This window comes from Chrysemys picta, chromosome 10 (genome assembly GCF_011386835.1).
Source record: "Chrysemys picta bellii isolate R12L10 chromosome 10, ASM1138683v2, whole genome shotgun sequence".
Classification (NCBI taxonomy): Eukaryota; Metazoa; Chordata; order Testudines; family Emydidae; genus Chrysemys; species Chrysemys picta.
In genome coordinates this window covers 10,346,007-10,490,185 of record NC_088800.1, presented here as the reverse complement: position 1 = coordinate 10,490,185, position 144,179 = coordinate 10,346,007, and the positions used below count along the sequence as shown (strand labels likewise).

The window sequence follows — 144,179 nt, the reverse complement described above, 5'->3', positions numbered from 1 at the left end:
TTAAAAAGGTGACAAAGATAAAACTTTGTAAAGAAAGGGGGGGAAAATCAGCAAGGGGAAATTGCCCTATCTAGGTTAAATACATATTTTGGTATATATACCATTTACGCAATAAACCCTAATGGCTTCTTCAAAAGCCATTAAGGAGTATTAAGTAAATACATAATTTGGTACGTGAGCTAATTTTGAAAGCACATTATTCTGTTTACAATGCATTCTTTCAGGTCTGAAATCTATTCCTCTGAAGTGCCTAAGTAGTGACTCAGAAATGGATCCTTAATCCACAGCAAGGCAATCACCTCCCAACACCAGACTGGCTGTATATGAGTTTACATAGATGGTTGGAAAGAAAAAGAAAAAAAAAGAAAAGAATCCAAATGAAATATTAACCAGCTGAGTGTTCTCCAGTGTACTGAGTCCATGAGACAAAACATACCTCCAGGGATACTCTATCCACCTAATATGGAACGTGCCATATGCAATACCGACAAATGTGAGTTCTGCATGTGGGGGCTTGCTCCCACAAATAGAAGAAAAGAGTTGCAAGGAATGCTTTTCTGCTATGGACTCTTCCAAATGGAATCAAAAGTGATGTTTCAGGATTTTTTGTATTAGAAAGTGTGTCAATTCCTGTCATAAAAAATAACAATTACTACTTATAGATGAACGTGAACCAAAATCAGTGATCCAAACACTCAACTTTGGAAAAGTTTAGAGCTAGGTCTCAGCTTTGCTGCTTGTCACTTACCTAACCCACTGCCTGCTGATCTCAAATTCTCTACAGACTTCAACTTTAATATTCACTATCTTTAATATTACTAGCATATCCCTATTTAGACTGTAAGATCTTTGAGAGAGAGCCCATGTTTTCATTATGTGTGCACATCACCTAACACATTGGGTCCACAATCCCAGGTTGTGTCCTCTGAGAACTGCTGCAAATATCATTAATAAATTAATAAATTTACAAACTAAGAGAGCTAAATGACTTGCCCAAGGACACAAAAAAATCAGTGGCAGAGCCATGAACAGACTCCACAAGTTTTGACTCCTACTCACCTGTCCCAACCACTAGACTACACTTTTTCTTTCCTCCACAATCCAGTGGTTATATGGTGACAATGTATGCAAATTGTGCACATGTATTTGAGGGAGAATATGAACCTCTTTTTCTGTAGGGAAACAACTAAGCAGTATGGTTTAGTTAGAGGAGTATCGATGAGACATGATTATTGCAGAACAATCAGTCTGATGATAATTATTGCATTGTTTTGTGTGTGTGTGTGTGTGTGTGTGTGTGTGTGTGTGTGTGTGTGTGTGTGTGTGTGTGTATTTGAAACAGTTGATTAAAACTAAAGAGAAGGGCATGATCTAATGGTCTGAGCACAGGTTTGGGAGCCAGGAAATTCTGTGTTCCAAACCCAGCAGTGACATCTGTTTCCTCAGGAAATTCACTTTACTGCTTTGAGCCTTCATTACCTTGTCTCTGACATGGCAACAACAACACCTCCCTCACAAGGGTGCCATAAAGATTGCTTAATGTTTCTAAAGTGCTTTGAAGACTGTGTTACATATGTGTTACGCTTTTTTAACACAAAACAGTTATTAAACATATAGTATTATTGGACTGAGAATACATTTTATTTATACTCCACATTGTTCCAGAAGTAATCTACAGTACTTTCTTATCTACCTATGTATATGGTTCCCATCTAGCCACCTTAGGTCTTTAGTTAGCTCTCATTACTATCATATCTGAGCATGACACGATTTTTATTGTATCTATGCTCAAAATGCCCCTGGGAGGTAGGGAAGTGCTAATATCTCCATTTTACAGGTGGGGAATAGAGTCACAGAGAGATTATTATTATTATAATTATTATTATTATTTTATTAAATTACTTGCCTAAAATTACATAGGAAGTCTGTGGCAGAGTTGACGATCAGATCTCCCTAGTTCCAATCCACTGCCGTAACCACAAGGTAATCCTTGAAAAGGCTCGATGGTAACAAAACTACATCTTAAAACACCAACAACACACAAGATTAAAATCAATATTAAATGCTACATTAATAAAAACAGATTTTGTTTTGTTTTAAATGCCTCGTGTTTTTCAGGCCAGGAATGGGCTGGGAGGGCTAGATCAAAGCAATCATACCAAATGTTAAGCAAATGAAGTTGTAAAATCTTTGTCAAGCATTGCTCAACTCTTCAAACCATATGGAGCATGACTGCTGGGCTTCATATAATGCCCCGAATGTTTTTCATTTTCTATTTCACTGTTCACAGCAAAAGCGCAGTACTGTAATCCCATCCTTCCGTTAACTATCAATTGTTTCTTTTGCCAACCTTTTTGTTGAAAATATCATTTTTATGAAGGATTACGTTATATAGTGGAAAACTGTAAAACAAAACAAAAAATATGGATATCCATTACACATTTACAGGGGTTTTTCCATTGTCTCTATGGGCAGGTCTTCACTACGGGGGGGGTGTCGATTTAAGATACGCGAATAGCGTAGCTGAATTCGACGTATCGGAGCCGACTTACCCTGCTGTGAGGATGGCAGCAAAATCGACCTCCGTGGCTCCCCGTCGACGGCGCTTACTCCCACCTCCTCTGGTGGAGTAAGCACATCGATTCGGGGATCAATTGTCGCGTCCCGACGAGACGCGATAATTCGATCCCCGAGAGATCGATTTCTACCCGCCGATTCAGGCGGGTAGTGTAGACCTAGCCTATGTGTGTTTTATAGTTTATTCTAGACAAAAGGTATTATGTTAACAGTCCTATCATTTAGAGCTTTAGTTCACTATTTTGTTTTTGATGGAAAGAGTGACATTTCTTCCTCCCTGTTAATGAGTGATCCTAAAAAAGGGGTTAGGCTTGAATAAGCGCTCTATAGTTTGGATGCTTCACTGAATCATAACTTCAGATGTGAAGGTCCCAACCTCCCACACACCAGAGCTACTCGACACAACTCAACTCATACATCATCCGGGCCCACATGACTCTTTCCTTCCTCAGCCAACCTTTTAGAAATTCTTCCAACTGCCCTGCTTCTCCAACTTCCATGAGTCAACTCCAGCTCCTCTGACAACTCATCTCAGAGATGGAACAAGAAGAAATGGGGCTCAAGTCATGTCAGGGAACCACAAACTTATCTTAAATAATCCTATACACCAGTATCAGAGTGGTAGCCGTGTTAGTCTGAATCTGTAAAAAGCAACAGAGGGTCCTGTGGCACCTTTAAGACTAACAGAAGTATTGAAGCATAAGCTTTCGTGCATGAATGCCCACTTCATCAAGTAATGGAAATTCCAGAGGCAGGTATAAATCAGTATGGAGATAACGAGGTTAGTTCAATCAGGGAGGGTGAAGTGCTCTGCTAGCAGTTGAGGTGTGAAAACCAAGGGAGGAGAAACTGCTTCTGTAGTTGGATAGCCATTCACAGTCTTTGTTCAATCCTGATCTGATGGTGTCAAATTTGCAAATGAACTGGAGCTCAGCAGTTTCTCTTTGGAGTCTGGTCCTGAAGTTTTTTTGCTGTAAGATGGCTACCTTTACATCTGCTATTGTGTGGCCAGGGAGGTTGAAGTGTTCTCCTACAGGTTTTTGTAGATTGCCATTCCTGATATCTGACTTGTGTCCATTTATCCCCTTGCGTAGTGACTGTCCAGTTTGGCCAATGTACATAGCAGAGGGGCATTGCCGGCACATGATGGCATATATAACATTGGTGGACGTGCAGGTGAATGAGCCGGTGATGTTGTAGCTGATCTGGTTAGGTCCTGTGATGGTGTTGCTGGTGTAGATATGTGGGCAGAGTTGGCATCGAGGTTTGTTGCATGGGTTGGTTCCTGAGTTAGAGTTGTTATGGTGCGGTGCGTGGTTGCTGGTGAGAATATGCTTAAGGTTGGCAGGTTGTCTGTGGGCGAGGACTGGCCGGCCTCCCAAGGTCTGTGAAAGTGAGGGATCATTGTCCAGGATGGGTTGTAGATCACTGATGATGCATTGGAGAGGTTTAAGCTGAGGACTGTAGGTGATGGCCAGTGGAGTTCTGTTGGTTTCTTTTTTGGGCCTGTCTTGTAGTAGGAAGCTTCTGGGTACACGTCTGGCTCTGTTGATTTGTTTCTTTATGTCCTTGTGTGGGTATCGTAGTTTTGAGAATGCTTGGTGAAGATCTTGTAGGTGTTGGTCTCTGTCTGAGGGGTTGGAGCAGATGCAGTTGTCCACCAATGTTATATATGCCATCATGTGCCAGCAATGCCCCTCTGCTATGTACATTGGCCAAACTGGACAGTCACTACGCAAGGGGACAAATGGACACAAGTCAGATATCAGGAATGGCAATCTACAAAAACCTGTAGGAGAACACTTCAACCTCCCTGACCACACAATAGCAGATGTAAAGGTAGCCATCTTACAGCAAAAAAATTTCAGGACCAGACTCCAAAAAGAAACTGCTGAGCTCCAGTTCATTTGCAAATTTGACACCATCAGATCAGGATTAAACAAGACTGTGAATGGCTATCCAACTACAGAAGCAGTTTCTCCTCCCTTGGTGTTCACACCTCAACTGCTAGCAGAGCACCTCACCCTCTCTGATTGAACTAACCTCGTTATCTCCATACTGATTTATATCTGCCTCTGGAAATTTCCATTACTTGCGTCTGATGAAGTGGGCATTCACCCATGAAAGCTTATGCTCCAATACTTAAAAGTGCCACAGGACCCCCTATACACCAGTGTTTCTCAAACTGGGGTTGCCGCTTGTGTAGGGAAAGCCCCTGGCGGGCCGGGCCAGTTTGTTTACCTACCACATCCACAGGTCCGGCCGATCGTGGCTCCCACTGGCCGCGGTTCTCTGCTCTAGGCCAATGGGAGCTGCTGGAAGCGGCGCGGGCCGAGGGACGTACTGGCCGCCGCTTCCAGCAGCTCCCATTGGCCTGCAGCGGTGAACCACGCCAGTGGGAGCCGTGATCGGTCGGACCTGCGGATGCAGCAGGTAAACAAACCGGCCCGGCCCGGCCTGCCAGGGGCTTTCCCTACACAAGCGGCAACCCCAGTTTGAGAAACTCTGCTCTACACTGTTTCTTGATCTTCCTTCCACCAGAGCAGCTCAGTCCAGTCCGCCACAGAGTGACAGTTCCTTCAAGCCCTGCTGAATGCCAGGCTGAATCCAAGGATCTACCATGAATCCGTGCTTACTCTACATAATCACACTTTTACCCCCCTGACTTTTGAATCTATGTTGTGGAGTGCAGCTGACTTTGGAGCCTCTGTTTCCAAGTTTTGAGTGCTCTGCAGCACAATCCTGCCTGGGCATCCTCAATTCAGACAAGATTTCAAACTAGTGATACTACAGCCCAGTACAGAGTAGCTGGATTTATGGATAGAAGTGAGCCAGGGGACAGAACAGTAAATGGAGACCAGGGGAATTGAGGTGCTAGGGGATCAGGAAGTCAGAAAAGCAGCCTGGTGAGCATGAGCAACTGTGAACCACTTGTATCCAGGGACTCCTTAACTAACTGATCTGAGTCTTTTTAATGGTTATGGGTGGGGGAACTGTCTGTTTTTACTGTATGAGAAGTGGCTCACCTCTCCCTAACTTTTCTGATAGCTAATCACACGCACAAATAATTAAATACTGGACCCCGTCTGTTTTCTTCTCATAGAATCATAGAATATCAGGGTTGGAAGGGACCTCAGGAGGTCATCTAGTCCAACCTCCTGCTCAAAGCAGGACCAACCCCAACTAAATCATCCCAGCCAGGGCTTTGTCAAGCCGGGCCTTAAAAACCTCCAAGGAAGGAGATTCCACCACCTCCCTAGGTAACGCATTCCAGTGCTTCACCACCCTCCTAGTGAAATAGTGTTTCCTAATATCCAACCTAGACCTCCCCCACTGCAACTTGAGACCATTGCTCCTTGTTCTGTCATCTGCCACCACTGAGAACAGCCGAGCTCCATCCCCTTTGGAACCCCCTTCAGGTAGTTGAAAGCAGCTATCAAATTCCCCCTCATTCTTCTCTTCTGGAGACTAAACAATCCCAGTTCCCTCAGCCTCTCCTCATAAGTCATGTGCTCCAGACCTCTAATCAGTTTTGTTGCCCTCCGCTGGACTCTTTCCAATTTTTCCACATCCTTCTTGTAGTGTGGGGCCCAAAACTGGACACAGTACTCCAGATGAGGCCTCACCAATGTCGAATAAAGGGGGAACGATCACGTTCCTCGATCTGCTGTCAATGCCCCTACTTATACAGCCCAAAATGCCGTTAGCCTTCTTGGCAACAAGGGCACACTGTTGACTCATATCCAGCTTCTCATCCACTGTGACCCCTAGGTCCTTTTCTGCAGAACTGCTACCTAGCCATTCGGTCCCTAGTCTGTAGCAGTGCATAGGATTCTTCCGTCCTAAGTGCAGGACTCTGCACTTGTCCTTGTTGAACCTCATCAGGTTTTTTTTGGCCCAATCCTCTAATTTGTCTAGGTCCCTCAATATCCGATCCCTACCCTCCAGTGTATCTACCACTCCTCCCAGTTTAGTGTCATCTGCAAACTTGCTGAGAGTGCAGTCCACACCATCCTCCAGATCATTAATAAAGATATTAAACAAAACCGGCCCCAGGACCGACCCTTGGGGCACTCCGCTTGAAACCGGCTGTCAACTAGACATGGAGCCATTGATCACTACCCATTGAGCCCGACGATCTAGCCAGCTTTCTATCCACCTTACAGTCCATTCATCCAGCCCATACTTCTTTAACTTGGCGTCAAGAATACTGTGGGACTATAAACTGATATTTTAATAAGGCAAGACGTATTTGCAGCAAGACACAACAACCATTACACTTCTTTGGACGCATGGGCGGGGGAGGGGGGCAGGCAGGGTTGCCCCCCCCCCCCCCCCCAGATTTGCCGCTTGGCTTGTATTGAGCATGCTCACACAGACTGAGCATGCTCAGTAACACTGCTGAAGCCACGGCCCTCACTCCACCCTCCACCCCCATCACTATTGGCAGGCCCAGATTTCTTCTGGTCTTTTGTATGTTCTAGCTATATGAGACAAGGGAGGCTTTTGAGCTCTCAAATTAACCTTCCCTCTCCAGCAAAAAAGAAGTTGCTTCATTCAAAGGAGTTATGGGTGGCATCATCCTCAGTTTCTCTGTGGTCTCAAGGGAGGTTAAGAATTCAATGGGCCTAAAGACTATCTAAACCCTGGCATCATCCCCTCCAAAACATGGTGGAAGCACGTTGACATGTTGGCATTATACCTGACTGTAAAGTACCTGTTCCATGGATAAAAATCTTGAACTGTTCATAATATGGTAAATGAAACCAAAGCCTTAAATAGCTGTGCATAGCTACTTAAAGCTTTTTTCCCTTGGAGGAAGTGATCTTCGTCGACCTAACATATGAAATTTACACACAGTCTATGTACGTAAGATACAGGGATTGGAACTAGTGGTGGGTGAGCCGAGTGAAATCTGAAATTGGGTTCTGTTGTTGATCACAAAGACAGACAAATCTGCAGAACATAAACACAGCATCCACCTTCTGCTTCCACACTAGGGATGTGACCCTGCAAGTCAGAAGAATTCTGAGCCAGAAGTTTTTAAATGACTAGAGACTTGTTTCAAAATATGGTGGCTCTGTTCCACACTTCCCAAGCTTTGCTTTGAGTTTAAGGTTCAAGCAAACCCCAACACTTAAAATGCAGCTGAAACGACTAAATTCTACCTGGTTTGGTGGCTTGATGTGCTATTGGGAATGATTATTTTATGAATAGTGACAGCTGATCTAAATCATGAAGCAAAAGTAGACGCAACCATCCTGGTTAAATGGCTAAATGTGAAGGAGAAGAAAAAGGAAAACATGAGGCACACCTTCCTCTGTCCCTCATGGTCAGTTCCGTGGTGATGACTTCACAATGGCTTGAAGTATAGGGTGGCAGGGCGATTTTTACAGTGTTGGGTTCATATTCAGCGTGTAGAACCCAAGCACCATTGGTGCAGCTCCATAGTTGGTAATAACAGTGGGATTGCTTGTGTAGACCAGCCGCCATATTGAATACCATGTTATCAGACTCTGCTCAGAACAAGTGAAGGACCTGGAAGGAAGCTAAGGCACTAGATGACAACTCAGAAAAAAACTGTGTTCAATTCCCAGCTCCGGTACATACTTCCTGTGTGACTTCTATTCCCCGTTTGTAAATAATGGGAATAATAATACTCCCTTTGTTTGTTTTGTCTACGTAGATTGTAAGCTCTGCAGAGCAGGAACTGTCTCTTACTCTGGGTGTGTACAGCCTAACACTGGATCTTGGTTGGAGCCTTTATGTGCTACTTTAATACTAATAATGATCATGAACATCAGGCAGCTTCAGCATCTGCTGGGCCTGAACAGTCATATGGGGGTTGAGCACAGAGCTGTTGGAATGTTGTTTGAGATGAGATTCCCTGTGGATTTTGGGATAGTGGGAATGCCATGAAATTGGGACTGGAGGCAGGAGTCTCAGGGTGGCTCAAAACGTTGGAGAAAAGGGAATAAAGTGGCTAGAAATGAGGTCCCAGAAGAAAATGGGACTGTGGGGGGGGGGGGTCAAAATAGAGAGAAAACTGGAAATTAACCTGAACCCAAATACTGATTACTAGATGTTAGGTCCAACCAAAGTGGACCATTATGATCATCTAGTCCAGTGTTTCCCAAACTTGGGACGCCGCTTGTGTAGAGAAAGCCCCGGGCGGGCCGGTTTGTTTACCTGCCGTGTCCACAGGTCCGGCCGATCGCGGCTCCCACTGGCCGCGGTTCGCTGCTCCAGGCCAATGGGGGCTGCTGGAAGCGGCAGCCAGTACGTCCCTCGGCCCGCGCCGCTTCCAGCAGCTCCCATTGGCCTGGAGCAGCGAACCGCGGCCAGTGGGAGCCGCGATCGGCCGAACCTATGGACGTGGCAGGTAAACAAACCTGCCTGGCCCGCCGGGGCTTTCCCTACACAAGCGGTGTCCCAAGTTTGGGAAACACTGATCTAGTCTGACCTCCTAATAAAGGCCAGAGAATTTCAGTCAGTGATTCCTGCATCTAGCCCAATAACTTGTGGTTAAATGAAGATTTCTGTGCATATACGCACATATCCTACAATTACCATAAATTGTGTGTGATGTTGGGGAAGGGTTCTGCATGGGAAGAGAAGTTGCTGTCCTAGTGGCTTAATTCCATTTTAAAATTAGGATTTCTTTCATTCTTTTTCCCCCTTTCAAAATTAATCAAAAAACTATGCTGGGCATTTTTTTCTGCTAGAAAAAATTCTGGGAATATTCATTCAAAATTCTCTGAGGGACAGTAGTCACACGTGTTACAAATTCACTTTCCATTTTTTCATCAAATGAATTTGCTGCCAGGAACACTCACCAAAAATAGTGATTTTAAAGCAAATGTGCCACACTGTTTGCAGAAGGAAAATCCTAAATTCATAATGGGAAGTATTTGCGCCAGAAAAAAAGATTACACCAATCCAGGCCAGAAACATAAACATGTAATCAAAATAGTATGAGTTCTCAATTGTGAGTCTTTGCAACATACTGCCCTTCAAATAATGTTTTGACCAGACCTAAAATTGAAATAACAAATAGATTTGAAAAAATGACAATCTATTTGCAGACTATTTACCAAGAGTAAAAGAGGCAAATTTTGTCAGGTAAATGATTTCTTATGAATGATTTGCCTAGCACGTTACGAACATGTGACAGCAGAGAGCCAGTCGCATCCATTCCCTACTTCATGCTCACTACGGGCCATTGTTCAGCGGGAATGCAGCGGCATTTCAGAAGAGCTTCCTCACTTACCACCCTTTTCCTTTTTTTAAATCTTTTTTCAAAAAATTATTCTATCTGACCTACAAGTGAGGAGGACGACCCTTATGGATTACCAGTGCATATGTTCAATGTAGCTTTGCAGCATGAGCCAACAGAAAATTGGCCACCGAGATGACTTATAAAGGGATTTTGTAAGACATGAACAGAACAGCATGCACTCCGTCTAGGCAAGGAATTCAGCATTGTAATAGAAAACATTTATTTGGCTACAGCTAAACATCCTAACACATGTTAGCATTTGCTGCCAATATGCTTCCTAATTAAGAACAACATAAAATCATAGGAAATCCTGTATCCCTGTCTTCATGCACTTTCCTTATATCTTCAGTGTCCTGGCTCCATTTCTCAAGTACAGCCTGCACAAGAGAAAGGTTAATTCACAAGTAATGTTTTGCCAGCCATTAACTGTGTTGTCATTAACAAGATTAATGTACATTCCACTACGCATCACCAAGTGCATTCTCACCACCACCACCACCCTACCCCCCATCAAACAACCATTCCTATTAAAATCAAATGAGCACAGTACAAATTAAAAGAATAGCACCATTTCTGCTGGTTGAGGTGTCATGTGTAAACCATAAAAAATGCAGGATTATTATGGATCTAATTGAAGGGCTGCTGAAAAAAATCTGTTCCTTCTTGGATGGTGAGGACTTGGCTGTGTTTGTATATTTTATCCCAATGAACAGATTTCAAGACGAAGGACAGACTAGTATCTGTTTTTCTTCCTAACTCTCTCTTCCTTCGATCTCCACTCTTCCTCCATCTGAAACTGTTTAGATAAACGCCCCCCCGCTCCTCCTCCTCCCCCCGATTAAATCAGCATCCACTGATTACTGCATAGGTAAACATTTAATTGGCTCCTTCTAAACAGTCATGGGATAGAAGTTTTATAAGGTGCTCTAAGAGAACCCTGATTCATCAGTTTGGAAGGGGCCTAGACCCTGCTATTTATCTAAACTTATCACTTTCTTTCAAGTGAGGGGGTAAAGAAACCACTGTCAGATAACAAGCAATATTCCTCCTCCAATTTTATACTGAAACAAGGTACACGATTGATATCCAGCAATCAGCTCTGAGTCCAAAAGGTTATCACTTTAAAATTTCCATTGAGCTCCTAATGGTTTTCAGAATCATCAGTTTTTGTTTTAATAAAATGCATAATCTGTCCTGTTCTTTCCCCACTTTCTTGCTTTACATTTATTCTTCCTCTTCTTCTTCTTCTTTAATCTATTTATTGCTTGTTTTTCTTGGCTCTTTCTCACTTTCCATTTTTCATTATTAGTTCTTTATGATCTTCTGTTTCCTTTTTTTCTCTCTGTCATGGCTGCTATCCCAGTTGTTCTCCTCTGGGGCCCGAGTTTCCCTTAGCTAATGAAACAAGAGCTGCCTACCTCCCTTGCTTTTGCAATCCAGCTGTTTCCTTTTTAAAATATAAACTCATCTTTATTTAGTGAAGTTCCTGTGCAAGGTCTGATCTTTTAAGAGGAGACTGCATTTTGTGACAGAAAAGGGGGTGGAAAATAAACTTTGCAGGGGAAAAAACTTTTGGATAGAAATCCAACAGGTTTCTCTTAAAACACAGTCTTCCCTAGTAAAATAGGGTCATTATTTTACTTAGCACCTCTTGGCACCCTGACATTGCAAAATTCTCCTTGTCAGTCTCTCCTCCTCTTTCCCAACCCCTTAAACCTCCCACCTTGAAAGATTAACGTTTCCTGGCCTCTGTGAAAGTGCAGTCTAACTAGCACCACAAACCTGGGCTTTATATGATTAGTTAGTGAAAACTTGCCAACTTTAGGTGCAGCCTGCCAAGTCAAGTCAATTTACTTTGATGCTTTGACTGTGCAAGTAGACCTTAATCCCCCTTTAATCTCCAGTGTGCCCTTGACATCATGGAAATTACTTACAAAGCTAATGTCATCAGATGAGCCATGTTAACTATTTCAGTGAATGTTCTCCTCCACAATAGAGCCAGTTTACCTTGTAAAGGCGCAGGCCCCTAAAATATTTTCACTTAATGAGCCCAGCAGATATCATCTTACAAATGGGGAATGAAAAATCCTTTTTCTGCATTATAACTCACTAGGCCTCAAGCGAGTTGGAATTTATATGCTATCCAAGCATCAGTTCAGTGTATTTTATTTCAGGTCTGATTGATTGGCTAAAGAGATTTACATAGTAGCCACAACAGCTATGAGTTCCTAGAAGGGCAGTTTCTCTTCTAAAACCTGGAAGGTCTCTCCTATGCCAAAAACTTTTTGCTGACATAAAATTTTCCAAGTGAATCCATTTTGATAGTCTGTTCAGACATCAAGTGCATAAAGGAAATAGAAAAATAATTCCGTGTTGTGTAAGTGGCAACAAAGATGAAAATTAGCATTTCTAACAGTGAGACTCTAACACTAGTATTATTTATTGATTTAATACGAACTTCCATTTATATAGTGCCTGCATGTCAAAATGAGCTGAAGTGCTTTACCAATACCACACTGGTATGCAAACTATTAAAGGGATCACTGCACCCACAACTGGAATGTAGCCAGCAGTGGCGAGAGAAGGGAAATGTGTTTTCTGTTTAACAGCATGCAGTAAGACTACCCAACAGTTTAAGACAGGAAGTGAAGAAAAATACTGTATCCAGTGGAAACTGTATGGGAAACGTAGATAGAAAGAACGTAATGATCTGATTTGGAACTTAGCCAGGACACTGAGGACAACTGTAAATTGTAAAGAAAACTGCTGTGGGATTTTTTTTTAAATGACCATAGTGTTCAATGCCTCTGTTATATCAGAAAGACAGCACCTCCTCAGGCCTCACTCCTAGCAGAGTTGGGGTGGTTTGGTATGGTCATAGAAGGAAGAATGGTGTCTAGCAAAGCACATTCTTGAATTACTTGGGAGTTTCTTATGAACCTATTCTCCCAGTACTGATCTATCCCATCTCATAGAATCGAAGAATCATAGAATATCAGGGTTGGAAGAGACCTCAGGAGGTCATCTAGTCCAACCTCCTGCTCAAAGCAGGACCAACCCCAACTAAATCATCCCAGCCAGAGCTTTGTTAAGCTGGGCCTTAAAAACCTCCAAGGATGGAAATTCCACCACCTCCCTAGGTAACGCATTCCAGTGCTTCACCACCCTCCTAGGGAAATAGTTTTTCCTAATATCCAACCTAGACCTCCCCCGTTGCAACTTCAGACCATTGCTCCTTGTTCTGTCATCTTGCCACCACTGAGAACAGCCGAGCTCCATCCTCTTTGGACCCCCCTTCAGGTAGTTGAAGGCTGTCATGAAATCCCCCCCACTTCTCTTCTGCAGACTAAATAACCCCAGTTCCCTCAACCTTTCCTCATAAGTCATGTGCCTCAGCCCCCTAATCATTTTCATTGCCCTCCGCTGGGCTCTCTCCAATTTGTCCACATTCTTTCTGTAGTGGGGGGCCCAAAACTAGACTCAATACTCCAGATGTGGCCTCACCAGTGCCGAATAGAGGGAAATAATCCCTTCTCTCGATCTGCTGGCAATGCTCCTACTAATACAGCCCAATATGCTGTTAGCCTTCTTGGCAACAAGAGCACACTGCTGACTCATATCCAGCTTCTCATCCACTGTAATCCCCAGGTCCTTTTCTGTAGAACTGCCACTTAGCCAGTCGGTCCCACTGCAGCAGTGCATGGGATTCTTCCGTCCTAAGTGCAGGACTCTGCATTTGTCCTTCTTGAACCTCATCAGATTTCTTTTGGCCCAATCCTCCAATTTGTCTAGGTCACTCTGGACCCTATCCCTACCCTCCAGTGTATCTACCTCTCCCCCCCAGCTTAGTGTTATCTGCAAACTTGCTGAGGGTGCAATCCATCCCATCATCCAAAGCAATGTTTCCCAAACTTGGAATGCCGCTTGTGTAGGGAAAGCCCCTGGCGGGCCGGGTCGGTTTGTTTACTTGCTGCATCCACAGGTCCGGCTGATCGCGGCTCCCACTTGCCGTGGTTCGCTGCTCCAGGCCAATGGGAGCCGCAGGAAGTGGCGTGGGCCAAGGGACATACTGGCCGCCACTTCCAGCAGCTCCCATTGGCCTGGAGCAGTGAACCGCGGCCAGTAGGAGCTGAGATCGGCCGGACCTGCGGACGGGGCAGGTAAACAAACCAGCCCAGCCCGCCAGGGGCTTTCCCTACACAAGCGGCGTCCCAAGTTTGGGAAACACTGATCCAAAGCATTAATGAAGATGTTGAACAAAACCATCCCCAGGACCAACCCCTGGGGCACTCCGCTTGATACCAGCCGCCAACAAGACATGGAGCTATTGATCACTACCCGTTAAACCCAACGATCTAGCCATCTCATGCTTAAGGTATGATCCTGAACTATGGAGGCCAATGGGACTTTTGCCATTTATTTTGGTGGGAGCCTAAGCAGAGCCTTGGTTTGTGATATCTGATGCGAGAACACTGGAAAGTAGTTCAGTAGCAGAACTTTCACAAGTGTTCTTCAAACTGTGCAGCACACAGTATCGAAAGAAAAGTGAAAGTCCGTGTGAAAAATATTGTACACACTATGCATTCATTTATAGACCCACTTGTCCATTTGCAAGTTCAATAGTATTCTTTGTATGTACAGCTACTCAATTGGTACACCCAAAAATAGAGTTTTCACATGGCATTATTTTGTGCAGGCAGAAAGCCTCAACTGTTTAAACACTTGGACCTGTGTGAATAGGGATCACTTAACTTTCCACAGAAATGCAGCCTCTGGGGTTAATGGTAACCATTTTCACCAGTGACACCCAGGCAGTTGTTCCCCAAGTCTGGGAAACGGGATTAGCAATAGATATGGATCCAGATCCAAATGTCATCCTATTTTAGAGGTCTGTGGATCAAGAGTTCTGATTCAGGCCAGTTTTGGGTTCGGGGAGAAAGTGCAAACTAACGTGCCCAACGATAAACAATAGGGAATGTAATTAAGAAGGTAACATGCAATTACCCAATTTGGGACACTGAACTAGCAGCCTCCCAGATTCTTACAGAACGTGACAGGGAATTTTTAATAAATGTATGCGGTCAGGTTTACAGTTTTACAACACAGTCATAACTCCTGACACTCAATCTGTGTTTCACAACAGCTAGAGAATGAGGCCAGTCTGTGATTTCTGTGGTGCATGCCGTAGGATTGCAGCACTATTCCACAGCCAGCACCTGTGCCTGTCATCCGATTTTAGAATTTGAGCACATCCTCCCTCTGCCCGCCCCCTATCTCTGCCCCCTGTGCTTTCCACCAAGGAACTGCCAGTGCCAAGGAAGTGAAGAAGCTTCAGACAGATTATGAAGTTCAGCTATCCCGGCCCTCGCAGGTCAGGAGAAACTGAACCTAACAGGAATTTCACACACTGTTCTTGTGGATCTAACGCAAGCTATAGTGGTTGGTCTGTAAGATACTTTTGACCCTGTGCTGGTCTGTGACCAAGAAACATGTGGGTCGTAAGTGCTATGATTAGGTCAAAGATAGTGGCAGGGACATCTGCTGTGCTGAAACACTGGGTCGGTGAAATGACCGAACTCTTGGAGCAGGTGGCAGAGGTGTAAATTTGATCACTTACAGTTTTTATTGAGTGATTTCAGTTTAGGGGACACATACAGAGACGTTGCTGGGAGGAAGAGTTTCCTGAGTTTCTATGACAAAATATATGAGGAGGTGGAAGAAGCAAAGAGAAAAGACATTACCCTAAGTACTGTTATGCTGCAGTATATATACTAAGGCTTCCTGACTCCTGACTAAGGCCTTGGCTACACTTACCCGCTAGTTCGGCGGCTGGCAATTGAACTTCTGGGTTCGACTTATCGCGTCTAGTCTGGACGCGATAAGTCGAACCCGGAAGTGCTCGCCGTCGACTGCGGTACTCCAGCTCGGCGAGAGGAGTACCGCGGAGTCGACGGGGGAGCCTGCCTGCCAAGTGTGGACCAAGGTAAGTTCGAACTAAGGTACTTCGACTTCAGCTACGTTATTCACGTAGCTGAAGTTGCGTACCTTAGTTCGAATTAGGGGGGTAGTGTAGACCAAGCCTAAGGGCCATTATCTCTGAGAATCCTAAGGCAAAAGAGGGACCATAAGCCAAAATCTGAGTGTCCCTCTACTGTCTTCCTGCAGGGGCACTGACAGGAGCCTGCCAATCTGTTCAAACATCCATCAGCTCTGCTGCTCTTTTCATAGATCTCACACCAGGCTAGGAAAGAAAGTGAATGGGGTAGCTCATCAGTGTCACAAGGAGCAATGGACAAATGATGGGTCACAGGAGGTTGGATGGTTGGAAGCAAAGGACAAATAAAAGATTTTGCTTCCCCTCTCTCCCACAAAGGAAAATGTTTGGAGTTCACTGTTCTCTAGCTACTCCTCCCCAAAATAGTGACCTTTTAGGCTTGTTCCCCAGAGAGATTTCTAATGTTTGTATCCCCACAATACTTGAACATTAAATATTTCAAGGGGAACATCCAGTCAGCCTTGGAGTTCAGAACGCTCACTTCCACAGGGGCGCTATAAATGCTGGCATTTAATCCTGGCCTGAGTTACAACCCAGTAGAGAAATTTGAGTCCTCTGCACAAGTTCTTCATTTATGTCTGATCCAGGATAATTCCGAGGATTACTACTCAGAATATTGGGAGAACAGACGCTGGAACAGTTACCAGGCAGACAGCATTTTAAAATAGCCAGCTAAAAGTAAATGCACGCAGGGCTTTGGTGCCAAGTTAAAGGATAGGCATTGTGGTTCAATCCTATTAGCAAGGGCATTACATTCATTAAGTGAACCACTGAGTGCAATTTTGAGTCAAGGAAGGAGAAGGGGGAAGAAGTCACCTTGCACCAATAAGAACTACAATATATCAGTTGGCGTTCCTGACATATACAACAGTGAGAGGGCCTTTCCCCAGTTAAACTAAGTATTTACTTGCTCTCTTCCTGCCTTGTTGCCATATCCCTAGTGGACCACCAACAGAAGGGACTGGTGTCTCTGCTGACCAACACCAGGCTGCATTTAACCCTTGAATGGGAATCTGTGATCAGAAATTTCCTTCTCCTAAGTAGTCTGTGCTCCCAGGCTAAAGGCCCCCAGCTGCCTTGAGCTATTGGGTGCTTTTAAAGTCATCAGATATCCACCTTATACACTTCCATCCCAGCTCTTTTGGGGAGGTTCAGCCCTTTTGGAAGAGGTGAAAACAATATGCAGAGGATGAATTAGAGAACCTGGAGACAATAGCATGGCAGGAGAGGGTGGTAGGAAAGTGACCTGCGGAAAGCTGAGGAAGGAACGAATGGCTTGCATCAAAGAAGATAGTAAGCAAGTGGACCTTAGTGCCACCTCAGACAGATGAAGATGGCAGATGCTTGCATGATAACCCAACCTAGCTGATGGGCTAAGGGGAATAAGAAGTAAGAGGAGGAAGAGGGGGGAGCGGGAGAGATAGAGTGACATGCTCCTTAACGCCAGGGAAGTCCATGCCTGATGAAATGGCTCTCAGGGGTAAAGTACAGATCCTGTGAAGCTGACCAGCAGCTCCAAAAACTGGCCATGTAAGAAATGACAATCATTTTTTCACAACAAGACTGCAAGCTTGGTCTTGTTTGCAGCCCTGTTATTTTATGTTCCCGAATGTGACCTTTAATGTTAAGGGTGCTGATAGGCTTTATGGTAATGCAAACATAGAGTGTTCCACATGCATCCGTCAAAGCATTTAAAGATTCTATTAATCTGATGTCTTAATTGTTATTGAGATTAGGAAACAGGAGTTCCTTTGTTCCCGCAGTCTGGGCACGCTTTTAAAAAAGTGGCACAGATTGTTTGATTTTTGCACATTAGGTTGTTGATATGACATGAAAAGCAGCATGACTCGGTGCAGGTGATTCCGGAGGGTCATAAGCTGGAGGGGAGTTAATTCCCTTCTAAATCCCCTGACATATTACAGACCATGGGTAAAAAATCACTAGTTAGTCATGTTCCCTCCTCGGCAGCTGTTTACCCAAAGTATAGGCAGGGTCTCCTCCTTCCCAGATGTCTATTAGATGTTCTCAGACAAGAGCAGAAGTGATGTTTGCTCCCAGCTGACTGCAGTTGAAATAGGAGCAAATGACTATATGTCCTATGTCCATGCTGAGTGAAGGAGAGCTTCCAGATTGATCCTGGCCCTGTCCTAAGGGGCTGCTGGGGGAGGGAAAAGGAGGGAGGGAGAGAAATGGAGGGATCAGAAATAGAGTGTATGAAGGCGAAGGGCAGAAAGGGGAATAAAAGAGATTTAACAAGAGAAAAGAAATAGAAACCAACATCAAAGAATAAAAGATAAAGCACCAGATTCTCTCCTCAATTTGACCCCTTCAGGTGGCACAAAGAGATGAGAACCTGATGGCATAGCTCCTTAGCCTGAGATTCCCACACCACAGGAGAATCTCCAGTATGTAAAGGACCAGTGTACCCAGCTCCTCCACTACTCTTCCCAGCCCCAGTTTAGTGAGCATGCTAGGAGTCAGAAAGGACAAGGCAACAGTGCTACTGAACTCAAGCAATTCCCAGCTGGCAACATAGCTCTTTGAGGGAAGTCACCAGCTGGGGTAGACCCGATATACAAGTAATAAATGACAATAATAATTAGAGCAGCCTCTCTCCTGCTATCGTCTATTCTGGGGCTGGTGTCCATATAGAATTCGCTAGAAATTCCAGCAGCTGCAGTTGGCTCCCTGATATTCTCCACCCCACCCCCTGTGTCTTGCAGAAACTGGGACTATCAGAGAGATGGAGAGGTGGGGGAGAATATTAAAGGCAAAACACGAGAAAATTAAGCAAAAAGAGGCAGAATCAGAAGGGGAAGAAGGCTATTTTTAGAAAGAGAAGAACAGAATCCTTTTAAATGTATTGAATGTGGGGATGTCCTTTGGCATAGCTGTAATGAAGTCAACAAGGAACGGGCCCAGAGAACTCAGTCTGAGGACATGTGCACATTGGACAAGACTGAAGAAATGAGACAGCCAGACCTACAATGAAACGATCAAATAATAATAGTAATAAACACCTAAGCCCTGATCCTGCAAAGCACTTGGCCCAGATTTTTAAAAGGTATTTAGCTAAGTGTCAAGATCCCATTGACAGCCAATGAGATTTAGGCTCCAAAGTGCCTAAATCCTTCTGATAATGAGATTTAGGCTCCTAAGTCAGTTAGGTGTTGCAATGCTGAGCACAGCCAATGCGTAAGTAGCTTTAAACATCTGGATCCTAATCACATGCATAATTAATCTGAGAGAGTGGCCCCATTGACATTGGTAGGATGGCACGCGTGCTTAAGTGCTTCAATAGATCAGGAACTTACAGCCCTGTGCATTTGCTGAACAAACACTAAATAAAATAGAGTGAAACGGGGAAAGAGGGGGAAGGGCAAAAAGCAAGGGAAAGGGCTGGGTTTTCCGAACGTGCCTTTGAGAAATGTTGGCTGGCTAAATTGTTATGGAACAAATAAGGTATGTCTGATGCGCATAGAGCATACCGTATGTAAATGTGTCTTCTTGAAGCTCTTTCTGTGTTAGGGACAGCTCCAAAATCACAACTCCATTTGCCATGCTTATGTGAAATCAAGTGCAAAAAAAAAATCTCAGCATTTCACATGCAACATGGTACAAGCCACCAGAATTTGAGGGCTTCACTTTCCATCCTGGCACACATCAGATCCCACTTGGTTTCTTGTTAGCATCTCCCAAGACGTATCTTAGTGCTTTCATCTGGTCAGAGGAGTTATCTCTGTGTTATTATTTGAGTGAGTGGGCAAACTGTTTAGGGAATGTAACAGCTCCCTCACCCTCTTTTAAACCCTGTCAACTTTCCAATACCCAATAGATTTTTTTTCTACTAGTGACGCCTATGAGGTTATTTACTGAGTCAATTAACAAAAGATAACCTCCCATTGTGCAATCATCAATAAATCAATTGTGTTAATACTATCTTGGAATGTCCTCCACTATTTACTTTAATATTGTTGACTCTAGGCACTTAAGAAAGCCAGCACCCTTAAGTTTCACTTGATTACGGGTAAATGGATTTTGTAGTAGCCATTAATAAATATAAATTGTTTTGGAAAATATTTAAGTTTGTCTGAGCTTAAACACTTTCTGAGCATTAAAAACTGCTCCTCGTTGACTATGTTTGATTACTGACACTCATTCACACACAGTAATATTATTGTACATCACCTATAAATGTTGTCCTTTGACTATTATTATTATTATTATTATTACAGTTCCTTCAAATTGTGCTTGTTTTACAGACATCTATAATTAGACTTATTTAACTTTCTGATCGTGCTTATTGTTTTCTTATAATGAGACAGATGCCTGGCACAGAAAGTTTACAATCCATAGGTTAGGTGCTGCCACCCTTTCTCACGCTGAGTAGCATCTTGCTCCACAAGTACTAGTCGTTTATAGATTTCAAGCTCATGATCATATCTAATGACATCTATTAATGTTCATCTCCACAAAGACGTCCGTTAGTCAAAGTGAGTAGTACCTTATTCCACAAGCAGTGTGACTGATATTAGTGGAGTAAGATATTGCTCGACATGAGTAAGGATTGTGGAATCTTCCCTAAATAGACAACATAAGAAAAGAAAAGAAAAGAAAAGAAAAGAAAAGAAAAGAAAAGAAAACTTCAGGCAATATAGAGCCCTGGTCACACGCCACAAAACTCCCTCACATAGCCCTGTCCCTGCCAGGGCTGGTGCAAGGAAGTAAAGCGCCCTAGGCGAAACTTCCACCTTGTGCCCCCTTCCCCCCCACCCCCCCCCCACCCCCCAATGAAGCAGACATTTTAGCTTTAGGACACGTTTTCAAGTTTTTCTTCACATACATGAGATATAAAAACTTCTTTTTTTTAATGTAAGTTGAGATTCTGGTGCAGTCACGTGACTTCTGGACTGGAGGCCTTGAAAACTTTTGATGTTACTAAGCCCAAATTAGCAAAAGGGAAGTCACTTTAAAAAACCCTGAACACAGTCAGTGTAATTCTGATGCCACTTTACCTTCAAGGTAGGGAATTAATTATTTCACATATTATCCTTTTGTTTCTGAAGTCAGCAGCCTTGGCAGTGAATTGAACATTATGCTTCTGCACAGAGCATCTTCCTTGTCAGGCATCTAACTCCATTCTTCTCTTGATGATGACTGGTGACTTTAAAACGCACTCAATAATAAATGAAAACTGTCATTGTTCAGGGATTGTTGTTTTTTTTCTTCCTTTCGCTTTGACCTCATTGTGATGTATGGTCTACTTCAGGGTGTTTTGAAAATAGTGAGGGAAACAGACTAGAAATTTTAAAGGAAAAACAGACCTCTAATTATCTCTAACAGACCCTTCAATGACCCCGGGCAGATGGACATTAATGGATGGATTCATCTTACATGATCATAGAGCTCTCATGGACAAATTCATGCCATGTGCTGGGCTCTCCACTGGGGCGGGGATGGACATGGGGAGATGGGGGAAGCTTGTGCTTTCTTTATCCAGGTGCTGGTTAGGACTGCCCTAACTTGTCTATCTGTCATGGCCTCTGTGGGCCATGCAGTAAATAGTTGGGGTGCAGGATTGCCCTGGGTACACCCTCTCCTTCCCCAGGACATACCCCTGCCTGCCCAAAACACTTCCTGCAGTGGGGTTTCTTTCAAGAAAGGTGTGGCAAAGCCAGCTGTCTTGTTCTGGGCCCTTTGTGTTTTAAATCTCCCCAATTTATCTTCCCTTTAGGATCTTTAAGTCAGTTCAGCTCAAGAGAATGCAAACAGGTACAAATGCTCTATAAAAGGGTCCAGCATAGACAGTGACAAGCAGAATTCTGCTCTGCTTTATTCAGTTGCATGGAGTGTAACTCAGATTCCCACACAATTTAAATTAAAAGGGACTCTCTCTCTTATTTGAAGTAGTGATGGATGAACCTCAGTTGGTTCAAAGGTCCTGTTCAGAGAAGCACCCACCAGTTCAGCTATTTATCCAGATAGAACCCAGTTTGAGCTGACACCAGCTCTGGACCTTGTGGAAATTTCAGACCCAGGTCCAAACTTTGCAATGAAAGTTTATTTCTCTATATACAAACCCCTTGAGACTAAAATTGGGTTAGAACAAGTTTTCTGGGAGAAGAGATCAGAGTAGGATAATTGGGGAATTTAGTGTTTGTCATGGCCCATCCTTGTGTTGGAATTGAACAGAACTGCACATCAGGAGCTGGGGATGGCACACTGATTGGTAGGTTAAATATGTGCCTAAGGTATGCTGCCTCTGAAAGGGTAGGACTCTGGGAGGAACCACAGAGTGGGTTATCAGAAGGATTATCAGAAGAACAAGCAACCTCCTTAGATTTAAAGCAGCAGTTTCCCCACCATCAGACACTACAATACTTTACCCATAACACAGTCAGATTCTTGATCAAACATTTTGAATCCAAATGATAAATGAACCCCAATAACTGGGGAATGCTTTTGGTGAGCCATAGTTTCCTCCACCTTAACTTCTATGATTGGTGATCCTGGTGTGGTCACTCTAAATGACCAGAGAACCATATGTACATCCAAGCTACAGAGGAGAGTCTGTGCGGGAGAGATGACAAAGAGATAAAGTAGGAAGGAAGGACATCTGAAGGACCAAGGGCCGGCTCCAGGCACCAGCCTTCCAAGCAGGTGCTTGGGGCGGCAATCTGCAAGGGGCGGCAGTCCGTGTGTTTTTGCCCCCAAGCAGTGCGCCAAACTGTCGCCCCGGACAGCGGGGGCAGTCCGTGCGCCGTTAGGGCGGCACACGCATTTCCACGGCGGCAGCTTCAAGACAGAAGCTGCCGCCGAATTGCCACCGCGGGCAGCTGAACATAGAAGCTGCCACCAAATTGCTGCCGCCGTGGAAACACATGTGCCGCCCTAACGGCGCATGGACTGCCCCCGCTGTCTACGGCAGCAATTCGGCACGTTGCTTGGGGCGGCAAAAACAGTAGAGCCTGCCTGGAAGGACCCCATTTCTTATTCATGGAAACACTACAATGGGTCAAACATACATTGTGTTCATCGCTACAGTGTTTAAATTTCAGGCTCTGAATCTCTGTACATATTATAAACAGAAGATACAAAGAGAACTAAACAGAAAGATGATCCATGTTTCCCATGATGCCAAATATGGGATTTCCAAGGCAGTACACTCCTGGGAGCAGAGATAATCGGTGAAGTACACAAATGGTGTGAAAGGAGGTCTAAGATACATGTTATAAATGGGAGTAATTTAGTGTCAGGGGACTCCATCCTTTCACATAAATGGCAGATACTGGTATGCTGCCAATGGGTGTTACTCATGTCCTGAAGGAGAAAATTAGGCCCAGGGAGTTTTAAGGAGTCTAAATTGTTACAGGTTACGTGCTGAGGGGCTCTCTCACATCATATGAACACGTATCTCCTCTGTGGTCCATGTGGCATCAAGCACGTTGTTGGCACTCAACAAATTAACAAAAGGATAGTGTACATCCAGAGGTAAGAATTCATACTCCTGTTTTCTGCAATTATACTATTTTTTTCCCCAGGAACTATACACACACACACACACACACACACACACACACACACACACACACACACACACACACACAGAGAGAGAGAGAGAGAGAGACCTGCAGGAACATAATGATCATGGAAATTACTCCTGGTCTTTTGTATATGTAACAAAAAACATGCTCTAACCACTCACCCCATCAGCATATAGATATTTAAGACATCTCCTACCTGCACAGCACAGAATACAGTGCTGAATAATCCACTCTCCCATTGAAGTAGACAGAAGAGCTGAAGGACACAAGACAAATAAAAAAAATAATAATGGAAGCTCTAAGTCTGCCCAAAGTCCTCACCTCAGGCTATTATACGTAAATCTATAAACGAGTCTTAGAAGTTGGCGGGATATATGGGCTAACTCCTGATCACTTTACTTGCACAAATAGTCCCACTGGCTGCAAAATGAGTAAGGCAAGCAAAACCTGGCCTTCAATGTATTTAAATACGTTGGCATAATGGGGTGAGTGAAGGAGTTTTTCTGGTCCATTGGGTAAATATTATATTCTTTATAGTGGAAAATAACTGTCCGGCTACCTATGAAGCAAACAGAGCTGTTCCAGTCTATCAAATAAGAATCTGTGTTTTTTTAAACAATTTTTAAAGGAGACTCTGATCTATAGAGCCTGGTTATATAGTTAGAGGGTAAACAAACAGCTTCATGTAGATAGTATGCATTTTAAAATTTGATTAAATATATCATTGATTCATATGTGAAAGTAGATGAAGCTAGAACACTGCTTCCCAGAGGAATATTACATATGAGCCATGGCCCTTGTTTCACAAACTAAAGTATGTCAAGCTAGGTCAGTCTTAGATAGGAGACCTACAAGGAAGACCTAGTTGCTGCAGGAAATGGTGCTGGATATTCTAGTTTATGAATTCTCCTCTGAGTCAGCACTGAATTCCCTAGCATGATAGTAAAGGATGCTGAGGTAAGGTCTTTCAAATGAGATATTTTTTTAAAGTCCTTACCATTTAGGTTTATTAAAGGTCCCATAGTATGGTTTGTAAGAAACATGGAGTTAACCCAATGTCCTGGAGAAGCACAATGTCCAGTACAAATAATTACATTCTGCCTAAATTCTCCCTGAAGTTTCAGCTGGATGTGGTATGCTTCGTCAGTTGCAGTCCAGTTGTGTAGTGTTACTGTGCATTATTAAACCACTGTTGTGTTTGAAACATTGCAGTGGTGTGTGAAGCGATATCAATATATCACCTATCTAACCTCATAGGAATTTTTGGAGGCTTAATTAAGGGTGCTTATTGAAAGTGTAAGGTATTAGTATTATTACCTTTTATGCATACATATTAGGCAAATGAACTGTGGAATTGTTTCAAAAAGAAGCGGTTGTAGTATAGTGGGAACACAGCATGAATTAATGCCTTAATAGCCAGTTGTTTGAGTGTCTAGGTTAATATGGGTTTACCCAAGTCTAGCCTCTCAATCTCTATTCTAGAAGTTCAGGACAATAATACACATTTTAGAGGACATCTTTTTTTTCCCCCCCCCCACAGCACGGTGATTTCAGGTCACAATGTCAGCATAGCTTTGATTTTCCTCTTTTGTCTTGGGTTTTGTCATACCATTATTTAAACATAAGTTTTTATATTTAATTTGACAATCTTTATATAGTTGCTGGCATAGTAATTGAGTCTACTTGTCTTTTCCAGGACACCAAAAGATTTAACTAAGTCAGAATGTCTCACTTCTAGTCCAGATTTCTATTTATTACCTACCTCACTGAGAAAGACAAGGTGAGTTATCATTCAGTACTGAAAACCTGAGAGGCATTTATATGCTCGAAGTACTGTATAACCATCCTGTACAGAAGCATATTGTTTGAAGGAAATGTGTTACTGCCCAGCCAAATTCCTTCACAAAAACAATATGGTCTATGCAGCTCAGAGCGGAGATCTAGAAAGTTTACCTCCCACCCAGTCCCAATCCAAATCCTCAAAGACTGCAGATACAGTGACTTCTGACAGCTTGCTCCACAGTTTACTTTCTATATGATAAATTCAACATGAAATGACAGACTCACTAAGCATTCAGGGTTGTAGCTCATAAAACCCCCCAAATGTTATTGAAGTTAGAACTCAATGGACGAGAAAATGTGAACATACCCGCACGACATAGCTCAAAACTGTAATCTCTGTAAATGCCACCACTCTTACTTATGGACAAGAAGATGTTAATATTTGAAAATATTTCAGTAAAAAGCCGGTTTCAAATCTACAAATTGTAAATGTTATTGCAAAGATAATATTTCAATGGGGCTTTTCCTAGTCAAGGATGTTAGTTGACCAAAGAAGAAAAAAGCTGCCTGCTTCTATAATCTCGCTAACAGCTAGGGAGAGACCATCATACACAACATTTCTAGGGGGGGAATGCTTTCCTTTTTGTTTTTAACTGGGCTTCTGATTGTCTGTTTAAATTAGGCTAATGTAATTAACAAAACCCAAAGATACACAGTTTGCAGTGATGGGTAAAATTAAGGTCACCCTTTGCTGCCTTAATCCAGCTGTATTGCCTAATCTAAATTTTAGCCATTAGGAGGAGAGTGTGTGGATTAGAAATGTCTTGCCAGTGTCAGGGTTAATGTATACTGACTGCCTAACTAGAGATAAATCCTGCAGACTTATTTGAATGTGGAAGTGCTTAATGAAATTTTGAGAAAAATGTGTTCCATTCCCCAGAACTAGGTCCCGGTCCTTTAGTGCTGGTTGGGTGGGTTTTGGTTTTTAGTACAAAAGAGAGAGAACTTTATAGTGAAATTATTTCTTCTGGATTTTCTCACATGGACCTTTTGGCTTAAACTCCCTTCGCTTAAAATTCGGTGATTTGTAATCCTTGAAAAATGACAGTATTTACATTTTGTTTTTCCATTAAATAAAAAAAATCTTTAAGGGGTTGGTTAGATAGTCATAAGATATGAAGAGCATTTCGATTATTTAAAAAAATGTTGACATTTACAGGCCAAGAGACTGGTACGCAGTTGCAAAGGTCATCAATGAGTAAACAGACATTAATGGTTAGCTGGATAACTAGTACATAAACAGGTCATATTAATAATTAACACCGGAAAACTGGCAGTTTACAGCAAGCTCATGAAAATAGTGGATAGAAGTAACTTTGGGAAGGGCAAGGACCAATATTTAAAGGCATATGGAATTAAAGCTAGAGGAAACCTAATTTTAAGACATTAATTTCTCACTCTTTCTTTCTCTCCCTTGCCTTCCCAACAAATTATTTTTTATTTCAGGCAGCCACAGTAAAGTTATTCAAATCATTGATAAAAAGTGTTGCACAGCTATATATTTTGCAATTGATTCTTACCCTGAGCTCACAATGCTCTCTGTTGACAACATCGCAGAATATGAAATGAAGAATTGATTTCATCCCCAAACTTATCTGTGTCTTTAAATATAGCCCCTCCTTTAGATCATTACTGAAAAAAATATATTAAAACATATAAATGTTGGAGTTTAGTATCCTATTGATGATCACGGAAGCTGTGTATTGATTCTCAGCAAAATGTATTTAAATTGCCAATGGTAAAAGTTTTACTAAGATTTTTTTTTTAAAAAAAACACCTGCATTCTCAGCATTTCTCTCTCAGATATGCCTTGAGGAGTGAGATTTTTGTTCATTTATGGTTAGCTCTTCAGCTCAACTGTGGCTTTTCTGTCCTATGGGTTTTCTTCCTGGTAATAAAAACGATGCAAAACTTGAGGAATGAATACTCACAAGGGACTGAATGGTAAGCATTATAATACTTATATATTAGATTCTATATGTATGTGTGGATGAATATTTGTAAAGATAAATGATGTTACTTTCAAGTGTGATACAGTCACAATAAAAAAAAGTGTATTTGAATCTTAAGTGCATTGTACCCAGTATGACATACTCATCTTGAAAATTACATTATTTAAGTTGGGTTATGTTATAATAACATCCAGCATCAGCTAAAAGGTGAATTCAAAACGAAGAACGGAGCGGAGGGAAAGAGAGAGAACAATAAAAGGGGTCAAAGCATCGAGTTACAGTAGATGGCATGTTACATCGCCCAGCAGAAAAGATTTCTGATGGTTGGGTTGGTGAACCAGGAGTGCTGTTATATGCCAGTAATGGTTAGGGAGAAAGGAATGGCTGACAAATATGGTTGGGTTGATATAGGAAAGTGTTGGATAAAGTGTCTTTCCCCATATTATAATCCCATGAGACCTTATCAGGGCCCGTTTGCATAGTATGTAAAAAAATCAAAGTGTGTTATAAATGGGTGTGGTCAGAAATTTATTTCAATTTAAAATATATTTTAAAAGGATGCCAATTCCAGGCCCAAGATGCCATGAAAAAAATATTAGAATCATAAAATACACCTCTACCTCGATATAACGCTGTCCTCGGGAGCCAAAAAAATCTTACTGCATTATAGGTAAAATCGTGTTATATCGAACGTGGTTTGATCCGCCGAAGTGCGCAGCCCCGCCCCGTGGGAGGGCTACTTTACCACGTTATATCCGAATTCGTGTTATATCGGGTTGCACTATAACAGGGTAGAGGTGTATTAGGGTTGGAAGAGACCTCAGGCGGTCATCTAGTCCAACCCCCTGCTCAAAGCAGGGCCAACACCAACTAAATCATCCCAGCCAGGATGTTAACGATGCAATCTGTATAGTTTACTTAGGCACAGTTCTTAGCTTTTAAACGAGACCACGCTGCCTATGGGCAAATCTGCAGAGAGAGCACACTAACAAGGTGAGCCTGTTTTCCCCTTAGAGCCAGCTTCTGACCACCAGCCAGCGTACAGAGGGCCAGCATCCTTGACACACTCTTACTGTGCCCCTTTAGGGGATTGGCCAACAATATGGCTCCCCAGAACCTGGCAGCCAAGGGAACTAAGCCAAAGGGTGCATAAGTCAGTGGGAATCTTTCCACTGCTTTCAATAGGCTTTGGATCAAGTCCAAGGAGGACAAGCACAGGGAAACCGATTGCCCTCTAATTCAGCTGTACAGGTGTATCTGTGTCCTCCAGCTCCCTTATGCACACATTCAGGGGCAGCCAACATCTGACCTCTAGTAAGTTTCTGTATTTAATTGACTTTCCGAGCACTAATTTCAAAGACATGTAAGAGGCAATTTTGCCTAGTAGTTGGAGCAAGGGACTGAGAATCAGTGGACCTGAGTTCTCACTCCAGCTCTACCATTGATTCCACGTGTGACCGTCAGGAAGTCATTTAATTTTTCAGCGTCTCAGTTTTCCCATTTGTAAAATGTAGATGATAGTTGCCTGCATTGAAGTGGTGTTGTGAAGCTTAATTAATTAATGTTTGTGATGTGCTTTTAGATCTCAGGGTATAATGTGTGATGTATTCCATTATTACTTATTATTATCATGCACCTCTGTAATTTGGAATTTGTTAAGCCCTGGATCCAAATCTGAACTTTGCAGTTAAGGCCAATCTAGGAACGTCTCTAGCCATTTTGCAGGCTAGGGCAGAAAATGTTTTGAACATGCCCCTCTTATCCCCTGCCCCAAATAGTTGAGAAAGAAAAAGCTGGGCAGCACCTCCCGGCTGCTACTTCTGCTCACCCATCCCTACCTAGAACCAGCTCTGGGCCCATCTGTAGCTCTAACTAGTATTGTCCCAAACATTAAAAAAAAAAAATTCCTCGCAATTGGCTGATAGCAGCAAGGTAAAGAGACAGTAACTTTCTGAAGTCCAACTTCAGAAGTCAATAACTGTGAAGTATGGAACAGTATCACGCAATTAGATCATCTGTAGAAATTAACGTATATGCTTCTGAGTTTGGTGATGACAAATATTATTTATTTTTGATGAGCCAATAAGATCACATATATAAATAATGGCATCCTAATTGGCAGCAATTATTTGTCCCCTTGCAGGACGTGAACAGATGTTTCTTTGTTTTTCCTGTACCGCTAAAGTACATCTCCACATATTATAGGATGTTGGTTTCAAAGGGAAAATAGTCAGACTTTTGAAATCCATCACCCGAATGGAGAGATTTACAGTGAAAACATTTGCAATGACTGTTTCATAACAATACATATTGACTACTTGTTTCTGTAACTCTGAAGATTCATTGTCCCAAAGGGTCAATAAATCTTGATATCCACCTCAAGAGAAGTCAATATTTGCTGGGTGTTTTTTATAAATAAAGCACAATGCCTTCTGTTTATTCAGAGTAATCATTGGTTTCTCAAAACATTTTTAATGGTTATACTTTAATACATGACCTATTCCTACATGCTTAAAGCTTTATTTCTTTCCCTCTTTCTTTCCTGACACAAGTGTTTCTTTCGATATTAATTTAGCTACAATTTTCCATATTCATTAAACTATCCATGTTATTCTTTAATACCATTCAGCACCATAATACTATTTCAATATATAGAAATCTTTTACTGTTTGACACAAATAGGGTTACTGAGTACAAAATATTTTAGCTGTATTGCTTGGAATATCTTAGAAGGCCATTCCACAGAGAACGGGAGAATACGCATGATAAAATACTGACACAGATGTAAATAACAGTGTTACGTGACATCATGATAAACAGTTCATGACCTAGCTCATGCGGGGGAGCCTTGCTCTTTGTGTGGGGGAGGCTGAATGGAAATGGTGGAGTTCTGCTGCACAAGCCGGGAGGCAGAGCCCACGTCTCTGATGACTCCCGGTGCAGCAAGGTGCGGAATGACTTGGGCCAAGGGAAAGAATAGGCCAGAGAGGAGTAGGGGCAGTGATAGGTGATCCACCCTGAAGTCCTTCCATCTCCAGATGGGGAATGCTAGAACCCTGGGAGCTAATGCCAGCCATTACGATGGAGTAACCAACACAGTGTGGCCAAGGTTTTCCTCCTAAGATCTCGCTGCTCAGTTGAAATAATTGAACTGTGTACCGAGAACAGCATTTTCCTCTACACGCTTCATCCTGCAGCCCTTTCTCATTCTCCTGAAGTCAACAATGGTTACTCTGATACTCTTGGGGCTGGTCTACACTGGGGAGGGGGGTATCGATCTAAGATACGCAACTTCAGCTACGTGAATAGCGTAGCTGAAGTCGAACTATCTTAGATCGATTTATCTTGGGTCCTCACGGCGCGGGATCGACGGCCGCGGCTCCCCCATTGACTCCGCTACCGCTGCTCGCTCTGGTGGAGTTCCAGAGTCGATGGGGAGTGCGTTCGGGGATCAATATATCGCGTCTTAACGAGACGCGATATATTGATCCCCGATAAATCGATTGCTACCCGCCGATACGGCGGGTAATCTGGACATACCCTTCGTTGATTTAGGTGGGGATTGGTCTTGCTTTGAGCAGGGGGTTGGGCTAGATGACTTCCTGAGGTCCCTTCCAACCCTGATATTCTATGATTCTATGAGTCTATGATAAGGATCAGGCCCAACGTGGAGGATCAGGCCCAAATTGTGGTCATCAATTATCCTAATGTGGAATAAAACCACTGACTATCACCATCACAACTAGACGCTCCACTACAGCGTCAAAATGTTTGAATACAAGCTGTGTTCGTGATAATCAGAAAGAAAATTTAAGCAGAGATATAAAAATGCAAAGGCATTACAAAGTGGTATACGCTTAAGAATAAAATGCATTGGCATAGTCACAGTTGTCTTTAAAAGCTTTGCTCCACTTGAAATGGCTTTGTCATTAGTGATTCTTAATGCATGAGATAGTGGTTTAGAATAAATCTTTAAGTAATTCAAAACAAGGACTCTTCAGTAAATAGTTGAAATTAAAGGGGGAGTTAGAGTCATCTGGTTTCCATTAGGATGATAAAATAGTTCACTTGAAACCTTTTACAAGATGCTTTGTTACTGGGAGGTGTCTGTGCATCTCACTCCATCACTAGCCATTTGACACAACATAAAAGGCTTCAAAAGCCATGCTAGGCCTCTTAATCAAAAACTAATTGTAATAGATATTGGGGAGTGTTAACACTGTGACCGCTAGGTTGTGTCTGCGGTATATAAGCAGGAGTGAACATTAAACACAACCCTGAGTTGATAGGGCTTATCTGAATTTCAGAGTTAAGTGCTAAGTACTGTAGGCCAGTATCTCCAAGCTATTGCTTTGTACCACTTTTGGAGTTAATTGCACTGTAGGACTTCATCTTCCTAATGAAATTTATAGCATTGTCAGGGAACTTGGGAGCCCGCTGAAGATACTGCTGCAGTTTACAAGAGTTCAGCGAAAGCACAGAGATACAAAGAAAATACCCCCGTCTGTATTTCAGAACCAAATGCATTTGCTTAGGGGGATCCTTTTCAAACCTTACTTGCTGCTGATCACAAAGATTATACTTCTGGCAAAATAAGGAGCTCCCCAAAAGATAGACGACACTAAAATAGTCACTAAAGTCATGTAGCCTCCTCGAAAACAATCATTACAAATGTTCACAGGAGTACTTACTGTGAGCATGTGAACAATGTTATTGATTTTACTGAATTCAGAGTAGGAATGTCACTGCTGGTTGTAATTTAATTCATGCATGTTCCAGATAATGTAGGGCTTTAATTTTACACATTATTGCTCCATTACAAACATGGGCCAAATCTGCTGCTGGTGTATATGAATTGGAGTCAATAGGAATTCAGATTCTGCTGTGATGAGTGTGGTGTAAGAACCTATATAGAATCAAGCTATGCAATTTACACCGGCTGAGGATCTGGCCCGTAGTGTAAAATACCTTCGACGCAAAATATATTAAACTTCTGCTGCTGTTATTTCTCATGAGCTCATTATGTATACTCTAACCTGTATACTACTCAAATCTCCAGACAGCTGTGTTCCTTTTTACTCCAATTTCAAACAATATAATTAAAAAAGGATTCGCTGAAATGGAGACACTTCTACCATTTACGCTGGAATGCCGGCACTATCCAAAATAAGCTAGTCTGTAAATACCAGATTAGGATCTGTGAAGCAAAAGCTTTTATTCTATAAAAGAACATTCAAAAGAAAATCTCAACCTTTCTTGCTGAAGAATAAGCTTTATTTGCCAAGCCCATAATTATCTTAAATGTTCTGAGAAGCTGGTGAGAGCTGCAAATGTTAAAACAAAACATAAGGAAACATTTTGGGAGATATAAATGGAGGTAGATAAAGATGGTGTTCTTTTCCCCCCTATTAGTTTACTATATAAATGGGAAGACATTACGGAGTTTGAAATTTAATTAACGTAATTGACTGAATTGCATTTTGCAGTAGTTATTGTCATTAGCAGCCTTGACCCCTCTGTCAAAAGGATGTGCTAGTGATTACTTCCAAGGGGTATTTATTATGAATATTAAGCTCTTCAATAAGTGCCATCAACATATTAAAATTCATTTTAACCACTTTTGTAGAAGACTGCAAATGCTGGGGGGAAAAAAAGGTGTCTAAATCATTTAATCTTGGTTCACATGTGGTCAAACCAGAAATAGAACAGGGGAGAAGAGGAGGGGGGATATAATGAAAGGGATACTGGATATATTGTCATGAAAATATGCTTAAAGGGCATTTGATTTTCAATGAAATCTATGCTGCAGGACCTGGAATATTGATGACTCTGGTTTATAAAGCATGTTTTTATGTAGGCTTGCCTTGTATCATTGGAGAAGTCTGATTCTTCAAGCTACATGATCATTTATGTTTGGGATTTTTTTACTGACTGTTTGCAGAAAGTGTATAATTAAGGTGGGCCAGAATTCATAAAGAGTATTTGGTTCGCAGGTGTTCTTACCTGTGCTACTTGTACCCACAACAAACAATTCAGGCTGGTATTTGATATCCCAAATTGTATCAGTCAAGCACCTGCCTTGGATAGGGGGAGAGCACACCTATTAATTACACTTCCAGGGTACACGACAGGCTGTGTAGAGTTACATCATTCTCTATTATGTTGTAACAGCTTAGATGATGCAGCTTTTTCTATTCAAGAAGACTCCTTCGTCTGATTGAGAAAAAGTGAAGTGTGGAGATGAGAGGGGATTGGAAACGGAAGAAAAGAGAATTTGACAAAGGAAGAAAAACCAAGAATTCCTCATCCACTCTTTACCATTCACCATGGGCTGGAGATAGAGTTTGAACATTGTCTACCTCCTGCATGCTCCCAACAAAGCAAACACTGAGATTCCCACAACTGTGAGCTACAGAATATTACTGTCAGGCCTTTTTGGCTCTAACCTCACCACTTCTTCCCTCCACTTCTCTTTGCTTTGAGCTTCTTTCTGCTGTTTGCAACAAGGCCATTGCTCTGCAGTGCGAAATGCAACTTGTGCTGAAAGTAAACACTTGACTAAATATATGCCAAGAATATATAAAGCTGGACCCTCAAGGTTTGCTAAGGCTCTCAAACTCATCTTCTATTGTCCTATTAAATTACAAGGATTTGACCCCTCAGTGTCCTAACTCAGTTTGGTAAGAGAAAAAAGAAAGAAAATTTCCATCATAAAAAAAATGATATTTTTCTTTGTAAATGTTTTGTTACTATGTTCAGCTGCAACAACTAATCTCAGCACATCAAACCACTGAAGAATCATCCATCAGACATAACTACTCATGGAAGAACAAGTGCAGGGTTAAGAGTCTGATTATCCTGATTTCTATTCCAGTCTCTGCCATTTCCTCTAAGGAGGGGATAGCTCAGTGGTTTGAGCATTGGCCTGTTAAATCCAGGGTTGTGAGATTAATCCTTGAGGGGGCTATTTAGGGGTCTGGGGCAAAATTAGTACTTGGTCCTGCTAGTGAAGGCAGGGGACTGGACTCAACTCAATGACTTTTCAAGGTCCCTTCCAGCTCTATGAGATAGGCATATCTCCATATATTAATATTAAATGAGTCAGCTCTCTGCCTTAGTTTCCACATCTGTAAAATAGGGATAATAATACGTTCCCTCTTACTTCACACGGGTTTTGCGAGATTAATTAGTTGATCCATACAATGCATTGCACATATAGAAATACTATATGATTGCTAAGCATTATTGACACAACTGGGCCAGATTAGAACTGGTGACCTGGAAGTAAAAAAGCAGAGTCTGAATACACTCCTAAGTAAAGTGAAAAGACAAACCCTTTCTATTTCTGAATACTGAGAAAATCCTTAAGGAAGCCCACTGATTACACTACTGAGATTTGTATGAACCAAGTAGGGTAAATAATTAAAACTACATTTTTAATTAATATAGCAGCGTCTGCTAACACAATATAGTTAAATTCGTGCCACTACTGGAGCTGAATGAAAGAAACTTGTCCTATTCCTGGTGAAACCATGAACATGAGCTTCTTGATTTTGATGTATGTATTACATATCCTGCTCTGTTGAAAGAACTTTTGGTTTGGTTTAGTCAAGAAGTACCCTCCGTTTCATCAAGAGCCTTGCCTTATATTCATATTTTCCAGCTTGAAAAAACCTCACTTTAGTGACAAAAATGTCTCTGGTGAAAAGAGAAGCAGGACATATATTATTTGTATTTATTTATTTGTCTTACTGTAGCAACTAGGAGCCCTAGTCATGGAGCAGGACCCCATTGTGCTGTGCAAAGAAAGAACAAAATGGCGCAGATAAAAAAATGAGGACTTAAAAAACCAGCTCAGTTAATTGAAGTATATAATTTTGCCACTTTGACATTGATATTATGTGCAAACACCTCTGTTTCATAGGAAAACAGCCCTGTCTGTGCACATAGGAGGTCAACGATAGCTTGCTGGACCATAAACTCTTCCTCCAAAACTGCTCCACCATCAATACTACTGCTTTTGGGCAGATTCAGCTGCATCTCCAACCCTGTGGAGTGGTGCAACCAGTGGATTCACGTATCCACAGATTCACCAGCCACACAGTGGTCCTTAGTAAGGCTGTGTGAATAATAGAATTTTTAGTTCCCTGACAATTCTGGGTGGGGGGTGGAGGGAATTGGTTCAGGTCAAACCAAAAATGAAATTTTCCAAGAAGTCCAGCATATCAAAAAGCCAAAAGATGTTTTGTTTTGACATTTTCATCTCAAAAGAGTTTATTTTGAGACGAAAATGTCAAAACAAAACATTTTGATTTTTTTTCCTCATTTTTGCCCCCAACCAAAACAATTTGGGGAAAAAACAACATGAATTCACAAAATAGTCCAGTGTCACAAATCTGCATTTTTCAATGAAAAAAGAAAAAAAAATGGAGGAGGCCAAAAAATTTAACCCAGCTCCACTTCTCAGGTTTCAGAGTAGCAGCCGTGTTAGTCTGTATCCGCAAAAAGAAGAATGTGTGTATATATATCTCCTCAATATATGTTCCATTCTATATGCATCCGAAGAAGTGGGCTGTAGTCCACGAAAGCTTATGCTCTAAAAAATTTGTTAGTCTCTAAGGTGCCACAAGTACTCCTGTTCTCCACTTCTCAGTACCCTAACATGCATTCCAGGCTTTATCAAGCCACAAGACTAAGGAGCAGGATTTGCACCCAGCCATTCAGAACAGTCAGTCAGAAGCCTAAGCACTAGTTCGTAACAGCTCCTTCCTGCAGAAGCACAGAATAGTGGGGTAATTAATCTTTTGGGGATCTACACAAATGACCATCTTTTATAAATGCAAGGGCTGGTTCATATTTCAAACACAATGTTTTGTATTAAACACCATCCATGAGAAAGGACACACCTGTGCCTGTCATACTGAACGGGTTGTGCTCCCCTAGCATTCCTGCAATCGACGTGGCATTCTGTAGTAGGGTGACCAGATAGCAAGCGGGAAAAATTGGGACGGGGGTAGGGGGCAACAGGAGCCCATATGAAAAAAAAGCCCCAAATATCGGGATATCTGGTCATCCTATTCTGTAGCCTTCCGTCCATCATAGAAGTGCAAGTCCAGTGTCCTTATTTCAAGGTGACATCTTTGTGAGCTCCGCTCCTCTGGGGATAAGCAGGCATGAAAGAGAAAAGAGATGTGGGGGTGTGCTTGCCAACAGAAAGATGGAATGGCATGACCCTTGAAGGCCACCATATTGTGGTAATCTGAGAACCCTAACACTGCTGGGGAAGGAGTTTAGTGTGCAAACCGTTAGACTGCATGGCAAGCTGCCAGAGCTATTCTGTTCTATTCTATTCCAGGCTGCAGTGCCATGACCATCACTGTGATATCTGAGTGCCTTGTTGAATTCTAGAAGTCAGATTGAAAGGAACTCTGTTTCTCTCTCTCCTTCTCAAGAGAGAATCAGCAGCAATGCCAACAGCACGCAGCTCCTGTGCAGATCAGTAATAAACAAGGAACTCCAACCAAATAAGGTGTCTCAGCTGTTCCCAGGGACTAATGTCCCAGATTTGAAAAGAAAGTGTCATTGTGCTATCATCAGAAAACAAAAATGTCCTGGGCCTACATTTTCCAAAGAGACTGGTGAATTTGGGTGCCTCCATTTTGGGGTGACCATGACCAATTTGAGACAAAAGGGCTTCATTTTCAGGAGGTGGGTACTTAGCACGTTCTGAAAATAAGACCCCTTTACGGTGTCATAACTTGGGCACTCAAAGTCACTAGCCACTTGGAAGATGAGGGCCACACTGTTTGGTGAGTTGGACTCACATACAGCAGAGCCACAGATTTATCAAAAGCCAGGATTATTTCTGCTGAGGTGCTTTTGTTTGTTTGTTTTTTAAACTCTCCCAGTAGAAAGGAAGGTGTCACACTGACCGGGATTATTGCATATCCAAATTTCTCTCACATCAGGTCTACCCGAGACCATGGCCGATCCCTCTCTTTCCTCTGTCTCACCTACAGAAAAAATGGGAAAGGGGGACACAACACACAACAAAAGTCAGACTTAGCATTAATCTTCTCAGTGGCCTCTCATTACTTTGCCAATAAGATGATCTTCCTCATATCACACTTCGATATATTTGACATCTGTCATAAAGCTCAGGTCACACATATCTGTCTTCTGGTAAAATGAGTCATCTTACAGTGTCCTCGAGTCTACTGTTAGGGTCTTTCCAGAAATAATTATTGACATGTTGTCAACACATCCAGCCTACCGTATTAATAAGAGTCATAAATTACTAGCTTTTTTTCTCCTCTCTCTCTAGCAAAGTAATGAAGCAACATAACTACAGCAGCAAACAGAATAGGTACCCAGCAATGAAGTTGTGGATCCAAACATACAAAGTGGCAGCTTTCTGGAAGATAAATATATTAATTTTCTCTTTTACAATCTCTTATTTGAGTGAGTAACTAGCTCCAGGAACCATTCACCACTGGTACAGATTTCCCTCTTCCTTGCAGTAGCCTCACTGTTACATCAGTTATTCTATATCCTCGAGGTAAAAAAAAAAATGCAGTCTCCAAATACTGTAGCAGGATTTTAAGTAGAGCTGGATAATTTTAATTTTTCTGACTAGTTATGGGTTGAAATGATCCTTGGCAAACCCATTAATGCCAGTTGAGGGATGAATTTGAGCTTTTATGGGTAGCCATACAGACCAGTATATGGAAAATCTAACTTCATGCTTCATGACAAACTTGATGTTCTGCAGTGGTCAGGAAGACTCCGTCCTGTAAAGCATTTTACCGTTGTCTTAGGTACATTCTAGGGTGTTTATCTATTTAGGTTGTTGCTTCCTCTGAAACTTGAGGTATTGCCCACTGTTGGAGGCTTAGTGGACCAGTGGTCTGATCCACAATGGAAAATGTTGTGTTTTTGTTGAATTCTTCATATGTACCACCCAACTGAGTCATAGAGTTCATGGCCAGAAGAGACCACCAGATCATCTAATCTGATATAGCACAGGTCACCCAACAACCCAAATTAGACCAAAGTAGTACAACCCTCAGAAGACTAAAGCGTTGTGTCCCACAGACAGAGAATAGGAGGGAGGGAGTTCTGCCAACTCCTTTGTCTCCTGCAATCAGGGAACTGATTAAGTGAGATATACAATGATGATCAGATAGGTGGATAGAACCATATTGCCGGAGTATCCTCCTTCAAGGCCATAATACGCTATGGTATATCCAGAAATCCCAGCAGGGATATTATCTGGAGTGAACACTGGTGCACATTCTTCCCTAGGTTGCTGACAAATATATTGCTTATGTGGGTACTAATTCCACCTACTTGCAACTGTCACTGGCACAGGATTCTCTTGCTCCATGTGTACTTGATTGCTAAGCAGAATGTAAAATAGTGTGCCAAGATCTGCAGCACTGTACTTAGGAGCGCTTCACATGTGTGCACTTTCACTGTCATGTGTAAAATGCCTCAACATGATTGTTTCACTAGGATCTGGTGCCAGTGCAAATGGCAACTATCCCAGAAAGGGTGTTCATTTTGCACTGGCAGGCACCGCATGACTGTCATGCTGTAGAACATTAAGTACTTTTCGCAAGAAGGCTTTGGCATGTGCGTACGCTGAGGGGGAAAAAAATCTATTCCACTGAATGTCGTCCACAGACAGCAGATGTGCTTGGAAGAAAATTCCACCTTCTTGCCAGAATCTAATGAGATGCCCCATGCCCATCATAGGTGTGAAGTGGTATCTCTTTGTGTCACTGAATAAAGTCCCAGCCTTGGAAAAAAAAAACCTTCCTCATTGTGAATAACCCTTATTTACCCATTGACTTCAACTGAGGAAGGTCTGTGCACATGAGCAAGATTTTACAGGCCCTTTGGTGGCAGAAATTCTATCCAAAACCAATGATGTTGCATTTCCAATGCTAACATTGGCATTTGCACATACACGAGAGAGCTGAGCCTGCCCAAAGCTTATTAATAAGCTGGTGTCTGTCCACTTACATTGTCGTCTTCCCCCCTTTGAGTCACATAGGAGTGATTTGCAGAAAAGCAAAGTTGAGCTTCATTTTTAAAACAAGAACTTTAAGTCAGACAGTTCAGGCTTGACACACACTCTGTCCCCTTTGCTGCAATGAAAAGGGAACAATGAGGTGTCCTAACAGGGCGGCCTCTTTTCCTGGGGAATCCCAGGTGGCATAAAATTGGAATAATTGACTGTATGCCACGCCACCCCACCTGCCCATCTTCTCCGGGCATTGCAGAATGCGATGGGCATCCTAGGGACAGAAGCAGGCATGGCCAGAGTGTTGAGCAATCCTATGCCAACAGAATGACCTCTAGCAAGTCTTTTCAACTGGTGCAAATTAAAGCAGCTCTGAACTTGCTTTAATTGATGCCAAGGATCCTACCGATATTGGGGGGTGGGGCAAAACGCAGAAAGCTGTCGATGTCTCCCCCCCCCCCTCCGGCTTGGGTGCAGAGCTCTGAGGAGCTGGTCTTTCACCATTAATTATAACAGCGTTTAAATTAAGTAATTGCTAAGTGGCAAGGAGGGGAGGGAAGGGCCTATAGGAAGTCTGAGAATATTTCACCAGGTGATATTTTTTAAACTGCATGCTATTTGGTGCATTCCAAAAGGCAAAAGGTTTGCTCTTCAGAAGGCAGGATAAAAGCCATACCTGGCAAGTATAGTTTAGCAGTATGTAGAAAGAGAGATGATCGTCACTGAGGCAGGGAAATCCGCTCCTCTCCCTTCCCCCTCCCCTCTTTCAGCTAGCGTGCTTGAAACGTTTCTGTTCACTTCATCCTCAGACACTGAGGACCACACACTTATGGTGTTGTTTGCAGTTTTCTAAGCCTAAATCCAGCATGCATGCATATGTCTGTGGGTGGGAATGACTGGATAATGTTACCACGATGGTGGATGATAATATTTCTACCAATTGTTAAGCTTCTTAAGTCTCCACTTTGTGAATGTTTCAGCCTATCGTTTTCAGAAAAATGTGGTCAACGTGCCTAGGTAAAGGTAAGGTTTGATAATGTATTCACATTAGACTATCTAGGCATCTTCAGCTCACTCCATAGAGAAGTCTGTGCAAATGCACTTTTATGAGCAGTTCAGGGATCAGTTCACTACTCTTTTGTGTCAGTACAGCTATAAAATTGGGTTGAACAATTAAAGGTTTCTCTCCATGGAGATGCAACATATATTGCAAAACCACAGATGTGACATGTACAGAACTGTTTAAAAAGACTTGCTTGTGTGTAACTATTCATGGGCTGCTATTACTTTTACTAGGAGGCATTTGGAAAGTATGTGAGGATCAAATGAATGTTATTGTTCTTGCTAGAGCTTGAGATCCTTTTTTTGATGTGTTAGGAAAACAAGAGTGGTGAGGTGAAAGTGAGCATATTCTTTATGCTTCAAAGGACTCAAAAGGCCTGATTCTCTTCCCTTACCACGGTGTAAATCATTTGTCATTCCTTCACTTTCATATTTGCATTAGTGTAAAATTGGGTTAAGAGATCTTGAATGACTAGAAGCTGAAAGAAATGAAACAAGGAAGTTAGCAGAAAAGCCCTCCTGGACACCAGGAAAATGGCAGATAGCGTACTATTTGCATGGGACTATCTATAATAGACGAGTGACAACTGGGAGGATACTCCTATCCTTTGTTTTTCTATTTTATCTATCAAGACGTTCTAGATGATCGTCTCATGTCCTGAGTACAGCAACCTCATCCCCCTCAACTCCATTCAAAATGCAGCTGCTAAAAGCATCCTGGTTGGCCCATCGCCCTACCCGCATCACCCTCCTCTTTAAGACTCTCCATTGGCTTCTCCTTTGCATCAGATACAAACTTCTTGTTGTTACTTTCAAAGCCAATTCACAATTTAGCCCCGTTCTGTCCATCCCATTATATCAGTGTGATGTCAACCCCCTCCATTGCTCTGCCAACCTTGATTATCCACTTCTCCCTTAAGCACCTTCATGCTCTCATGCTGCCTGAAAACACCTCCTCGAGCTCCATAAAGCAACCACAGTATCCTCCCTCCAGTGCCTCCTTAAAACTCCCCTCTGCCATGATGTGTATGGAAATCTGCCATCTGATAACAGCTAAGTAGGTGGCATATTGTGATTCCTGCTTATTACACCTACAAATTGTGCACACAGACTATACTGAAACATCTGATTATTAATAAAAAGCAACAGAGGGTCCTGTGGCACCTTTGAGACTAACAGAAGTATTGGGAGCATAAGCTTTCTTGGGTAAGAACCTCACTTGTTGCATCTGAAGAAGTAAGGTTCTTACCCATGAAAGCTTATGCTCCCAATACTTCTGTTAGTCTCAAAGGTGCCACAGGACCCTCTGTTGCTTTTTACAGATTCAGACTAACACGGCTACCCCTCTGATACCTGATTATTAATGTTACCCATCCCTCTGTAGCCCTACTCCATTTGTTCCACCTTCTTATCTTTCAGGGCCTGATCCAAACTGCATTGAGTCAGAGGAAACTACGCCATTGGAACAGGTCCTTAGACTGTAATCTCTTTGGAGCATTTACTACTGTCCTGATTTTAAGAAGCGCTAAGCACCCACATTTCCCATTTACTTCAAATGAAATTGTGAGTGCTCAGCACCTCTGCAAATCAAGATCTAGATGTTCGGATAGTGCCTGTCACCATCCTATCCCAACATGATTGGAGCCTCTCTAGGTGCTCCTCCAGAATAAACTATTAATAGTAATAATAGTTTTGTCCCCATCACATTATCTGAAAGTTCCCCATGTTTTTCAAAATCAAAATAACAATAGCCCTGTCTTTGACACTGGCCTGTAGAAGAACCAGCTTGTTTAGTTTATGGGGAAATTTTGTGTGTGTGTTTGTGAGGGAGAGAAATAACAAAGAACAGATTGAGGGAAAGCTAAGTAAAAGAAAGGACTTCTGTATTTAGTTCTGAAAGCAGAGAGGTACTTGTCTCTTGCGGGAATGCGTTCATTGGTCTAGGTCCACCTCCTTTGAATGTACCTTTTCCTGCTGGCACAAGCATCCCCATATTGGCTGACAGTTTCATTGGTCCAGCTGGACTGTGGGTGTCTTGGGAGGTTTTAATAGATGGTTTCACCTCGACCTTTTTAGGCAGTATATGTTCATACTATGGGCAGAGACCTTTTTGATCAACAGTCAATTCAAATATATAAGTCTGGAGAATTGTTAAGATGAGCAAAATATTTCAAGAAGCTTCTGCCTTTTGGAACCTAAAGCACTGGAATCTCACGAGGAACTTGGCAGTTGGTGGCGTGTTGCATTTTTATTTGTTTGTTTGTTTGTTTAAAAAATTATATTGGTTAAAAGAAGAACAACCAAGAAATTCTCATTATGGGGAGCACAGAGACTTGAAATAACTGGGTTTTGATATTTGCCATATTGCACTTTACTTTTTCCTCAGCACAGGGTGCCAGCTTGTTTCTTCAAATTAAGACAATATGCTTATAGTAATGAACCTTATTGGCCATCTATCTTCCTTTTGTAATCTGGCTCTCATCAAGCTGAAATGAAGCCATTTCTTCTGACTGTGGCTGATTAAACACAGAGTAAACCTAGATCTCTAAGGAGGCTCTAATGATTCTCCACAGACCTAATGTCAGCCCGGCACCTGCAGCATTCAGCTTCCCCATTTCCATCATAAAATGAAGCATCTGTTACAGAGAAGTGTTATCTTTTTATCATTGATGGTATCTTTCTGTTTGAATTCACCTACCCCATTTGGTATAAATTACAGCCATTTCATAAGTAATGAATGGTCACACAGGATGCACTCTGGATATTGGGGGTTAAAAGGGCACGAATGCCATTTACTAAACCTTTATTTAACTTGGTGAAAGTTAAAACTCTGTGGGGCTTATGTACAACCCTCTTTCTCACAGCAAACAAAGGTAAAATGTTATCACTGCTTAGTACTCAAGCATCTTGATATTGTTTATCTAAGTACTAGCCTTTGATGATTTTTTTTGACAGGTTCTGGGGAAACTATTAGATGCAGAAAGTGATTCATTCAGGCCAAGGATATTTCTGTCTAAATATCTTTTAGTAACTTGCTTAAAAATAGTCCTAACAGTTCCAAGTGGACTAGACTTGTTCAATACAAGGATTAGATATAAATGATGCAAAGTCCAACTGAAGTCAATGGAAGTCTTTCCATTGATACCAATAAGATTTAGATCAGGCCACTTGAGTATCTGCAAAGATCAGGTAGGTGTTCATAATATCTACCCCACCCACACTGATTGTTCTATAATTTGAGACCCTTTGGAAAAGACATCTCTGCTTCATAAGCTATTTTCTTTTGATTTGTGATTTTTCTGGCAGGCATTTCCATTCTTTCCTGACAGTGAGATGGACAGTGTCATACCTGGAGCAGTGAATGAAAAGAAACATTCAAAAACATTTTAGATTCACAAGCAAAGCTTTGTCTATTGCTTTTAAAGTATCCGTATAGCCTTTAAGAGAGTCTGAATTTATATGTGGCAATACCAAATAATGCCCTCCCACTAACCTCTAGCTACAGGGATATCTGAGATGGGCTCAGTGACTGCACAGTATCTTTGATAGTTGCAGGGATTTTTCATCTGGTCCATTATTATTAATTATTTGCATTATAATTGCACTTAGAGGACCAACTGAGATCAGAGCATCATGTGTTAGATGCTTCACGTATGGACAGTAGGAAAAAGTCCATGCCACAGAGGGCTGACACTGTACATAGACAAGGCAGACAAAGAACAGGAGGAAAGAAGACTCACTATCCCCATTTCACAAATCGGAAACTGAGGCACAGAGTGATTAACTAACTTGCCCAAGGTCACACATGAAGTCTGTGGTACAGCCAGGAATTGGATTCAGATATCCTGACCCTCCATCCATGGCCTTAGCTGCCAGCCCATCCTTCCTCACCCATAACTATATATTTTCTGTGGTTTTTCCAGAAAAGTCAGGATATGTGCTTAAAATAAAGAAATGACAGTTGTTTCTCTGTTTCAATGCTCTAGTTGGGCAATGCCACAGCATCTAGCTGTGTAAAACTGTGGAAAAATACACCGGGTTATAGAGCTGTTTGTCTAATTAGCACTTCACTTGATAAGGCTGATATTTCATTACTCTAACACATCACCAACTGGATTAATAGAAGTCATATATCTTTAATCCAAGGGAAAGAACAACTATGCTATGTATGGTTGATTTAAGTTCTATACAGGCATGATTGGCATGCAACATGTAGCCTTAATGTAAAAGAAAGATTAAATAGATTGTTGTTTCTGATGTTCAGACGTTTGAATGAGGCACAACTGGATAGCCACCTTGTCTTGATTTCACAAAAAACAACAAGCATCTTCTGCCTATAAAGTAAAAGAAAGAATGTTCTTGTGGCTCTCTCACACCAGCTGGAGTCAATTCTACTGGGTTCTATTCCTGGGTGTGTCCAAATTCCAGTATTTCCATGGGTATGCAACTTAATCTTTTTTGTGCCTCAATTTTCCCATTTATGAAATGGGGATGATTACATTGACACCCCTCTGGTATAGATCAAAGTAGCATTCATTAACAAATGGAAGGTGCTAATGAAGTACAAAGTGGTAATATCCTAATCATTATTATACTGAATTACAATATTGAAAAATCAAATACAATCAGAAGGTGTAAGCCCCCTCCTTCCAAAGAGATAAGTCCTCCTCCTGCCCCCTCCAAAAATTGTTGTCCACAACCCTTTGTGTGGGTCATTTGCCTTGAGACTCTTCATGAGGTTGTTTATTAATCAGTTTGTCAAACTATTTTAATATTTGTAATATTTTACCGTATTTTCCATATTGTCTGATTTTTCAAGTTATGACTTCTAAGAAAATGCTAGTTCTTTGGGGGTAATTTATTAATGAGCAAGTGAACTACCATTAATTTTTTCTTCCATTATCACCATCATAGTAGAGATGGGTGAATGTGGTTTGTGCCAGGATACATTTTCATGATCATTTTGCAAGCCTTCTGTCAGTGTTCACTTTATACTAGTCATTTCTATGCCAAACAAACTCATATTGTCCTGTCACAAGAATACTCACTTGGTATTTGGAATAATTAGGGGATGAGTCACTTTATATAGTAGTTAGCATTAGTGATACATGGGGCCAATGATTGATGAATCCAATGTACATTAGACTTGTGTAGACTCAAAATATGCAGCAGAAAACCACAATTAATTCAGAAGAGACACAGTGTGGCTGTGGATAGTGTCTTGTAAAAGAAGAATCCAAGCCAAGCAGAATTGAGATAACCCTAGTGATGCAAACAGTTCAGTCTCAAGACAAGAGCTGGTTGAAAAATGGAAAACACAATTTCATGAAAAAATCAAAATATTGAAGTTATGACCATTTTGTAAGGTTCAAAATGGAACATTTTTTCAAATCTTTTCACAACAAAATCTAAATTTTGAATGTCACTGTTCCCCCTTTCTGTCCATTTTTCTCGTTTTCCCTTTTTTGGTATTCGGTACAATAGATACGAAGGATATCCAGAGTTTTGTTTTGTTTTGGAAAAGTTAGAGTGGCAGAAGGAAAACTGAACCTAACTCAGCCACTCTGGAAAGTTACAGACTTTCTTTTTTTCCATTATGTAACTTCTCCAAATTTAAAGATTTGTAAAAGTCAGAGTGGAAACCAGAAAAATGATAATAATGAAAGTCGGGGGTGAGGGGGGAACCCTACATATATAATTCATTCTGTTGCAATTGGTGGCATAATGGAAAAAATAGTGAAAAAGGAGAAAAAACAATAATTAGATATCTCAGAATGTTTGGTTTTAAGAAAAAAGTGGAAATATTTGAAAACCTGAAAGCCTTCATCATGAAAATTTTTGGTTTAGAAATAAGTTTTTATTATTAACAATAATAATAATAATAACAATAATAAATTAAGTTTTGTTCCAATTTAAGTAAAAATGCTATAATTCATGGTTTGGTTGTGAAGGCACCATTCATAGATTCAGGTCATTCAGCACTTTTCATAGTTATCAAAATAATTTTGAAGTTGTGGCTAGAAATGAACAACTGGAGTCAAATATCAGGAGGGGGTACCAACCTACATCATTGCGTCTTACTGAATGTCAATAGCTTAAATATGTGAAAAATGTGGCAATCAGCACAGGTGAGAGAACCTCAAGACAAAATTGATCTTTTATGGTAATATCAGTTCACTATATCAACAACAATGCATCTGGACAATACATCAACTAGGCCATTGATTTTCATCATTTTAAAGGCCTTTACACTCATCGTGGCATAGTGAACAAAAGTTCTTCCGGACTCTCGCAATTTGAGACAGTTGATTACATACATTATTGCTAAGAATGTATCAGACAAGTAGTAAGTTAATAAAAGTCTGAGCATACTAGTATAAAATCATTTACGTTGCTTGGTTATACAGTTTATCTTGTCAGATTGGATTGTGGCTGTGGTCTTTTCTGACTCAACTAAGAAGACATAGGTCAAGATGAAATAAACATAATTGAGAATCCAAGATTAACTGATGAAGGATCAGTTGTTGAAATGGAGAAGGCCTCTTATGGGGAGCCATGTGATAATGATATTGCAGAAACATTCAAAAACAAAGATAGAACCAATCGGTGATGAGGCAAGTACATGAAGTATAGTCACTAAGCCAACGAAAAGATATGACCTGTTGTTATATATATTTTTAAATGTACTGTGGGTATAATTCACTTTGTGCAAATGGCCCACACAATGACGATGCATGATAAATTCCACTTGAGCCATCGTCTGAAAGTTTCTATAGAACTTAACCTCGTGTTAAGCCTCTGCACAGAGTTCAATTTCTCCGTCTCTGAGGTTCAGTTGTGAACTTCATTCAGAACCCAAAGTACAGTGCTACTCTGAAAAAAGAAGACTGTGTAATATAGCACCTGTATTTTCAATAGATTTACTCCTGTGTTTTTTTCAGAGTCATAGTCTTTTACAAACCGTAGGGGCAAAAGTTTTTATAGCATGGCAGAGCCAACATAGCCTTAGGAGTGAGAGACAGGCAGAAACTGATCAATAGAATCTTTATTACTAGTGATGATAATGCATGAGTCAGAAAGAACACAGCTAGACTTTCAGGTCTTAAGTTGAATTTGTAGTGTGATCAGTTAGAAAAATAACAATTGTTACTTATAAACAGTGCACATATGATCTGGAAGTCACTGAGCAGCAAACATGGAACGCACAATGCCATTTCTTCAGAGCAGAACCACACTTTACAAAACCAAAAATGGAGCAAAAGATCACTGTCACCTTAGCCAAATTAATTCAATCACTACACTGAAGGATATTTCCATCAAATAAAGATACATATTTATTGTATTATAGAATGAGGAGATGATAGAGGCAGAGTGCTCTCCTGTCGACTCCTGTTCTGCAGCTCCCCGAGAAGCGTAAGGTAAGTTGGTGGGAAAGCATCTCCCATCGACTCAGCGTGGTGTAGACACCGCTGTAAGTCAACCTACATTATGTTGACTTCAGTTACATAACTTACTTGCTGAAGTAGCGTAACTTAGGTCAACTTACAGCTGTAGTGTAGACCAGCCACTGTCCATCCAGATATCTAAATTTCTCACCAAGGTTCTTGTGTCTCAATTACTGCAACATCCCTCTCTGTCTGGCCTAGACAAATGCAAACTTGCACTGCTCAAATCCATTCAGAATGCTGCTGCAAAATCATTTCCCTAGCTTGTCGCTTTGACCATAACACCTCTCTCTTTCCATCCCTCCACTAGCTTCCCCTTCTCTATTACATCAAACATCAGCTACTTGTCTTTACTTTCAGGGCCCTTCAGGGCCTCTCAGCTCTCACTCAGTATCGAGAGGTCAGCTAATCCTTATCAGCCTCCACTGCCCACTTTCTGCATTTTCAAACAAGCACCTTCATATTTTATCCCATGCTGCCCCTCACACTTCTGAGGAGTTCCCCATGAACATCTGCAAAACTAAGTTATTATGCTCCATTAAACCCGCCTTAAAACTCTGCTTTTCCAATATGTCTACAAAAAGCATCACAATGTTCGGATGGTATGTTAGGATGCTGGGGTGCTCATACCATGGTCTATCATACTTACCAATGTTGTCTCATTGTTTAATTGTACTCTTCCATCTGTCTGACTGTATCCATCGGTAATCTCTTGTTTTATACGTAGATAGTAAGCTTTTGGGCAGGACCCATCTTTTTGTTCTGTGTTTGTACAGCATCTAGTACAGTGTTTCTCAAACTGGGGCCACCGCTTGTGTAGGGAAAGCCCCTGGCAGGCCGGGCCAGTTTGTTTACCTGGCCAGTGGGAGCCGCGATCGGCCGACCTGCGGACGCGGCAGGTAAACAAACCGGCCCGGCCTGCCAGGGGCTTTCCCTACACAAGCGGCGGCCCCAGTTTGAGAAGCACTGGTCTAGTACAATGGGGTTCTGGTTGATGACTGGAGCTTCTGGGTGCTACCATAATACAAATAATAACAAAAAATAGTACAATATTTATACACATTGGTTTGACATCAGAAAACCTTATATGAAATGTTATAGGGTATCTAAAAATCCAGATGTTTTTACTATAAATGGTGTGTCTGTGTATATATATATATATATATATATATATATATATATATATATGTATGTATATAGACATACATGTAACGCATGTCTTTTATTATACAAATATCAGGCAATTTACAAATTGATGTTTGTTAAAATTAATATTTTTGTCAGTCATAATTAGTCGCACATGAAACATTGTAACCTTCTAGTAGATTATCTTAATTAAAGTTTTATCAGTCCCTCAATGGAGGAATGATTATCAATTTTGATCACCCTGTGTTTCCTTCAGATAACAGTAGTATTAGATCATTCTGCATCTCTCTGAACAATATGCTAAATTTCATTTTAATTTCAAATGCATGCTGATTTTCTTTGTAATGTGTTTACTGCATCCTGGGCTTTCTCAATGGATACAATAGTCATACCAAATAACACAAAGGTGTGTAATTTGCCAGAAGCTGGGAATGGGTGACTGGGGATGGATCATTTGATGATTACCTATTCTGTTCATTCCCTCTGGGCTACCTGGCATTGGCCATTGTCGGAAGACAGAATACTGAACTAGATGGACCTTTGGTCTGACCCAGTATGGCCATTCTTATGTTCTTATGTTCTAAACAGACTGAACGAGCCAAATGGAAGAAAGCATAATCTGCTTTATTTTGTTTGTTTGTTTCCATATATGCCAAATATTCTTATGAGTTGTACTCCCTTTTATGCACAGCTGTGATTAAAACTGTATTTTTCTGGCCTTTTAGCATTTTGAAATATCCAATAACATTTTTAAATCAAAAAAGGATTCAGTAATTCCTATGAAATAATTATTCAAATACGCTAGCTAGCCCAGAGTGGGATCTCAATTACAATTATGCAAATTTGGTGTAACAGCATTGGTTTTAGTGAAGTTAATCTGGATTTCTTCATGAGTAGCTGAGATCAGCATCTGGCCAACAGGTAACATTTTGTTCCAGATTTCAAAACTTCTTGTGGAAATACAAATATTCTTTTAGTAAAAAGTTTAAACAATTTGTTACTGAAGTCTTAGTAGATGGATGGTCATTTTATTTCTATCTTTCAAAGGAAGTTTGTCTTTTATTATCAACAACTGCATAAAAACATTCTAGATTAAACTGATGCTAAAAGTTTCAAGCTTGATTCTGATCTCAGCTACACCAATGTGAATCAAGAGTATCTTTACCCTACCCTAACCACTGAAGTCAATGAAGCTGCACCAACATAGAATTGGAGTGAGATCAGAATCAGAGCCATTAACTTGAAAGGAGTTACTCCTGAATTACATGGCTTCCTTGACTTCAGTAGATTTGTTCCTGATTTACACCAGAATAACAGACATGAGAACCAGACCATTCATGCACAACAAATAGATTTAGGCCAGTGTTTCTCAAACTGGGGCCGCCGCTTGTGTAGGGAAAGCTCTGGACGGGACAGGATGTGAGAGGACAATCAGGGCCTAAATCAGTGTTTCTCAAACTGGAGCCACCGCTTGTGTAGGGAAAGCCCCTGGCGGGCCGGGCCAGTTTGTTTACCTGCCCCATCCGCAAGTCCGGCCGATCGCGGCTCCCACTGGCCGCGGTTCGCTGCTGCAGGCCAATGAGAGCTGCTGGAAGTGGCGCGGGCCGAGGGACGTACTGGCCGCTGCTTCCAGCAGTTCCCATTAGCCTGGAGCAGCGAACCACAGCCATTGGGAGCCGCGATCGGCCGGACTTGCGGACGGGGCAGGTAAACAAACTGGCCCGGCCCGCCAGGGGCTTTCCCTACACAAGCGGTGGCTCCAGTTTGAGAAACACTGATTTAGGCCCTGATTGTCCTCTCACATGTACACAAGTGTAACTCCACTGAACTCAGTGGGGTTGTTCCTGATTTACACCATGGTAGGTAAGAGGAGAACCCGGGTCTAAACATTTTAACTAGGGAATGTGTTCATAGAACAAAATATGAATCACGTGCTTTGTCTAAACATTTATACATCCAAAAGGGCAGAATTATGTTACATCAATGTGATGCCAGTGACATCTATGAGATTGCACAAATCAGGGACACAGTTTGGTCCATCCTTTTGTGCAGCTCTTTTTTTGATAAACGATGTGTAGAAGCCAAATCTTTTTACTGAGCTATGTAGACTTTAGTAAACACAGAATTCCACGTTCTCTTTAAAGTACTCTGGTTACATGCAGTGGCGCTTTAATAGGATCAGACATTTCGTGACAGGGCACAATAGTTTAGTTACACTTTATAATTTCAAAGGCTTCTCCTTTCTCCTCGTTTTCCAAAAGAACCCATTTTTAGTTTTATTTTTTAATTGCTGGAAAACATGGTATTTATGCCTGTGAGTCAAGAAACTGGAAGAAAGTAATTCTGGATAGCACTTTATTTGGAATTTAAAGACAGTATGAAGTTTGTGCAATTGGTCAGCTTTCATCGTTAAACCCTTACAGTTAAAGTACAGTTTGCTAATATATTTACCACTACATTTCACAAGTGACAGAGCTATTTTAGTTAAACGAGGGAAGTACTTTGTACCTCCTAAATATTTTAACTGAAGACAAAATGGGCAGGCGAGCTAAGGAATATAACCCACTTTTCCACTTCTGAATTAGCCTTCTGCCTTTAAGCCATGGAAAAATTATTTGACACAATAAAGTGCTGAGTAGTCTGGCCCTGATCCTGAAGCATGTGCTTAATTACAAGTATGTGAGTTGTCCCATCAACTTCTGTGGGAACGCATACATGCTGAAAGTTAAACATATTCTCATGGCTTTGCAGGAGGAGAGCCAGTGTGCTCAGCGCCGTGTAGGATTGAACCCATTAGATCTGTCATGAAAATGGCGGGCATTGCCCTTTGGTCGAATTGCAATTCAGTTGATTCAAGCTGAAGAACTGTATGCAATTTAGAATTGGTCAATCAATCCATTGCCACCAGAATAAAATAACAAGGAGCATCTTTATGCATCTTTCACACCAAAGTTTCTCAAAGTCTGTGAGCTCCTTAGTGCCCACAGTAAGATCCTGCTTCTATGATATCCCCTGAAATACTCACAGCAAAATAAACTGATGGCAGATACACTGTAGGATATTGACTTTTGAAGGAAGAAGGGCCAAGTCATCTCTGCCAGGGGAGTCTATATCTTCCACACTTTATGCTTAGGCTACAAAACCTTCCCCACCAGAACTCATTACATGGTCAAATTCGAGTCTAAGAGGACTCTAACCTTTTTTTGCCGGCAGATTTTTTCTTCCTTTCACCACTTTTCTGAAAATATAGTGCTTCTCTAGAGGACCGACTTCAGTTTATAAATAGGCAGGATATAATGGCATGACACTCTGAGCATAGCTGCTGCATAGCTGTGCTGGTCATAGACGAGAGAGTTCACTTGCTATCCTGGGAAAAGGTAGGAGAGTAAATACATATTCATTGCTATTGGATAGGAACTTCGTTTTGTTGAGTTTATTCTCCCCGGTTTGCAGAGTGTCTGAAGTTAATGTATTCTTCTCTCCTTTCAGTGCCAGCATTCCCTAATATTATTCATACAACTTACTCCTACTTTTGGCCCCTCCTTATCTTCCCTTCTGCTTTGCCTCATGCCCCTCAAAAGGAATTTCTCCGAACGGCACATCAGAAACTAAAAATCTAAGTTGCTATCCAAACCAAGCAGTTGTCAGCATTAACCCAACACAATACGTTACAATATAATCCATTTATAGGGTGTGTTATCATGCAAATAACTCAAGGTGCCGCACAATAAACTAAAAGGGAGAAATGAATAAACCTCAGCCATCGGAATGCTTAGAAAGGAAACCTTGAAATTTACTTTTTTTAAAACACTAATGGGTCTTTTCTCCCAGTGAAGCATAGAGATGGGCTATGTTTGGGAGGTGGGGGATTTGTGCAGGGAGTTTCTGGGCACATTTGATGGGACTTAAATGTGCAAATCCACCACAAATCACTGGGAGAATAGACTCCTAAAAGGAGAATCTTCCTTGAGATCTTGAAGAAAGGAGAATCATAATGACAGGAGTGTACTGTGAAAAGGCTTGATCACCAGAAGATCAACTTGTTGGCTTAAAGCTAAGGAAGCATGAGGTCTTAATGATCTGGCTGGAGTGTATAATGTGTAAAGAGCTCAAAAACACACACACAAGCAAAAATGCTAGGCAATAGCAAAGGTCGGACTGGCCTCGGCTGAGGGTTACTTCTGACTCATTGCCAAAAATGATCTTGATTTAAATTAATGCTCCATTATCAATGTAGAATGAGTGAATAAAAGCAATTTCCTCCCTCCAACATTCATACTTTTGATAAGAGTTCTTAAATGTGTGAAGGATTGGGTTGATATTGCTACCTCAGGGCAAGATCATTGAGTTATCACAAGCCCTGAGTGCATGGCTGCACTAAAGTCAGAAACAGACCAGGGATCACAATGTGACTCAGAATGTCAGAATTTGGATCCTTGTTCCCCCTTCTCCCATGGATGAAATTAGCAACACCAGGTCTTTTGGCATTGCTCAAATGGCACAGATTATTCCTTCTTCTGCACCAGCTCAGCTGTGCTGGCTGACACATTGAGAGGTTGGCCTATTCCCTACCCACATGGGGAAGTAACAGCCTAATGGATGCACTCGTCTTCCTGCACTTTACCAACACATAAGAAGGGACTTTAAGAGCTGGACACAATCAGTAAATGCTGTCAACTACATTAGGAATTCATGCTCAAATGTTGTAAAATTGGATGCAGAAATGCTAACACTTAGCTGTCTAAGCACTTGATTTCTTTGTGCAACCAGGTAGCTACACATTTAAATACGCATTTATGCTCACAGTTTTTGTGACTATCCAACTAGAGACTGTTTTTAAAAAAAAATCAGCAGAAGAAGTATTTAGCCAACCAAATCTAGATTACTAATATGATACAAGAGCTCTATTCAATCAGAATATCTCAGGATGTAGGTTAAACTTTAAAATGTTCAGAGGTTTGTTTTATCATGCAAACCTTAGTCAAACTATACAAATCTTTTGGGGATTCAAAACTGGGCTGAAGTTCTTTGGCATTCTCGTGGTATTTTGACATTTTCACTTTAGTCCAGACCCCAAACCATTAAATACAAGAACACTCACAAACATGAAACAAATATTTAAAAAAAAAAACAAAAGGATATGAGTGACTTCTTATATCTTATCCCAGGAATCCCCATCCATCCCTAGGGAAACGGAGTTCATCAAAATCAAACTTCTGTAGCTGAATGGAACAGTAAAACGCCCAAAGCCTCCTGAACTGGCAGAAGGTTCTCTTTGCTCATGTTCCATAAGGACCTGATCCAGTTAGTATTAAAGCCAATGGAAAGACTCCCACTGACTTCAGAGGCAATTGGCTTCTGCCTTAAGTGAGGCAAGACAAGCACTGCAGTATTTTGAGACTGATCTAATGCACAGTGGGAAAACACCCATTGAGTTCAATTGGCATTGGATCAAGCCCTTGCACCACCTTGTAATTGGCCATTTAGATCTGTTTGACTGGGATATAAAGATTTGGCAACTTAGTTTTACCTAAAAAAGGGCCCAAACTGCAATGTTTGAATCGGGATCCAGATTTTTTTAACCCTCATCCTACCATAGTGGTGAGGATTTCAAGATCTATAGTTTTGATTCAGGCCTTTGTCAGGACAAGGAGTAGCTACAAAATGTAGATGGGGATCCAGATTTGGATTCACAAAATGTGGTGGGTGTTCAGACCCAGGGCTTTGGTTCAGCCATTCCTACATTCTAGGGTTGCTATTCCTTTCCCCTACTTTCTGTTCCTTCTCAGATCCGTTTCCTCTCTCTTCTCTTTCCACTATTTCCTTTCGCCGCATATTGTTAGAGGCCTGTGCATTTCAAACAAATCCTTGATGAGAAAAAAGAAACTGCTCTCTACTCCCATTTATATAGATCTTGGGTGCCCCATGCTCCACCGGTAATTATCTGCCAGCAGTGTACCAAGGCCCTGTGGATTGTTAGACTCTGCTAACATACCTCCCAGGCTTCTCTTTCTCTCTAAAAAATATGTTTCCAGCACGTGAAATTTGCTACCTTATTTATAATAGTCATTCACAACACAGACCATGTAACATCAGCTGTACTATGAATTCTTTACTATAAATCCATAACACGGATTAGATTTATCACATTCTGATTCCATTGTAGAATTTAACGGTGTTGCATGCCATATTTCCAAATGCACAGTACATACTCTTATGGAAAGCAGTTACTATATACATGTGTACTAGCTTTGTATTCACTGTTGTCTTTTTTACTACTATAAATAGGGCCAAGTCTACAATATCATGGGGATAGAAAGCTATTGTCTTAGTAGGACTACAATATTACTAGTTAGCTTTCTTTCTTGCTCAGTCACAATAACTGCTATGTTACATGGTTCCCTTATATCTTGGCCCTATTCAGATTTATTGCTCCTTATCTTCATGGAGCCAGGTTTGAATTTAACTTATAGTGGTGTAAATCTGGAGTAATATTAAAACCATAAAAGGCATTTCAGATTTACAAATGAGATCAGAATGTGGCCCAACAAATTTCTTTCTAAAAAAAAAAAACATTATCTAAAATGTTAGACTAGAACAAAAATTCATCTGAAATTGGAAAACTTAGATTCCTCTCACTTTAAAAGAGTAAAGCCAACTTGTTTACCATTTTAAAAGGAAGAAAGACTCTCTCACTAAAACATTGCTTCCAATTCTTCTCATAGAGTTGGGCGTGTGTGATGTCCATGTTTTGTAAGAGCCCTTCCTCGTGGACAACAGATAATTTTACAAGAGACAGAGGGACATGCATCATCTGCTTTTCTGAGATCAGAATCAGGTCTGCCTGGGTAAGCTAAGCTTTAGCTTGAAGAGGGTTTTTATGACTGAGTTATAAAAGCCCTGGATACAGGGTAGTTTATGACAGAACCGGTGGCAGATCCTTAACTACAGCAGTATTCGCGGTTACCTCTACAAGACAGGCATTATGTTGGAGGGCAGTAAAGCTAAACCTGCCCATAGGGCATTAATTGTTAGCAGCTAGTGAATAGAGTTAGATTTTTAGCATAGGTATACTCTCCAAATACACTTGGCTTCGAGAACCCTCCTCCTCTTCAAAAATTGTTTTCATCTGTGGCACTGGAAATGTTTCTGTAGTTGTGAACAACTACATTTGATTAAAATCTGTCAGATTTATCTTCTTAGCAGGAGGGAAGAAATATGTGTTTTCCACAGAAAGGAAATCAATGTGTCTTTATGATAGATGCAGACTGAAAAACTGGGACAGTGTCACTTTAAATGGGGAAGCAGGAAGAATGGGCAGCCCACCAGATATTACCATTAGCTGCTGACATAATTATTATGAGGCAAAGCCCCAGTTTAAATCTTATAATCCATGTTTATAGGATTGTCTTACAGCCACTGACCTAATAGTTATTACTCCAGACTTCTTAAGTGACAAAATCTTGCATGTGTAGTCCCTATACCTTCGTTTCCTTTACATTTCTTAATCAATGCCGCTTAGTGAAACCTCAAAGCCAATGATTTTGCCAATACCATTTAAAGACCTTTTATTATATTACTAATATTAGTGTCATATTGGCTCATAAAATCAGCAAAATAGTAGCCATCATTATTTTTCTCAAAATACTACAGAATTAGAAGAGAGTTTAGCACTGGTTGATTTGTTGGCCAAAAGAGATATTTCCATTAACAGGTAGATACTGTACAAAAAAACATTTTGAATTGAAACAATGAAATGAAACAATTTGATAATGATCTTGCATTGCTGATTTTAAATCAGATGCTATCTCTGAAGCAAGTTTATTATTATCCATTTGCATTGTCCCAGCTACTACAGATCCCCGACTCCTTGTCTAGGAGCTACGCATACACATATTGAAAGTGACCTTAAAAGCTCGCTTTCAACAACAAAAGACAAAAAGTGAGAGAAGTTGAGTATTATTAACCCCACGGGGACCTTAGCCACAGCGAGATTAAGTAACTTGCCCAAAGTTGGACAGGAAGTTTGCAGCAGAGCCTGGTACTGAACCCTGGTATCATGAATCCCAGCCTGCTGTCTTAAGCACGACACCAGCCTCCCCCTTTGAATGAAATGGGACTAAGACTTCAATAGATACAATTGCAATTATTATATTCTTGGAGGTGTGCACTGCCCTTGATCTACATGTGCAATTCCTCTGGATTCAGGTTGGCATAATGGATTTTGCTGGGATCATCTGGTATTTGGCAAAGGGAGGGTAATGGCTTTTGTCACATGGGGACCAGTCTGTACCAAAACCAGACAGTGATTGTCACCAGACAAGCCTGTGAAAATAAGGGAATTTTATTGTACCATTTCAGCTTGATATTGGTCTTACTCAAGTGCCTGGAGATAAGTTCACAGAGAACAGTTGCTCTTACCAAAGGCATGATGACTTTACCATTCCTGTTTCCCTTAATTACCACACAGAAATTTAGTGCCAAAGTAATTCTAATCTGAGAGATGGACATGTCCATCCACAAGAGAGACAAGGTCCAAAAGGATACGCTGGGGCAAGTCCACAGGGGGCTAGAAATACAAGAAGCAGTCCTCAGCTGGTATAAACCAGAACAGCTCCATGGATCACTGCTGATTTACACCAGCTGAAGATCTGGCCCAAGGAGCGCCATTTTGAACTGGATCCTGAAATACATAGGTGCTAATGGAATTACGCTGGAGCCCAGAAGAGTCACATTCTATAGATTAAACAAAATATAAATTGAATAAAGCAGAGCAGCTCACAACCCTTTGTATATAAGCAATAGAAAAGCTAAAGTCCTACTCGTCTGTTCTGCCTGGTCTGAGGAGGACAGCAACCCACTGGAAGTATGTTAAAAAGCTTTAGCCAGGAAGAACTTGGGGAGAAAAAAAAAATCAATGAATGGCTCAACAACCTTCTGAGAAAGTGAAAAAATCTTGCCAATCTACATTTCCAAGAGAAGCCTGAAATACCTGCCTATCCCTTTAAGCATTTTCAGATACAAATCAAACACAGATGGCCCATTATGTTTATGACCTCACTGTCAATTGCTCTAGATGGTGCATGCATTAATTATTGAAATATTTTCATAGTATTCAACTTTTTAGTGCATACATTGTCACAGATAATTTTAACTTTCTGACTAGAAGGAGGTAGAAAATTTTATTTATGAGAATTAATTTCTTGAACGTCATAAAAGCCTCAATTACAGTGAGTTTTTTATAATGACTCCAACCTAAAAAAATGTTTAAAAAAAAAACCTGGCCTCAGTCCTGAAAGTCAACATTATGTTAACATTCCTTGCAATACATAAACGATGCCAAAATCTATTACAATTGTAGTAAATTTTGATTACTGGAGTTGTTTGTTATTTATGTGTAGAAGATAAAGATAAAACGGGAATAGCCCTCTTCTTTTCCATGTATAAATTACATCCATAAAATACCGTGTTTTGTAAACACTAAAAAAAAAAATACTTGATGGAGGCTTTCAAAGTATTGTCTCTCTTTTGGTTGGAGTAAATGCCGCCCCTAGAAAGTGGAAAGTCTGTGGTTCCTGTTAGAAATAAACAGGAAATATGTTTACTAGCAAGAAATGAACAAAATAGACCGAATCCACAGAAGCCAGTAAAATGGCAAAATCCAGGTTGCAGTAGTTGTTAGTAAGGGTGGAGGAGCCATTTTGAGAGGGAGGAATTATCAAACACTCCTGTGGTATTTAGGTGCCCCAATGCCATTGAAAGTCAATGAGACCCTCATTCTCTTATCCCCTTTTAAAAATCCCACCCAGAAAGAATCAGAACTCACCACAGGTGCATTAAGAGTGCACCGGACCTGGATGCACCAGAGAACTTGAGTCTGAATAAATAAAAACTGACAACTCTTAACCCCGCTCCCACAAAAAAAAAAAAGTTGGATGGCCCATGGTGCACAGCAATAGGTGAGTAGAGCAACATAGCTCCCAGTTGTGGTTAGCCTTCCCTTCTCCCGCCACTCTACCCTGTGACTTGATGAGTTGAAGGAGAAGCAGCATGACCCAGGGTGCATTTTCTGGTCTCCCAGAGCACCTAGCAAAAAGCAATTTGATTGGCAACAATTAGCTATGTGCTCTTGCTGACTTCTATTTAGTGATCCAGCTTTGTTTTTGTGCCCTAATTAACTGTGGGGCCCAGATCCTAAGGAGTCTGCCTTAATCCTTTTGGTTCTGCTCCCTACTGGAACTGAAATGGACCTAAGGCATATTCCCATAAATTCACAGATTTTAAGGCAAGAAGGCCATGTAGTTTGGCCTTCTGAATAGCACAGGTCAGAGAATTTCACCAATAACTCCTCCATCTAGGCCCACTAACCTGTGGTTGAATTAGGGAAGTGGTTCTCAACCTTTTCCAAACTGAAACACCCTGTTCTACACCAAAGCCACGTGGGAGACTTCTCATACAAGCTGTACCCTCTTCCTTTTAGCAATACGTGAAGGGCAGATGTGGATCTGGGCCTTAATCACTCTGTGCTTCAGTTCCCCACCTGTAAAATGAGGATAATAGCACTTCCTTACCACATGGGGGCATTGCAAGGATAAATACATTAAAGATTGTGAGGTTTCAGAGTAGCAGCCGTGTTAGTCTGTATCCGCAAAAAGAACAGGAGTACTTGTGGCACCTTAGAGACTAAAATTTATTTGAGCATAAGCTTTCATGGGCTACAGCCCACTTCTTCGGATGCATATAGAGTGGAACATATATTGAGGAGATATATATACACACATATACAGAGAGCATGAACAGGTGGGAGTTGTCTTACCAACTCTGAGAGGTGTTGACAGTATCTTTGGAGGGGGGGGGGGGAAAGAGTGCATACAAGTCCCTAAGAAAGAGAATGCAGGATTCCTCCATCTTGCCCTGACCTGTAGAATCATCTCCTAGAGTCAAGAGGGAAGTTGAGTTTCTAGGTCATGCTCAATCCTTATCCCTTTTATGGGCTCACTGAGTTCTAATTATAATTATGAGTGTTTTTATGATGTGGACATTTGTCCAGTGGGAGCCACCAATGTTGTTTTTTTAAGAAAAGATTAAATATTCAGATTGTAGAGGCATCAAGCAGTGAAATGAACATACAAAATAGCTCTAATATTACAAACTAAACTGTAAAATTAATATAGCAGAAGTCTCTTGGGAAAGAGCCTGTTCTCATGACATTTTCAACAAAATGTCTCCTCTAAAAGAGGTCAAGATAAGTTTATTAGTTCTGCCCTAAAGGAGAATCTCAGAGGCCTTATTAGAGGTTCACTGGAAGGACCAGGGACTATTGGAGCTATCGCTGTAGCTAAGGACAGAAGCAGCAACCAGAGAGTTATAGGACGGTATAGGAGCTAAACTAGTCAACCAGCACCCTAGGTTATAGCTCAGATTACACCAAATCTTCCCTCTACTCCTCATCCCACACAAAATTTCCTTTGTAGGGAACCTAGCCTCTCCACTTCCTCAACAAGAGTATCTTCTTCCAAGAGAGCCCAGCCCAACACTCTCTAGTCCATCATCCCATGAACAGACTTTCCTTATCATTCCAATGCCCTTTGTATATCATTATTTAAGGAAAGTCCTTTCAGTGGTCCAGTGTTGCCCAAATTCAGAAAAGAAAGAAAGATCCAAATACATTAGATTTCTTTAAGGTACCACAGCAACATGATGGAATCTGTGTTTCACTAATGAACTTACATAATTACAGTAGAGAAAGTACAGACTCACATTAAGTGGATCAACCCACTTGCAGTGGGTAGCCCTGACTTTTCTTTCACACCCCTGCAAACAAACCCTCCCCATGCCCAAATTAAAAACAAAATAAAAAAGCAGTCTAAACAAGATATAAACTCTAACCCTCCTAAAAGTCTGTCACTATCTATAGGCTTAGTGACCAACAACTCTTTCCCTAACACACTATCAAAAGCACCCTCTACAACTTCCTGCTTGGGGTTTGGGCTTTTATAGGAGCCAACCCTTTCTTTGCCCCACCCCTAAGGAAGGAACCACACTGAGCACAGGGTACTTTTTTGTGTTTCTACATCCAGTCAGCCCAAATGAATTCTTTTCAGCTGATCAGAGCACTTTTCTTGAAGACCCTGCAAAATGATACAAATACTCTGAAAGCCCAACCAACAAACACATACAGAGAGAAAATATAAAACTCTTCCTTCTCAGCAACCCTGCTTTTTCCACATGGAGACTTCCAAGTCCTCCAAGATCCCAGCATTCCTTTGTGATTATCTAGCCCAGTTCTGCGGTAGGCACCCTAGGGAAGGGCTGCATGGGTGGGGTACTCGGCCACACCCACTGGCTGTGCTAGAAATTCAGACTGCTGCTAAAGTGTGTGTTGTTCCTGCAGATCATGTTTTCAAAACAGGAAAACAAGCCACTTTGTAATAGAAACTGCTTCAAATCAAGGATGTTTAAACAGTGATGGGCTTTTGTCTGAGTTTCTCTTTTCTGCTCAAATCTAGGATCCCACCCAAAGCCAAACAGCTCCAAGATTGCTAAGCCCAGTGATTCAAAAATCATGACATATGCTTTCCAAAACCATGAGGTTGTTTTGTTTTGTTTTCTTAATTGGATAATTTTTATTTTGCCTTCATGTTGGGGAGGGTTAGGGTTTATATTTTTAAGCTTTTATCTTCAGCTATAATAGCTAGAAACTTATTTTAAAAGAAGATGAAAGCTGAGATTCCTAACCTTGTGACTTCAGGAGTTGGAGCTTAAAGAAAAACACCAAATACAATAAGACTTACGATGAAATTGCAAGAGATTGCAACACGGCACTTCTCCTTTCCTTTCTTGTCTACATTGCAGGAGGATAGCTGATGCCTGGTTGAGTTTTAGTCCCTTGATCTAGCTCTTTTTGTTACAAAGGACAAAGAAATACTTAAAGGGAATCTATAATTTAGGGGGTGAGGAATAGCTCAGTGGTTTGCGCATTGGCCTGCTAAACCCAGGGTTGGGAGTTCAGTCCTTGAGGGGGCCACTTAGGGATCTGGAGCAAAATCAGTACTTGGTCCTGCTAGTGAAGGCAGGGGGCTGTACTCAATTCAATTATTACCTTTCAGGGTCCCTTCCAGCTCTATGAGATAGATATATTGCCATATATTATGAGTACTTGGTTCTACAGCTGTTGACTGTCCTCCTATTCCATGAAATTAAAATATAGAATATGACACCTGTAATATGTTTGGGGCAGGTGGAGATCTTACTTTGGGAATTTACGCTGATCACTTTTTCAAATGTTAGGAAAGCCTGAGAGCACATTATTTTTAAATGAGGTATATATTTAGTACTATGCCCACCATTCTATCAGTTCTAATTTTAGAGGGCAAGGAGCCATTCTGGCATGATCATAGCCTTGTCTAATTTTAATATAGTTGAGCAGCTGATGCTTAGCAGAGAGAGATTGTCTTTTTTGCTCCCTCGGGAGTTTTTCACTTTAAAAAAAATCACCATTTATTGTTCTGAACAGAGTGTCATGCAGGATGTCATAGTACATGATCAAAAGGAAAACATGCTGGTGGGGTTAATCATTTAGGACCTGCCTCTTGGTCAAGGTAGGGACTTCAGATACAGCAATTGGGCATAAATGCATCAACTCAAGAGGACTCAGGTGGCATTCTTCTTCCCTATGTTCAATGGAGAGGGGAAGGGAATAATAACTTTCTACTGGCCTAGACCAGTGTTTCCCAAACTTGGGACGCCTCTTGTGTAGGGAAAGCCCCTGGCGGGCTGGGACGGTCCGCAGGTCCGGCCGATCGCGGCTCCCAGTGGTCGCAGTTCGCTGCTCCAGGCCAACGGGAGCTGCTGGAAGCGGCGGCCTATACGTCCCTCGGCCCACGCCGCTTCCAGCAGCTCCCGTTGGCCTGGAGCAGCAAACCGCAACCATTGGGAGCCGTGATTAGCCGAACCTGCAGACACGGCAGGTAAACAAACCGGCCCAGCCCGCCAGGGGCTTTCCCTACACAAGCGGCGTCCCAAGTTTGGGAAACACTGGCCTACATCATCACTCAATTACTATCCCTACACCCATTGTCAATAGGTGGTAGAGTCAAAGCTCTTCCCTTTCCCTACCCACCTGCTCTATATAGGGATTAAGTAGGCAAGTCACCCCATTTACCTCCACGTGCCTAAATCCAAGGTCCATGTAGCCCATGTAGATTGATAGGTTCTAAGGCAAGAAGAGGGACCGTTATGATCACTGAGTCTGTCCTCCTGCATAACAGAATCTCACTCAGGGATTCCTGGGTCAAGCAAGGGGAGTAAGGGAGATTCTTAGATTCCCGAGCAGTCTCACAGTCTAAGTCACAATCTAACGCTTAGTATATTTTTAAAAAGAAAAGCCATCCCTAGCTCCTATTACAGCGTGTGTCTTTCTGAGGTTGTCACGTAGTTTTCCCGCCGTTCATATTCTACAGAGATACGAGGACTGGTGTGATGCAGGGAATTGAAAAAAAATGTTTGTAGGGGACTAGTGTGATGCGGGGGGAAAATGTTTGTAAGCGATTAAAGGCACCACACACAAACACTTCGGTACTAGACACAAGCTTAATCTGCATAGCTCTACACCGTGTCCGGGAGTCATTCTAGGCAAAGGGTGTTTAATGAATAACTTTGCAGCAAGAGGCCTTGCAACGTCCTATAAATATTAGGCTTTCTGCCTTCCTTCTGAAATATATTAACAGCCTCAAGAGGGATTATTGATGCTGGCAACTAAGTTGAAACAGCCCTCAGAAGTTCCTGACATTTTGTGTACATCGTTAGATTTTTGCATATATATCTATTTTTTTGCCTTTAAGCGTTTGGAGGTTGGGGTGACTGCAGGGCTGAGGGAAAAGAAGATTGATAAAGCAAAGCAATCGGAGTTATTTCCTATGCATGAAATTGATTAAATGCTTCACTAAATGGCTTATAAATTTGGCTCTCATATTTCTGTCACCCACTGCAAAGATTACAGAAATTCCGTCTATAACCATGTTGTATACAATACCAAATTACAAAAGGTTGTAAAAACTAATGTTTTGTTTTAAGTTTTGAGCAGGACCATATGCCTTCGCTGACCTTGAGTAAGCTATTTTAATTCAAAACATTGCAAAGGGAGAAGAGGGGAACAAATCCATCTGCATAACAAAACCAAACCCACACGGTTTAGAACTTAGTTCTATGCAGCATACCACACTTACTCACTGCCATAGAAAAGCATATTGAATCCTTCTTGTACCTGGGTATTATAACTTTATAGCTGCCAACTGCATGTGGTGTGAGTCCTAGGAGCTCAGGTTTCCCCAAGCTGACTTGGTTCTATTATTTTTGTGGACTCTGTGTCATCAGATCTATCTGTCTAGGGACTTCTATGGTTCCTGTCACCATAGGACCTCATAAATGCTAATGGATTTATCCTCACAATCTCACTGGGAGGTGAGAACGTATTATTATCCCCAAATACAGAATGTGTGGAGGAGAATATCTACGAGAGAACTGCAGGAGGCCTATGGAGAGCCCAGTAGAGTAAATGTAGTGAAATCCCAACAACTTCAGTGGGCAGGGTATGTGGCCAGGATGACAGAAGACAGACCAGTAAGAATCTCTTGGATGGACCGTCTTATGGTGGCTTACCAAGGAGAAGATGGAGGGATAATATTGAGCAAGACCTAAAAACTCTTAATGTGAATTACCCTCAATGGGAAAAGAGGTGACAGAAAGTCATGGGGGCAAATTGTGACAGTGGCAAAGGACCTGTATGGTTTATAAAGCCAGAGAGTAAAGTAAAATAATACAGATGGGAAACTGAGGCACAGAGAGTCTAAGTGACTTGTTCAAGGTCCCATGGGAATTCTGGCAGAGCCAAGAAGTGACCCCAGATCTCCCAAGTCCCAGTCCAGTGCAAAGGCCCATCCTTTCCTGCAGACTAGAACTCCCCAATCTGCCCTGAGTAAGGGGCAGTGCATAGATGCACCACCCCAGGAGCAGACAAAGCAGCAAATCAAAAAGTCACAGCTCCTGCCCCGTCCCCCACTGGCTCTAATTTTGGGGGGAGTCATTTATTTCACTATGTTTTGCGGGGCAGCTCACTCTGCACTCTGTACCCAAGACCCTAATCTGGCTTGCAAGTCACTTTTTGCCCTTCTCTGCTCCTCCTTCCCTACTGCCTTGCAAGAGAGAATCTCAGAAAAGTAGGCCCTGCTTTCTCCCCTGTGGCCAGAGCCACAATCTTAGCAGAGCCAAGCAGAGGAGTCAGACAGGGAATTAGTCCCCTGTGTGGCTGAGTATGGACTGTGACAATCTAGCCTCAAATTATTTATGAATCTTGATTGACTTGTTGATTGACTTGTTCATTTTGAAAATGTTGACATGGGTAGGTAGACAGCTCTTTCCAGGGATTTCCTAGCAGCAAGTAGAGGTTTTTGTACAGTGCAACTCTAACGCTTGTGCATCCAGTAGCATCTTCCTTCTGACAGTCACAAACATGGTCAGCCTCACAGGACCCCTTTTGTGTACCGTTATCCCCATTTTACAGATAGGAAAAATGAAATACAGCAAGTGAAAATGATTTGCCCAAGGTCATTTGTTCATCTCCAACACAGCCGGGAATTAGAGCCTAGCTCTCCCAGCGCTTTAAGCACTAGCTCATACTTTTTTCCCTTTAGTTATAGAAATAAATAAGTGATGTGATTAAATATTAGCACTGAGGCAGAGCTCAAGCAGGGTAGGTATGTATGAAATGCAAATGTTCTTGGGAAAATAATCCCCTTTTTTAACTATAAATGCCTGTTTTCTCCAGGAAAAACGATATTTTCTTATAACATTTACAAGCCATCATGTCCCCAGCAAGGATTAACATTTGGCATCAAAGTACTGATCTGGCAAAGAGCTCCCAGTAATGTAAGCTTTTTTACAACCGACTACGTGTTTAAAGTCTTGACTGACTTGACCTCTGCCCATTGCTAATCCTTCACTTTCTTGCCAGTAGAAATGCACATCTTTACAGGGATGGCACCAAAATACACAGCAACTAATATGACTAGACTTCAGAGGTGAAACCAGAGCTGCCCAGGGAAAAAATACCAGGTGGAAGGATATATAAGCGTTCCTTAACAACTAGCAATGCATTACATTTTGGCTCCAATCTGGACAGAAAAGACTTTTGCCCCGTCCTACACATGCAATGCATCTGTTTCTTCATGGATGGGAGTGCATTCTTTTGTCCAGGTCGTTATTATTTATTAGCTTCTATTACAGCAGTGCATACGGGCCCCAACTGCGATTAGGCCCCATTGTGCCCGGTTGTACAACTACACTCTAAGATACAGTCCCTGCCCCCAAAGAGCCTAACTAGACAAGGCAGAAAAATGAAGGATTGTGATCCCCATTTTCCCAGGTGATGAACTGAGGCAAAAAGACACTTGCCCACAGTTACACAGAGAATCTGGGACAGAGCTGGGAGCTGAAACCAGATTTTCCAAGTGCTAGTCTGGTGGCTTAACTAAAAGCCCAAAGCAATGGATTTACACTATTTTCAGGAAGAGCAATAGTTACTCCAGTAAAATTCTAGCTAATTATTTTTCTGTGATATATGCTAGCTGGTCAGAGATTGTTTCGCCAGTTAGTAACCCTAACTACTGGCAACCAGATATTTTAATGCCTCGGCACTTGTAGTTTTCATGCTGCCCTTTATTTGTGGGCATCAGTCTAAAGTGTCATCCCTCCCTTTATAAATAGTAAATGCCCAGCAGTAATCAGCCAGAACACTGCCATACTGCTATTGCGAAATGCAGTCCCAAGACCGAAGCTACAGCTTACAAACACTCATTGCAGGTGGGAGAGCAGGACAGTGACTCCAAACCACTTTGTACTCCTCCAAGCATAAGCAAATAGTCCCAAGGGGCAGGGAAGGATCAGCCAGGTGTTAAAAATGCCCCCTTTTTCTGAGTCACACCCTCTACACCAGTGATTGGGAGGGAGGAATGGTATGAGAGCCACTATGGTGGCTTATATCTCCCAGAGATCCTGGGGGTAACCCTCCAGTGGCCAGCTAATATTGGTTTAAGCCTGCTTTTGATCAGCAGAGAACAGCCCCAAAGCATCAGAGAACAGGGCCCAAAGTGTTTCACGCCATTACTGTAGAACACTGTAGTACTACATGTAATAACAACTGGTAAAAAGAAAATTAACCAGTCCAAATAACAGCAGTGGCCATATAGCTTGTAAACATTTAGGATCAGATTCCACAGCCAGCCTCACAATGTAGCTGTAGAAATGCACCACTGAATGTGCAAGACCATCTTTGCAAAATTTTTTGGCCAGCCCAGAGGTGAACACTGCCTGGGAGTGTAATCTTAGAATACGTGGACTTAAATGGATTTCATAATAATACATTACGTATCAAGTGTTTAATTGACACAATATTTTTAAGGGGAGCCACTTACATGCAGGTTCTATACACATTATTTACAATTTCAGCAGTAACAGTTAATGCTCTGTGACAAAGTATATTGTTTCCAGCTTGTTATCCATTCATAACAAGGTCAGTCTATTACCATTATTTTTGTGAATGTAGCTGTTACCTTGAGGCAAAAAGTTAATTGTAAATTACAGAGGGAGGCTTATTAAGGGTTTAAAATAAACATGACAAAACAGTACTTACTGTAATGTAAGGTAACGGTGCCATTTTATGAAGCGTTTCCATTTAGTAGCAGTGTAGTTCAGGCATATGCTAGTCAAATTCACCTTCAGACTTTTGAAGAACTTTCTTCCCAAGTAGGGGAGAACATTCAAATGTACCCACTAAAAGCTTTAAAAATATTTTAGCTAAAAGGAAATGGGTTTTCGTGATTTTTCTCACTGTGTTTGAGTCCGATCCCTCTCCCGAAGCCAAAGACAGAACTCTAAAGACCAGATTACAACGTTACCACAAACCCTGAGTGGATTAGACCAGTGTGACTCAGAGCCTCAGCTCATCATAGGTAGTAAGGTACCTAACTCCCAACTGATTACAATGGGAGTTAGGTGCCTAAATACCTTTGAGAATCTGGCCCATGTCACAGTTTGGACCCTGCTCTTATGACAGCGCTCTATAACAGTGATATGTCTTAACGTGCATCTCCTATTACCTGCTTCCCCCTTGATCCAACAGAGAAGTAAACCGTGCCAGCCCTTGAAGCAGCTTACTTCCCCCTTCAGCACCAGCTCAGCTGCATGGGCTGCCACATGGAGGGACAAAGCCCAGGCTCCATCCATGTCTTTCCCTGCCACTCTCCATTCACTAGTGCAGGAGGCAGAGTAGTGGTGCTGGAGCAGCTGCTGTCCCTCCCTCATACAGCGGTCAAGGAGTTCCTTATGCCCTGTTAGTCCTCTATGAGGATCATAAGGTGGTTCATCAATGATTTTAAAGGTGCAGGCTCTGAGTCAGGGGCTAGTTAGAGATCTTCCTTTATGAGGATGCACAGAAAATAGGAATGGCCACACACACTCTTCCCCCCCACACCCATTCACATGGCCTGTCCCAGGGCCAAGCACAATAGCAGATCCTGCAAACATGAGCCTCTCTGTCTTCGCTGCTTCTGGGGAAGCAAAACACCAGCAAAGAAGTGGGACCATAGCTCTGTCCCTGCTCAGAGCCCACAGGAAGGGCCAGTGCAGAGCTATCAGTTCCCTCCTAACGGATAATACATCAAGAGTGCACCAAGCAGCCTCGGGATGGATTGTGCTTCTCCTTCTCCAAGAGGGAATAACCCTCTGCAGCACCCCACCACCACCACCATAACCACCACAGAGCTCTGTGCAACTTGCATAGTGAAGCCCCAAGCATATTTGTGGTTTAAATAACTATTGGATCTTTCACAGACACTCATTTTTACTCTGATTCAGGCATGAATTCTAACACCGATTTTGCATCTTCGCAACCACTTCCATAGTAACCGAGGACAACCCATAAACACGGCATATTCTGAGTTCACAAAAGTGTCCCGCAGGATGATGACACGGGCTGGATTGAGAGGAAGGGGAGATGTTGCTATAATAGCAAAGGAACATACACAAAAAATATGTGTCTGTTTTCCTTTCCCCTTTATAGCAAAGTCCTAAGAAACACAATAGAAAATGATAACCTTCCAACAATGGGGTGTTTTGTTCGATTGTTTCTTTTTTAACATTCTAGATCAGATCAAGCTTTCCTTTATCACATGGTCTGAGACACTTCAAGGCAACATAAGATTTAGCATATCAGGCCCATGAGGGGTTAAGTAACATTACTACCATGGATTTCCACTGTTGGTCGTATGTTCAAAGTGCACCAAGCTTGAGACATGTGCATTCTTCGTCCAATAACTTGTCCAGTAATGGGTGTATTGATTGCTAATGTCATCATGTTTTAGTATATATAAACCCCCTCACTCTATCACACAGCCGCCAACAATCCAAGAAGTCATTGTTTATTCATTGTAACTCCCAAACTGGCCCGTGTCAGATTCTGCTTGAGGCCTTGCTGATAAAAATCAGCAGATGATTGGGCGCACACATTCTTAACATGGCTGACCCATGACATCTTAGGGGCAGCAGGGAGCCTGTCATTATGTGTACAATACTCTTCTTTCTTTCTCCTTATCTATCCCCAGATGACTTTGAGATTTTATTAACTCATGAATGACTGAAGATGTCATTTAAAAAAGTGGGGCAAGAGGGAGGGAATTGTTTGTTTTTGAAGTGGGAATAAACGTGTGATTGGTTCCAAATAGGGAAAAGGTGTGTGGCGGGGGGAAGATTTAAAATACAACCAAACTGCATCAAGAGGAGAAGATAATTAGTTTATTAGAATTACCAATCTGATTGGCTGGCATTGAGTTTGGGGTGCTGGTGAACAACCGCGAAAAATGCTAAGCTGTTTGTGAAGCATTTTTAAAAGCAGAGATATATCTGTATATAAAAAGGAAACATCAAAGATATAAATCAGAGATTTCCACTGAAAGTCTGGCAGGTTTTACAAGTACAAAAAGGTTTTCTTTTTTGTGTAGGTGCTCAAATAGTCAAGTGTTACTTAACTGTGAATGCAAACTTGTTCTCAGTGAATAATTCTTTTGTAAGTCTTAAAATTTCGAATTATTTTTATGCATAGAAAATTCTCTTCTTTTTAATTTTTTTCTCTTTTTAATAAATATAGACAGTGAATATTGAACAGCATTATATATAGCCATACCATTATTTTCACTCTGATTTTCGCTTTTTTAACATTTAGATCCTATTTGCCAATGTATGTAAATGAGTCACTAATTTTTTTTTAATGTTCATTTATTTAATTTCAGGGTTTTGTGGCAGGTGGAAATTAGATCTGCACATAATTTTATTAAGATATACTTTTGGGGTTGAATTTTTGAATGTTCTTGGCTTTGGCCTAATATTGTTCCCATTTAAATCAATAGTAAAACTCCACTGATTTCCATGGGCATAGAGTGAGGCCAATACTGTGCATTTAAAAAAAAATCCCACCCTTATTTTCCAAGTCCTGTTTGAGACAAGCACATACTGAAAGTTTGCTGGAAGCTAATATTCACAGAACAAAGAAAGTTTTGTTCTCCAACTCCTCAAATTTGAGTATGCTTATTATACATTTAAAGGATTGACTTGAAAAAAAATATACATATATATGTACACACACACACTGATTTTTAGAATTGGCACTTCAAATACATTAAAGAACATAATTATTTTATTTTATTTTATTTTAATGATTGCCATTTCCAGATCAGAGAAGTGCCGTTGAACAGTTTGCAATAATAATTATACCCCTTTTCAAAAGAAGCATTAAAATTAGGAGATATTGCAGAATTTGAAGTAAAATATTTGGGTACCCATAGATGTGAACCTGAAACTGAAAAAAATAGGTACCTAGCTTCTAAACTAAGATGGTCTTTTAAAATTGGCTTTATATGTCTTTCTAATTGCTTATATGGTAGCCATCAGTAGGGTATCTAAATTCCTCCTACCCAAAATAGTGAAGTATGTACACAAAAATACATCCCTCTCTTTCTGTCTCCTACTTCCCCTATCAAAAGGGGCTGGACAGGTGTGTGGGTATGCATAGTATCAGTACGGATAGGTAGACTGAAGAATTCATTTTGCATTTTGGACTGAAAACACTGAGGTTCATGGTCATCCTTATCTCTTCTGGGAGTTCCAGAGCTCCAGGCCAGTCACTCAAAAACCTCTTTTTCCTACAAGCACAAGTTTCACTCTTGAGGCTGACAGCTCCATGGTCCCAGTGGAACATAACTGTTGTGGGAGGTCATGTTCTTGTAGGGTAATGAGGCAACTTGAGCTGGTTCCATAGGGATCTTTGAAGATGAAGACCAAAGCCTTGAATCTGACCCAGTATTCCCCATGGAACCACTGTAGAGAGTGGAGCATTGGGGTGATGAGTTCTCTATGACTTGTGTTGCCAGTCAGAAAGGCTGCTATGTTCAGAACCACTAAGAATGGTTTCATTTCAAGGTACAAAGATTTACAATAATGATGTCTGGAAATCACAAATACATAGGTCCCTGGGGCTATATCCAAAACTGACAGGAGTCAGATTGGGCAGCCCTAGATAGAAAGGGACACTTTTCTCATCTGCAGCTATTTGGGGATCTAGAAATAATGAGTCTGTGTGAGTTCTAATGATCTGAGGGTGAACACTCATTGGAAGGTAATGTTCCAGAGGTGGCAAGTTCTTCTAAACACTTCCCTCTCACTGCAAGTATCATTTCAGGCTTTTCTGGATCCATCTTCACGCACCTGCTCTTCCAGATAGTTGCTCATCTCAGCCTGGAGAGACAGTGCTGTCTGTGTGTGACATGAAGGTGACATAGATCTAGGTGTTATCTGCACAGGGCTGGCCTTTTAGTCCATGATGTTCCAAAATCTGTCTTCATATAGATGACGAGCAGAAGGCGAGAGAGAAAGGCTGAGTTCCTGGGGGACTCCACAAGTGAGGGCTACAGAGGTGAAACAGCAGGTGCCCATCACAACTCTCTGAATGGAGCCTGTGAGAAATGATTAAAACCATCTCAGCAGGAACTTCCTCTGCCTCACCTCTGGAACAGAGCAGCAGAGTTCTACCATTGATCATAGCAAATGCTGTGGAGAGATCCAGCAATAGGCTCATAATATGGCTTTCTTGGTCCTAAAAGCAGTAACAATTTCCAGTATTAATTTCCACTCCAGAGATACCCACCACCACCTTGGTGATGGATCATGATTATTAAATATAATTATGATCAGTTTTAAAAAAAGAAGAAAGGACCAAACAATAATTGTAGGAAAAAACATATTAGGATATATTGTATTCCTTCCCCACCTTTTATAACAATGTTCTCTCCTCTTAGCCCCCGAGTAGATGATCCAGACCAAGCAATGGTCAGTTGCCAATAGTCACCAAATTATCTGGTTTTTAATATCATAAAGCTCCCAGGTTCTAGAGACTTTGTCTTGTTTTGTACCTGTAAAGTACCATCAGCACTGACACTGAGTAAATAATTGGTAATATTTAGACTTGCAAAAGCCTATTTGGACACCTATGACAAAAACTCAACATGCATACTTAATACAAACAAAATACAGTAAAATTAAAATGTTTCAGAGTAGCAGCCGTGTTAGTCTGTATCCTCAAAAAGAACAGGAGTACTTGTAGCACCTTAGAGACTAACAAATTTATTAGAGCATAAGCTTTCGTGGGCTACAACCCACTTGCATCCGAAGAAGTGGGTTGTAGCCCACGAAAGCTTATGCTCTAATAAATTTGTTAGTCTCTAAGGTGCCACAAGTACTCCTGTTCTTTTTAAAATTAAAATGTTATCTTCTGCTGTTACATTCATGAGCACCTTTTACAATACTAACATTCATTTCTGGGTTTGCTTTTGGTTTGGTTTTTGGTTTGGTTTTTAATTAAAAAATGATTTTAAGTTCTCCTTGCTCTTTGCCGAGTCTCTTTAAGCTAAGCTAATGCAGTCATTATCATCATTGTCATTTGCATTATGGTGGGACTTAGGGCTCTCAATCAAGGTCTGGGGCTCCATTGTGAAAGGCACTGTGCCCACAGGGAGAAAATACAGTCCCTGTCTTAAAGAGCTTACAATATATGTCTATATGATGAAGGGCCACGGGTGGATACAGGAAACAGACTAGGGGAGCACAAGGTAACCGTGAGACATGTCTAACATATCAGGGAGTGCCACATGTCTAACATACCTTTTCAAAGGTGAGCTTTCCATTCCTGTCACTTTCTCACACCCAAATCCTAGACTGTTGAATGCTAGATGGAAACCTGTGATGAATCTTTGAATAATGGACTCTTGCCTTGACAAACTAAAGTTTTAGTGAAGCCTGTGGGTGTCATGACAACTATCATAGCAAAGCTGGGATTTTTCAGAAGGAATAGGGACTTTGACTGCTAGAGCCCCAATCTCTGAGTCTAAAAATTGCTGGACTGGTATATTGGATGACTTTTAACATTTTCAAATATCTCGTAGAGCAGTGGTTCTCAAACTGGGGCCGCCGCTTGTGTAGGGAAAGCCCCTGGCGGGCCGGGCTGGTTTGTTTTCCTGCCGTGTCCGCAGGTTCGGCCGATTGCGACTCCCACTGGCCGCGGTTCACCGCTCCAGGCCAAGGGGGGCTGCGGGAAGTGGCGGCCTGCAAATCCCTTGTTCCGCACTGCTTCCCGCAGCCCCCATTGGCCTGGAGCGGTGAACTGCGGGCAGCGGGAGCCGTGATCGGCCGAACCTGCGGATGGGGCAGGTAAACAAACCGGCCTGACCTGCCAGGGGCTTTCCCTGAACAAGCGGCGGCCCCAGTTTGAGAACCATTGTTGTAGAGTTATGACAAAAGAACCCATGTCCCTTGGACTAGCCTAACATAAAATTTCAGGAGAGTTGTTTTCAGATACCATGGAAAACCACAACTTGTTTGAAAAAATGAACTTTCATCCCAGAAATAAGTGAAATAATTTGCTTTGTTATTGTAACCCTTGTAAAATAGCAAGAGTATAAAACCCAACAAAGATAGATTTTTATGCTGGTAGATATCCCAGAAACCTCGTGTGAAAGTTCAGAGACACTTTAGAGAAAAAAATGCATCCTAGCAATGAAAGCATTTGGGATAATAATAATCATACAGTTCTCAACTTAAAAAAAGAGTGAATTTTAATGCCCATGAAAGTGCCAGATTCATGTCTCTGGAGAATGAAGATCTTTATGTACCGCTGAACATATACAGCCCAGGCAGTACCAGTGCAAGCTTTTGATTTACATGGATTTCTTTTTAGGTAGTAATGTATTAACTATAGGTTAACTGGGCCGAAGTGTGAGACAATAGTAAAATGTGAGCAACAATCAAAAGAGAGAAGGGGGGCAGTGGCAAGAGAGCACAGATTGCTTTTAATTTTTAAACATTCCTTTTTTCTGTAGATTTCACTCATGTATCTTGCCCTAGATCACTGGATGCTATTGTCATTACATGGACACTGTGTCCAGCGCATACTTGCACACACCAGAAGTTTTATCTGTTTGCCAAATTTAGTGCCTAGTCATCCTACAGAAGAGGTCCAGAGTTTTATACCATGCACACAGGTGGAGTGGGCTGAGAAGGAATATTTTCAGTTTATGCTCAGGGCAACCAAACAGATTAATGCGTCAAACCCACCAGAATGAGAAGATATTTGTTTCCCTGCTCATTTAGTACTGGACTGCTCTGCAGAGGCAACTGACAAGGTTGTCTAACCTGCGCTGATATTTGTGACAACGAGGACACTTGTGCACTAGGAAGTGAGCAGAGACCACCTACGTATTTTGCACGGGTTCTTCAACTTTGGAAGCTACTAGTTAATCTTACGCCACCACTGGCTTGTTCATGTTTGCAAGCACTTTCTCTTTAGAAGACGGGAATCAATACCAAATAAAATAATAGCGAAAGAAAGGGATTCTAAAGTAATAATGGTGAAAGGTGTGCAAGCCGGTGGAAAGTACAGTAAAAAAAAAAAAAAAACGTGACAAGTCATGATAAATGGGTCGTTATAAAATTCATGTTTAGGCTGCACCAGTCTGGGGATAATGCCATTCGTCATGGCAACACTGGGGCACTAATGAGCCCTCATTGCATATTCATGGCTGTGGCATCTCTCTCTCTCTCTCTCTCTCTCTCTCCCTCCCACCATGAACCAATGCCTGGTAAATATCTCCACCTCAAGCTGAAACTCAGCTTAGGTTTTGTTTTTTTTTTATTTGTTATGTTGCAGCAATTACACTGTAAAAGTGCTGCACAAGATTGATTGCTCTGATCTGTAGTTCAATTGTAAATTAGAATACACATCCCCCTAGGGAAACACGGCCCCTATTTGTGATTAAGAAAAAAGCCCCATAATAGACTAATAGCTAAAGTTCTCTCTCTTTTACTTTCAGGCAATTAGCTTGATGAAATGGCCTCTTTTTGTGTACCCTGGAAGTGTAAACCGATATCATAATGAAGTATATGATGTTTATTCTATTATTTTCACCTTGCCATATATGCAGGAATGCATAAATAATGGCTGCTTTGTGTAGTAAATTTACTGGTTCAGAAGTAAACTATTTCTTAAAGAGGCAGTGTATGGTTCCTGATGACTTAAGTTAAGGTAAGTATTCATGTGTGTGACTGAGCCCCCTACAAAAACGAATGTTCTGCTTAAAAAAGATTGGAGACCATTTTTGGTCACAAGATTAAATAACACTTAGTTCTTACATGGTGTTTCCATTTGCAATGAACTTTACAGCCGTTAATTAAATAACCCTCCTTAAATAATATCCCTGTGTGGTAGGTAAGGCAGGTATTATCTCCATTTTACAGATGGGAAATCAAGGCAGAGCAATTCAAATGTCTACCCAAGGCCACACAGGATGTCAAAAGCGGAACGGGGATTAGGTCTCAGGAAATCCTGGCTCTTAAATCCTATGCTCAGACCATCCAAACGAGCCTTTTCCCTCACTTATAATGTCCCCCGTCCGCTCCCTCCCAATATAGCACTGAATGATGGTTCCATTGACTCTGCTCATAGTGTCATAGATGTAATGCTGCTGTTTTCCTTTCTCTTAACGTTCTGTGATGTCATTTTAGCATTGAGTGCCATGTAGCATGCATGGCTATAGCTTTACTCGTTTGCTTTTTTTCCTTATCTCCAAAAATCTTTCCCCTGAACTGCAGTAGCAGGCTATTGACTTGGGTCCTGGTGTTGCTCCCCTAGTCAGCATCACGTGGAGTACACTGTCCTTCCAAAGAGACAGCTCAGGCTGTTAGTCTGAGACACTGAGTCATGTTATGGAACCACATCACGGTGATGGCGGGACTAGCGCCTTTGTTCATCGGGTGAATGGCTGTGATGAAAACTGCCAGAGAGGTGATAGCTACCGAGCAGCATACATTGTTTGTGACAATAAAGGCCGCTCCACTGGCAGTCCAGTACCACACTTCAAACTGACGAGTCACAGGTTCAGTTATTGGAGGAGTTAAATCTCTTCCACCAAGACAATTTGTGGATCTATTTCCAGCTTATATAAAAATATGTACATTCCCAGGCTACCTGTATTTCCCATAAACCATGAACAAATTGTGAATGCTCAGAAACCAGGCAAAATTCAGTGATGTCATTTTTTTGCCAATTTTCAGAAAAGACACTGGTACGATTGAAAAGCATCAGTGGCCCACTCTCAATCCATGTAAACCACTTGTGATAGACCCAGGCCAGTTGGGTACAGCAGAGTAGCAGAAGGCAGATATACTGGCCACTGGATTAACAGTTTTCTGTTCCCTGACTGACCAGAGCAGAGGCTGTTCCAGGCTAATGAGAACACCTGACTCCAATTAACCTGCAAAGAGTCAGGTGAGGCCAGTAAGCTAATGTGACCACCTGACTCTAATTAAGGCCCTGCTGATACTATAAAAGGACTCACTCCAGTCAGGCAGAGAAGAGCTGGGGAGCCAGTGGAGAGGAAGTGAGGCTGAAGGGCTGGTTAATGAAGATACCCTCAAGTCATTGGTAAGGGTGAAGAAGGGAGAAGCAGGAGAGCTGTGGGGAAGTGGCCCAGGGAAATGTAGCAACTCTGGCAGTGAAAGGTTGGCTGCCAACAGCTGCTACCATTAGGGTTCCTGGGCCAGAACCCAGAGTAGAGGGTGGACCTGGTTTCCCCCCAACCCACCACTACAGGAACAACTCCTGGGAGGGGAAGTCAGGACTGTTCTGAAATAAGCCCTTAGGGACAACAGAGACTATGGGAATTCTCTCACCAACCTCCTTGCTGGCTTATGATGAAAAGGGCTCAGTAGACTGTAACCCTGGCCCTTGAGAGAGAAGGGCAATGTGGAGGGTCGCGGTGAGCCACTGAGGCTAGCATATACCACCTAGAAGCGTGGGACCCACGGGGACAAGGTCGGAGCTCTGCCACACACTGTAGCAACTTTAAGATATCACATCCTCTTTGAAAACTAGCAGAAAATTAAAGAATGTCGGGCAGGTGGTTCCATAGATGCCTGCTTAATTCTCTAATCCAAGTAATCTATATCAGTGGGTCTCAACTTTTCCAGACTACTGTACCCCTTCCAGGAGTTGGATTTGTCTTGTGCACCCCCAAGTTTCACCTCACTTAAAAACTACTTGCTTACAAATTCAGACATGAAAATACAAAAGTGTCACCGCTCACTTACTGGAAAATTGTTTACATTCTTATGTTGTCTGTATGAAATTTTAGTTTGTACTGACTTTGCTAGTGCTTTTTATGTATCCTGTTGTAAAACTAGGCAAATATCAAGATGAGTTGATGTATCCCCTGGAAGACCTCTGCGTACCCCCGGGGGCACATGTAACCCTGGTTGAGAACCACTGATCTATACAGTCATGAGTGAGGAAAGAAACAGAGAGAAAATCTGGGAGTGATTTCAAGTAAATGCAATAATGCCTTGGATTCAAATACTGACTTTGCATTGCAGGGGACTTAATACCAATAGAGGGAAACTCTCCATCCCTTTCTGTGAAATAGCAATGGAGGTGCTATCTAGGAAGGTGATGTAGACAAGGGAAAGGAAGGATGGTCCAACTAGTGATAGCTGAAGACCTGGGTTCAATTCCTAGCACTATAACAGACTTCTTGTGTGACCTTGGACAAGTTGCTTAATCTCTTTCTGATGTCTTGGTTGCCCATCTGTAAAATGGGTATAATAGCACTTCCCAATATCATGGGCGTATTGTGAGGATAAATACATTACAGATTTGACAAACTCAAGTATTATGGTAATTGGGGCCTGTAGCAGGGTGGTCACCCCACTCCGGCCCTGAAGGGGTTAAAGCAGCCCTGGAGAGGGCTGCAGTGGGGAAAAGGTAGGCTGATGGGGAAAGCAGCCACAGCTGTGGCCAGCTTAATCAGGCCCAGCTGGCCCTTATAAGAAGGCAGTGGGCCAGAAGCTAAAACACACTCTCTCTCTAGCTTCTGGAGAGAGAAGGACCTGGGAGCTGAGAAGGGTACCTGAGATGGAGCAGTGCTGGGGAAGGGCAGAGGGAGCTGGGGAGCTCCAGCCAGGAAAAACCCCAGGCTGCAGGCCTTACTAAAAGGGCCAAATAGGTACTGGGGCTGCAAAGGGGCAGCCCAGAGATAGGCAAAGGCAGTAGTTCCTAACCCCCTTGCCGATGATGAGTGGTTTACAGACTGCAGTCGGCCCCAGGGAGCGGGGGCTAGATGATGACTGGCAGTAGGCACAGAGGCAAGGTGGGCTTAGAGGGTTGGGGGTTCCCCTGGGAGGGGAGACCCAGACCGAGGGGATACTGTGGTGGGCAGAACTCCTGGGCAAAGGGCACCGGGGTCTGGGAGGGACACAGGGCCAGGAGCAGGCAAGACACTGGCCTACAGAGGGCACTCTGGGCTGGAAAGAGCTAATTCTTGAGACAACCAGCAGGAGGCACTGTGCCGGTGAGTCTTCACCCCGCAACAGGGCCATATAAGATAGACAAGCTGAAAAACCTGTGGCAGATATGTATGAGCAAATGTGCAACACTATTGATTCACCTACAATCCAAACTAGGTTATTAAGATTAAGGTTGTGTGAGAAGAGGTTCCATTAGAGAAGACCACAACACAATTTTATCACACAACACTACCAAGTGCAAACCTGTAAAAAAATAACACTGACTACATGGACACCACATTTTGTTTAAACTTGTTAATCATTGTCTTCTTGCATGACAGCCCTGGCATTTAAAATATGTTAGGGGTGACACAATCCTTTCACCTGGTGCAGACATATATCACTGGAAGGATGTTCTCATAAACAAAGTGCTGCAGGCTATGATCTTATCATTCTCCTCTTCCTTCTTCTCAGTTCAGTTCAATGACAAACATTTTTTTTCTGTTCTTTGCTCCAGTTTCTGTTCAGGAGAAGCCTCGTATCGGAACAGCAGGTGATGTTGCAAATAAGGATTGATGGACATCGGTCATGGTGTAGTGGGGAAGGAGGGAAAACTTGCAATGAAGTTTGAAATGCTGTATGCAGTGCTTTGACTCTGTGCAATAGCTAATCTTTTACAGTGATAAGCAAAAATTTATTCTCACACACACACTTCATTTTTTAAAAACTGTATGTTAAAAGTTAAGAGGGACTTGTCTACCCTGTGGTGCCCCATGCTGACCTAGCATGGGACTGTAGGCATGCTCTGCCTCAGTTTCCCTTTTCCTCAGGGCCCCTTAAGAACCCCTTAAGAACTCCGTAAGACAAAATTCCCCTGCGGGGACTCTACTTAATTAAATCCTAAAAGAAATTTGAAATAAAGTCTCTCCCCATGGGCATAGATGTGACACAGCCTTCCTTCTTGGGGTCTGTGGACTCTGGAGTTCCTCTCTCTTAGGAGAAATTGTCTCTCTCTCAGCACCTCCCTATAACTGAGCCTTGATGGCCTTTTATCAGGCCCAGATATTCCTTAGTCAGTTAGCTGCCTAGATAGACTCTTCCCCTTTAAATTAACTTGTCATGGGTAGACTGGCCCTGGACTCCCCTCAAAGGGGCAGGCAACCCCAAGATAGGGACATAAAACTGATAAGAATGTTTGAAGGAAATTATTGCATTACTAGCATGGTTCAGTTGAGTAGATAAGTAGAGTGTCAACTTTTAGATGGGTTTAGACACAAAGAAGGTGGTTCTTCTGGACAAAGCCGGAGGTAATAGGATGGAAGAGAAATTCCACAGTTCAGTGACTTTTAATTTATTGGGGAGGAAAATATTATCATCCATTTAAACCCTTTCATGGCTAGAGCTGTGTAATTCCCTCTTTGTGCTTTGTAAAATTTTTCTGGGACAATTTGTGAAGCAGGTCCAATTTTCACCAATAGCACCAGCAAAAACTGGCACATTTTTCTCCTGTAAAACTACCATCTCAATCCCTCCAGTGATCTTTCTAACTATATGTGACACTTATAAGTAAGAAGTCTTGTCACTAGAAGTATACAACACATTCAGTTCAAGATGAAAAGCACTCAAAATGTCCCCTTTTTCAGGTTTGTGGTGTTTCCATGAAAATGCCATTTTTTCCAGTATTTTTATTAGTGAAAATGCCATCATATTTTACATTAATTTCCCCTCTTCTATCCTACAGATCAATAATCCAAATGCAGCATTTCACAGTGCTGGAGATGGATTACTTGAGATTTGTCATATGGTTGAAGTTATATTGTTCCTCATGATTCCATGATGGATTAAGCCTACTCCATGTGACTCTTAGTGGGAAGTATGGTGTTTGAGCCAGTCAGACAAAATCTAGTGTCTCCTTTCCAATGTTTAATTTGAAATACTTCTATAAGTACCCGACCTTGGAACTGATTTTTTCCAGTATTTGACACTAACTAAATTTCACATTGATTATCATTATATCTTCTTGCTGTGGCCTCCTGAGCTTCTGAACATCTATTGCGTTGTGTTATGGTCTTAGCCCTGGTCTACACTGTGGGGGGAGGGGAGAGATCGATCTAAGTTACGCAATTTCAGCTATGTGAATAATGTAGCTGAAGTCAACGTACTTAGATCAACTTACCGTGGTGTCTTCACCGCGGTGAGTCAACTGCTGCTGCTCCCCCAGTCGACTCTGCCTGCGCCTCTCGCGGCGCTGGAGTACAGGAGTTGATGGGAGAGCGCTCAGCGGTTGATTTATCATGTCTAGACTAGATGTGATAAATCCATCCCCGTTGGATCGATCGCTGCTTGCCAATCCAGAGGGTAGTGTAGATATACCCTTAGTGTCTTATGTTCCTGGAGGTCTGCACTCATATGAGCGGAGTACTTATGAGGCCAGTACTCAAAGAGGGATGATCTAAAGCTCATTGAAGTCAACAGTCTTTGCATTGACTCCAAGTGGTTTTTGCATCAGGCCTTGCACCACCTGGGAACTGTTTCTTTTCCAGAGCGTGAAACTCTTAATAAGCTTCACTTTTATTAGTAGTATACTATGTTACGAGGAGAACACATCTCTGATCTTTCCCGGAGGACTTTTTTCTGTTTTGTCATAGCATCAAAGACATTCATCACAAAAGAAAGAAAGAAACCCAGGAGAGGTGGATCTATGTTCAGCAAAGAAAATAATATTATTTCTCTAGAAGAGGCACCAATTATCAAGGTCAATAATCAGACATGGCAGTGAAGAGTCAGGATGCACAGCCAAAGTATAATTTGTTCAGTACTGAGCATCTCACAGATAGACAGTTCTACCTTCATACTTCAGAGAACTGCTGCCCAAACATGTAAGGGTAATTTATCATTTGAACAAGACAGTCATGTAGGTATTTGTCAGATACAAAGTATAGGGCAGAATAACTACAGAGGAAGATGCTGAATTTGGAGAGGAGAATTCCTTTGATGCGTAACTTCATTTGGAAATCATAGAATCAGATATACATAGGGCTAGAAGAGTCCTCAAGAGACCAGCAAGTACAGACCCTGCACTAAGGCAGGACCATGTGAATGTACACCATCCCTGACAGGTGTTTGTCCAACCGGTTCTTAAAAACCTCCAATGACGGTTATCCCACAACCTGCCTTGGAAGTCTATGCCAGAACTTAACTGACCTAATAGTGGGAATGTTTTCCCTAATAACTCTTCTAAAACTCTCTTGCTGCAGATTAAGCCCATTACTTCTTGTCCTACCTCTAGTGCAGTGGTTCTCAAACTAGGGCCGCCACTTGTTCAGGGAAAGTCCCTGGCGGGCCGGGCCGGTTTGTTTACCTGCCGCATCCGCAGGTTCGGCTGATCGCAGCTCCCAGTGGCCACAGTTTGCCGCTCCAGGCCAATGGGAGCTGCGGGAAGCAGCGCGGGCCGAGGGACATACTGGCCGCCGCTTCCCGCAGCCCCCATTGGCCTGGAGCGGTGAACCACGGCCACTGGGAGCTGCGATCGGCCGAACCTGCGGACGCGGCAGGTAAACAAACCAGCCTGGCCCGCCAGGGGCTTTCCCTGAACAAGCGGTGGCCCTAGTTTGAGAACCACTGCTCTAGTGGACATGGAGAACAATTGACCCCCATCCTCTATAACAGCCCTTAACATAGTTGAAGACTGTCATCAGGTCCTCCCTACGTCTTCTTTTCTCTAAAAGAAAACAGGCCCAGTCTTTTTAACCTTTCCTCATAGGCCAAGTTTTCTAAGCCTTTTGTCATTTTTGTTATTCTCCTCTGGGCTTGATCTACTTTATCCACATCTTTCCTGGATTGTGGCACCCAGAACTAGACACAGTACTCCAGCTAAGACCTAACCAGTGCTGAGTAGAGCTAGACAATTACCTCCAATGTCTTTCATATGACGCTCCTGTTAACGTACCTCAGAATGTTATTTGCCTTTGTCACAATGGCATCACATTGTTGACTCCTATTCAATTTCTGATCCACTATTACCCCCAGATCCTTTTCAATAGTACTACCACCTAACCAATTATTCCCCATTGTGTAATTACACATTTGATTTTTACTTCCCAGGCGAATTTCATCTTGTTGACAATTCTCCAATTTGTTCAGGTTGTTTTGAGTTAGATGAACCTGGGGTCCATGAGTGATGTTAAAGAAGAAGGGCAGGAAGGTTCCAATGATGAGTGGGAACATATCAGTGGCCAGAAGGCTTCAAGTGGAGATGAAATTCACTTTCTCTCATGTACTACCAAGACAAGAACCTCCATTACTCACAAGGCAGAGAAACAGCTACTGTAAAGACACAAAGAGCAAACTGTTTTGGCATCCACGGTTGCTCCTTTTTTGTTTTCTACTGTTCTGTCATCACTGCTGACATTGTGACAGCAGTTGGCAGAGGAGGGGGAAGATGTGGTCACCTGCAACCATGTAACGTGGGTGCAAGCTCTGCACAGGTCAGACTGAAGTTCTTACATTCACTACAGTGGGATTGTGCCAGGTGATAAGTCTTGGGGTTCTAACTACTGCTGCTATGTCTGGTTCTGTGTGTGCAGTGGGGCATATACTTTACCCTCTATGCAGTTGAACATAAACATTCCCTTATACAAACTGCCTGCTGTTTTAATTATATTGCTATTGCAGATCTCTTTGCCTTGCCCACCTGGTCTAAAATTCCATTACGCTCACCCTTACTCCCCTTTGCTTTTTAATCCAAACTGATACAAAATCCTGGTACCTGATCGACAGTGTTCTTATTTGTTGACACGGGCAAAGGTCATGCACCATGCAAGTGCAAAAAAAAATAAGTGGCCCATTTCACATACCACGGACACTATGCAATACATGTGGGTCAACACTTGGGAAGGAAACTTGGACCACATGGAAATACCACCCCAGTAAGAAATATCATAAATCAGTGGTTTTTAATCTATGGTCCGTGGACCCCAGGGGGTCTGCAGACTTCGTCAAAGATTTCCAAAGTGGTCCGCACCTTCATTTGAAATTTTTCAGGGGTCTCCAAATGAAAAAAAGGTTGAAAACCACTATCATAGATCACTTCATTCCCTTGTTTCCTTCATGCTGCCTTTCAGAATGTCAACAGTAAGCTTAGGTTTTGCATAGAGTTCCTGATCAGAGAAATGAATAAGTCTTCCACATAGCAATATGTTTTACTTTTTGGTTTGCAGGTCAGATAAAAAATGTGATTTGTTTTGTTCTGGTTTTATCAGGAATGTTAAAAATAAAGAGCCAAAACCCAACAGTTGCTGCCAACTTTTCTAGTGGTTGAAATAAACCTTTCCTGAAAAATAATCCCAAAGGTGTGAATATCCTGAAGATCAAGAAGCTCTTTAAAGATCTACCAGTGGCAGAATCATGCAATTAGAGTCATGCCCCATAAGCGTTAAAGGCTTAAAACGTTAACAGAGCACTTTAATGGGAGCAATTTTTAAAAGTTTTATTTAATTTGCATTTAAATAACACTGAATATGTTATGGACAGCTGACTCCATGAAAGCTATGCAGCTACACAGATATACAGTATAATAGTGTTTGCATTAAATGACCTGAATGAGGATCTAAAGTGGACCTTACTTAACCTTTCTGACTATATTTTGGTTAGTTTGCTTTCTGGTCTGATGTGGATAGAGATTGCTTGTTCATTTCTTAAGTATTTTACCTTAAAGAGTAGTGGAGGAGGAGAGAATAGCTTGGGGGGAGAGGGGGAATTAAATGAACCATAAAATAAGCCCATAAATGTAACTCAATAAACAAAACAAAATCCTTTATAATACATGGAGTTGTTATAGGACATATTCGATAGTATGGTCCTGATCCAACCTCCCAGTGACCACAGTGGTTCTCTAGATGCTTTAGAAAGAGAGCTCTCCCACATGTGGAAACAATTATAAAGAAATTAATGACTCATTAGCAAACATTCCATAATTTATTTCTCATTTCTGGGTCAATGTTACTAGTAAAACATAGGCTGCATATTTTAGCTCTTTAGCTGACTTGGTTTCTATTGGGCATTAACCCCCATTGCTGTTCCTATAAAAATGACTTAAAACTAAGTCTCAGTGGCTGGTCCTCTTGAGAAAGGTGGTTCATGAAGATCTTTACTCAAATACAGAGACATAAATTGCTCCTCCAAGTGAATAAGAAACCCTGGCTAACACAACATAGGTCACAAAAAATAGATGGCATGATCCAAACCCTACTGGAATCAATGGAAAAACTGCTGTTGACTTCAATGGGCTTTGGATAAGAAACCACTGAAAATGCATTTGAACAAGCATGTAATGGATTGAATGAAAGGTACACTGTTATTCTACTGGGATATTTTTAAGTTCATATTCTTTAAAATGCCTGTATATACATCAGAACTATTGACCTGACCCAACTGTTGTTGAAATTGATGGAAAGACTACCATTGAGTTCAGTGGGCATTGGATTGTGCCTTAAATTTTCAGGTTAACTCAGAAGATTAGACATGGTGTCTTTACGTGTTCAGTAAATCAATATTATGCAGAAGAAACATGTGCCAGAAGTCAAAACAACCATATTATTTCTATTTAAAATACCAGTTTAATCAAGGATATCTATTAGAGACAGCGAAAATATTCTATATCCAATTAACATAAAATATCTTGCATTTATATGATCCTTTTTCTTGTTTTAATGATCAAGCGGTAGGTCCTCAGATGATGGAAATCAGCATCACAATGGTGCTGGGACAATTTACACCATTTCACTAAATTATTTTTGCTAGTAATTAAAAGATAATGACCAGTGTGACTCAGAGGCCCATGGGTGGTTCTTTACTGTGTGTCAGCAACACTTGTCAGACCTGTCATACTCATTACACCTAATAGCTGGTTGTCATGATGTATACCCAAAAGGTGTCATGTAATATATCATTGTAAAACTAATAACTCACTGATCATTAATATTCTCGTGTAATATGTATGTATGGAGTGGCCACAAAGAGTTATGTACTAGAATTATGTTCTTAAAAAGTGTTTGGCAAGCAATGCATAAGCACAATCTGCCTTACACAAAGGAATGTGTATTTGCTTGTCTGACCAGCCTAATCGTCTGGAAGAGACAATGACGGTACATCTAAATCCATGGTAAACAAACTAACAAGTGGGGAGAAGACAGCATGGCATCCAGGGCCGGCTCTAGGATTTTTGCCGCCCAAAGCAAACACGATTTTGGCCGCCCCCCCCCCCCCCCGCGTTCTTTAATTACCCCACCCCCGGCCCCGCCTCCACTCCACCCCTTCCCCAAATCCCTAGCCCCGCCTCCTCCCCCCAGGCTCCTCCCCCCAAGCCTAGGAGGGAGGGAGGGGGAGAAGCGGCGCCCGCGCCGCGGCCACTCGGAGTCTCCCCCTCCCTCCCAGGCTCTCAAACCTGGGAGGGAGGAGGAGACTCCGAGTGGCCACGGTGCGGGCGCCGCTTCTCCCCCTCCCTCCCAGGCTCTCAAGTCTGGGAGGGAGGGGGAGCAGCAGTGCGCGAAACGGCTGTTTCGCGCGCCGCAGCCACTCGGGATCTCCCCCTCCCTCCCAGGTTTGAGAGCCTGGGAGGGAGGGGGAGACCCCGAGCCGCCGCGGCACGTGAAACAGCTGATTCGCGCGCCGCTGCTCCCCCTCCTTCCAAGGCTCTCAAGCCTGGGAGGGAGGGCGAGTAGCAGCGCGCGAATCAGCTGTTTCGCGCGCCGTGGCAGCAGCAGCGGAGGTGAGCTAGGGTGGCCGGGGCACATTTTTAGGGGCAGCATTCTGGCGCCGGCCCTGCCACCCCTAAAAATGTGCCGCCCCAAGCACCAGCTTGTTTTGCTGGTGCCTAGAGCTGGCCCTGATGGCATCTCTCAGAAAGAGAATCTTGGTCTGGGCTTACTTCTCAAAGAATACATTTCAAAGGTTTGCTTGGCTATAAAGACAGGGGGTCTGACCCTCAGAAGATAAGCAATTGAATCACCTGTTTGTATACAATATTACTGCATCTGAAAAAGCGGGGGGGTTTACCCACGAAAGCTAATGCCCAAATAAATCTGTTAGTCTTTAAGGTGCCACCGGACTCCTCGTTGTTTTTGTGGATACAGACTAACACGGCTACCCCTCTGATACTTTACAGTATTACTGAGTTATAAAAGTGAATCAAGTAAGGTCTTTTATGAAAACCTGTGACACACTGGTGATTAACGTCATTGTGAAATGTCTGTATTAACACTATGTGAGGAAGTATGGATACTAACTGCCGTTATACTTTAAAGTCTGTCACCAAACACAGGGAGAAACAGGATTTGTCCCAGACAGGAGAGAAAGCAGCTCTCTACCTGTCTTCAATGTAAATTGTGCATTATAGAAGCAAAACAATGGAAGCCCCATTTACATACAAATCAGCAGAAGGATGGGAAAGTCACAGGAAGGGAAGAACAGCAGGAACCCTTCCTGGTTCTTGAAACAGAGAGAATGAATTTTGGGGTGATAAAGGGGTGGGGGAAGACATTTGAGTTGTCCATCGTTTGAGGGATTAAAGGGCACAGAGCTTTTGAAATCACAGCACACTGGCCTCTTCAGCCAAGAGTTGAAGTCTCTGGAACCTGAGTCGAGGTGAGAAACCTGCTCAAGCCCAGACTGTAACTTGATGCAATTAAGTTTTAGTCTTAGAAGCATATTTTTACTTGTATTGGCTTGTAACCCTTTCTATCTTTACTCCTTATACTTGGTCCTTCCTATGGCCTTTTGTTAAATACACTTGTTTTGCTTTTATTACAAATCAATTAAGTGCTATGATTGAAATAAGAGTATTGTCAAACCCCAATTAAATTAATGAGCTGCGGTGTATTGTCTCTTTAAAGGAGCAATGAACTTCAGTGCGTGTTCCAGGAGAGGGCTGCAGGGAGATGTCTTGAGGGAACTCGGGAGTTGGGGTTCACTGTTTGTTACCTACAAGGTAAGGTGTGGACTGGCAGAGTCCTGGAGAGTTTGCTGACAAGGCAGCCAAGCTGATGCGTCCGGAAGTTGCCACACAGCTTAGCAGTAGCAAAGCACTCACTTGCCAAGGCTGAGAGAGGTCACAGTAACTAACAGTTTTGGGAACCTCAGCAGATTTTCACATTGGCAGACAATTTTTGGAAATTTGGGATGGGGAAGGTGTTGGGGTCACTCTGGAAAAAAAGTAGCCGGGTGGTGAAAGCCGGGGATGACCTGCATGCTTGTATGCTAGCTGTTGGTGTCAGGGCCTTGAGCCCTGCAGCATAGCATGTAAGGTACCCAGAGTGACAGAGCCCCATGCTGATCTGGGTTGAACCCCAAAGCATCACAACCAGGAAAAAGAGAGAGACCGAGATGTATGTTTCATTTTCTTCAGTGGATGATCAATCTTAAACTTGTATTTCATCATGAAAAACTACTCTTGGTATGGACAAAGGACAGTGACTTAAATGGATATGAAGAACGTTTAAATACAGGTGAAACCGGTTTATTTGGGATAAATTTCATTTTCAATGAGAGATTCAAATACTTCAAACTTCAAATAGATATTAAATAACAATTTCATAGAAAAATCTACTCTTTCTCAATGCTTTAGTAACCTGAGTACTATATAAGTGTGATGATTTTAACGCATGGCTTCAAAGAATGACCAGATTTGAGCAACTACTCATATTGTCTCACTGGGGATAGATGTGGCAGACATAATGCATGTATGTACACCCACAAATACACACCTTTCCTAAGCATTAGTTTGGCTGACAGACTGGAAAATATTAGTATCTTATGGGTTAAAGCAAAAATTAGTAAAACAATCATGAACAATGCATCTTTTGGCAGAAACTAAAATTCATGTGAGTTCTCTGTATGTTTCTTTTAATTACACAACTCAGAACTGCAAACAGAAGTCTAACCCAGAACACAGACTTCAAAAAGTTTGGCTTTCTTCAAAATTCCATAACAAATATTCAGCTGATTTCCTAACCCAAATATTCTGAGTTCTCTCATCCCTAAAAAAACATCAGTATCACTCTTTTTCTTTTTCATTTCTTTCTATTGGTTTATTATGTCTGTATTTTAGAGCCTAAAGAAAACAAATGTAATTTCTATCACTCAGTAAGGTAATGGAATTAGTCCAATGAAATATCAGAATTTTTACACTGAATTTGTAGTGTAAATTACAGGGGAAAGACATCTCTTAATTCAATAACACTGATATCCTGTACAAACCATATTGATTGCTACAGATATATATAACTCCCCTAACATTCCAACCTGATGTTTCTTTTGCAATCTTAAACTTTTCTTTCTGTTGAGAGTGGCTTCTTCTATTTCCCAAAATGGGAAATATGTTTCTTCCTATCCTTGTGAAAGTCATTCCTAAGAGTACTGGAAATCTGATCTCTCTATTATGCAATATCCAAGGAGATGCGTGTTTCAAGCAGAACAATCTCAGGGCTAAGAATCCCATGTGATAATGGAAAAATGCTCCAAAGTATGCATTCTGCCAGTGACTTTCCCCAGTGTACAATGCCTGAAGTTCTGACACACTGGATTTTTTTAACCATTTGTCTGGAATGAACTCACCACATAAGATGCTAGATCTGAATTACATTCAAACAAAACTGCGGCATCTCAAGCTGAAAACTTTATAATATATCAGAATATTTATCTTCAAATAAAGTGAATTAAAACCACTATTAGCATTAACGGTAAACATACTGGATGCACATTCCTGTTTGGTCTCAAGAAAAGCAACAGTAAAGTCTCAATTAAAAAGGGTGGGAAGGAAGCTGCTTTGGGATATTTGAACAATACCAAAAACATTGATGGCATTTTGGGACCTGATCCTCAGAAGGAGTAAATCAGCATAGTTCCACTGACTTAGCCCAAACATTTTGATGGGAATCTACACTTCAAATACTCTTTCGGTTTTGATCATTTTATCCCTGCAGCCCCAAAACAACATATACGATATAGGAAAGAGCTCTGTGGCTTTGTGGCTGGGGGGTTGATATTCTATGTGTATAGAAATTAAGCCTAAAATGATTTAGTCCTGAACAAAGAAGAGAGTTAATAGAGCAATGTAACATGATAGTGGTGAACGCTGATTGGATACATCGCTTCAAAATATCCTACAAGTTCAAAACAGCTGGAAACTTGAGAAATTATAAGGGCATATATTTAAAATGGATAGACAAGAGTAGTTTAAAAAGCCATATCAGCATGCGAACAACCTATGGGATTCACTCCTGTGGGAAATTATTGAAGAGAATAGTAGTTTAGAGGTGTTCAAGGAAGGGTTACGTATTTATATAAGTACTATATCACTGTATAGATTAAAAAATTACATGGATATCAAATCCCATCATTTGGAGCATACGTTGTTCCAGCATTGGGTTAGCACTAAATGTGTTCCTCGGTGCAGTAGAATTGCATAATTCATCCTACTACATTATGTAGTGTGGAAGGTATACATGCCTCCTCAGGGAGAAAATACTGGGTATTAAGGGGTATTTAATCTAGTGGAGACAATCATAATAAGAACCAATGGCTAGAATTATATCCAGACAAATGCATATTAGAAATAGAACACAAATTTTTACCAGTGAGGGAAAAAACTACCAAGGGAAGTGGTGGATTCTCCATCTTATGAAGTCTTCAAATCAAAATTGGATGCTTTGCTGGAAGGACATGCTCCAGTCATGATGCAATTCTCTGGTCTGTGTTATACATGTCAGACTAGATGAGCTGATAGTCTCTTCAGACCTTATATTCTATTAATCTAGGTGTTACCAGTAATGAGGCACAAGTATTGGCAACTTCCAGAGTCAGGTTAACAAATTAGATGAATCAGTGGCCTTTTCAGGGTAGCTATTCCTACTGTATGTTTTTTAAAATATAAGGAATTTGAATGTATAACTCCATTATTATACTATAATATGAGACATCTTAACCCTTTTTTAAAATTGTAGTGTACACACACCACCAGAATAAATACTGCCAAAACAGTCCATGTTATGGAATAATAAAGTACTGCATATAGGCATGAAGAATTAAGTTCCTTAGCTGTCATTATGGTAGATGTCATAAAATTCTACCCAAATATAATCTACTTTTAAAAAAAAAAGTAATATTTGTATTACACTAGCACCTAGAGGTCCCATTTCAGAATGGTCATTGTGCTAGGCATTGTACAAAGTCGAACACGTCCTTGTATTAAGGAACTTGCCATCTCAATAGATGTAACACACAGAGTGAGGTAAACATGCTTGGATGAATTAAGAGCACAAGCCACACTGACTCTTAACTCACTCAGGTACTTTTCAAAATCTCACCCTCAATAGATAAGACAGGCAAAGGGTAGGAGGAGAATCAGAGGCCGAGAGAGATGAAGTGACTTACCCTGGGCATACAGCAGGGCAGGGGCAGAGCTGGGAATAGCATCCACATATCCCAAGTCCCGGTCTTGTGCCCTGGGTACTAATCATGCTGTCTCTCAAACGTATCATGATTTGTGAGAATCATCAGCACCATAGAATGACTTGAATATTGCTTGAACCATCAGTTTCTTCCGCAAGTGTCAGGATTCTGAGTGCTCTGGTTTGAGGCCCGGCATGGCGTTAGTGCACATCTGTGCATGAGCACAAATTCCACAATTTCATAGATGTGGCTGGATGCCCAGTCATTGGAGATTTGCACACATATGCAGTGCTGTGTGGACAACGTAGGTGAGCAGATGGACGCACAAACACATGCAATGACATCAGGGCTGAAAATCAGGCCCTTTATATGCTTACTTCACTTCCATGCAGGCAACAAGAAAACTGTGAAATAAATTTGCATTTCATACCTATAGCTAACGCCAGGCCTGTGAAAATTTTATTGAACATTAAAAGGAAAAGTGATACCCTGGCACTTGGACCAGCTACATCTTGGGAGAGGTGCAAATCCACTTCACACCTCAACAATTTATTAGCCACAAATCTGCTTTAATCTGGAAGAAATAAGTACCCAAGGAATAGATTCTCCGCTTGATACAGTTCCCATTCCTGTAAGTTACATAGGCACATTAAAAGAGGAACTTACCTCCTGGAGTCTCTTTTCCTCTGGCAAATATGTTGCTCGGGGAAAAACTGGGCACCTATTCAACTTTAACCTATGTTGGCAAATATTTGATCCAATGTCGTGGAGCTCCACAGAAACTAGTCTAAGTTCCAGGGTCAGATCCTCAGCTGCTAGAAATTGTTCTTTCCCCCTTGCCCCCAGTCAATAGAGCTATGATGGCTTATATCAACTAAGAATTTTTCCACCTTCTCTTTGAATCTGGGTTTGGCAGACTCTTGCTATTTACGACATTGTGTGGAGGGAAATATGATTTCCTTGTAGCAAACTCAATGTTCTGTGACTTTCCCCCTCAAAGTCAGGGAGGCCTGCACTTACAGATATCAGGCTGCAAATGACATATGTTTGCAAGTCCAGAAATGACAACAGCCTTTCGGGTGCTATTTTCTGGTTTATAGCAAAAGCATTGTGCATTGCTAATTGGGCCATATGGATTTCCATTTTCCCCCACCATTTTTAACAGTACAAGATATTGTGTCCTATGCCTCTAGCAGCTGATCTGTGCTATCCACACCTCCAATGTGTCTCTTGTAATCTGTTTCACATAGAGGCTTGTATTTGTTTCTGTCCTCCTGGGTTCTGACCTGAGATGGGAGCTGTAAATGGTGGTTGGTGGTAAGGAGGCACCATCACTTCCTCTTTATCAGTTTATTTTATTCCTAGCAGTTCTTCACAACTCTACATTTTACCAAGTTTTCTCTTTATCAGTATCTCTAACAGGTGGCCGCACTGATGCCTCTCAGCCTACAGTTTGATGCCTTGTAGCTTTCTTCCTGGCTGAGAAATGTCACAGATGGAAATGAGCAGTTTCATCTCTTCCTGCCAGCTGTACAGTGATCATGTGGTGGCAATCACTCCAGCCTGCCTGGGACTATGGAGTAGAAGTTGCATGGGAGTATTCCCAGATGGAAGCTGAAACTGGTAGGGCTATTCTATCCTTTTTCTAAAAGGTAAAATGATGTAGATGAACCTAACATCTCTGCCAAGGGAACCAGCTAGGGTGCCAATGTTGATGATGGGGATAATTTCTCCCTGGACGTGGAAATGGAATTTTACCTTCATCCCTTAAGTTGGTTTCTCCAGGACAATATAGAGGAGCATTGGTGGGGTGAAGCTGGAAGATTATATTGCTGAGCTTATTCTGTAGATATTCGGTTTTTATTTATTTTGGTTTTCAATTTAGCAGGTGCCTCCCAAAATTTCAACATGTGCTTTTAAAAATTTGTATTGATATTTTTATTCGAATTTCCAATTACACAAACACGAGTCTATAGGCTCTCCCGCCAAAGAAAATGGAGAGATCCCCTTTACCAATCATATTATTTATTTCTATTATGAGGGCACCCAAAGCCCCCAGTCAGGATCGGAGTCCCATTTCATGGACCAGGACCCCATTGTGCTAAGTGTTATACCAACACATTGTAAGAGACGGTCCTTGCCCTGAGGAGTCTGAAATATAGACAAACGGTGCAATGAGAGGCAAAAACAAATGATGAGCTGGGCATATGGTGAGCATGGATACTTAGTTGTTGTTACATTCATCTTGAAGGTTCCACTACATATTCCATGTAGTGGAACCTTCAAGATCTGTATATATGTATCAAGAGACAGATGCATAGATGTCTATTGGGTCTGATTCTTCACTGCCTTTTGCAGTCTACTGCATATACGTGTATACAAAGATGGAAATGGAGACGTGTGTTGCAAAAAATATTGTCTATACTTGAGTGTGGGAGGGTATATGATGCTAAAAGGAATTGGAGGCACGGGAGAAGAAGAGGCAAGGACAATATAGATAAAGGGAAGAGGTGAGGAGGGAACAAAGGGGAGGGATAATGGGAGGAAGACCGCAGGAGGCAGTCAGATAGGACAGATCTGAATAGTTTATCATAAGATAGAGGACTTCACTCCCATTGTCCCTAGGATCTTTCATGGCACTAAATTTACCTAATGTTAAAATGCTTTTTCTTCCCTCTTATACCCAAACTAGGCCTTGCAGGTCTCTTGACAGATATTTCCATTCAACTCTCAGATTTCACATCCAAGGGCATATACCCATATGTCCAACAGTGTTACCTCTCCCTTTCATCAGATAGATAATTACTTTTTGCATCACTGTCTAGCTGCACTTGATTAGAGACCTAGAAATGAGAAAATCTGTATCCCATTATCTATCCCCTGGTCCACCTACTCATCTTCAAGCAATTTCAATTGCAATGGACTTTAGTAAAGGACATGCTATCTTTTCTATGTATATGTTAGACTTAGGTAACTGATGTATTGGTGTATTTCAATCTTCTCATTTGGGTTCCATGTGAGAGGGCTGGAACACAATTATAGTGAGCTCTAAAGATGAATGGCTTTTATGTAGGACTGGAGAAAGTTTCCTTACCCATTTGGGGTCTATCTGCCATGTGTGTCGGACAAGTTTGGAAGCCCCTTTTGCACGTTTTATCAGCGTAGCTTACCTCTGTTAGGAACAGTTGCTAGAAAAGACTCAGTTAACTGACTTTGTTTCAAAGAATTGCATAACTACATTGAAAGCTGCGCTGAGCATCACCAGTGCTCTGTCTTGAGCAACCATTTAAAAGGATCTTTACCCACCACACCTACCTGTTCACACACAGCCTAGGAGAAAAGATCAGATTTTTCAGCATGGCTTGGGCCCACTGGTTGCCTAAAGTGGGGGGAAATGTGATTCATTGGTGAGGATGCCCCTGCCAAAAGCCCATAGTTTAGTATTTCTGAATTGTTAGGAATTTCAGCAGGATTAGAAAGGTGAGGAAATGGGTTAGTTTTACATTGCTTAAGATTATATGGCAAATAGGGTTTTCACACCAGATTTAAGACATTTGTACTAAATTTTCAGCGTGAGATCACATTGTCATTCTATAAAGACTGCTCTCCAGATGGGCTTATTTGTCTACCTGTGTTCCATTTTAGGGCTTGATTTTAACTTTTAGATAATTCCCGAGAATGCCAAAGACAGGGTAGAAAATCCATTAAATATCTACAAGAGTGATTGAAATGGAAAATTCCAAAAGAAACCCTATTAGAGGTTTTTTCCATCAAATCACCATTACAGACTTCTTATGCTTTTCTTAATTATACATTGATATTAACTGGACTGTTGCATGATTTAAATCTGGCTCTTAATCTCGCCTATTCTGTGCTGCTGTAGTTTTTATGACATCCAGCTAACAACTGCTTTATGCATTAATCTATCTAGAAAACCACCTTAATATTTTTTGGTCTTTTTTTAGAAGAAAAAAGACCCCAAGAACGAAATGAAAGCTTTTGGGTTCAACCATTAGCAATTTTCTGCTTAGTATTTGAAAAATTGCTTATTTTAATTGCTTCACAGAAGAAAAAGATATCAAAGCTACTGTTCTCTATTTCCAAACTTTGTAATTATTTCACTCAGTCATCTGAAATGGCTTAAAAGTATTTTCACTGAAATGTAGATTTCTTCCATTTCAAATGTACTTTTATTCTCCAGTGTTTCTTTTCCTTTCTTTGGTTACTTCTTCTCTGGTCTCCACGACAGCAAACCTGGACTCCAGTCTCTGGAAACAAAAGCAAATAGACATCCATGTCTGTGTACACACACGCATGTATATCCCCATTGTTTAAATGCATCATCTCCATCAGAAGCCCATCCTCTTCATGCTCTAAGGATTGCAATAATAATATTGACCTCTTTTATAGCACTTTTCATTAGTCGATCTCAAAACCCTTTACCAAAGAGGTAAGTATCATTTATCCCCACTTTACAGATGTGAAAACTGAGGCATAGAGAGATTAAAGTGACTGGTCTCAGGTCAGCCAACACACAAGTGGCGAAGCCAGGAATAGACCTCAGATCTGCTGAATCCCACTCCAGTTCTCTGTCCACTAGGCAACACCATCTCCCAAGTCACATTTCATTCCTGTACTTCACATCTACAAGTTTTAGTGAGATCAGCATGCCAGATGACGAATAAAAACACAGGGCCAGAATCTCAACTGGTGTGAATTGGCATCTGAAGTTAACAAAGCTCTGCCAATTAGCTCCATTATTATTTACTATTTCTATTGCAGTAGTGCCTAAGGACCCCAATCAGGGATCAGGGCCTACCGACGTAGGCACTGTACCAACAAATAAGACAGTCCCTGCCCCAGAAAACACACAATCCAAAATTGTCAAAAATAGGAGCCTTAAGTTAGTCTCTCCAAAGTCCACATTTAGGTTTCTAAGAGTATAATTTTCATAAACATCTAAATGACTTAAGAGCATAAGTAACATTCATTTCAATGGGACAGGTTTGTGTGGACAAATTAGCCACAACAGTGGTCTCAGTAGTCACAGGTGCCCACCAGCCTAATCATCCCCAGTGAAGAATCTGCCCCTAAAGTCTTTCCCACTGGAATCTGCACCAGTTAACTGAGTCTACAGATAAACCAAATAGTGGCTCCAAAAGCACAAAAGAACAACAGTAAAAACAATCCCCATGAAAGCCCTGGACACAAATGCGAGACATTTTGCTGAGGATACCATAAGATTTTCTCTGTCTCAATCTACTGTTGGCTTTCTCCTCAGTTGCATACCTACATCAGCCATATGCAAGGACAGATTTCCCACATTGACATTTAAATCTCTAAGGTTAGCCTCCAAACACACTTACTTGAACCTGGAAAAATGTGAAACTTGATGTTCACAGGGATCTATGACTCAAGAGTAAATATCTTTCTAAAAGAGATGAGCTAATAACTCCACCAGAAGTTATGTGCTTGATGCAGAAATTACTGGTTGTATTTCTGTGTTCCAAGATATGCAAGAGTTCAGACTAGATGATCATAATGGGGTCTTCTAGCCTTCAAATTTCTGAAACACATTATCTTTGGTTTCTATGCATGAGGATCACACTCTTCCCCATTTTACTCCAATTTTCATGTTTAGAATGGACTCTATGGCTAGATCTACACTGGGGTGGGGGGGTCAACCTAAGATACGCAACTTCAGTTACGCAAATAGCGTAGCTGAAGTCGGCGTATCTTAGGTCAATTTACCTGGCCGTGAGGACGGCAGCGAGTCGACCGCTGCCACTCCCCTGTCGACTCCGCTTCCACCTCTCGCCACGGTGGAGTTCCGGAGTCAACGGCAGAGCGATCGGGGATCGATTTTATCACATCTACACTAGACACGATAAATCAATCCCCGATATATCAGACGTACCCTATATCTCAGAGCCTAACTCATTCTAAAATCTGCTGTGTATTTTGCCTGATCTTAATGTCAAAACCATAAGAATCTACCGTGGGTGATGGTTCTGCTTCAGTTCATTTAAAAGATTTATGAACATCAGTGAATATTTCAGTGAACCTACACTGAGTTTGGGGTTTGTGATGAAATCTGGAGACAGGTGAGTTCCAGGTGGTTTTAGACAGTACAAACCCTGCATGTCTTAGTGTGTGAAGGAATTTACTAACTAAACCCTGCATTTGTTTTTCACTGAACTTGAACATCAGTCACAAAGCCTTGGGGTCTTGTTGGACTCACCACTGATCTTGGATATCAAGGAAGCAACAGTGGCAAGAATTATTTCCTCCTCCGATAGTTTGACAGGAAACTACACTACTTACTCTTAGATGAGGATCTGGCCACAATGATCTGTGTGTTCATCATTTCTAGGCTGGGCCTTAGCAGTTCTCAGTATCCAGAGTTGAAGATGGAAGTTACTAAACTCACTCATGCAGAATGCAGCAGCTTTCCTTCTGAGCAGGAAAAGACAGAGAGAAAATATCATATGACACAAATGGGCTGAGACCCGGCTACATCAGAGAGTGTCCTCTAGCAACAGCTGTGCTTCTCTGGGATGATGCACCTGCAGGCGGCTAGACAAAACTCACAGGAGCCAGAGCTAAGGCGTTCTTGGTTTCTGTGTCCTCAACTGTGGAACAAAAGTACTGGAAGGGATAAGACTGAATCCAAACAAACCATTCTCCATACTCAGGTTTTACAAAAGCTTTTTAGCAATAACCAAAGACAAGGAATGAGAATAGCAAACATGAAAGAAAAAAAGAGAGAGACGGGGCAAAGCTTCCTAAGGAAGAGGTAGATTTCCTATAGAAATCTCTTTGCAAAATGACTGTGTTTTGTGCTCCGGTGCTACAATACTAGATACTACATCCTAGATATAACTAAATAGATTAACTTATTGCCCACAACAAAAATTAATGCTCCCTTTCTTACCTTAAATGTCTTCAGAGGTAGTTCCAGGACTTGTTGAGGATAGAGAGAGGAAGAAAGGGAGGCAGAAAGTTTGGAAGCTTCTCATCAATGCAAATACCCTCAGGTCATGTTGGCCAGACTTCAGTGAATGCATCAAACCATCCAGAAGTTAGAAAGGCTTTGAGTCTTGATGCATAGATCTAGTTTTGTTGCTATCTCTACCTACATACAACTTTGTCATTATCTGGGAAGCCCTCTGTGTATTACCTCGGACACATAAAGTGAAATCTGAGGATCTCCATTGGAAGATTTAACTGAGTATCTGAATGAATGCTAGCTGGGGCAAGAGTAACCCTTCATGATACCCAGGATAGGACAAATCACATAGTCAAAGAAAGAATGAATTATATTAGTAGTAGTATTGCCATTTCAAAGAATGCATTTAAATAAATCAAAACTACTTAATAAAGTTTGTTCAAAGTAGCAATAGTAGTAACACTTACTAGAGGTCTAAATTGTGCAACCTTAACTCACATTGAGTAGAATTGTGCTCCCAAGCAGTTCCATTGATTTCTGTAGTACACGTTAGTTATGCCATTTCTTGCTTCTTGATTTTGATGGGCCAGCAAAGGTATGAGACTGACGTGAGTGAGGGTCTCACAATCTAGACTGGAATGACAGCTGCCAAAGAAAAGATTGTAATGCATGTAAGTTGTGCCCCTATTACATGCCAAGAGCTATTTTTGCATCTTTGTATTATTGCCTTGCAACATCCTAAAATATTCAAATAAAATGCAAGGAGATGTTTCAATGCACTGTAAAATACGAATAGCACAAAAAAATTACTCAACCCATCAGAAGGTAGAGGTAGCATAACTAATGTGTATTATAGGATCCCTTACAAGTGAAATGCTAAATCTCAAGGGGCTGAACTGATAAAATAATTTGATGTATAAATGATGCAGCTGTTGCTATGGTAACAATATATGCTTTATTGAATAGAACAAGAAATGGTCAAGTAAAGCTTTGTGGCTGGGCTGGGGATTAAAGATAAACTTCTGCACTGGGGAAAATCCAACTTGAACATGAATCCACTTGCCCTGATATTTTACTCTTGCTCTAATTGTGTCTAAATTTGGGGCTTTCTCCTTGAGAACCCAACTTTTTTCCCATTTGATCCCAGAGTGAACTAATAATAATACTAAACAGTGAATAAATTATGTACTTGTCTTTGCAGTGAATCAAGCATCAGCCATTGCGATAATTCCAAGACGGTGAGAACTCCCATCTGAAATCTTCTTTTGGTATAAAAATGAATCAGTTCCTGCCACATGAATATGCCTGTTTTACTTCTTTTACTTGCTTACCTTCTAATCGTTAATTTTCTCCTTTCAATAGATTACTCAGACCTGTTCCTTGGATGAAGGTGGGGATTGGGCAACAAGAACTTGCACCTTATTGGCTGAAAATGGAAAGCAAGAGTCTTTGTGATTCAAAAGCTGTTGCTACCATAGTGTTATAAAAGTTTCACGCAAAGAGCAAATGCAAACTTCAAAGAGAGTCTCATGTCTCTTAGGCCAGGTCTACACTAACCCCCTAATTCAAACTAAGGTACGCAACTTCAGCTACGTGAATAACGTAGCTGAAGTTCGAAGTATCTTAGTTCAAACTTACCTCGGTCCACACGCGGCAGGCAGGCTCCCCCGTTGACTCCGCGGTACTCCTCTCGTCTAGCTGGAGTACCGCAGTTGACGGCGAGCACTTCCGGGTTCAACTTATCGCGTCCAGACAAGACGCGATAAGTCGAACCCAGAAGTTCGATTGCTCGCCGCCAAACTACCGGGTAAGTGTAGACCTACCCTCAGTCAGAAACAGTGAAGAGAAAAAGTGATGGGGAGTCTTTCTGACTGAGTCTGAGAATACAAGTTCATTCAAGCCAGACCAATTCCAATTAATTTGGATTGGTGCTGGCTTGTGAGACTGTAGGAAAATTATCGGATGTGAGCTGGTTAGGCCCATCCGTTTCCAGTTCTCAGTACATTCAAGCAACAGAGGTGGATTCTCTTCAATATAACAATACAAACGTTGCATGGGTTTCTCATTGCCTCTCTAATATATCACAAAGCATTTATGTTACTGTTGTCTTACCCCCACCTTCTTCCTCAGTAAAGTAAAGGAACTTTGAATGCCGTTTATTGTCCACCCAGCATCTTCCATTTGTATGGATATCTTATCTGGGTTTTTACTGTGTTATCCCTTGATCCCTTGTGACAATGCCTGATTGTGAACATCTAGACAAGGATGATATCAGCATTTTAAGGTGTATTTTTGACTGCAAGTCTTTTGTTGTTAAATGGCTCAGGCATAGGCATGGGTGTATACAACATAGACACACAGACCAAAAACGTACACATTTCCATTGTATCTCTACTTCTCTCCCTTTCAATGGAAGGTAGGATGCAAGATTGCTCCTCCTCCCCAACAACTGGTACTAAGTTGCTTTCTGGACTGTATTGCATTATACACATAACATACAAATAAGAGAACTACACACTGGCAATTTGTGGTGTTTTTCTTTTCCTAAAGGTTAGACAACAAGAACAAAACAGTGCCTTAAAGAAATTGTCAGTTTCCCTCATCCCCCAAAAGCACCTTGTGCTGCTCAGTTTGTGGACAGCTGGGGATTCTCTTTGCACCGGGGGAATCCTTGGGCATCATATAGCTGGCAGGGCCCTGTCTTCACAATGTGTGTCATAGAATCATTGAAATATAGGGCTGGAAGCGACCTAGAGAGGTCATCCCTTCTTGCTGCAGATCATCATACCTAGATCATCCCTGACAGGTGTTTGTCTAGCCTGTTCTTAAATACCTCCAATGATAGGTATTACAGAATCTCCCTTGCTAACCCTTTCCAGTACGCAACTATCTTTATAAACATTTTTCCTAATATCTAACCTAAATCTCCCATGCTGCAGATGAAGCCAATTACTCCTTGTCCTACAGGTGCCATGTATGTTGGTGTCATGTACATGGTAGGGACTGAGGGAGTATATCCAGAGCACATTGCGCTTCAGTAATCCTGCCCAGCTCAGTGACCCCTATTCATAGATTCTAGGACTGGAAGGGACCTCAGGAAGTCACGAGTCCAGTCCCCTGCCCTAGAAAGATGTTGTTTCTGGTGTACTTTAGAGCAGTGTTTCCCAAACTTGGGACGCTGCTTGTGTAGGGAAAGCCCCTGGCAGGCTGGGCCGGTTTGTTTACCTGCCACGCCCGCAGGTCCGACCGATTGTGGCTCCCACTGGCCGCGGTTCACCGCTCCAGACCAATGGGAGCTGCAGGAAGCTGCGGCCAGTACGTCCCTCGGCCCGCGCCGCTTCCAGCAGCTCTCATTGGCCTGGAGCAGCGAACCGCGGCCAGTGGGAGCCGCAATCCACCGAACCTGTGGACGCAGCAGGTAAACAAACCAGCCCGGCCCAACAGGGGCTTTCCCTACACAAGCAGAGTCCTAAGTTTGGGATACACTGCTTTAGAGCATCTCTGAAGCTGCTCTAAATTACTCCACAGGCTAAACTGACCTTGAGATGCCCTGAGGGAAAGTAAAAATGACTTAGATCCATCTTCTCCTTGCACCCATCACTCAAATTATGCCCCAAGCACAGCTTCATCAGACATAAGTAGAAGAATAATAGATACTATTTTGAGAACATCTTACATAGTCTTGCCTCTCCTCCCTATAAAACATTGAGCTTGTTTGGGAACTGGAGCACTGATTGCAATTATTTTTCAGGCACGAGGTTGTGTGTTGTAATGCTCCTCTCATCCTGGAAAATGGGGATGGCACAAGGTGCAGGGTCTCTTTGACGCTGTTAGAACACCTAGTTACTTATAATTCACTAGTTAGCTGCACTCTTAAGGTTTGTGTGCTTTACAGATATGCCTCCTGAGGAGATGTGCGGGAACAGAATGGTGCCGAGAAGGGAACGCCGAAGGTAATGTAATGGATGTTGCTGGTGTTTTTTAATTCTCAGAAAATCATGCTGGCTTTTAAGCGTTCTAGAGCAGCCACTGCAACATTGCTGCAGCCAGCTGCAGTGTTGCTTTAAGGCAGCTGCTACAAATAAGCATTCACAATTGCAGATGTTTCCTCTTTTTTTTAACTCCTTGCTTACCACTGACTGGAAGTGTTTGTTTATTTATCTTAATGAAGTGTCTGTTCAGGGGACTGGGTGGCCCACGGGCTTTGCAACACACTATATTGCCTTTCATTTCTAGCTCATGAGTTCAAATCCAGCACAGCTGGTAAGGGTCCAAAAGCCATTACTATCCAGAGGTTATTTGGTGACCAGTGTGAAATGAGTTAGGCCATCTCTGTCTGTTTACTGATAGACAAGTGCCAACTTCACCATAAAAAGTGACACAGTGATCACCCATTTTTTACTTTCTTAGGAGAGAGGTTAAGGACATGGGTGAGCCATGAAGCTTAGCCACCCACTCATCCACAGTGATGAGTCTCATTAGGTCAAGATTTGAGGCACATGGACAAAGAAGCTTGCACGCCTGCAAACCATGCTGCTCCTTTTCCCTTAATAGGGAATTTAAAATCAGAAGTTTTCAAACCTGGCTGGCTGATATTAGGCTCCTAAATCTATATTTAGACACCTAGATGTAAGTGGCCTGGTTTTCATATGTGCAGAGCACCCATAAATGTCAGTGAAGTCAGTGGGAGCTGAAGAGATGCAGCGTCTGTGAACTTTTATTTGGGTGCTTTAAAAGGCAACTTTAGCTCTTACGGTATCAAGTATTTCCAGCCATGCTGGAAATTAAATATATATACTGATACAGTATATCATTCAGCGCCCATAGAGTTAATATGTTGGGAATTAGCTAGAAGGCATCTCTTCAGGTGCTGATCAGGAAAACACTGCACGGGCTATTAAAATAGCTGCTTTTGGTAGGGTTGCAGGTCAGGGGTAGCTTACTCCCATATCCTCCCTTGTAGCCTGACCTGTGCACCACTCTTTTTCAGGTCAGGCCCTTAACATCAGGAACCTGTTAGAAAGAAAGATGGATAGTTTTTAAAGCTGTTGCCATTCTCAGGGTTAAGGTTGGAGGGGGGGGATAAGGCCCAATAAACCTTTATCGATTGAAAAATAAACCATACCTAAATTTGAATCACAAACTCATTCAAACCTGTGAGTCCTGGCCAGAAAGTCAAGAAGCCTGATCTTGCCCACAATGCAATAGTCACCATGATTAGTTTCGAACCATGCTTTGCAGCCCTAATGATAACATTCTCATCTATTAGTTACTGTTTCATCTATAATATCTTGATAAATGGGGTTAAACTGGTATACCTGTGTTAATTAAACAGAAGATGGCAAAGACAGCTTTCATTTCCGAAATTCTTTTGTGTGGATTATTTCCAAGGGCTTCACAGCTGGGGAAAAAATAACAAATCCAGACACATTACGCATAATTTTTCAGCCCAGCTGATAAAGCTATTTTACTCATACAATGATCCATGATCTTTCTGGTATCCTGGAATATTTAATTATTTTGCTGCTATATGGCAGTTTGCTTTACTCTTCTTTTCTCTGTGTGTGCGTGCGTGCGTGTGTGCACGTTTGTAACAATGTTTTAATCATAAGGAAATGTGCACATGCATAAGTGCCAGGCCTGGGGAAAAAATTGATACAAGTTCATGAATTGTAATTTTCAAACTTTGTCTGCAGCTTAGTATGTGTAAACATAAGTCTGCCCCTCTTCATCTTGGATAATTGGTCACAAATGCGACTTGACACTTTTCAAAGCAGACACTTTACATACTTCTGAAACATTGCTGAACTTTTTGGCAGGAATTCATTTGCTTTCTAACTCAGCCACTCATTCATGGCCCAATCCTGCCGTTCTTATTCCACCAATTTCAGTGCAGTGTTCTGACAGAGTAAAAGCAGCAAAAGTAGGACCAGATCCTTAACTGGTATAAACTAGCACAGCTCCATTGGAGCTACATCAATTTACACCAGCGGAGGTTCTGGCCCTTGCCAACACTCGTTGAATGAGGTGACGTCACATTGTCAGAAAACACAACAAATGTTAATGCATCTATAGCTATCACACAGCAATACCAGCATCCTCTAGGGAGCTAGTCACAGGTAGACCTGTGTTTCAATTCTCATTCTCCCAGCCTCTCTTTCAAACCGTTCCCACGTACAACTCAGCTTGTGGCGGAGGGGAAGCCCATTAATATATATAAAATGGAATATGTAAAGTTTAAATTATTCCACATAATTTTATGCTGTTAATCAGTCCATTGTTTGTGCTGACATTCTGTGACTGCTGTGTGTTTACTTAACATGCACAGTTACTGTAAGAACGGAGCAGACTGCACAACCCACTTAGAAGTGCTTGCCAGATCCCAGGGAGTGTTTCTGTGTGTAATTCCAGTGTTATTTTTAGGTAGGAGCATGTTCCCCTAAGATTGTCACTGAGAACATTTTATTTTATCCGATGACTTATTTCAGTTTTATTCCAGCAGTCTCTGACCACAGTAGTCTTCCATGCACATGCACATGCACATCCGTTAACATTCAGTGTAAAATATGAGCCACTCACTTTCCATTTACTGGTACACCTCTACCCTGATATAATGCTGTCCTCGGGAGCCAAAAAATCTTACCCCGTTATATCGAACTTGCTTTGATCCACTGGAGTGCGCAGCCCCGTCCCCCACCCCACCTCCCCCAGAGCACTGCTTTACCGCGTTATATCAGAATTTGTGTTATATTGGGTCACGTTATATCAGGGTAAAGGTGTATTTGTTTATTTTTCAGTGCATTAAGCACGCGCCCATTGCACTTTTCAGTTTTGAAGCTGGATTCATTATGGTGCAACACCACTACATTGCTTTCTTCCTCCAGAAAATGGATAGAAAAGGAACAGATTGAGTTTAGTTTGAGAAACAGGTGGAGGTTCAGGTGAAGCCTTATTTTATCTGAAATGTCTTGCCCATCTCTAATATTAAACCTATTTGTTAGATGTTGCCTGCACAGCACACTAATTTTTGCAGGAACTATTTGGTTCATACTGTACCTTACAAGACCCAACTTATACCCAGTCAATGGACCACCTTCTGCCTCAGCCTCACTGGGCTCACACTAAGGGCAGATGGGGAGAGGAGGCAAAGGTAGTTTAAGGCACATTTCTGCCACCCCTGGCCCTTTGTGTCAGCAGGGAGCTGAATCATCACCTGACAAAAGTTATAGCAGTAGCTGGAATGACAGTTCCTTTGGCCTTGCATGTCCTGGCCCCACACCCGCCAGTCCCTGTCACAGACCCTTCTGATCACCAGCCCAAACCTGAACACTCCCATTCTACGGTAGGGGAACAGGTGGTGTAAAGACTGATAAACTAGCTTCATAACGCAGAGGGATTCTCCTGCATCAAAGGAACCCCAACTGCCCTATTGACGCTGGGCTTGTGCTGGGGCAGTGCAAAGGAGAACTTAGGGTAGGCCACGAATCTGTCCCATTGACTTCAAAGGGATGGCATGGGCAGAATTCAGCCCATATTTTATTACATGGGAGCTCACTAGTACTGTTAGTTAAGGATTTAGGTCTAGGTCATGTACAATTAGGCTTATGGCACTACAACTGTTGCCTAGGCCAGGGATTTCCCTACACACACACAAACACCCGAACTCCCCCATCAGTCAACAGTTGCAGTGTTGCCAATTTAGTCATTTTCCAACTTTCCTCCATCCCCCTAATTCAAACAGCCCCTGTAATTTCAATTCCCTGGGCTGTGTGTGAGGCCTCTGCATAAGCAGGGCTCTAATTGGCAAGAGAGGCATCGTATATAAAGTTAGCCTTCAAACCCAGATCTTTGACTTAGAAGCATTCGAATTAGTTTGCCTAGTTTCAGGATAGAAAAGAGCCAGAGGAGCTGGAAGTACTGGTAGGGTGACCAGACAGCAAGTGTGAAAAATCAGGACAGGGGGTGGAGGGTAATAAGAGTCTGTATAAGAAAAAGACCCCAAAATCAGGACTTTCCCTATAAAATCAGGACATCTGGTCACCCTAAGTACTGGCTGTGGTCTTCTAGCACTGTCACTGACCGAAATGTTGGTAATTACTCCCAAGGAGTAATAGTTGGTGTTATAAAGAAAAGAAAATTAAGTGTGGTAAAGGACTGCTTCACACAATGGCTACTCTTAAGCAACATATTTTCTGTGTCAGTGTGCATGCTTGCTAGATATGAGTGGCTCAGTAATGCCACAAGTGACGAAGGAGAACCCACAGCACGTCACTGATTCTAGTGCCAAGTACAAACAGGCCATGAGTCAAAGCCCAAAAAGGCCTGACATAGCACTACATCACCGTAAAGGGAGATTTCCAAACTCATGGTCATTAGGCACCAAACTCTCACTGACTTTCATCGGGATTTGGATGCCTAACTGATCTTTGTACTTTTAAAAATGTCCCCTATAAGCTTTGTTTTCGGGACTTGTAGTGAGAGTACAAATAACTCTTTGATCCTGATACAGTAAAAAGATTTTTTTTTCTAGTCGTATGCATTAACAAAATTTCCCCCTAAATCCTTGCCTAGGCTAAAGAGCTGTCTTAAACCCACAAAAGAGCATTCAGAGTCAAGGATGATCCTCCATCTTGAACTCACAACATTGTGCCTAGAATAGGGCAGCCAGCAGGCATACATAAGGTTACCCACTGATGTAAGCCATCTGTTGCAATGCCTCATGAATGCTGTTATTGAAAGTGAGTAAATTGTTGCTTTAATGGGCAAAAATTTGCTTGGTGTACTCATAGTGTTGTGGCCAAATTCCAGTGTTGGTAATTACATTCTGCCTAACAGCAGAATATGTGTGTGGTGGGGAGGAGGGAGGTTCCTTTCTTTCTTACTGTTCTAAATTATAGTCTAATGTTACTATCCACTGTAAAACAGTTGTTGAGTTTTCCTGTATTTGTGAATCAAATGATTTGTGTACATGCAAAACTGTTTTTTTAATCCATCTGGGTAATCCTATTATTTAAAAGTAATCTGATTATTACAAGATGTCTATATTAAAAAGAACAAGTGAAATTTATCTGTAGTGCACTTCCATTGTCGTCTGTGGCGTTACACCAGAGATAAAATGGGCCATCCATTGTAATAACCATCATGAGTTAGTTTTTTTAAAGTCACTGGCTAATTTGTATCTTGAATAATTGGAATCAAAAACTAGTAGGTCGCTCCTATTTGAGAATAGTTTTGTGTCACAAGTAGGCCTTTTTGTTTAACTGTTATGCAAGAAATAAGACAATACTTAATTATGACAAATCAAACATCTGAATCTCTGAATGTAGCGTATATTAATTTACAGTACTAATATAGTCAAGGCTGGATTGAAAAAATGAGTTTATTTGGAAACTTACTTATTCCTAAAAGTATGTATCCAGATCATTTTTATTCTGGATCTCTTGTCCCCCATGGGCCACATCACATAACTGGATGCCAATGAAATGTCTGCAAATGATAAAAACTAAACAAAACACCATTTTCTTTTTGGTCCCTGGAGAGCTGGGAGAGGGGACAGTGAGAGAGAAGGTACCTGCAGAGGGCAGGGATTCTGTCTGCTAAAATTCATCATCAAATCTGGAACTCCATTTGAGTGCCGGGGTCCACTCAAGCTGATCTCATTGCACAATCAGAAGTCTCTTGATCTTAACAGAGAAACCAAAAAGGAAAGTAAATGCCAAGTGTCCAGCTCAGAGGATGTGACATGAACTTTGGAAAGATGAACGATATGAGGAACATTTAATATTCCAAAATGACAGGTTGTTGCAGTCGGTGGATTAGGGATGAGACGACTGGGGAATCCAGATTGGTGCACCTTTGAGTTAATTCACTTCTCACGTCTTCAACATTTTGTTTAATTTAGGAGGAAACAGTTCTGAGCTCAGATAAAATCTACAAAAAAACCTGACACTAAATCACTACACAGGCTAACATAACAATTTAATCTAGCCTGTGTTTCCCCTAGCTTTATACCTACGGTCTGATTTCTTCTTTTTCTGTTTCTGACATCTATTTTTATTTTACTGGGCTAACCTTAACTTGGAAGCTCAAGAAGCTGAGTGGTTTCATTCTGGGTACAGCTGGCCAACATACAAGCTCATTTATGACCAACAATAATAAGCCCAATCTTGAAGTCACTAGGACTTCAGTGGGAACATTAGCAGGACAAATATTTGTATTATATGTGCTAAAGGATCGGTAATTAAATCTATTGTTTTGGGGCATTAGGTGGCCATAGCGGATGTCACAAAGTGTTTTCCCCCCATGTTCAGCACTGACCTTGTGCATTATGAAGATATTCTCCTTCCTCTGGTATATCGGGACCAGGACACTGTTAGAGCCAGAACACTGAAATTAATGGACTTATAGTTCAACCTGATGTATCAGATCAGTATTTAGCTATTTCCAGTTCTGCATTTAGGGATTTTTTCTTCCCTTACTGCTACTGGGAGTGGCAGGAATTATAAAATTTAGACCAGGCCTGATTAAAATCATGGGCACCGAGCTCTTATCCCTAAAAAACAGTTTTACACAACCAGTCTTGGAGCCCTGAGTCTCCTAATAAAATATTTGGCTAGGTAAGAGAGCAAATTTAATATTCAGAATCTTGGCCTGTCTTGATCCATCCCCCATTAGTGGTGTGGGAACTAGTCTTAGAGGGGAAACGGTGTATTTCTGTGATTAAACAGAGTCAGCAGCAATCGTTTAAAATACTATTGGAGTGTCTGGAAAGGGACACAGGGCCAGATGTTTAAAGGTATTTAGGCACCTAAATATGAGGGTAAGCACCTAGTGGGGTTTTCAAAAACACTCAGGTGCCTATCTCCATCTTTAGGCACCTAACTACCTTTAAAATCTAGCCCGTAGATTATTGGAGAGTGCAATATGATGTGGGTCACACAATAAAAGTATCCCAAGCTGCTGCCCAGGATGCTTCAAAGGAATGCTGTTTCAGGTCTGCTCTGATTTCTAATTAGATAATGAATGATGTAGGACTGTAAAGCCAACCTGGAATTTGCGTTAGCACTTTGCATGTATGAATGACAAAGAAACACTGATTTCATATTGATTTAAATGATCCAGCAAAAGACTGTTTAAACATCATGTGCTTGATGCCCAGCTATGCCAGAGCACCTGGAAATATCAAATTAATTCCAGATGTTCTGCCACTGACAAACTTCTTTCTTTTACAGCCACACAACACGTACACACACACCATGTGATGTCCAGTTCCACAAATAAGACTGAGCCGTTACTGCTCCTGGTGCGTTGATAACTCTGAATTGCAAGTGCTGGAAAGAATTTTAATCTACATAGTTTTAAAAGAGAGGGGGCTTTTAAATATGCTGCAAACAATTTGTGATGGTCATCTCTAAAATGCCGTTCCATTATCCTTTTCCATTTGGAATGAATGAGGCTAATTAATTTCAGGCCATACTTGATGAGGTCAGCACCATGTGAAGGGTGCGTGCTAGACATTGCTAATCTCTTTCAGCTGAGAGTGATGAATTAAAGATGAAGCATGCCTTTGCAGGCCTAATTTAGAATGTATATCAAAAACCTACAGCAAATAATACTATACCCTACAACAAAGGAAAACTTGTTCTCTCAGGCTCCCATGTAGTGTTGATTTTAAAGCCATTTTCATTTCACTTTGGAATTCCAGCTGTGGATGGGTGAAACAGTTCAGAGAAATCAAGCTTTCTCAGCCTGCGTGGACAAAGTGATGGTGGGGGGAAGAACTAGTCAGTGTTTGATCCTGTATGTATTGTGATTCTAACTGTATGCACTACATTTAGTAAAGCTGTCAGAGTCCTGCATTCCCCAAGTGAATAGTCCCTGTGACATATTACCCCTGTGCACCAAAGGAGTTTTCCTAATATATTTTGAAGTCTAAAGGAAAAGCAAGAAATTTGTTAATGATGGTTCTTATCAATTTTTACTGGGTTTTCTATGTTTCCCCTGTTGGCGTTTAATTTCTGTTGGGACAGAAATAATAATACACAAGCTTCTAGGCCAACAAAGAGCTAGATGTCTCCACTCTTACTCACATTGAGTAGCACCTTCCTCCTTGAATAGTCCCATTTGCTTCCATGAGTAAGGGTAGCAGAATTTGGCCCAAAAGGCTGCTATGAAAGTCACTGTTAAACTAACCAGGCCCGATCCTCAGACTGTAAATTGGTGCAGATCCATTTAATTCAACGTAGTTATGCTGATTTATGACTGACTCAGTTCTCATTGATGGCCAAGTCTTTCCATACTTAGGCAAAACTCAGATTGAAATCAACAGGAGTTTTGCCTGCGTAAGAGACTGTAGGATTTGGCCCCATATGCAGCAAGAAATTAGACATAATTGTCATTGCTGTAAAACAGATAATATGAAATGTAAATCTGTTCTCTGGAGGGAGAGGTTGAAAACAAAAGACCTCCAGCTACCCCAGAACTGTGTTTCTTAGTACCTAGCGATTAGCTGAAATTCTTGACAGGTTATTGTAATGAATCAAAGTTCCCAACTGGTGGCCATAACCGGCTGCTGTCTTTGTATCCCAGTAGTCCTCATTAGAACAAAGCTGCTTCGAATTAAATCCAATCTACATGCCGAATCAATCTTTCAACCCTTTGATTGCTTCTGAAAATATTTATATTTCTTAATAATGCACATTTTGTCCCGCAGCCTGTGATTAAACCCAGACAAGGTCTAGAAAAGCCTAGAGTGTATATGGAAGGAGTTATTTGGGACAGGAAAGGAAAGATAAAGAACACAGGTTTTTCCCATTGTGGAACCATTAGAGTGTATAAATCTAGCAAATTTAGTTGTATAAGCATCAGAGTGGGTTGGTAATAAATACAGATTGGAGTATTATAGTAACCAAATGGAGTTTATGGATTATGCTCAGTAGTTCATAATTCTCCAATGCTGCACTCTAGCTAGCTTCTCACTGCACTGAACTTTATTAATATTCTCTTTGCATGTTTCCTGCTGAAAAGTTAAAGATTGCAATGATACGGTACATAATACCAACATATTTAAAGGATCTTCCCCTCCAACTAATTGCAGGGAATCATTTTTAAAGGGTTTAATTAGAAGAAACAGATGCTGTAAATCAGCTACTAACTCCATTAAAAGTCACCAATTTACACTAATTGAGGATCTGGCCTTAAGTTCATGAAAATCAGAATTTGAACATAAACAAGTAAACCACTATTACTACTTATCCAATTAATTTTGTAGGTGGTCAGTGAGGGGCTTTGGGGTGGGAAACACGAAGGCTTTCCAGCTGCAGCCCATGGTAAACAGCATGTAATATGTTTAGTAAAAGGTGATGTAAACTACAGGTAAGATAAGGTGACAGGGGAAAGAGGGATATATGCCTTGGCTGAGAAGTTATTGGATGATTATTAAAATTTGCATAGGTAGGTCCTGATTCTGCATAATGGGAATTATGCCCTTGTTTGGGAACATAGATCAGATGTGGGAAAATTCCTTGGCATTCCACCCTAAACACAAGTGACTCTTCTTATCTATAATAATAATGAAAAGGTGCCGGGGGAGCTGACTTTTTAGAAACATGTTAGAATTAATCAGCTGGGCAAAATTATTACTATCCCTGGGTAAAGGGAAGAAATTTTTCAGAACTGAATCCAAAATAAATTGTTTAATTATAATAATCAAGATGGTAAAGGCAGATCTAGTAGATTTGGTCCCTTTGCTGGTAAATTTTCATTATAGTTATCCCTTCAGTAAAGGATGGAAGGAAAAATTCTTACTCAAAATGCTTTTCAGTCATTCAACACGCATTTCATTGTATTACGCTGCCATTTCCTAAATATGTTCTTTATTATCATCATTAATTATCTTATTAATTCTTATCATTATTATTTATTATATTCTGAGTCTTGATCACTATTCTGCATTAAAATTGGTTAGAATACATGGTCTTCCAAGGTAGGGGAACTTATGTGTTATCACCAGGAAAAAAAATCCTTGTGTCAGAAATACAGGACCTGCTCCAAAGCCTACTGAACTTAATAGAAAGACTCCCATTAACTTTAGTAGATTTTGGATCAGGCCCTTAGTAAAGATGTTATATGATTAAGCTGATATTTTATGAATACCTTCTTCTGTTATTTGACAAGCCCAATTTTACACAGCACTTGGAGTTCATTATTTAAAAGAAGCCTTTTGTGTGAGAACTTAAAAATATATCCTTTAGTGAAGAGAGACACAAAACACAGAGAGTATTGTCTTACGGGGTGCTTTTATTAAAGAGTTCCAGCCTAAAGGTGTATGCCTATTTTTAAAAGAAATTTTCTGATTGTAGATAACTGCTCAATTTGATTTAGTGTCGAATGATAGTGATGGGGTTGATAACTGAGCATTCATCGGTAATTCATCTTGTGCTAGTAGAAATTTACAGCAAAGCAGTGCTTTCCCAACACTGACAAGTCCTATTAATCTTCTTCAGACACATTTCAATAGGTGTCTCCATCTGTGCCCAACATCTAAACACTCTGGCATCACTAGGGACTTTGAGACACCTTCATTTCAGGTTACACTAGTGAAAATGTGATACTAGATTGCACTCTATTTTTTAACCTAATTCTCTCTTTTCATTCAATTAGCCTTTCTTGCCTGCATTTTTCAACTTATGTGTAACATCCTTTTTCCCACAAAGAGCTTAAACGGAGATTTTATTTCTTATAGAAACAAAATATACTATGTTGAGAGCAACCAAAAACTTTAACTTTTAAAACAGCATAATACAGTTCACAGTTACTGTGGAACTAGAGATACTGGCTGAAAACGTGTCTTCTGTATAGCATGCCCACAAGGCAAAATATGTCTGTCATAATGCAACTCTTACAGGCATTATTAGGCCTGGAGAAAGGAAAGAGTGAAATTGAGTTTATTCTTTTTCCAGGTTACCAATTTTTTAAACAGTTCAGTGCACAGCACTTTGGTTTTGAAATCTAATACAATCCCAAAAGCATCCGTGTGTGTTCAGCTATGTACAGATCACAACCATATAGCACACCTCTCTTTACATGTACAGCTAATACATGAACAAACATTGCACAGTCAAATTAGAGCAATAACATTTATGGGTGGATTATGCTCACTCTTCCTTGCTTGTTATTAAAAGAAAAGTAATTTGCAAACCACACGGACAAAATGTATGTGAATTTCCCCTCAGAACCGAATGTCATTAGCTTCACTTTCAAACCTGCAATGAGTTTGTTACCAGAGGCAGCATAGCTTTAAAGATTATTCATTTAAAAAAACTTACTCCACATGGACATTTCAGTTGTGTTTTAAAAGAAAAGCTGGAGATACTTTCCTAATTTTGATGGATCATATTGATCTCTAAGTAGCTGCTTCAGTTTCCACAAAAATCTTGTAGTGAACTTTCTCCTTAAAAGATCCAAACAATGAGTAAAATGAATAAATGTGTAACCGCATTCTAGAACTAAGACAGAGTCTCAGACTTTGTTTCTCGCTTCTATGAAGTTCTCTAAAACCATCCTGTGAGTCATGTTATAGATCTAAATGACCTTATTGTAGGTGGCAAGTTTAAATGTGCCATATTAATAACTTGTTATCCAAGACAAATTAAGTCCTTATGTGTCAAAAGCACTCTGCTCTGGATTACCTACAAGACAAGTATTTATTGAATAAACGTTGGATCCAATTTCATTTTAATGTGACTGACTCTATGCTTCAGCCTTTTAGAATGAGATAAAAACACTCAAACCTATAACTCTGTTGCAACATTACACCTAACTTGTCTATTTCTATTATTGTCTCTTTAAAGTGGGATATGGATAGGGTTTTTTGTTTTGTTTTGTTTTAAAGGTTTTATTATTATTATCATTCTGAAGAGCAAGGGGAGAGATAGAAAAAAGGCTGGCATTCAGCCTAAAGAGAAATCATTGAAACAAATTAATCCTATGCCGTTTAAATTGACATGGTAATCCATCATCAGCAAAGGCAAACTCTGAAAGCAATCTAGAATCTGCAGTGTTCTTTCACTGGCCCTGAGGCACAAAGACAGATAGTAAAAGAGGAGGAAAAAAATCATAAAAGTTAGCAATGCCTTGGAAAAGAGAAGGGGGGCCAGGGAAGAAACAGCTTTCACTTTTCCTGCTTCTAAATATCCAGTTCAGAAAAGAATCCTGATTAACCTTCAACAGTTGTTTACTAAGCTGAGTGTCAAGTCATCATCAGCTGCAAAGCACTGAGAGTTTTTCATATAGTGCCAAGCCTTTATAAACTCTAACACGTAAAACTATACCAAACATCAACTTTGGCAACTCTCTCCATTTGTGCCTTATATCAGCCTAAACTTAGTTATTTCAAATGGACAAAACGGTACCCTTTCTTCACAACATTGTACTGGCATTGAAATTTAATAGTCATGATTTGTAAACAGTCGATGAAAAAGACTTGTTTGATAATCTAGTCCCCACCCCTGTCTGTTCAGGATTGTCTACTAAACTATATTTCTTCGGGCTTTGTCTAATCTAGTTTTAAATATCTCTAGTGATGGGACCTTTTGCATTTGTAACCTTTAGAACACATGCTGCAGGGGAACAATTTAAAGGTCTCAGGCCTTGGAAGCCAGTTGTACTGAAGCCACTATCATCATAATATAACGTTATCTACCACCAATCCAGAACTGAGCTATCTAACAGCTTCTACCGCTCCTACTTTTCTTTTAAGCTAACAGATCCATTACTTTTATCCTCACTAACTGGGTCTAGCCATCCAAAGAGTAGAATGTTTGTTACTGAATTAATACTTTGAATTTTAGACAGTAAAATAACATAAAATAAAAGTAGAAAGCTAGGGAAGGAATAATACCTTAGAGTTAGAAACAGACGTAGTATGAAGACAAAGTCAGACACCTTTGTGCCAAAGGCAAAGAGGAGAAAGGCTGGATAATCTGAACCATACCCAACATCTGCCCTATTTTAATTTAGCTGGGATAAAGTTTCTTGTTTATTATTAAGAAAACTTTATGTAATAGAGAAGCCCATGAGCAATGTTATCAAAACTGTTTTATTGGTGTATGACATGCCATACTATTATGGGTGGGTTTTTTAAAAAAAGAATCCCCTCTCATTCTAAAGCAACCCAGTTCTCAGATTCTACTGTTTGGGTTGACAATTTCATCTCCCTGTGAAGCACTACAACTGGATCTGAAACACATAGGAGAGGTTAACTGATCAGTGTCGGTCAAAATGATTAATTTTTAGGTGAAGAACTTCACAAGGTTTAAAAGTGCCAAAATGGCATTTGCAAGTCACTCTCAGAAATGTTTGCTGAATATAAGTGTAAAGAATGGCTGAAGTAAATAACTGTATTTGGCATAACAAAAAATTGCTAGTGTTGAAAATGATCTCACTCGATCTATGAATTTATTTTCCCTCTCTGTAGCAAGACGTCTTAGATTTAGTAACAAAATATACTATAATATAAAGGGGTAAATATAGGGACTGAAATAACTCCACTGGCTTCAGCTACCTGGTCTGTGTCCGAAGAAGGTTGAATACTTAAGTATATCTAAGATTAGGATATGATTGAAACCATAACATTTTTATAAGCACCAATATATTTAAAATCCAAAATAGGGTTATTTCATTATCAGACAATACTTAGATCAAATTAAATACTGTAGCTGGAAATAAAGTTGTATGTAATTGTTTCCTATTAAAACCTAAAACTGGTCCTAGTTTTTAAAATTTGTTCTTCCTGGCACTAGATATAAGGCAAGCTTGTCACGAAAGGCCACACCTTCCATTTTTCACTGTTTGCTAGTATCCCCTTGCTTTAATATTTTCAGTTTAGTTTAATTCTTTAGCATGATAAAATCTCGTCCAATTTACCTCAAACACATAGGATTTTTTTATAAGACTAATTAATTTCTTATAAATAGTAATTATATTTTCATACAAAACTAGCACCATTTTAAATAGTGTCTGCAAAAATAAGGGAGGAAATGTGAAGAAATGTATACCTAGATTGATAGGCAGTTGATTCTTAAACACTCAGTACAGAGAAGGATTTCACTATTGTGTAAAATAGCTCATCTTAATTCAGTTCAGAACACAGTCTAAAATATGCATTCAAAATATTTCCAAGAAAGCTTCAGTCTTTAAGAGGAGGGGGAGTTTTAATTAAGAGGCTATAAATATGCAATTGATAAAAAAATCTCCTAAATTCATGTTATGTTATTCAGCTGTGCTTATGTGTGTACATCTTCTGTCCCTGTCTAGGCTTATTGGATATTTCTGATAGCTGTATTTCTATTTATGTAATGCCTAATGCAGGCCCTAGAATGTAGTAGCTGCTTCCCTAAATAATCTGTTTCTGCTTTAAAAAAAAAACCAAAAACCTAAAAAAACCTTAGAATTTTTATAAATAAAAATCAATGTAGCTCAGTTTTCCTTTTTATATTTGATAAGAATGTTATTTTTAAAGCTGAATATTTAAAATGTATATGATTTCATACTTTCAGCTGCCTAAGATTCTGCTAATTATTTTTGGACTTGTCTCTTAAAAATCACAAGCCACTAGAAAGTCTTCATTATTAGGTCTGTTGAAAGGAAGACAAGTAAAAATAGAAGGTAATGATTACTATTATTGGGGGGGTTACATTTTTTTTATTTTTGTTTAGCAGAATGACGGATTAAAATATAGTTATATTCTAAAATCAGAGCTTGTTAAATAGACCGGAACATATTACAGTTATCATTCATATTCTTTGCTATTCCGGTTATCTTGTTAATTTGAAAATAAAATAAATGTAGGCAGAGATCATAGTTAAACATACTCACCAAAAATGTTGCCACCTACCTCAATAGTTAACATATTTCTATCTTCATACTGGGAAAAAGGAAACAAGCAAACAAACAAACAATTCAAATGTATAGGTGAAGATTTGTATATGACAAATATTGTGTGAAATACATAGAAACCAGCAAACAATTTAATTGCTTAAAAAGTAGTTTGATAGCATTCAAAGATACAATTCAATATCATGTTTAAAAAATTTAAGAACAGAGAATGTGAAGCAAAAATACAAATTTCTACAGTGTTATTCTGTGTGTGTGTATATATATATATATATATATATATATATAGGCATGTAGATATAATTTGAGAGTTATTAACTTTCAACATCAGTGATTCATCTTGAATCAATACACTGCAACTACCTATTAAAATATCAGCCAGGTGTGCTAGCAGGCAAATATATTTTGAGAATTATTTCTAAATTTCTTCTTTAAAAGTTATAATTTGACTATGGAGAGGAGTCTAAAGTGATGGTTTGGGGGCTGGTAAGTATACTTTTTGCAATATCTGACATTTTTAGAATATTTTCATTTACTCCACATTTTAAAAGTAGTGGAAAAGAAAATCTGCAATGAAGTCAATCAAAAATATTGTTTTACAAAAGTGTGCATATATTTATAAGTTTTATGCATGTGTATGTATAGCATATGTATATATGTATACATAAGCAGGCAAGACAGTTCTCTTTCCATTTCCATTTTCCTTCGTATTAGAGAAAAAAGGAATAGGAAGGAACAGAGTTCTTAAACCTTGCAGCCACACTGCATCTAATGCAATCGCCTTTCTTCCCTAGCATCTCTCTCTCTCTCTCACACACACACACACACACACACACACACCCTCTAGATTAGCGTAGTTAACCTTGGTTCTGTGCTGGAGCGGGAAGGGTTAATGAAACCAAGCTCTTTACGACCTCGAGGGTCAGGCTCTTCCTATCTGCAATCTAAGGAATTAGGTAAAGAGGTTATAAGATTATAGTGGGAGGCGTTATAGGCCCTCCTGGCCTCACACCTGAACATATTGGTCTAATCCACTGGGATTCTTAGAAATCGCTTCAGCTATGGAAAACTGTTAATTAGGCTGTGTCTATCCTGGGGTTTCCTGTTGCATTAGTGATCCAACAGGGCAGTATGAACCCCATAGCCTTACATGAAATTCATCTAATATACCCCTCTCTCTCTCCCCCCCCCCCTTTCTTCCATCCCACTCCCCAAGACCTATAACAGCAGCAGTCATTTATTTAGGGCGAAAATAGCGTTTCGTTTAAGGGCATACAAAGGAATGAAAAGCCATATTCTCGGCCACTTCTTAGATGTTAGTAACCAGTTGCCTATTTGTAGCTGTGTCTAACTTCAGTGCTTGCAAAATTAGCACTTGGAGAAGTGAAAAGCCATTTTCCCATCAGTCCTGCTCTTAGATTCCTAGTTCAAGATCCCTTCATCCTTCTCAGAAAATAGCATCATTCGAGCGGCTTCTAAAACTTTCCCTCGGTCGTATTGACTTAGTTCTATTCAGTGACACCCTATTTGGGTTTTCCCCCCAAAGAAACGATAGACGCTGCAGCTAGTTCCTTTAATATCGCGAAAATACCATTTATTCTGTGCAAAAATTCACCGGGCTCTTTAAATAGTCCACCTTAAGGTTGATTGGCAGAGACATTGTCGATTTCTAGCTTTGTATACTTTGCTGTTTACCATGTCTGTCTGAAGCAGAGTTGTATATAACCTACCACCACGCATAAATTGATACTTATACCTGAGACAGAATTGAATAGTCCTTTAAAAACTGCTGAAATTGAAGATCCTGCATTAAAATCCCCATCCAAATTAAAATACGACGTGTAGAGCGGAGTTTAATCATGTTGTCATTTTTCAGAAGTACTGCTTTTGATGCCATTTGTGGTTACCTTAGAAAAGCAGTAATCTGTAGATTATATACTAGAAGAGCTGTTATTACAGCATAACACGATGTGGTTAAACACTAAAATCTATTTTATTCACCACGTTTATTTTAGGGGGTGGAAACAAACTTGATTTAAAATCTCACAACAGAGATGAATTTCCTGTAGCTGCTGTTATTACAGACATTCCTGCCTGGTGGAGATAGAGAACTGAAGTCCCTTCAACTTGATCTCAAAATCTGACCATCATTTACTCCAGCCCTCTCCTTTTTATTCTCGCTGTATGTCTTTTGTCACCATTTTCTCAGTGTTTTAGTCATTGCTTTACATGTGGGTGGGGAAAACTTTTATGTCCTTCTCCTAATTGTATTTTCCTTATAGAATTTCTTTTCTCCTCCTATTCGTCTGTTTCATGGGTGTTCCTGATTCCACTGCCTAGCTGATGGCATCATTTTAGAAATCTGGGTCTTTATTCTTCTTCTTACCTTCTTCGGGCTGATTAGGTATTATTTTTTCATTGGTTCTGCTACAATGGATTCCTCCCTTTAATCTCCCGATTTTTTTTTCTCTTTTCCCCATCCCGGTATAACCAAATCCATGAAATTCACAGCCTCTCTCTTTGACACTACTGGGTCGCCTAATCACTTGATATCGATTTCCCTAACTCCTTTCATCCAGCTGAAGACACATCTTAAAACACTCCAAGCCAGAGTGTGCTCTTTGCTTTATACACACTAATAAAATGATTTACCCTTCTCTCTCTACTCTCCTCACAGGAGAAAATCGTTCAAGTCCCGGCTATTTGTGTGTGATCAGTAAATATTTAGTGTGGTGACATCTTCAGCTCCTCTCCTGATCAATACCCAGCCCAACAGGAGGTGGACTTTTGTCCGGGAGGAGACTTGCTGAGAGCTCCTTTAGATGAGGTCTTTGCCTCTCCTACAGTATGTTATGATTTGTCCTCGAATGTACCCAGTAAAGAGAGAAATACAGGGTTTTAAATTGTCTGTTCTCAACCGGTTTACTTTGACATTAAACTACCTACGCATCACCATATCTCCTATCTCCCTGTGATGTTCTAAACCCTTTCAACGTGCAGCTGTAAAATGAATCTCGAGCAAGCCACCAGACACACTCCATCTGCCATTCTGTACCCCCTCTTTTTTCTCTCTCCTCGCTTTACAATGCAATGTCGAGTGAGGGGGAACGTAGGTGAGGGGGTCTGTTTCCTCAGTCCCACTTGTGCAGGAATCAGGATCTCTTGCTGTAAGGGTTTCACTCTCTAGCAAAGTCATGCTCAGCGTGTTTGTTCGGAAGTGCCTGGGAATACAAGGTGCCTCAAGAACTTCACATCCATCCAATACGCTTCTTCTCCTAGCAATCTGAGGCTATGTCCCCCCAACCCCCTTTAATAGGTTAAAATGAGTGAGGGCTGGAATATGGAAACTGCCTTTAAAACAATTAACAACGGACTAGATCTTAAACCCCATTTTCTATAACTATCCACGTTAGAGAGCTTTAAGGTACTAAAATGGCCAGAAAGAGGAGTTCATGAGTGCTTCTTCTGATCTCTTATTTCTTCCCAGGGAAAGCCCGTGCCTGGAATGTGAAATATTTTCTATTGTAAATGATTAAATCAGTATGTAATATGTGTCAGTGTTTATACTGGTGTATAGATAGGTGTATGTGTATGCACGTGTGTATAAAATATAATACATGAATACATAATTATATATATGTATTCATGTATTATATTTAGCATGTGTGTTTATATGATCCATATTTTATGCACAGCTATATATTTTATTATATGTGTGTATTTAGTCATCTGTCTCTATATTAGCTGAATATTACCTGCATTTATATATATATATATATAATTGTAGTACACATACTGCACATATATAATATAGAGTTATATATTCATGTTATATATATAATATATATAACATGACTATATAGCTGTATATTACGTATGTGTACTACAATTAAATATTCTTAATTGAATTAAATATTCTACAATTAAATATGTACAAACGAGTACATCCACCTGTTAACTTTGTTTATAAACCACTTTACCTAATGGCTTTTAACTAATTTATCCAGTGCCTTATTCGGGTAAAGGAGACGACTGGGGGTGAGAGGGGGGATCCATATCAAAAGGTGTTACACCCTCTCTGCCGGAGAAACTTTACACATCTTGTATAGAGCGATTATCTCCAGAATATATCTTTATACTAATGCATACTTAATTGGTCTGTCTTGACTGTCCATATAAAACAATTTAATTAGGGTGCTTTCTGCTTTGGAAAGAAGGAAAAAAATCTGCCCAGCATTTATTGTATTTAGCACCAATACAGGCAGAAAATGTTGCACAAGTTTTTGGTTGAAAGAGCACCTATGTGTCCATTGAAGGGCGTTGATCCGAAAAGACAGAGAGGACAAGTAAAATCGATTTGAAGCGACCCTCTCTGTCCCTTTCACACCATTCAGACACTCCATTCCTTCTAAGACAAAGACCTAGCGCCTTGGGAATGCTTGCAAAAAAAAAAAAAAAAGAAGGCTCCAATCCCACAAGCAAATGGAGCACTTTGAGAAATTCCTTGATATTGCTGTTATTTAAAAAAAAATGATCAACCCCAAGATATTCTTACCCAGCGTCTAACATTTCTTCTGCAGGAATGCCCCTGGAATGGGTGGAGGTAATTATGGCTATTAGTATTGCAAGCCTAGTTTCAACCTTGGTCATTCGCAGGCTTTTAGGGTTAAAATAGCCCTCACCTCTGACCCCTGGAGAGCAGAGTTGCGGCTATCACTACAACTTGGGCCAAAGTTTTCAAACGCTGAGCTGCACACCAGAGGGAAAACGTCTCCCTGGAAATATTTTTTATTTTAGATTTAAAACATCTTTAGCCGATTTAATTAAATCCCCTCCATACAGCACCTTGGGGTGGGGGGGAGAATCCTTAAAGGTATAGTCCACAATCTATCTCTCTCTTCCTTGTTTCCTTTAGGTTTCATTGGGCCGTTTGTTTTCAAGCATGAAAATTGTTATCATAAAACTGAATTATTAGGTCATCCTTTCCTCCTTGGATTGCAAGGATAAACCGGGGGGGAGGGTTAATTCTCCCTTCCTCTGCCCCTCTCCCTCCCAGCCTTTGGGATTGATAGAAAAGGAACATTTGGGGAAGATAGTGTGTGGGGAGGGGGAGGCGTGGGCTAAGAGAGGAAATTACTTTACTATGTATCATATGCTTGTCAGCACACCTTAGGAATTCTCACCCGTAAGGGGTTTATTTTGCGGAGGAGGGAGGACAGCATGGGGGGGCAATCTGAATGTCCCTATGGCAATAATAAAAATTCATTCAACTGGGCTGTGTCTCCATCTCCCATGTACTGGTCAGACTTAACAGGAGTGGAAACTTGTGTAGACCAGAGTTAGGGTATTAATGATCAGTTAAAAGATTTACCCTTCTGGTCAATATTGTGCGTTTATTCCTTCCCGCTCCCTTCCCCCTCCCCCCCCTCCCCCCAGGCTGTGATGATGGTTGCCTTCATCATTTTTTCATCATTGTTTGAGGTGCTAAAACCCATTTGTAATTTTCATTAGCTCAGTAAACATGCAATTAACATTCAGAACTGTGGTTAACTTAATTCCTGTTTTAAGGCAAAGACAAGTAAGAGTGGAAGAATGTTTGTTCCATTTGTCAAGTTTGACACACTTCTTACCATAACAGCTTCCTAAAATAAAAGGTCCGGGTGTGCCCCTCCCCCTCTACTCCCCCTCCCCCCTCATTCTTTTCTTAAAACAAAAAGGAAGAAGCAGGAATCCATTAAGTTTAAAACTGTACCAGACTGCCAATCGCAGCATAATGTATTCCAAATTGTCCCAAACTCTCCCTGCGCTAGCGTCTCGTTCATTAGGAAAGGAGGAAGGACTGTTTTAGTGGGTCGGGGATGGGCGTAATAGCAGGTTCGCAACAGGATCCTTAAATTTTAAAAAATTAACAAATTAAACCCCCCAAGCCGCGCTTTGCATTTCTAAAGTTGCCCTGTTTGTGACGGGCTGGGGAAATGTCTTCCTAAGGGGTTTAATTAGCACAGCGATGATCATTCCAGCGGGTTTTATGGATGGACTTATTTATTTTAAAATGAAAAAAAAAATTGTGGAGTAACTCCTTCTAGCTGGGATCTCAGGGGCAGAGAGAGAGAGAGATTCCCGGTTAGCTCCGACTCTTTTCCAGCTTGCTTTAGCATGTGCTTGCGTTCCCTACCGACCCTAAACAGGACACTATCTCTTCGTCCTCCCCCCGCCCCAATCCCCTTTCTGTGCATGTGTTGCTCGCTCGCCTGCAGTTGTTTGCGGTTTTTCTCTTGGCGGGTTTGAAATCGGGTGCACACATCCGACCACAACACTCACTAAGTTAGGAGATTTCACTCTTATTTATCTATATTGTTTCCGGCTGGACGAGGGGGACTGTGGGTTTGGGGGTTTTTTTTTCCCCCTTTGTTTTGGTTTGGTTTTTAAGTCTCGGGTCTTTTCAGCTCCAAACAAGGTGTAGCAAGACGCTCTTCCTTCTAAGGAATGAGATGAGAGACAAGGATCACTCAAAGACATCTCCTACCTTGGGTTTGGGTGGGTTTTTTTTTTCTTCTTAAAGGCGAGGCGCACATTCCTAAGCAGCTATGTACAAAGCTCTCCCTCAAACCCTGTCTGTGCAAAGTTAGAGTGAGTGTTCAGTTGTTGTTTTTTCCCCCCCAAGGCTGAACGCTAATAACACACGGAAAGCACTTCCCTTTAGGCTGGGGGAGATCTATTCCCTTCAACTCGCTTCTTTCTCTCCCCCCTACCCCCCGAAGGTTGTAGCCTCTTTTTCTTTTATTTATTTATTTACTTTTTTTTATCAGTTTGCACAATCGCTTAGATAAACACCAAGAAGGCGATTCTCTTTAATTACCCAACGCTCATCTTTTCAGGGGGGCAAACAGCGGTTTTTTTGGTTGTTTGTTTCACCTGCCAAACTAAAGGAGAGGTAGAAAAAGAAGATGCAAGCGATTTGGGACCTTGAACAAGGCAAATATGGTTTTGGTATGTTTACTTATAGTTTCTTCTTCTTTTTCACTCTTTTTTTTAATGTGTTGTGATCTTGTGTGTCTCTTTAAAAAACAATTGTTAGATAACTTACGTATTAAACTATCGTTTCTAAGGTTACGTGGGTTGCTCGAAGGGGTGGGGGGAGGAGAGGGAAGAGACCCAGTGTCTGCAATTACAGCACCATCAGTTATCACGTCCTTTAGTAAAAATAAACAAAACGACCCAAATCAGATTCAAAAGCTAATATACAAACGTGCATCAAAGTCATTTCAAACAAGAGTGAAGAACGAATAGCCCTTCTGAAAGGGGACTTTGTTATAGTAACCGACTAATTCTACTTTGTTATAGTAACTGATTATTAAGGATGCAGGGGAACCAAGTCTCCTACTTTAGTGCTAGGGATTCTGCACGGAATTTTGTAATCGTGGGAAGTTGGCAGCATTTTTATTAATTATTATTATTACTATTATTATTATTTTGAGAAAGGTTGAATGTGTAGCGCTGAGAACCCATCTTTCTCCCACCAGGAACAATTTCTGTTTAAGCAAGTACAATGGTAAGAAGCAGGAATATATACTCACCCTCGGAAGGTGCGGTTGGCAGCTGGTCTGCAGCTTTAAGGCAAAGATTTATCCTTCTTTATTGCAAAAGGTGCAGATCTGACTTTAAGCAGCAAAACTGCTCTATTCTGACAAAAGCATGAGAGGCATGGCTTCTCATTTAAAAAAAAAATCACAAACCAGTCCCGTCCTCCCCCCCCCCTCCGCTTAAAAATACCTATTCAACACAGGGCTTGGAGAAACCCTGATGCAGAAATCTAACTGTCCGTCTAGGAGTGTCCAAGCCAATTAATTTTAAATCCTTAGGAATTAATCAGATTAAAATGCACAGAAGTTTCATTCTCGTATGCATACGTGAGCCAAAAGTCGTTTCCCTTTAAGAGATCCTTTTCTTTTAAAGTTGAATTTTAGGCAGATAAGAGACTTACACTAGGGGGCAGACAGATACTGTACTTGCTCCAATCTTAAGCAATTTTTTCCCTCTCTCACAGCATATGCTCTGATTTAGCACTGTAAATTTTTCAGAGGACCCAACTCTGACAGCTCCTGGTGATTTTCAAAGTACCACAAGCCAGTGGTTAAAAATTGCATTGACTTGGAAGTTCAGAGTCACACAATAGGAGCCACTTTCCCTATTCATGGAACTTCAGTGTGGTGGAAGAGAAAAACACACACATACTACATTCAGGGAGAAGAGGAATTCATTGCATTCTGTTAGACGTAACTGCTTTCCACTGAGTTCAGAGTGAAACTCGGTATTTGTTCGATGCTGTATTCCTATTGCGATTTAATCTATACAGAATTAGAGGACTATTAGGCAAGTTTCTGCCAGAAAAACAGATCTCCCCCTCTTTCCTAAAGATTTACACGGACGCTATCCCAAACTTTATTTTAATAAAATAAAGCTTTCCGCCCCCCCGCTCATTAAAATACATTTACATCTGCAGTAAAATGGCAGGAGGGATTTATTCTTTTTGTAAATAATAATAATAAATAATAATAATAATAATCAATAATAATAATACAATCCTACTTTCAAAATATGACTGTTCTGTTGTGACTCAGCTCCCATAAGGACATTTTAGAATCTTCATCTATCAGCGATACGCTCATTTTTCAAATATTATTCAGCAAAATTAGCTGTAGTTCATCATTATATTCATCTATTCTACATCAGCCTATATCGCAGGGGTGTTTTCAAATAAATAGGAAACCACCTAATAGACAGTTGTATTGTTGTATCCCTCGAAGAGCAAATAGTTAAGCTGGGGCATTCTTCATTATGGTTTGAGTAATCCGAATATACTGGAGCTGTTAAGAATATATAGGTAGATCACATATTCAAACTATTCATTATGTGGACGCTGTTAAAAAAATAAACGCTCTTTCTGCATTTGTTAAGATGTTCATGTTTTTAGATGATGAATTATCCCTGTACACTTTATAAGATTTGAGAGAGGAAACCTTTTCCAAGACATGCCACATAAACTACAGTCAACAACTATGTTTTATATTCTCAACTAAAATGTGTGACCCCTAATGTCTGAGTTATTTGGAAATCATAAGGCAGCTCTCCACATTTTAACCGTAAAAGGTCCCTTCCCCCAACCCCTTTCTTTCTATCTCCCCCTCGATCACTATTTAAGTTAAGGGTTTATATTGCTACATCATGATCAATTGGAATTCTACAGCCTGCCTTTGAAATTGACCAGGCGCGCATCTTTGTTGGTGGAATCTTATTATATTCCAGGTTTATAAACAGGACAGTGTCAAATCTAGGTGCTTTTTACAACTTTCCAATCATCTCAGCACCTGCGGCTTTAGAGACATATATTATTTCTGCGGCAGAAGGGGTGTGCATGTGGCAACATGAAAAAGGGGGAAAGCTGCAGCAATGAATCCTGTATATAGTTTGTATGCATCTGGGTCCCCATGTTTCTACTTAGTTTGACTATATGTGTATAAGTCCCTATCTCAGACTTGTGAATATATGTATGTGTATATTTATATAGAAGTAACTGTCTGCCTGTCCATTTATCTATGTATTTTAAAATTAATTTCTAGCTATCCATGCGTTTGTCTGTTCTGGTGCTTGCTGCAGCTATTCAATGGGAAATAAACTAACTATCTCCGTTATGGTGTTTAGTACCCAGGTTCAATAGGATATAAACAATTGTCCCTGTGTACTTAGATCGGTTACCTATTTAGAGTTGCTCCATATATAGTACAGGGATTGTGCTACCGAGTCACAATGCTACCGCATCCCTGTATGTTATCCGTGAATTTCTGCTTAGCCTAAAACAAAAAGAATAAAGTTGAATAGCTAGAAATGCATTGCGTTATGACCAACCCGCCTAGGTTTCTGATCAAAGAAAAGAAATTCATATTCTGGAAAACAGCACTGAATTTTTCCAACATACTCAATGAATGTAAGATATGCTGTACTTGATTAAATCATTGCTACTGCTGTAAACACTGTGCAACTCAGAATAAATGTGTGGGTATGTGTTCACATATATAGATATTCAGACATGTGTGGTGTGTATTTGTATGCTAATTATTTCCAATTTATGTTTGGGTGTTTGATGAAAAGAATGGTTCTTGAAATGCCAGCGCAGTCAAGAAACAATGAAGTCTATACTCAACTATTCTGTGATCAAGTACCATATTCACTGATGTCTCTGTCTATATACATTGATAGATGTATATCTAATATATATGTAGCATACACACAGACATTTCACTAATGTGTATGGTATGAATACAGGTATCTCTACCTTTGCAAATAATCATTCACAACAATTAGCTAGGGTTGCATATACTGAAATTATAGTTTACAGCTAACTCCATTTTAGAGGGTTTTTTTAATGATGTTGAATAAGGTTCATGATAATGTCTTTTAACTACAGCATCTGAATGACACAGTTATCTTTTTGTCAGCATCCTCTTCGCGGATTGAGCAATTAAAAAGTTAAATCTACATACCTGCGAAACTTTAACCCTAAAAAGGAGAAGGTAGTCAGTGAAGAATATCAATTCTGAAAGCACTCCTTCCCTAATTTTTGATTTATAAGAATTGCATCCGATCACCTTATTTAACCCAGAAGTTGTTTTTTTTACCCTCCCCCCCGCCCCCCGAAAAAAATCCATTAGGAATTTATTTTATGACATTATCACCACAATAGGGGACAGGAACATGTAATGTAACTCTCTGGCTTACAGGTGATGATAAGATCAGATTTTTTTTTCTCGTGCCTGATCAAAGAGTTAATAAAGTCTGAGATCTACAAAGCCTATTTCAGTCTCACTTTGCCATGGATATTTATCTGGGTCTCCAGCCTTATTTTCCCCCATTCTTTTGAAAGATCCTGCAACTCAGGCAAAGGGAAAGTGCAAAGATATAATAATAACGATCATATTTTAAAAAAAAAATCATCCCCCACCTCCGTTCTAAGCTGTCCGAGAACCGTTCTCCCTTTAGGACCGGGCAGCCTGCTTTGGCAGCCATGCCAGCCAGCACAAGGCTGAGCGGTCCAATGAGAGGCGAGGGGAGGTCCGGGAGCTTTTGACCAGTCAAACACAGTCTGTTGCCTTATAAGGCGAGCGGTCGCCATGGTAACGTGTGCTAAGTTGCAGCAGTCGTGTCAAAGTTCACTATATAGAGAGCTCAGTGAGCTGATCGCAGAGAAAGCACTCACCACTCTGCCAGCCCCGCTCCTATAAATCGCATTCACTTCCTAACCCCCCTTCTTAGCATATTTGATCACTTTGATTCTCAGTTCTTTTTCTTTTGCTTTTTTTTTTTGTCTTTTTTTTTTTTTTGGTGGTCGTGGAGGGGGGGGGGTTGATTGTCCCTCCCGTGTCTCTTCTCGTCTTGCTTTTTTTTTTTTTTTTTTTGCATGAAGAATGATGCTGTGTTCTAGGTTGTGATCCGTCTTTCCCTCCTCCTCTTCCTCCTCCTGCTCTCCTCTTTTATCATTATCACTGGCTGAGCTCTAAGCTGGAGAGTTGACTCTTTCCCTTCACCTCCCCCTTCCCCCTCCCTCCCCCCCCTCCACCCCATGTGTTGTGTGAACCAACTGCGCTAAGAGCCCCACTTGCAAAGAAGGAGACGCGGCACAAGGCAGCGAGCAGCAGCAGCAGCAACAGCGGCGGCAGCAGGAGGAGAAGCAGCAGCAAAATAAAGAAAAGGAAAAAAAAGAGAGAGAGAGGAAGAAGCAGCGGAAAGAAAGAGGGGGAAAAAAGCGAAGCCGATCTCGGTTGATGTTTCCACAACCTGGACTTCAAAAAACTACAGCGAACCCCTCCGCTTTCTGCGCCGAGAAAAGTCTTTTTAGTGGGGCAATTTTTTTTTTTCTTTGCAAGCCTTGTGTGTAATCTTTAACCTTCTCTCCATTCTTATTTTGATGGCTTTCCTGAATGGCTGACGGTGAGCTTCCCTGGACCTGGCCCCCCGACACTCGCCTCTCCTCCTTCAACTCCTCTGCAGCAGATCAGCTTTAAGAGAGAGAGAGAGGGAGATCTTTGAAGAGATTTTTTCCTCTCTCTCTCTCTCTCTCTCTCTCCCCCCTACCCCTACCACCCCCTTACTTTTCTGTCTTTAAGCCAGACAATCGACTCGCAATCTGCCCCCCCCCCCAACACCCCTCGTCCTCCGCCTTCGCTGGCATTTTTTCTGTCCCCCCCAACCCCCCTTTCCTCCTTTTTTAAGGGGAAAAAAAAGAGAGAGAGAAACTGCTGCAAAGCTGATCTGAAAGCAAAGCAAACAAACTTTAAAAATAAAGGGGGAACAGGAAGTTTGGAAACGGTGTCCAATAGATATGGCAATGGTAGTTGGTGCGTGGCGAGACCCCCAGGACGATGTACCCGGAGCTCAGGGAACTCAACCTGCTCAAGCCCCTCCAGTGCAAGGACCACCAGCTGGGGCCCCTCACACACCACAAACCCCGGGACAAGGCGGGCCCCCCAGCACTCCAGCCCAGACCAACCAGCCAAGCCAGCAGAGCCAAGGAGGAGACAAGCAGCAGCAGCAGCAGCACATTGAATGTGTGGTTTGTGGGGACAAGTCTAGTGGCAAACATTATGGCCAATTTACCTGCGAGGGTTGCAAGAGTTTCTTCAAGCGGAGTGTCAGACGGAACCTGAGCTATACTTGTCGTGCCAACAGGAACTGTCCCATTGACCAACACCACCGCAATCAGTGTCAGTACTGCCGGCTCAAAAAATGCCTCAAAGTTGGCATGAGACGGGAAGGTATTGGGATTTCATTTGTTTTCCAATTTTCAGTCACTGCATTTTGCTTTTCTGGTTTTCTTTTTCTCCCCTTCAAACAAATCCGTTTTTTTTTTTAAGGGAAAAAAAAAAGCCAAATCAACAATAAACAGCGAGTGAGATAAACTTTCCCTTAATTCAGAAAGAGATGTTGAGGGGAGGGGGACTTGCCTGCTTTCTCCTGCCCTCCTCATTGATGTGTGGGATTTGGCTGATGGAGGTTCATTGGAAGTGGCTATTTTAGGTTCAGCTGTTTAAGGAGGGAGATGATTATTCTGAGGCGTGGTTACTTTTTTAATGTTTCCTCCTGCATGTTCAGCATTACCCCCAAATCGTGCGTGTGTGAATTTATAGATAGATAGATGAATACCTACCCCCATCACCCACCCTTACACAGGAGGTTCGAATTACTGTAGCAATGTAACTCGCATTACTGCAGGGTTCTTCTGCATTCCACTATGGATTCTCAGTCTGATTTTTTAAAAATAAACCCGTCCTTTTAGTATTGTAATGCTCTCCCCCACCCCCCAGGAGAGACAGCGAGAATGTGGTAAAAGGGACAGGAGATGGAAGAAAGAAAGAAGTAGCTGAGGGGGTTTTGATCCGTGCAAATCGAGTCTTTGTGATATAAAATTAGACGAGAAATCTGAGCCTCCAGTTTTGCAATGGCGTGTTCTGTGTCTGGACGCTGCTATGTAGGTTAAGGGTTAGGGGGGCTTTGGACTGCCAGGCTTGTCTTTGTGTGTCTGCAAGAGTCACTAACCTTGTTATCTGCTAAATAACAAATCGAAGCCGCGCACATTTCAGCCACTCTCCCTTCTTTCTCCATCTCTGGCTATTATTCCCTTTCCCTCTCCTTTTCTCTCGCTGTCACCATGTAAATTTATGAACAAAATGAAAGGCCCACTTTCCACGAGCAGCTGATGAAGGTGCTTTTAAATAATAACCCGCGCCCGTCGCATGGCTGTATCTACCCGTCTCTGTTGCAGGGGGATTTTACCTTTTTAAAGGATTGTTGAATAGTCAATAAATGCTGTCTGGGACGAGCACTTTGTGTTTTGAAAGGTGTCTGCACCCTCCCCGCCCTGCAGCCCTAAATCAATAAGCAATATCAGCTGTAATGAAGAGGAATCCCCCCCCTCCACACACACACACACACACACATACACACAGACGTTCGGTACATATGAGGGGGCAGGGGGGGGTGAATTCTTGTGTGTTTAGGAACTGAGGATCCGTAGTGTCCTTAAAGCAGTTCAGAGCAGCAGCCTTGAGGCATGTACAGAGCCTTGTTTAGCTTTGATTGCTGCTTTAATCAGGAACTGCAGAGCCCTAAACCAGACCCAGGCTGAACTCTGTCCGGGAAATGCATGTCCCCCCGAAGATGCCTTTACCCAGGGTCACACACAAAGCAGAACTTGATTGGAAAAGGATCGTAGCAATTCAGGTATTAATTGCTGTAGTTTCTTCTTTATTTACTGCAGCCGTCCAGAGGGGCAGAATGCCACCCACACAGCCAACTCATGGTCAGTTCGCCTTGACAAATGGGGACCCTCTCAACTGCCATTCCTACCTATCCGGATATATCTCCCTTCTTCTGCGAGCAGAACCTTACCCAACCTCCCGCTTTGGCAGTCAATGCATGCAACCCAACAACATCATGGGCATCGAGAACATTTGTGAACTGGCAGCCAGGATGCTCTTCAGTGCGGTGGAGTGGGCCAGGAATATCCCCTTCTTCCCAGACCTCCAGATCACAGACCAGGTGGCCCTCCTCAGGCTGACCTGGAGCGAGTTATTTGTGCTCAACGCTGCCCAATGCTCCATGCCCCTCCACGTAGCTCCTCTCCTGGCCGCTGCTGGCCTCCACGCTTCGCCGATGTCTGCTGACCGAGTGGTCGCCTTTATGGACCACATACGAATCTTCCAAGAGCAAGTAGAAAAACTGAAAGCATTGCATGTCGACTCTGCAGAATATAGCTGTTTAAAGGCCATAGTCCTCTTCACCTCAGGTAGGCAGCATTTATTTGCACTCTTCCCTCCTCCCATCCCTTCCCTTCCCCTCCCCAGCCGCCCCTTTGAAATCGGTTCACTCTGGCAAAGTGTAAGACGCTGGAAACCCCACCAGAATCATTGCGACATGTGTCCTTTTAGAAAAATGGGATGTGTTTCTCCAAGGAAGGCCTGGCCTATAAGCACCCTTACAGGGAGCCTTCAAATAGTTTTAACAATGATCGGGGGCGGGGGGGGGGAACCTTTGAGCACCAATAAGGCATGTGAGCCTTCCCTAGTGAAAATATTTGATTTAACCGTATAGCTCTGGCATTTAACGACACCAATCCGAACAGCAGCACGAGCTGTCTGATGTTGTTAAATGCAAGTCTTCCCATCCCTGAAACCACTTTAAAAAAAGAAGGATCATTTTATGGGCAACCGCGAAACAACAACAACAAAAGCAGTCCTGCGAGATTAAAAAGTGAATTAAAAAAAAGTTGAGCATGCAAAGCTGAATTTAAAATACCTTCGTTTCTATCCCGTAAAATAAAATAAATCAGATTTCCCAAAGAGCTGTCCCTGAGTTAAATAGAATGTGGCAATGGGCAGTTCTGTATCATTTGATCTAAGGGGAAAAGTTTGCAGTTAGACCCAGCAGGAGTTGTAGGGTCCAAAGTAAGTAGCGGTTTGTAAAAGATAATTCTCCAGTACATACATAGTAATAATATGAAAAGTAACAGGAGAGGATTCTTAGCTGGGGCTTAAAAATTTAATTCGATGGTTACACAGCTATGCCTCTCTCTGGAAGGAAATAATCAAAGCAGTAAGGTGTTTCTTAGATAATTAAAAGTAGAAAATACGTGCCAACTTTTTCAGCATATAAACAGTATATGAGTTATAAAACAATAATTGAATGCATTGTGAAATCTAATTAACTTGCACCGTAGTCTAACCTGTGTGAGTAATAGACTTGATTTTAACTCTGGAGGCTATATATATGTATATATATATATGTATATATATATATTTAAATATATGCTTTCTAATTTGTGCACTGCGTTTGTCGAGGCTGCTAACTTTAAGGCGGCATCCGGTGACACACTGTATTGGACCTCTAGAAGTTTTGGATTAAGGTGGTTTTGTTTTCTTAAATGATTTCTTTTGTAACTAATTTGAAAGCTTGGGAAAGTGGCCACGTGATAAACATATGAATGGAAGCAGGACTTGTAAAATAATTACTCATCGGAGTTTTTTAAAGCCTGATATCAGGAAACAGAAAAAAAATGTAGTTTATGTGGAGTGGGGGGAGGAGAACTCACAATCCATTCCTTGTTGTGTTAAAGGGGGTCTGGGGAACCAAGTCATTTTCTGGACTTTGTCCAGGTTCTGGGTCGTGACCTAAACTTCCTTTTATATATTATTGCTTTACACGTAAAACTTTTTTTTTTCAAATTACTCGTGGTAAAGTCCTAAGGTGATCAATTAACAGGGAGCATCTAGCCCTAGGAAAAGCAGAATCTACCGTTTGTTTGTGGGATGCTTATTTTATTTCCCTGTCATTTTTCAAGGATGCATTTTATCCCTCGCTCAAATTTTCATCTAGGATTTTCCCCCACCCCCCAGCACACACACTTCCCCAACACAACCCTGATGAGTTTATTTCAAATCCTGGATTTCTAAAGAGCACTTTTTTAGCCTTTCAAGAAAACAATCGTCCGACACTGTCGTAACTGTTAAATTTATTACTATTTGCAAAATGTGAGGCCTGGCATGCAAATTGCCTCCCAACTAGATAAAGGTTTCTGTTATCTGATTTTGTGGAAATACACACATGCAAATATAAGGTTATGCATGCAGCTTCTCAGGCGCCCCAATAACGCTCAATGATGTAAAACACACACACATAGATGCATATGATGTTTGCTTTTTTATTCCCCCCCCCCCTTTTTTTTTCTTTATTTAAAATCTGGGTCCTAATGACTCGCAGAATATGCATGTGTTAGCCTAAGAAGCCACAGAGAGGTCAGGTCACAACCTGTGCTCTTTCAGTACAGACGTCTCTGATTTAAAGGGAACTGATTGTATTTTAGCGTATCAGAAAAATGTCCAGACCATATCAGGGAGTTTTCGTCTTGTAGAGGATTTGGGTTTAAAAGAAAAAAAAAAGAAAAAGTGAGAAAAAGAAAAAGAAGTGGGGAGGGGGGGAGAGACAGCTCAAATGAACAGAGAGATCACAGTTTGCATGGCTGCCTCTGAATAGGCTAAACTGACAAGATCAGTTTTAAAGGGCCACTTAAATCAGTTTCAAAGACTGAAGAAAAACGCGTTGTCTTCTTTGGGGGAGAATCTATTGCTGGAACCGGGGCGCCATTATTCTTTGCTGGGCCAGTTTTATTATTAATTATTAATAATTATTATTTATTATTATTATTATTCCTTCTAGCCATATGATGAGACTCTTCACAATTATTTTCCGAGTGGGAAAAATAGTGGCTTCTCCCCCGCATGCTTTTCAACCTTTGCAAATAATAATAATAATAATTAATAATAAAATGACACTTTCCCAGCATCTCAGTATTAACGCCTAGGTCAGTAGTGCAATTAAACCCTTAGATCTTGAAGCTGGGTTTGATTCTAGAGTAGACCCTTCCGAAGGGTGGAATATATATATATATATATTCACTTTTTGCTAAAAACATGCTTAGCTCTGAGAGCGACATGATCAACCACTATCTACGCCTAATTTTACCAGTTTTTTAAAACAATCTTCTTTAAACTGATTGTTTTCTTTCTTTCTTTCTTTTTTTAACTTTCTTCTAGATGCCTGTGGTCTCTCTGATGTAGCCCATGTTGAAAGTTTACAGGAGAAGTCACAGTGTGCTTTGGAAGAATATGTTAGGAGCCAGTACCCCAACCAACCAACGCGATTCGGGAAGTTATTACTACGTCTTCCCTCACTGCGCACTGTCTCATCTTCTGTCATAGAGCAATTGTTTTTCGTCCGTTTGGTAGGTAAAACCCCAATAGAAACCCTAATCAGGGATATGTTACTGTCTGGCAGCAGTTTTAACTGGCCTTATATGTCCATTCAATAAAATATTGGAGAAAAAAATTAAAATATATATATTGAGAAGGGAGATGAAAGAGAGGGAAAGGAAAGCAAATGACATTTGGGTTCTGGTGGTTGCTTATATTTCCTTCTGCTAAGGATGTAAAAGGATGTTACAAGTTTGCTAAAAGAAGACAGGAAAAAAATAATGGACTGTGAATTAAAAAAAAAAAAGACTCTCAAATGAACTTTTACAGAATGCATTAAAAACTCCCGTGTCATTAAGAGAAAAAAACTTGCTACTTATCATTTCTTTTGTTTAAAAAATAAAGGGAAAAGAAAAGTAAAAGAAAAAAAGAAAGAAGGAAGGAAATACATTAGGGTGGGTTTTTCTTTTTTCTTTTCTTTTTTTTTTTCTTTTATGGGGTAAACTTTTTAAAGAAAAATATCTCGCTGAAAGTGCTTTTAAAAGAAATTTGGAGAAAATTAGCAATGGAAAAAAGTAAGTCTTTTTTTTCCAAATTATTAATTGTCCTATGTGTCTATGTACCTATAGTTGTTCTTTTTTGTATTTTTCTGGTTTCAAACCAGTTTATTCTGTGGTTCTATAATAATTTTTGATATAATCTTGGCTTCTTTAAAAAAATGTGTATCCTTAAAATATATGTTCTGAAAGAATTAAAACTGAGTCCACGAAAGTATCATAGGAAGAAAGGAAAAGAAAAGGAAAAAACCCCTCAACAACACAATGATGGAAGCGCACTTAGAGGTGGTGACCCAAAATTTAGCTTGAAGCTGAGAGAGAGAGCTATAATTATATAGACCCGAATGAACCACATGTCACTTAACTACCCCAAAAACTAGGTTTTTGATATTTTCAGACAGAAAATGAACTGTGGGGATTTATTGTAGGTAGAATGAATTGTGTCCAAGACACATTATGGTTTTGATTAAAAAAAACAAAAACAAAAAACTAAAAACAAAAACAAAAAAAAAAACAAAAAAAAAAACAAAGTGAACTTTTGTAATTTGGATTGGGTTCCACATAGTTCTTCATGAATTGTTATTAAACTCCTCTATCTGTTTGTATATTTGCAAGCCCTTTGTATTATAATAATTGTTGATATTTTCCCTTTTTAAAAAAAATATCATTGAAATCAGCATGACAAAATAACACTGTTGGCACTTATAGATAACGTGATTGATTCAGTATCTTAGAGTTTACAGTTTTGTGTTTAAAAAAACTGAAGGTTTTTTTTTAAGTGCAACATTTCTGTATACTGTAAAAGTTATAATAACTGAACTGTTTGGTCGAGTCTTTGTGTGTTATATTCCAAGGAAAATTGAAAGTATTCAGAAATTAAAATATTATTTGATATCTGAAACTTGTTTGGCTGTCATAAATGTCTTTCAGAAACCACATTACTTCTCTATAGTTTGTAGTCCTATAAATCCATAGGCAATTGATTTGTTTACTTATCACAATAAGTTTGTAGCAGACTTATAGTAGTGTATTTACCTGTTTAATTCGGGAGTGGGGTTGGGGGACTTAAATTCATGGTTTATCTTTGGTTTAGGAAGTACTATATTGAAATGGTAAACCATTACCCCCCCCCCCATTCATCTAATCCTCCTGTTAATTAAAAATGGATTTTCTAGAGAAGGCCCTTATTTTTGTCACACTTAAGTGCCTGCATAGGAAAGGTATTGTTGTGAAAAAGTATTAGAAATCTGAAGATCAGTATCTATTTTATGATCAGAATGGGAGGAAAAATCTTTTGTAAATTTCTGACATACACGCACAAGATCACTGGAGCAAGGTAATAGCAGTATTGTAAATACAGGTCAGTTGTTTGCAATGAGTTTTCTTTAAGCATGTGTGATTTTTTATAATACTCTGTAACTGCCATCTATCGTTGTCATTGAGAGGTCTTCAGATGGAGTGACTTAGCTTGTAGGACTGAGGAGACTGTTTTTAATGTATATTTAATAGCAAGTGGATTAAAAAAAATTGGCCAGTGAAAGCTTGACCAGAGGTCGTCAACATATTTTACATTTGGAATACGTGAATGTATGTGTACCTCTGCTTACACACATACATCTGCAGGGCCCTATATTGGAATACTCGCGCCGGCAAAGGTCCCATTCAGATCAGTGGGAGTTTTATCTGCGTAAGTGCTGCAGGATGGGATACACAATTTGTGTATTTAATACTTCCTATCCCTTGTCATCGCAAATACAATTTGAAGGAAGGAAAGACACGAAGCAGGGTGCTCTGATTTTGAAAGCGGTTGCTTTCTTTTGTGTGTGTGTGTGCGTGTGTGTGTGTGTCCCGTCCCCCACCTATGGTCTATAGCAGATGCTTTGTATATGAAAGCTTGCAATTTTGTCCTTGTGTGAGGCTTCCCACCCCCTCTACCACAAGTTACTACACCATGTTGTGGTTTAAAAAAAAAAAAAAGCGAGAGAGACAGTTCTGTAAAGTCGATTAAACCCTGATCTTCCTTCCAGTTAGACCCATCTGTGGAGAGGGGGAGCGGGGAAAAATTATATATAGAATTGTGAATTTGAGCAGTTTTACACCTGAACCACGGCTGATTATATATAAATATATAAATTGTGGGTGTGTGCGTGTGTTACTGAAGGGGATTGCTGACCTCTAGATTTAGCTTTTTCTATTGCAAGTGCTCTACATGTGAGTGAGTGTGTGTGAAGTTTTTATTCCAGCTAAGACCACGGATCTTTACTTGTTTGTTTTGTGTTAGTTTATTGTAAGCAACCGTTTGCTGTACATTGTTATTAGCATTAAATTATAATTTATGATTTTAAATCAAAAGACATTCCCTGTTTTTTTTTAATGTTTGAAAGCCTGTAAGCTCTATATAGAGATCTCTGTTTCTGCAGCTAGCTTTGGTTCACAAAGAATAAGAGTAAACGGAAAATGCACCAGGGTTGAACAAAAAACCCCATGTATATATGTTTGGAAAGCTCAGAGGAGGATTTGTTTAGGGACTTGCATTAGGTTTAAGTTTATAGCATTTAAAGAAAGTTTTTCTTTTCATGCTGAGTTAGAACAAAAGACCTATCCAACGACTGAGTTGGACAAAAGAGGAGGGCTGAGAATGAGAGGCTTGTGCTATGTGAAATTGACGAGATCTTAAAAAAAAAACTGCTAAACATGGCGACTCTTTCCTCTTAAGTGTCTATTCCCCCCCCCCCCCTTTGCGGGGTTTTTATCTGATCTGAGTTCGCTATTTCTCCCACCTCCACCAGTGCTTGGGATGGAAGGGAAACAAACAGCCCAACGCGAACCACAACAATAGTAAAAGCAAAGAGGCGATCGCTGCTTTTAAGACACTTTTTTTAAAACGTGTCTCGAGAAGGACTTTTCCCCCTCCCTACCCCCTACCTCCAAACCTTTCCCAGTTAGCTCCACTCCCCATGTCTGGGCAGGGGGAGGTTTATCTCTAAAGTTAACACAAAGCGGTTTAAAGGACAGACATTGAGGATCGTACCAGACCGAGCGGGGGGCTTGCACTTTAGTTGAAAACGCTGGCTGCAAAGTGCTCTGCACCGCTGGCGCGGCGCATAATTCCACATTCACCCTCCCCACAGAGCGCGGGGGTACCGGTTCCTCTAAGGCTGCGGGCCCTGGATGTGCGCGCTAAGTGGCATTTTGGGGAGTGTTTGGGAGGGGAGATGAAGCGTGTGGAAGTATGCCTTTAAGCTTGCTTTTGACTTGGTGTCCTATTCGCTCAGCCAACATGGCGTCTCCCAGTAGTGCAATGCAAGCGCCTGGGCTGAGCTACTCAGCAAAGCCAGCGCTTTAGTAATAGGAAACACATTGGGTGCAAAAAATAAAAGAGGCAGCAAGAAAACAAAAGGCAAAGCGAAGGGCCGTTCCATCTGCAACCAGAAAACCGCCCTGAAAAACTCCCCAGCGAAGCAAGTAAATGCAGGTCCGAACTGATTCTGTAATTAAACAAGCAGGGATCTAATCAGAGAAAACATTAACAACGTCCCTCTCCAGCCATCCCCCCCTCCCCATACAGTGGATTTGAATGCACGCTTTTTTCCCTCCCTCCCCTTCTAACGAACAGGTTTGAAAGCCGGTATCAGAAACCGATCTCTCTGCCTGGATCGTGTAGTGAAAATGTGTGTGTGTGTGTGTGTGTTCGGGGAGGTGCAGAATAATTTATAAAATTAAAAAAAAAAAAAAAAGAAACCCAGCACCAAAGACAGTCCCCTATCAATGCTCATTCATACAGGAACTGTGTTTGGTATTTTCATGTGCTGTAGGTCATAGCACATTTGCATACCCTGGCGTTTAGTGAAGGAGTTAAAAGAGATCCTTTAGTATAGGTGGGGTCAGAGCATTAGAAGACTTCTAGCCAGACACGTGTAGGTAAATGTATACATCTGCAGAGAGATCTTCCATCCAGAGATGGTATACAGGCTGAATATAAATTACCTGTGGAAGAATCTCTCCCAAACAAGCTTTTGCTCTTCTTCAGCTCAATGGCCATTGAAATAAAATAAGATCTTTTCAGGGTGTTATATCAGGGCTTGTTCTTCATAGAGAAAGGGGTTCTTGGGAAGGTTCATTTGAAAAAAAAATACGTCAAGACCCTTCATAACCCGTGTCATATGCCACTGACAGCAAGCAGGATTTAAAAATATACATGGATTTTTTTTTAATTCAAACTTTATTGGGTCCTGCGAATCATCCTTTGCTTCACTTCGCTTTGTACAGGGGCAAGAGAGACTCGGAGAAATTCAGGCCTGGTCATGATTTATTGAAGTTGGGTTTAAAAAACGTGCTTCAGATGATTTTTCCCATTTTCTCAGATTTCAAAGGCTCCCCGCAGTGCGGCTGCCTAATTAATGGTGAAATTCAGCTAAATCTAATTATGCAGTAATTTTAAAGCAGTTAGTCCTGGGCGTTGGTTTGTAATAGGACCCTAGGTTTTTTTTTTTTTTTTTTTTTTTTTAAGTTTGCTTAATGTGTTGGTTTAGGGAGGATGGGGGAGCAGCCTTTTGTGTAGCGCAGATATGCAAAAAAAACCACCACCAACAACAACAAAAATAGGTAGCGGGGGAAAGGGAGAAACGTGCTTTTAAATCGTAGGCGACAGGGGGATTGAATAAGAAGCACCAGGAAAAGTGTCAATAACACACTAGTTAATAGGTGACCATAAACGTATTTTTGGCCTATGGATTTCCAAGTCCCAGCTATTTTGGATGCTACCGTCAATGTAAATACAGGGACAACAAAATCTCTTTCTATTTCTCCCATTGAACATCTATTGTCATTAAAGCAAGAGGCTTGTGCTCCCGAAGTTATAAATCTTATCGTCCTTTTGATAACGCACTTGTAATCAGTTAGCATCGCATTCAAACCCAATTGTAAAACTGCCCGATTTAATATGTCATACGTGTCATTAAAACTTTGTGGGTTTTTTCCCCTCTGCCCCCTCCCCCCCAAGTAAAACGTCAACAGCTCTGGCGTGGTAGCTCGGAGGACCGCTTGCTCAGGGGCCTGGCTTGGTTTTGAGAGAGAGTCCAATATTTTTTATTCTTGATTGATTATTAAAATTATTGTTGACTCTTCCCATCGAGGTATTCGGAAGCGTTTATATGATATTAGGAGGGGTGAGGACAAAAATGGAACCCTTCTCTTTCCTCCCCAGTTGCAAGCTCCAAAAAGAGTTCGTTTTGAAAGAAACGTGTCTTATGATTAGCTAAGCAAACACATCTGCTTTCCTAGTTTGGGCTGAGTTAATTATCAAAACAAAAGGCCCGCTTTTCTTTTACCTTGCTGGAAAGAATATGTTATTTCAGGAGTTCTCTTCTTCACTTCCCCCACCCCCTTCCCAAGCCCTTCCATTGCGGCAGCAAGTTCAAATGATTGGGATTACTGCTGGGGAAATGAGTTTGCGCAGTCCTCCTAATGTAAAGCTTGATCAGTACCCTCCTTGGAACAATATTTTTCCACCGAATATCCTTTCTACTAGGAGGAGGTAGGGGAAGAAGGGGGTTAGAATTGCGGGCCAAGTTAGCAGCAATTTGAATCAAGCTTGCACTGGGTTGATTTTAGTTGACAGAGAGTGTGAAGCTGGACTCCATAATTTGCACTTCTGTTCTTTTATCAGGGTTGGACAACGAACTAATGAGCTTTCCCCCAGCACAGTGTCACTTGTATTTATTTTCTTATGGAAACTTTTAGGTAGCGGAAGTGTTCTTAAAAGGGGGGGGGGGATATGGGGAGGAGGGACTTTTTTGAGTATTTTCTTAAGATTCGGATACCGGCGGTGTGTTTTAGGCTTCAAGTCTTTGGTTAAAGGAAGCCCACAGTGTGTTAAGAAGGATAAACTCCAATCTAGTGTGTGAATTTTAGTCAATATAGCCACTTGTTCTATACTGGAGTATTCAATTCTTGGGAATCGAATTTAGAATCCCTACCAATACATATTATACACATACACACAGAGAGAGTTAGTATCCGCAGTAATCTTCTGATAAAAAAAGATCAGGAAATATACGTGGGATCAGAGTGGTGGAAGGGTAGCAATGCCAACGGAATTTGATCAGATCTCAGCTGGGGACAGCTGAAGAGGCGACTTTTAAAAGCTACCTGAACGCTAGTAAAACACGGATCTTCTAATAAGAAATGTAAAGGCACAAGGCAAAATGAAGGATTCCCACAAAAAGAAGGGCGAAGTGTTTACAACTCCGTCCCAACCAACGCGTGAAACGGAATAAATTGTCTCAACTCTGCCATATATGTGAGCCTTTGCAATATTTTGATTTTGGATTCCAGTGTGTTTTCTTTGAAGTGGGCCCTTCGGTTTATTAAGGCAGTGAGAGGAACTCAGCAATCCTCTTTGAACCACGCTTGGTTTAACTATTTTACACAAGTTTGCCTAGGTCCCTGGAGATTCTTCAGTTGAAGAAGATTGAAATGAGAGTTAAAAGCTGGAAGGCGGGTGGGGGCTTGTGTGAAAGAGTGTGATGAGTCTATTGCAAATGGTCATATATCGTCTGATGTTATAGAACGAAATAAAAATATACATAGGTTTGTCTGATACATACAAATAAATGCCAGGATTAGAATCCTGAGACGGGTCAGGAAAATATGGTACTTAGGTCATATGTGAAAATGCTTATGTGGTAGTTTTACTCCAAAACTTTGTCTTTTTCTCTTTTCTTTTCTTTTTCTAGTAAATTGGTGTTAACGTGTGTCTTTATGTTCTGTCTATAACTAGGATGTAATCAGGCGCCCCATGTCTCTCTCTAAAAGCATTTAATAAATGTCTATTAAAGCGCTACAAATGTAAGATAAATTTAGTGGCGCTGCTGTCTCCCTGTTTCCAAACGATAATGATGGATTTATCAACAGGGATTCGCCTTCAGCGCAGTGAGAGAGATTTACTCAACAAATAAGTCGGAAAAGCACCCACCCAAATACAATTATTTACACGGAAACTGATTTCTTACAGCGCCACATATTCTGAACCAAATTCGGGTTTTCTTTCTTTCTTCGGAATAAACGGGGCCACGAGTTCTGTTTCTCTGCTTTGGGAGATGTTTCGCTGTCTATGGTTAGTGGTGTTTCGCAGCCTATAATACACTGTATCTCGATGCGTAATTATGCACTGCTTTGCTTTGCACTTTCTCTTTCCCCCCCTTTTGCTTATTTCCTTTGCTTTAGCAAAAATGACGGTGACGTGTGTATTTGGTCTCACAAGTCGTTGAGTTTCCGAGTACAAGACGGACGATAAGAGGGGCAAAAATAACCTTCCATTTCCTATGTATCTCTCCCTAAATATTTGCGACCCGCTCTTAGGAAACCGATCTCCTCAAAATGATTTCGTGTACCTCTGTTTAAATTTCCACTTCAATGTGCTTAACTCTTGCTTCAGTCAACCCCCACCTTTTATCTGAACGCCTCTATTCCTGCAAATGTGAAAGAGAGAAAGGAAAAGAGCCACCTTAATTCAAGAACTGTCAAATCCTGAACAATTTTCTCCATCGTTTTAAAACTTCAGATTCTTTCCGCTTTCTAGAAGCTGTATCATAAACTCAGATGTTCCCTTCTGTCCCCATGTCCATATTTCTCCGATTCCCCCGAAAGATGTTTGTGCTGATTTGGTGGAGTTTGAACAACGGAATTGCTACAGCTGTGTTCATTCTGAAACATTTAACCTTCATTTCTTACTTTCTTTTCTGACCATAGCGGCTCATATTTAATTATTCTGGACGCCCGAATTAAATATACATCATTCGATGAACCACATCGACGCGTTAGGAGAGTTCTTTTTTATTTTATTTTATTTTTTTATTGTACATTTATTTTAAAAAGCCGAGATCTTGTATTTCCTTTGCAGAGAGTTTTTATTCTTCTCTAGAAATTTCATTGAGATGTCTCTGTACTTTGCTTGTCAGTTATCTTTGTTCCTTTTAAATAAAGGGCTTTTAAATGGACTTATTGCTCCCAGCGTGGGTTCTTCTTTCTAAATGTTAGAAAATTGTGCCATCTACCCGCTATTCTAAGTACTGTCACACTCAGAGACCTCCAAGGACCTTCAAGCCCCAACTTCAATACAGCTGTGTCAAAGGGTGGGCTAGTAGTGAGAAGAGAAAGGTTTACGTGGATTTTACAGATTTCCAGCTTGAATCGTTCTCTGAAACGCCAAAGTGATCTACAAAGATGCAATAGGTCTCTGCTTGCTGCTTCTCCCTCCTATGCCCAAACCAAACCCTTTACAATAATTAATGAATTCTCTGTGTTAGCCACATTTCGCTTTCTATCCGGTGCATAGTTTTCCTGCTACTTTTAGACACGAAAAGCGTGGGCGTGTAGGGGGAAAAGGGAATTAATCCTCCATCGTGTTTTGAAAAGAAATACTCTGTTATTTATAACCATTGCCTCTAATGATCAAAATATATTATTCTTAATTGGAAAAGTTGGCTTCCTAAGGTTGGTTTTGGCTGGTTAGCGGTTATCGCTGCTGGCTGGGGTTAGTAAGTCAGGGATCAGAAACATGCGTATAAACTTTCAAACGTATTTAACTCCATCCAAATACTTTTCAGAGCCTCTTGGATGATTTGTAAAGAGGGAATCTATTTCCTTTTCAGCAGGCGAGAATCCGAA

The 144,179-nt window shown here is 41.1% G+C and overlaps 1 protein-coding gene and 1 long non-coding RNA gene across 5 annotated transcripts; both read left to right on the top strand.

Moving 5' to 3' along the window:
• The first annotated feature begins 26,617 nt into the window (after positions 1 to 26,617).
• On the top strand, positions 26,618 to 113,593 carry LOC112059175 (uncharacterized). Its single transcript, XR_002888408.3, has 6 exons — positions 26,618 to 27,241; positions 47,688 to 47,757; positions 92,722 to 92,934; positions 99,462 to 99,498; positions 102,156 to 102,213; positions 109,492 to 113,593. It is a non-coding gene; the product is annotated as an uncharacterized LOC112059175 (long non-coding RNA).
• A 9,917-nt stretch (positions 113,594 to 123,510) lies between these two features.
• NR2F2 (nuclear receptor subfamily 2 group F member 2) lies at positions 123,511 to 136,410 on the top strand. 4 transcript variants are annotated; one of them, XM_065559225.1, is made up of 4 exons: positions 123,511 to 123,691; positions 124,033 to 124,144; positions 131,466 to 131,993; positions 134,797 to 136,410. In XM_065559225.1, exons 2-4 carry the CDS (start codon positions 124,102 to 124,104, stop codon positions 135,069 to 135,071), a joined length of 846 nt encoding a protein of 281 aa, XP_065415297.1. In that variant the 5' UTR covers positions 123,511 to 123,691; positions 124,033 to 124,101; the 3' UTR covers positions 135,072 to 136,410. The 4 variants fall into 4 exon arrangements, with proteins under 4 accessions (XP_065415297.1, XP_005294916.1, XP_005294914.1 ...); XM_005294859.5 differs by lacking the exon at positions 123,511 to 123,691 and having other exon boundaries at positions 123,764 to 124,144; XM_005294857.5 differs by lacking the exons at positions 123,511 to 123,691; positions 124,033 to 124,144 and adding an exon at positions 128,510 to 129,963.
• Positions 136,411 to 144,179: the final 7,769 nt, after the last annotated feature.

Bases quoted from the DNA above. Each gene is read 5' to 3' on its own strand.
- NR2F2 (XM_005294856.5), top strand. From the start codon at position 129,531: ATGGCAATGGTAGTTGGTGCGTGGCGAGACCCCCAGGACGATGTACCC. The intron at 129,964-131,444 runs GTATTGGGATTT...TAATTGCTGTAG, and splicing joins AGTTGGCATGAGACGGGAAG to TTTCTTCTTTATTTACTGCA. The intron at 131,994-134,796 runs GTAGGCAGCATT...ACTTTCTTCTAG, and splicing joins CATAGTCCTCTTCACCTCAG to ATGCCTGTGGTCTCTCTGAT.